At 39.0% G+C, this 144,179-nt stretch overlaps 1 protein-coding gene across 1 annotated transcript; it reads right to left on the bottom strand.

Moving 5' to 3' along the window:
• Positions 1-93,221: 93,221 nt before the first annotated feature.
• On the bottom strand, positions 93,222-141,017 carry LOC125146516 (protein kinase C-binding protein NELL1-like). The gene is made up of 6 exons (XM_047823243.1): positions 140,858-141,017; positions 139,405-139,545; positions 113,192-113,385; positions 97,623-97,799; positions 95,038-95,262; positions 93,222-93,592 (listed from the first exon to the last, which is right to left on the bottom strand). The coding sequence occupies exons 1-6, from the start codon at positions 141,015-141,017 to the stop codon at positions 93,542-93,544; spliced, it is 948 nt and encodes a 315-aa protein (XP_047679199.1). The 3' UTR covers positions 93,222-93,541.
• Positions 141,018-144,179: the final 3,162 nt, after the last annotated feature.

Raw genomic sequence — 144,179 nt, 5'->3', positions numbered from 1 at the left:
TTTATCTCTCCTATTTTGAAAGGCAGCCTTGCTGGATAAACAATTCTTTGCTACATATTTTTCTGATTCAGCACATTGAATATATCCTGCCACTTCTTTCTGGCCTGCTACGTTTCTGTGGATAGGTCTGCTGCAAACCTGATCTCTCTTCCCTTGTAGGTTAAGGACTTTTTTTCCCTTGTTGCTTTCATAATTCTCTCCTTGCCTGAGTATTTTGTGAATTTGACTATGGTATGCCTTGTTGATGGCCTTTTTTTTTTAATCTAATGGGAGTCCTCTGTGCTTCCTGGAGTTTGATGTCTGTGTCTTTCCCCAGATTAGGAAAGTTTTCCACTATGATTTGTTCACATAACGCTTTTACCCCCTTTTTCTCTCTCTTCATCCTCTGGGACCCCTATGATTCTGATTTGTTCCTTTTTAATGAGTCACTGATTTCTCTAATTCTTAAATAATGCTCTTTTGCCTTAGTCTCCCTCTTTTTTCCTGCTTCATCATTCTCCATAAGTTTGCCTTCTATATTGCTGATTCTCCTCTCTGTCTTTTCCATCCTTGCCACCAGGGCATCCATTCAAGATTGCAACTCAGTTATAGCATTTTTATTTCATCCTGACTAGGTTTTACTTCTTTTATCTCTGCAGAAAGGGATTCTAATCTATTTTCAACCCCAACTAGTATTCTTATTATCATGATTCTAAATTCTGGCTCAAACAACTTGCTTGTTTCTGTGCTGATTAAGTCTCTGGCTGTAATTTCTTCCTACTTTATTCTGGGGTGAATTTCTTCATTTTGTCATTTTGAAGGAAGAAAAGGAATTAATAAAGTAAAAAAATTAAAATTAAAAATTAAATACAACAGAAAAAATTATATAAATGATGTTAGATTCTAGGTGTATTATGGTCTGGTTTTTGAAAGGAGTTTGATAGATTAGAGAAAAAAAAGAAAGATAAAAGAAAAAAGGAAAAAGAAAAATAAAAAGGGAAAACGTTTGAAAACTTGAAAACATGAATACAATGAAATAGAATAAAGTGAAATTATTCAAGTAAAATAGAATTTGAAAAATTTACAAAAGAGTAAAAAATATAGCAGAAAAAATTAAATGAAATATTTTTAATAAAAATTGAAACTAAAAACAATTTTTTCTCTTTCTTTCTGTATTCTAGAAAAGAAAAGAAAAAGACAAAAATATTGAATAGATGGACCAGTGAACAGACTGAAATACGACTGAAATTATATCATTTTCTCCTAAAAGTCAAACTATGGAACACCTTATAGTCCATAAACTAAGCAGGCAAAGAGACTTGTGTTCCTGAAAAACAGCGTAGTCCAGGTTGGGCGGGGCTTAGTGTAACAGCTCTGCTCTCCACTAGATGGCGCTGCTTAACTTACTGGGGTGGATTGTTGTGGTACTTGTAGGTGTGTATGCATATGCACCAGAGGGGTGAAAATGGTGTCACCCAGCTACCCAGTCTCTAGTATCAGAAGTCTGTTCTCCCGGATCAGCAATCATGCACCCATCCTCTGTCTCCAGCTTCTGTTCACTTCCTGCTTTTACACTGTCTATGACCAAGCCATCAGGTTGCCAGGTGGCACCTCCCTCCTGAGTTTTATCTCAGATGCAGTCGTGTTTCCTAGCCCCTCGCTTCTGAGGGACTGTGGCTTTGTCCCACTCAGACCTTCTGGGGAAGGGTCTTGCAGAGCAATGGCCAGGTGCCAGCCACATTCAGGAATGTTTGAGGGACCATGTTGCTGTCAAGGCCCAGAGAATGTGGCTGGGTGCCAGCCCGTCTCCAGAAAATGTTCACGCCATGGTGTAGCAGCAGCGTTTCAGGGATTATGGTAAGTCACATCTGACACCAGATGGCATCTCCCTACAGCTGTTTCCACTCTTCCACTTTCTCTTCAGCTGCTTTGGGGTGGGGGTGTGCTTTTCCCATACTCTCCCCAACCCCCTCTATCTCTGTCATCTCCCCACAATCAAAAATAGCTCCCTGCCCTCTGCAGCTTCTCTCTCCCCCAGTTCACCTCTCCACGCCACATACCCACTGAGTTCTGTGGTTCAAGTTGTACAGATTGTTGTGTGAATCCTCAAATCAGTTTTCTAGATGTGTAGAATGGTTTAGTGTTGGTCAGGCTGTATTTCATGGATACGATATGCAAAAAAGACTTCCATGCTGTTCCACTATCTTGGCCCCTCCCCTTTATGAATGTATTTTAAAACAATGTCGCTTTTCATGTTAACATAAACAATAACATTTTTAATTAAAAATTCTATTTTAGGGGTGCTTGAGTGTCTCTGTTGCTTGAGCATCCCACTTCAGCTCAGGTCATGATCTCGTGGTTTGTGGGTTTGAGCCCCACATCAGGCTCACTGCTGTCAGTGCAAAGCCTGGTTTGAGTCCTCTGTCCCCCTCTCTCTGTCCCTCCCTGGCTTGATCTCAAAAATAAATAAACATTAAATTTTTTTCTATTTTAAAAAAGAAAAAAATTAGCAAGAAGGAAAATTAGTGACATTGTTTTTAACCTTTTTGCATTTGTCTTTAATGTCTGACTTACTGGAAGACCCTGGATGCTTATATCTGCTTCTGCATTCAATCTGCTGTGATATCACATGTCAGACAGTTTCTGGAAAACTCTACTGTGTACATCCAAGACGTTGGGAGTCAGAAGGGCAAATAACATCTGAGTATTATTATGAAAATAATGTTGAAGATGCAGGTCCCCTGAGAGAGTTTTGGGCTGCCCAGAAATTTGGTACCAAAGTGAGACTGTGGAAGATTTCCAAGGTCTCTTCAGGAGGCTAACTTCTGTTCCTGACATAAAGTCTGTCTGGAATCAGTCTTCGATAAAATAATAGTGGGAAAAGGAATAAAAATACCATTATACAGATGTATGACTTTTCAGTGTGAATCATCCCTAGAGAAAAGGTAGAGATGGGAGCAAGGAGAATGTGGAAGACTTGAGGGTTTTAACAAATGATTCATTAAAACTTTTATATAATTAGTGATCTCTATGTAATTATTAATAATATTCCTCAAAATTTCCCAGGTTCCCACAGTCATTCAGTGCCATAGCCAGAATGAGAACATTGTTCTTCTGATCTACTAACCAGGTGCTCTTTCATTTATTTCATTTTTACTTTCCTGTTAAGGGAGTCAAAATACAACAATCAAATTCAAGAGTTTTTCTGGGGCAACTTATGTTTTTATATAAAATCAGGATAAGTGCATGTACCAGAGAGGGAGCTTTGTAAATAGAATCACGCTGCTTTGGAGACCTTCAGCAGCTCTCTCCCCTTTGAGTCTCTGCTCTCTCCTATGTAGGATGTAGATAATAATAGTAAATGCTTAAAATTGTTGCAAGGAAATTACTGATCACAGTGGTAATATTCACTGAATGTGCTTGAGAAAGTTTAGTTTCTTCCTAAACCTAAAAATTGTATACTATCACGACTGAACATCCATGGCACTCTATAGCCAAGCTCCTTAGTGTAATTTTTTTTCCTAGAATAAATTTTGCCTTTGAAGGAATAAAGGCTAGAAACACCAGGAAAGCAAAACTCTGAATTGCATAGGCCCAAAACATAAACTCTCTGTAGGGTTGGAAGGAATTCAAAGTTAAAAAAAAAAATCTCTATTCCTTAGCTTATTGAGTGAGTTGGGGTTTGTTTACAAAGCAAGAACTTCTTATGGATGGCCAGAGGAAAGGAGATACATGTTCAGCTTATAAGGCTGACAAAGTATTGTGAATTCCCTACAAATAAGCTGCCTAAATCTCTATGAGGTCAGAGGTCTCTGCTTGCTCTCCATTTTAGCCTATGTTTACAGGTCAAGCATAATTTACACATCACTTATTAACATTTTACATAATGGATGATTGGAATAGCTAGAAAAGTTTACTGAAAAGATATAGAAGCAGCCAACAGTGACAAGAAGGGCCCTAATGTTCTAGAACACCTACTTTCTGCTAAGCACTTAAAAGTAAAAGCTATCCAACAGGTTTCATTAAGAATTCTGTAAAGTAGATTTTATTGTTCACATTTCACAGACATGAAAGTAAAACTCAGAGATGTTAAATAATTTGCCCAAGGCCCATAGTCTGTCTATCTGGATCAAATTCTTGTGCTTATTCCATCTCACATCTTTGCTTCTGGGTATGAAAGGTACTTGCAAATCAATGAAGGGTAGTCATGATGAAAGGAGAAATTTGACTGATCTGTTGGCCTAAAGGGATAAAACCAAATGCATTTAAGTTTCAACTTATAGAGATGGATTTCTGCTCAAGAAAGAACTATGTTATATAATAGTAGAAAATAAAGTGGGACAATTTGGGAGGTAAGCACAAAGCACTGAATGGTCAATTGGCAATGGGAATGTAAACTGACACCTCCTGACAATGATTTAGGAGAGAATAAATGAATTTTATTTTTCAAAATAAATTTTGAAATACTTCCTAATCTAGAGATTTTATTTTTAAAAAGGGATACTTTTTCTATGAAACACTTGCTAACTCCTCTCACCTGTAATATCCTCTCTTTTCGTTCTGGGTTCTTTGAGCAAAACCAGGAATCACATTTAAGAAATAGAGATTGTCTAGTTCCAGACTATGAGTCTGGACATAAAAGGAACTGAGGAATAAAAGAGTGGTCTTCTTTCTGAGGGATAGTTGGTCCCAAAGAGTAAAACCAACCAACAGTGATGAATAGTATTACTACTTCTGTCAAATGGGTTGGACCTTTTTTAAACAGCTTTATTGAGATATGATTCATATACCATACAATTTACCCATTTAAAGGGTACAATTCGATGTCTTTTAGTATAATCACAGAATTGTATATCCATCATCACAACCAACCTGATCATATTTTTATCTCAGAAGCTCCCCACTTTAGCTCCCACCCACAAATCCCATCACTGCTCCAGTCCTAGGCAAATAATAGTCTACCTCCTGTCTCTAAAGATTTACCTATTTTGGACATTGTAATAGAAAGAGAATCACAAAATATGTGCTCCTTTGTGATTGTTTTTTTTTCACTCAGTATAATGTTTTCAAGGTGTATCTATGTTATAGCATGTATCAGCACTTAATTTCTTTTTTATTGTAAAATTTTATTCAATATATGGATATGAATGGGTGCTGAATTTTGTCAAATACTTTTTCCCTGTGTATTGAAGTGACCATGAAATTTTTGTCCTTTATTATATACATGTGGTATGTTATGTTAATTTATTTTGTGATATTAAACCAACCTTCCATTACTAAGCTAGATTCCCACATGGCCATTGTGTATAATCCTTTCTTATATATTGCTTGGCTCAATTTTCTAGTATTTTGTTGGGGTTTTGCATCTATATTTATAAGAGTGAAATTATAAGTAAACATTTTGCCACTGAAGAAAATTCTAGGTAAGAAATCATTATGTTAATATTTCTGGCATATGGTTTAAGCTGATTCAGATTATATAAATGGTATTACCTTGACAGTTTACACTGAAGGAGTACATGTGCCTCTGTATGAAATACATCTAGATGGGAATTCTGGTTTTGCTACTTAAGAGCTGCATGACCTTTAGGCAAGCACTTTAGCTTAAGTCCCAATTTCCTCAACTATATCTTGAACAACCCTAATACATATGTGGCTCACACATTTTCCTAGAAGATTAACATATGCAAATATATGTAAGAATTTAACATAACGACTGGCAAGAAAAACCTTGCTTTTTGTTTTTTTCTTCTTTTGCTATTTTTAAACTGTCCCTACACGCGTGTGGTTTGTTTCATAGTCTTACAATCTCAAAATGTTTTTTTAGACTCAGTGCTTGCTATTGGTATCCTCTCTCAACTTTCCTTAAAAACTTTGGAGTCCAAGTAAAATCTTGGATTGTGAGTTACTTGTCCCCCGAGTGTTCTGCAAGGTGAACAAACATTTTAATAAGTTTTAACTTGATAAGTGAGTGATCTCTTGTAATACGAGTAGTATATGATGCTGAACATCACATGATCAGAATTGAGCCAATGGTTCTTGAAATTCACTTTGATATACAAGTGCTTTGGATTACAAGCATATTTCTGGAATGAATTATGCTTGCAAACCGAGGTTTTGCTGTACTTTCACTTCTGCTGCTTTTACTCTGGTTCATCTAACCTCTCTGAGACAATCCATTCCCTGAGATGATCCATTGACTAGTGCTCAAACTAAGTACTCACAACCATTTGCAGAAAAATGACAAAGTCATAGAGAAAGTAAGTCACCAGTCACATAATCAAGCACTTTTTTGTGTCTCTACTAAGTTTATCATAACAAACAAACTATAAATTTGGTGGTCTCCACTCATATTATTAATGAGGTGCTTTTTCACAATGCTTTTGCTTCCATGGTCATCTTGTAAAATTATACTTAATTTTACTCCTTTTTTCCAATCAGTGGTAGTGCAGATGGTCCATTTAATTCCAATTATTTTTCCCCCGAGGGATATACCCCAGTTAGACCTCAGCTCTTTTCCATGTAGTTAAAAGCACCTTTCTCTTTTTCATGCCTCTCTTCTGAATAGCTGCCTTGAACATGATCAAGAGTCACTCTGCCTAAATGCATCTTAACCTGCATTGCATTAAGAGGTGATGCAATGTAATTTTCAAGCATATAGACTTGATTGCTCAGGGCTTCCTTTCTTAGTTCTGATTATTGGAGCTGGGAAGTGTGTGCTAGGGAAGGAGCTTAGTTTTTATATCTCATTCAAAAACAAAACGTCAGTAAAACGATCTCTAATTCAGAACCAGGGACTATTCCTTTCCTGATTAGGTGAATTGATACAGAAAACTTCAAAGATCAGTTGGGATTAAAAAAGTAAAGACCTTCATTTTGCCAGGTCAGGTCTTCCACAAAGTTACTGCCAGATATAAGCTTGTAGAAAGCAAAGAGAAGCATTAATGAGCAAGCCTGAAGCCCACATGCTGCTGATTGGGGTGTTCCTTGTGGTATCCAACCTAATTGCACACATCTGGCTTGCTACCAGATTCCGCTAGCCTCTGTAAATTCAATAAGGATGATGGTTTAGTTTAATTATAAATAACTAAATATGCAAGTAATTGAGGAAAGATCCTTGATGGTGTTGGAGGTAAAATCACCAGAGAAGCAGGAAAGCCTGAGTAATAAGTGAATGTTTTAAGAGACCTGAAACTTATCTTGTGAAATTTAAATTTTAGCTAACTACAAAATTGACTTCCTTCACTAGAGAGATAAATTATTGGGGAAGGGGGGAAGGGGAAGAAATTATTGGTCCAAACATTAAATCACACGTAAGGATATTTTGTACTTCGGGATATTTCCTTCTTGGCTTGGAGTAGACATACTAGAAAGTGAAAGGGCTTTGTGTCTACCTATGACTATGGCACTTGAATCCTCTGACAGTGATTTGTCTCATCTGTGAACTGGGCATAAACTGCTTTTCATCTCAAGCAGTTACTTTGAAAACATGTATCTAGGTTAGATAGTAATTCTTCAACGAATGTGTATTTCTTCCCTTTCATCTACTTCCCTTGGAAACCAATCTTCTCCAAACAACATGTTTCTATATAGTGACTTGTTCAAGTTAACTCTGCATTCTCCCCTTCATTCATGGCTGAACTATTATTGAGGCTTACTAAGAGCAAAGTCTTGTGCTCAGTGCTAATGATTAAAATAGAATATTCCATGTTTTTAGAAGTTCACAGGCTAGTAGACAGACATGTAATAGAAATAGACAAGCAACCAAATTTTATTTAATTTGTCATTCACCTACTAAGTACATACACAGTACCTGCTATAACTCTCATCTAAGCATTGAAAATAGAGCTATGAACAAATAGTCTAAGAACCCTGACTTCATGGAGTTTACATTCTGGCAAGGAGGCACGAAAAAAATCATAGCATACACTGAAGATGATAAATGTTAGGAAGAAAGATAAAGCAGGGAAAGGGAATAGGGAGGCTTGGGAGCAAGGGTTTGCAATTTTAAATAGTCAAGAATAACCTCCTTGACACGTTGACACAAGCACACTTAAACAAGGTGAGGGGGCATGTCATGTAGAAATCCGGGGAAAAGCATTCCAGGCGGAGGGATCAGCCATGAAAAGACCTTGAATAAAACTGTTCCCGAAGTGTCTCATGAATAGCAGAAGCTCAGTGTGACTGGAGCACAAGAAATGGGGGTGGAGGGGAGGAGGAACAGGAGAAGACACCAGGTGGTAAACAGAAGCCAGATCATATACACCTGAAGGCCATTGTTGGGAGTTTGGCTCTACCTCTAAGTGAAATAGAAAACCATAGGAGAGTTTTTAGCAGAGGGGTGACTGACATAGATTTTAAAAGGCCCATTCTGGCCACTGAGTAGCCAACAGATTATAAATAAATCAGAATAAAAACAGGGATACTAGTTAGGAGACTGGTACAGTAATTCTGTGTGGTGGTTTAAAAAGAGTCAACTACACTGACATTGGGAGGCATTGCCAGATTCTGGGTTATTCTTACAGACAAGTCTAGAGGGCTGCCAAAGTAAATAAATGTGGAGAGTGAGAGAGTTGTCAAGGAAGAATCTGCATGTTTTGGCTTAAGCAACTTTAGACATGGGGTTGTCATTAACTTAAATGGGGGAAAACTCAGGTAAAAGAGGGAACAGAGGCAGAAGAAAGAGGGGGACTCTCAAGCCCAGTTTGAGACATGTAATATTTAGCACACTACAGTGCTATGTATAGGACATATGAGGGTGCAAAGGAGAAATACTTATTTCTGGGTCAGAAAAAGCAAACTTAAGTTGGGTAGTTGTCTTCATGAAAGTCATCCAGAACAAAACTCACTTTTACTTTTGGATTTCATCAAATGCCCTTTTTTTTATTAGTCCCTCACCTCCTAGCCAACCTGACTTCCACATTCCATTCAAGGTCTTTTGCATAAAGCCATCCTATGTCTTCCATTTTTCTGAATCCTTCCAGAACCACCCTTCACTTTGCAGTCTTAGAACACAAAATCCAGAACTTGATTGGAATTTTGCCAATACGTGTTTTCCTAGATTCTTCTTCGGTGGTTTCTTATTCCCTACCTTCCAACCTAAGACTCCTTGAGAGCAAGAGCACGTATGCCCCATCTTTTCTACCTTCTTGTAGTCCCCTCACACTCTTCTTGTCAATGGTTTTTGTTCACACCAGGCTTCTAGACTGTGTCACAAATGCAAAGAGAGCAAGTAAGGCACACCTTTCTTAAGTTCTCTTGCCCAGCCTCATGCTTCTCCCTCCCAGGCTATTGCTACTTGTTGGTTGCCTCTGTGCCTCAGTGATGTGGGCTGCACACTGGCCATGCCATTCAATCACCAGAGGCCAATCAGTTGCAGATCAGTCTCCAAGTGCTCCTGTCACGCCACACTACAGTGTGTGGGACCTGGCTGCCACTCACCATCTAGCTGGATGATGCAACCCTGAAATACAGGGAAAGTCATTTCCTAAAAGGAGAATTTCAACAAGTAGAAGACAGGAGATGGAAGGAATCTAGGAAGAAAAATTCTCTATCCCTTCTTCCCTCTAATGGCCTGTTTTGAGGTTTCTCAGCACAACACCCAGAAATAATTCCAAGTAACTAATGGCTGCACTAGCCAGGAGACCAGCTGATTTTCTTGGAACACTAAAATAAAATATGTCAATACATTACAGGTTCTGAAGAATTTGTAGTACCACTGGACTGTGGAAAGCATTCTTTGTCACACAATGTCTAATATCATCCTGGAGCACACACTTTGAGAAGTTGTGCTTTAAATTATCCTCAAGAGTCACAGTCTAGACATGTGAGAGGAGCAGCTGGGAGTCCCCTCCCTGCTTCAGTCTCTAACTTTAACTCCCCTTGCTCCAGTGGGTCTACAGCAACTCTGCAGGAGAATGAGGGGTGAGCAACAGAAAGATGGATCAGCCTAAGGCGCTGTGGGTCATGAGCCTTGCAAAATCTCCAATGAGGCAAAATGCTTCAAGGCAATATTGAGGAGGAGAACAAGGATACGTTTTTAGAACGAGAATACATTTTTTAGACTTGATTTGCATGCTTCTGACAGATAGTTGCTATGTGTGTGGGCATCATTCAGAGAGTGGTTGCAAATTTTCTGGGTAAGAACAAGGATTCTGCCTGTTTATTAGAAAGTTTCTGTACTTTGACTCCAACTACTATGGATGAGGAAGTATGTGGTGTTCCTGAGAACTCCAAAGAAGGGTTTATGGCCCTTCTGAATGTATTTTTCTGTAGAACATCCAGTGTGGATCACTTTTCACATTGCTACCTTAGCTAACAATCTGCAGTTCAGGCCTCTGATACAGAAACATGAACACCAGGGAACTTGAGCCACAGAGAACATAATAAGAAACCTGTTTCTACCAGACCATGGATTAGCCCATTGACCATCAGTGTGTTTCACAAGAACCATGACCTGTAGGAGAAACATTCATCCTTGGGAAAGCATTTCTCAATCCATCACAAACACTTTTTCTTACTTTTAAGGGATTTCATCACTAAACATTTGGTTGCTGATTGGAAGTAGATAGGTAATTTTATGTACCTCTGAATTTGGAGAAAACATTACATTTTCTTCCTCAGTTCTCCATTAGGCATGCATGGTAACCATGAATGGTTTTTAAGGACATTTTAAGTCTTCTGACCAGAGAGGATGAAATGTGCATGAGTTGTGACATAGTGCAGAGAGAACGTAAGAGGTTCCACCGTAGAATGTTTTCAAATAAATAAAGCATTAATGGAGGAAAAAATAGAAACCTTCTTAAGATTCTGCTTGCCTGAAACACAAATCTGTGAATATCATTCTGTGTGCTTAGCCAATCTCTTGACATTGTTAGAACAGTAACAGCAGTGGTGCTAATAGCATCTACTAAGACCTCATTCTGGGCCAGGCACCGACTCAAAAGCTGTGGTTCATATTACCTTCAAACTCCACTTCAGGAACAACTGCTCCATCATTGGTTGGGGCTACTCCAAACATAGCTCTAAACAGGACAACTGCAGATGAAAGAGATACCCATGTGGGGTTGTTTTGTTTTGTTTTGTTTTTGTCAAGTAAAGGCTACCAATCTGGGTCACAGACCATCGCCCTCACAATTGTACAATAATTAGCCTCTTGGTGTTTCACTTAAGTAGTCCCTTTCCCTCAGCGTGTTAAGCATTATTTCATATTCTCTTATCGGTGTCTGTTTGCATTTGGTGCAGCTGTTTCATTATTAATGTAAAGGAGCAATTCAGAATTTCATGATTAATTTTAATGTAGATCTTCCTTCTGTAAATAATTGATGAGAAAGATGATCAGAGAAGTACCAAAGCAGGAGCTGATATTCTCTCTGTCAACTCCTATCTTCCCATATGCATCCATTTTCACATTTCCCCTTAGAACATTCATTTGGTTGTGGGTGTTTTGTATTCCCTAACTTCTTGTCATTTAGTTCTTTGGTTATATGGAATACAAATCCTATGATAGCTTCATAAAGAAAATAAAACACAATTCTCCCCCATTTTTCTCCAACTATTTATAGGAAGAAAACCTGAGGCAGCAGAAATAAAGTTATTTTTATCCTCCCGGGTTACTGAAACCAGTGGCAAATGAGTTACGGGAAATTGGAGACAGCAAAAACAAGTTACGTCTGTACAGCACATTGCACAGTGTTTTTAAAATTAAAGAGCAAGGTGCCAGGGCTCATAGCTCCGTAAATTGTAAGATATCTCATTCTTCCTTCCTTCCTGGGCCATTCTCCCTTCGCTGCTGCATTTGTAATCACTGGCATGTGTTCTTTGCCTGGAGTCTGGTATAGGCTCCAAGCATTGCTGGAGAAGAGACTGCCAGCCTGTCAACACTACAGGACACAGCACCCTTCCAATGCACACTTGTATTTTTATAATAAAAGGTTGAAGTGGGTTAGAATCTAGGAACTACATACTCTGTTGGAGTCAATGATAGGAATAACCTAAGAGATATGTAAAAGTCACGGGTTTCCTGGTACACATGTTTGTCCCACTTGCCATTGGATCTGGTCTCAGCCTTAGGACTTCCTGGTTCTCATTCTGGGATATTAGCCTCATTTGGCTCTCCATCTTTCCTTGTCCAACTTACAGAGCAGAGGCCTCATTTGACTCTGGCTTCAGATCTGTTTGTGACAATTAATCCCCTCCTACTTCCACCCCTGTCTCTTCATCCATCTGGATGTACTCATATTATTCATGGAGTCCAGCTTCAGGCCAAAATCCTGTGTGTGATCCTCCAGGCCTGACCACTGACAGTTATAAGGTTTTGCCTGGCTGGCCTCAAAAGAGGGCGCTGCTTTCCCCACACCAGACTCGGTGCACAGCCAGTGCATTGTGGCTTTCTGGAAGGAGTGGCAGCTGAGGACTCAGTTCACCAGCCCCACGAGGCCAGCTGTGCTCATATGAATAGAGTATCCACATTCCTAACTCAGAGGCTTCCCAGACTCTTTAAGGACGGAGTGAGGAAAGGACTTGACCTAGGCAATTTTTCCCCTCTGATTCAGTACTTTTTTTTTTTGCATTTATTATTTATTTTTTTTAATATATGAAATTTATTGTCAAATTGGTTTCCATACAACACCCAGTGCTCATCCCAAAAGGTGCCCTCCTCAATATCCATCACCCACCCTCCCCTCCCTCCCACCCCCCATCAACCCTCATTTTTTTCTCAGTTTTTAAGAGTCTCTTATGCTTTGGCTCTCTCCCAACCCAACCTCTTTTTTTTTCCTTCCCCTCCCCCATGGGTTTCTGTTAAGTTTCTCAGGATCCACATAAGAGTGAACACATATGGTATCTGTCTTTCTCTGTATGGCTTATTTCACTTAGCATAACACTTTTCAGTTCCATCCACGTTGCTACAAATGGCCATATTTCATTCTTTTTCATTGCCACATAGTACTCCATTGTGTGTATAAACCACAATTTCTTTATCCATTCATCAGTTGATGGACATTTAGGCTCTTTCCATAATTTGGCTATTGTTGAGTGACTCAGTACTTTTTCATCCCTAGCCCTTTACTCTGTCTGTCTCCTGCCCTACCCCCAACCCTGGGTTGATAAAAAAGCAGAGATATTTTGTGCTGCTCCCTGACAGTGAAATAATCCCTCCAGCTCACTGCTGTCATCTGACTTTAGTAGTTTCTTTTCATCGGGAAAATGGCACCCTGGATAGCCATTGCCTTTTTCTTTATCTCTTGTCTGTTTTGTCGCACTAAGGGAATAGAGGCTTGACTGTAACTGCGAGTTGGCTCATTGACCTAATTGACTATCTCCAACCCTTGACAAATGGGGACAGTAAGCAGGGTGGTCAATAGAGCAGTATACCATTTTGGAAGAACAAAAAGCCAGAGTATTATTCAGATCACCTCACAGGTGGGCTGCAGGAGTGCTAGCAGGTTGTTTACAAACAGTTTTCAGCTCACTGGTCCTTCTCTTTAGCCCTGGATGCTGTGGCTGAACTCACCCAATAGGTCAAATTAGAAATCCAAGAAAACTGAGGAGCAGGCCCTAACCACTGCTTAGGTCCTCTGACAATGAGACCAGAAACCATCGGGGGCTCTGAGCGAAGTTGTGCCTCATAACTATTATTAACTCTAAGCAGCTCTCTGTTGCTAGTAATGCCTATAGTACAAAAGGTTGTTGAGACTCATGACTTCAGAAAAAAAAAAAAATAGTGCCTCTGAGGACTTTCCCAGTGGCCAAAAGAGACCTTAGAAATCTGGTTATCTTGTCTTCTGTTAATGGAGGTCATCTTGTTCAATTTAGCGAGGGAGCGTAGTGTCTTGTGGCTGTGTTACCACAGATCCCCTCCTTCAGGCTGCCAAAGACAGCTGAACATTGTCCAGTGGCTGAATAGGCCTATGCTGCACTCACTCAGGCTTCATGGTACAATGGAGAGGAGACTCCTCAAAAGGCTTCCAGAACCTTTCACCTCAAAGTTTGATCATCAAAAAAAAAAAGGGTGATGTAAGTCTGACAACTGGGCTTCCAGGCCCAAAGCCACACAGTGCATTTTGGGGGTAGGGCATTTGTGCCTTCCAGCCACTGACTTCTGGGTGTGACCATTTCCCCATGGAAGCCAGGACTGTAACCAAACTGGCCCACCCTGCACTACCCCAGGGGGCCCAGCAGGGAACAACTTCCTGCCTACTTACCCCAAGCTTACTGGTCTACCTGATTCTCTGCTCCCACCCTCCTCCAGATAATTCATGGCCAGACACCAATCAAGTCATGAGGGACCCCATAGGCAGCCACCTTGGGGTATGGACATGAAGGCCTCTGTGATTGACACAAGAACTATTCCTGGTGCTCTACCCAATGGGCCCAGATATGAGTCAGAGAGCCCTGACGACCCTTACTCAGACTTCTCAGCTTTCACAAATAAACAGGATTAGGGGTTAGGCTAAGGAAAAATATGCCCCCTGGGTAAACCAGAAACACTATGCCAAGGTCAAAGTTCCATGGGAGGTGGAGGAGAATTGAACTTCTTGGGCTTTTGGCATCCTGGTGCACAGATGGCTATAATTCCTGCATCCCCTGGCACTAAGCTAAGGGACAGAAGATAATGCTCTTTGGTTTTTGATCTGAAGCCACTACCAGGAACTTTGCCTAGGGCCAGCTATGGGTGGGTTCCTTCAAGTCCTTATGATCCCCATTGTTATGGCTCCCACTACTGAATACTTTATTTCTGTAGATACACCATCCACATGCATTCTCACTTGCCTTCATCCCCAAGTCCTGATGGAAAAATCCTGCAATGAGGGTCATCTTAGCAAAGTATGTGGAGGACTGAGATTGCTCTGTGGCTAATGGACTTGTCATTTGATTGGGCTACTAAGTTGTCTTGGCATATAAAATAAGCCCTGCCCTGTGGGGAGGAGATGTTTGGGTAAAAATCAGCTCTACTCCTTATAGGCTCTTTGTTAACCTATGTGGCTTCTTATCAAAAAAGCCCCTGCATTGACCATACAGACCACTCATGTCAGCTAAACCTGGAGATTGCCTTCTAGCTCCATGAGAGCATGGCCCATGGAAATTCAGACACCATCCCAGACTGGGTTTACATGCATGGACTATCACTGATGTGAGAAGATGCAAAACATAGCATGAAAAAGCTATCCTATTGGCCAGATCCTGGCCTTGGCGCAAAATCTTGTCCCAAAGATCTTTTGAACCAACAGACCAATACTCTCAATGCTCAGTGTGTTCCAGTCTATGAAGCAGTAACCCATGCTTTTCATCTGGATCCTCCACCTGGGTGGATTTGAGGGTCCAGCTTGAGGCCAAAATCCATGCATGACCCTTCAAGATTGACTAGAGACAGTAGAAGGTTTTGCCTCATGAGAGTAGCCTGTCCTCCCCACACCAGACTTGGTGCATAGCCCTGTGCATTGCAGCTTTGTGGAAGGAGCTGTGATCCAGGATGTGTGCTTCCCAAGCCAGCTGAGCTCATATACAGGTCTGCTTTCCTAGCCCAGACACTTGTATTCAGAGGCCTTCTTCAGGCCCTTCAGCTGGACCACTTTTCTCCACTCAAACACAGTACTTTTTTACCCCTAGCCTTCTGCCTATCCCTTCTCCCAAACCCCAGTCCTTAAAAAGGCAGGGGCCTCATTAGATGTTCCACAGCAGTAAGAAATGCCTCTTCCACACCTCCCCCCAACTTGGGTGTACTGCCTGTCATCAGCCTCTCCCTGGTCTGTGCTATTCTGTGGTGAAAAATGGAACACCAAATAGTGTCTTCTTTTGCCTCTTTCCTGCACTGGCAATAAGTGAATAATGGCCTGTTACTTTTGGTTTGGCTCACTGTCCTAATTTATGATCTCCACACCTGACTGCCCGACAATTTGTTCCTGGGTTACAACCCCCATCACTCAAGATAAGACCATAATTTATTTGAAGACATGAATATAAATAATAATTTTTTGAATAAGCATGCATTTACTGAGCAACTATTATGTTCCAGATGCTGAAAAATGCTGGAAATTTGTCAGTGACAATTACACATTATCATACTAGTACAGATATGAGTCATTTATAGCCAGAAACAAATATAATGCCACTGAGCAAGGGAAATACAGAGACTCTGCAATGGTATACATAAATGGACTTGAGACATAAATGTGCTTCCACGGTAAGGTAATTTCTGTTCAAGTGGCATGGTGAAAAGGCGGCGGGGGGGGGAGGTAGGAAAAATGCTCTGGGCCAATAGAGGAGTGGGTATGAAAAATGAGACATGAAAGAGAACATGGAATTTTATTTATTTGTTTGCCTATTTATCTATCATTTGAGAAAGAGAGAGAGAGAGAGAGAAAGCAAGCAGGGGAGGGGCAGAGAGAGAGGGAGAGAGAGAACCCCAAGTAAGCTCCACACTGTCAGTGTAGAGCCCCACACAGGGCTCCAACTTAAGAGCCAAAATCGAGAGTCTGACATTTAACGGACTAAGCTACCCAGGTACCCTAAACATGGCATTTTTAAAAACAGAAATATATGTTTTATATATTTTGTGATATATATGTTTTATGAAACATCATGTTCCCTTTCATAGGTATGCATGTAGCCAGAATATAGAGTTTAAAGGAGAAAGGAGGAAGCAGTGAATATGAAGGGATAGACAGGCCCATATCAGGACACATTATACAGTGATCAAGATTTCAGTGTGGCATTCAATCCATAGTGTTTCAGGGAAAGCCTTCAAATTATGGATTTTAAATATTTTATTTTAAATTTTATTTATTTGTTTCTGAGAGAGAGAGAGAGAGAGAGAGAGAGGCAGAAAGAGAGAGAGACAGAGAATCCCAAGCAGACTCCATGTTATCAACACAGAGGCTGACGTGGGGTTTGAACCCATGAACCGTGAGATCATGACCTGAGCCTAAATCAAGAGTTGGACACTTCACCAACTGAGCCACCCAGGCACCCCTAAATATTTAAAGATATACTCTTATTTAATACCCACAACCTCCCTTAAAGGATGACAGTGTGCAGAATAGTATAATACATTCTTATAGAAAGGAGAAATTAGATGTCCCAGAAATGTGTGGCCTTTCTGATCTAGTCATAGTCACACAGCTGATAAATGTTAAAACTGGGAGTCCAGCCTAAGTCTCTATATTTAAAAGCCACTACTATCCACTGTCTCATATTATATTGTTCTCCCTAAGTCTGGTACTGGTTTGGAGAGATCCCTCTGACTTTGGGGGCATGGAAAAAGACAGTTTTTTCTAAATTCCTTATATGTTGTCACTAATTCCCAGAAAGTAACTGTACAACTTTTTTATTCAAATTAGGGATCCTGTTCTGATAAGGATGGGAAGACAGACTTAAACTCAAAGGATCTGTTGTCCCATCTTATTTCCTGTGCCACTTTTGGTTATATTCTCTATGGTTCCTCTTTTATTCCAATAGTTCCCATTGGACTATTAGGAATAATGGCCACACCAATTATTCCTGATTACCTAAGGGCTGCTTCCTCCTCTTCTCTTGCCAGAGTAGAATTACTTAATCTCTCTGGGCCCACAACAGTAGTCACATTTAGTAATGTATTATCAGAGGGTCATTGGTATTTTCAAATTCAATCAGACCTACTTATAAAGGAGTAAAAGCAGTTGTGGGCAATGGCCTTCACATTTTTTGACCATGATCTATAGTAAGAATAATGTCTTAAATCATAATCTAGTACACACATGTAATAATACTAGTAGTAGAAATTGAAGAAAAAAGTTTAAAAATAGCAATGAGTGCTTCCTATGTGTTAGGCACCATGCTAAGTATGGTGCCTTTATATAAGCATATATAAATATATAAGCATATGGTGCATTTATATAATAACTTGATGAGGTGGTCACTATTATTAACTGTAATTTACAGATAAGGAACCTGAGGCATGGAAAGGTAAAGTAAGTTATACAAGGTCTTGCAGTTGGCAAATGGCAGATCCAGGATCAGAACTCAACTGACCTGGCTCCAGAATCTGTGCTCCCAGACATTATATGATGTTGACACATACACTCACACACACACACACACACACACACACACACACACACATTTTATAGAGCAGCATTTATACTACTTCATGGTGTATAATGCACTTGGATGTTTTCTATTTTACATTGTCTAATGAAAGTTGAGACTCACAAAACTAATTTCATAACCACTTGGGTCCCTGTATGATGCATAGAAGTGGAGAGTGTCTCTGGAATTGCACAGGACAGTGTAGTGACCCTGATGCTAATGCCTTGACACATGAAGTTTGTACAATTCTGGCCAAGTGTTTAAGACCTTCTGCTTCAAAATCAGACAGATCTCACCTATACTACCAATTTAGCTGTGTCTTTATGATCTTAAGAAAGTCCTATTTAAGTTGCAACTTTTTAAAAATGTTTACAACTTCTTTTTTTTAATGTTTTGTGTATTATTTATTTTGAGAGAGAGACAGAGTATGAGTAGGGTAAGGGCAGAAAGTGACAGGGAGACAGAATCCAAAGCAGGCTCCAGGCTCTGAGCTGTCAGCACAGAGCCCAATGCGGGGCTCGAACTCATGAACTGTGAGATCATGACCAGAGCTGAAAACAAGAGTCAGACTCTTAACCGACTGAGCCACCCAAGTGCCCCTAAGCTGCAACTTTTATGACTATCTGTCTCATAGGTTTAGTAAGAGAATGAATTATGTAACTAGTTACTTCATTTAATTAAATTCCTTCATTTAATTAAAAATCTAGCAGAAAATCCCAGCTATATTTATTCTCAAAATTGGAGTAGATGCTATTTTGTTTATGATTTTTGGCATGGTCTTGATTTGATTAAGTCCAACTGGGAATTTTGGGATTAGACTAGGCTAAAGACAGAAGGGGCTACCTCAAGATCTGCACCAACAGGTTGGAAGCAGAAACTATAGCCACAGGGTGAGGCTGTTTTTACTGGGGATTCATGCATTAGATGAGGCTGGATTTGAAGTAGAGACTCTGAAGATACCAGTAAGTGAGGGATGCACCAGAACTAGCCCTATGTCCACCAGCATCCTCAGCCATTAGTGAGGCTCCATGCAAGCCCTGTAGTATCCTTAGGTGTCATGCCTCACTCAATGCCAGCTCCATTGGCACAAGAATGAACTCGACTGATGAGAAAACGCTAAGAGATATGAGCTATTCTTAGACCTGATCTTGTGATCTAAGCACAAGCTTAACCACTATTTAGATGAACCTGGACAAGTCTCTTAGGAAAACTCAGACACCATTTTCTTGTATATAAAATAATATTTGTCTAAACTCCACAGGGCTTTTGTGGTAATTTATAGATAGTAATTATTACAGACAAGGAAACTGACATGGTGAAAAGCTAGTTAGTTTTCCAATAATGGAGAGCTAGTAAGATCACAGCTCTTTATTTTGGAAATGTTTATTGAATACCTGTTATATTTAAGGCACGGTGTTTTTAAAGGATGGAGCATAATACCAGTCAAATAGTAGTCACATGATATAGTTTCTTCTCTTTCTCTATTTGCCACAAATCTCTCAATGCAACTACGAACAGATCCTGGATGGTGGGTGGTAAATCAGGTGGCAGATTTCTCAGTGCTCTAGACTGCATTTATATCAGAAAATGCTGGGGGCCTCCAACTGGAGGAGACTTTTCCTGAGTCATTATTACCTTTAGTAAAACAAGACAAAACAAAAACAAGGGAATTGTGGTTCAATGTGGATTTCATATAAAATAATACTTCAGCATTTTCCTAAAGTGACTGTCAGAATTTTTCATTAAACCAGATGGAAAATTTTCATAATTTAAGAAGTTCCCACTTAAGGATATCTTTTCCCGTTTTAAAAACTGTATTTCTCTAAACAAAGGGTGATGGAGCCTATGAAAATTAAAACTTTCACAAAATGTTGTGAAAGAGAGTGTTTGCCACATCAGCTTTTATGAAGCAAGAACATGGAACAATTTGTATGTCCAACAATAAGAGATTAAATAATGGGATGTGTTACTATGTGTCTGGTACTTTCAAGACAATCAATAAATATTCACTGAATGAATATATAAATATATAAAGACATATAAAAGGTACTCCTCATGTCTGAATTTTTTTCTATTCTCAGATTAGTTAACATATAGTGTAGTCTTGGCTTCAGGAATAGAAAACAGTGATTCGTCTCTTACATATAACACCAACAAGTGCTCACTCCGACAAGTGGCCTCCTCAATGCCTATCACTCATTTCTCCGTCTCCCCAACCCCCACCCCATCAACCCTCAGTTTGTTCTCTGTATTTAAGAGTCTCTTATGGTTTGCTTCCTGCCCTGTTTTTATCTTATTTTTCCTTTCCTTCCCCTATGATCATCTGTTAAATTTCTCACCTTCCACATATGAGTGAGATCATGTGATATCTGCCTTTCTCTGCCTGACTTATTTTGCTTAGCATAATACCCTCCAGTTCTGTCCACGTTGTTGAAAATGACAAGATTTCATTCTTTTTCATCACTGAATAGTACTCCATTGTATATATAAACCACATCTTCTTAATCCATTCATCAGTTGATGGACATTTGGGCTCTTTCCATAATTTGGCTATTTTTGAGACTGCTGCTATAAACATTGGGGTGCATGTGCCTCTTCGAATCAGCACTCCTGTATCCTTCGGATATATTCCTAGTAGTGAAATTTCTGGGTCATAGGGTAATTCTATTTTTAATTTTTTGAGGAAGCTCCACACTGTTTTCCAGAGTGGCTGCACCAGTTTGCATTCCTACCAATGGTGCAAGAGGGTTCCCCTTTCCCCACATCCTCACCAAGAGCTGTTGTTTCTGGAGTTGTTAATTTGAACCACTCTGACCACTATAAGTGGTATCTCATTATGGTTTTGATTTGTATTTCCCTGATGATGAGCGATGTTGAGCATCTTTTCATGTGTCTGCTTGCCATCTGGATCTTTTTTGGAAAAGTATCTATTCATGTCTTCTGCCCATTTCTTCACTGGATTATTTGTTTTTTGGGTGTTGAGTTTGGCAACTTCTTTATAGATTTTTGATACTAAACCTTTATCTCATATGTTATTTGCAAACATCTTATTTTTAAAAGAAAATACGAAATAATCTAAAATTAAATATATATTACATAACAGGTATGCAATACAATAATATATGGACATGTATAGATGTAGGTGGTAGGATAATGGGTGTTTTCTATATCTTTTTTTGGACTCTTCAGATTTTCAACAGTGAATTTTATGTGGGATATAAAGAAAAGTAGCATTTTTTTAAAGAAGGTATACTTAGAAAAACCCATAAGCTCACCAAAAGTCTTGGCAGTTTAGCTGTTCTAGCTTAGTTACTGTTCTAGCTTACACAAATGTTTTCAGCTTAACTCACCAAATACTCTGAATGCCTACTAGGAAATAAACTAGGTAATGTTGCTTCAACAGTGAATAAATGAGGACCTCTGACTTTGATAGACTTAAGACCTAATGAAAGAGATATAATGACATATATAGAGAATTTAACCCATGATGCTATGCTATGCAAACACAGAAGAAGCCCAGGGAAGGAATTCAAAACAGGTTTCTTAGAGGAGAAGATGCTGGAGTTGAATCCTGAATAATCATAAATAACCCAGTGAAAAGAAGTGGAAAAACGTTTTGCAACAAAGAAGCATTCAAAATGTAATCTGGACATATTCAACCACCCCATGACAGGAGTGTGGTTCAGGAAAAACAAGCAAAACTTTGTGAGAGTTTTGACTCATTAATGATTTATTCCAATTGAATGTGAGGTGTCAGGATTAGCCACAGAAGCTCAAAAGAAATAAATAAAGTTGTAAACAGCCACAACACCCAGTTGTGGCTATGTGGGAAGGAGAATGGGGTGTTGTCATCACAGGGCCAGATCATCCTAGATAGATGCCACACAAGAACATTAGTTCCTGATGCCACCCTGTTGTCCCTGCCCAACTGTTGCCTGAGGGGTACACAGTCACCAGTTGTTGGGTGTGTAATTGCAAGCCCCATTTCACATGGCTGAGGATGACTCTACCGAGCTATGCACACCCTAGAAAGACACTATGCAGCTTTCACTTCCACTGCTTTCACCCAAGCACATAGAAGAGTGTCTTGCACAGAGTAGGTTCTATGCAGAATAGTAAATGTTTGTTAAGTAATGGGTGAGTGAACAAATGAATTGAAAATATGAGACCAAACAATAATAACTGACAGACTATCAGGCACAGTGTTTCTCAATGGAATGGAATAGTAGTTCCAATGAATATTAATACATGCCAGCTAAGCAAGAAACAGAGAGAGAGGGAGAGGGAGAGAGAAGAGAGACAGGATGAGAGAGAGACACAGAGAGAGAGAAAGAGAGAGAATTTTAACCAGTTTTTATTTTTTTATTTATTTTTTCAATATATGAAATTTATTGTCAAATTGGTTTCCATACAACACCCAGTGCCCATCCCAAAAGGTGCCCTCCTCAATATCCATCACCCACCCTCCCCTCCCTCCCACCCCCAATCAACCCTCAGTTTGTTCTCAGTTTTTAAGAGTCTCTTATGCTTTGGCTCTCTCCCACCCCAACCTCTTTCTTTTCCTTCCCCTCCCCCATGGGTTCCTGTTAAGTTTCTCAGGATCCACATAAGAGTGAAACCATATGGTATCTGTCTTTCTCTGTATGGCTTATTTCACTTAGCATCACACTCTCCAGTTCCATCCACGTTGCTACAAAGGGCCATATTTCGTTCTTTCTCATTGCCATGTAGTACTCCATTGTGTATATAAACCACAATTTTTTTATCCATTCGTCAGTTGATGGACATTTAGGCTCTTTCCATAATTTGGCTATTGTTGAGAGTGCTGCTATAAACATTGGGGTACAAGTGCCCCTGTGCATCAGTACTCCTGTATCCCTTGGATAAATTCCTAGCAGTGCTATTGCTGGGTCATAGGGTAGGTCTATTTTTAATTTTCTGAGGAACCTCCACACTGTTTTCCAGAATGGCTGCACCAATTTGCATTCCCACCAACAGTGCAAGAGGGTTCCCATTTCTCCACATACTCTACAGCATCTATAGTCTCCTGATTTGTTCATTTTGGCCACTCTGACTGGCATGAGGTGATGTCTGAGTGTGGTTTTGATTTGTATTTCCCTGATAAGGAGCGACGTTGAACATCTTTTCATGTGCCTGTTGGCCATCCGGATGTCTTCTTTAGAGAAGTGTCTATTCATGTTTTCTGCCCATTTCTTCACTGGGTTATTGTTTTTCAGGTGTGGAGTTTGGTGAGCTCTTTATAGATTTTGGATACTAGCCCTTTGTCCGATATGTCATTTGCAAATATCTTTTCCCATTCCGTTGGTTGCCTTTTAGTTTTGTTGGTTGTTTCCTTTGCTGTGCAGAAGCTTTTTATCTTCATAAGGTCCCAGTAATTCATTTTTGCTTTTAATTCCCTTGCCTTTGGGGATGTGTCCAGTAAGAGATTGCTATGGCTGAGGTCAGAGAGGTCTTTTCCTGCTTTCTCCTCTAGGGTTTTCATGGTTTCCTGTCTCACATTTAGGTCCTTTATCCATTTTGAGTTTATTTTTGTGAATGGTGTGAGAAAGTGGTCTAGTTTCAACCTTCTGCATGTTGCTGTCCAGTTCTCCCAGCACCATTTGTTAAAGAGACTGTCTTTTTTCCATTGGATGTTCTTTCCTGCTTTGTTAAAGATTAGTTGGCCATACGTTTGTGGGTCTAGTTCTGGGGTTTCTATTCTATTCCATTGGTCTATGTGTCTGTTTTTGTGCCAATACCATGCTGTCTTGATAATGACAGCTTTGTAGTAGAGGCTAAAGTCTGGGATTGTGATGCCTCCTGCTTTGGTCTTCTTCTTCAAAATTCCTTTGGCTATTCGGGGCCTTTTGTGGTTCCATATGAATTTTAGGATGGCTTGTTCTAGTTTCGAGAAGAATGCTGGTGCAATTTTGATTGGGATTGCATTAAATGTGTAGATAGCTTTGGGTAGTATTGACATTTTGACAATATTTATTCTTCCAATCCATGAGCAGGGAATGTCTTTCCATTTCTTTAAATCTTCTTCAATTTCCTTCATAAGCTTTCTATAGTTTTCAGCATACAGATCTTTTACATCTTTGGTTAGATTTATTCCTAGGTATTTTATGCTTCTTCGTGCAATTGTGAATGGGATCAGTTTCTTTATTTGCCTTTCTGTTGCTTCATTGTTAGTGTATAAGAATGCAGCTGATTTCTGTACATTGATTTTGTATCCTGCAACTCTGCTGAATTCATGTATCAGTTCTAGGAGACTTTTGGTGGAGTCTATCTCGGATTTTCCATGTATAGTATCATGTCATCTGCAAAAAGTGAAAGCTTGACTTCATCTCTGCCAATTTTGATGCCTTTGATTTCCTTCTGTTGTCTTATTGCTGATGCTAGAACTTCCAACACTATGTTAAGCAATGGTGGTGAGAGTGGACATCTCTGTCGTGTTCCTGATCTCAGGGAAAAAGCTCTCAGTTTTTCCCCATTGAGGATGATGTTAGCTGTGGGCTTTTCATAAATGGCTTTTATGATGTTTAAGTATGTTCCTTCTATCATGACTTTCTCAAGGGTATTTATTAAGAAAGGGTGCTGAATTTTGTCAAAGGCCTTTTCTGCATAGATTGACAGGATCATATGGTTGTTATCTTTTCTTTTATTAATGTGATGTATCACATTGATTGATTTGCGAATGTTGAACCAGCCCTGCATCCCAGGAATGAATCCCACTTGATCATGGTGAATAATTCTTTTTGTATGCTGTTGAATTCGATTTGCTAGTATCTTATTGAGAATTTTTGCATCCATATTCATCAGGGATATTGGCCTGTAGTTCTCTTTTTTTACTGGGTCTCTGTCTGGTTTAGGAATCAAAGTAATACTGGCTTCATAGAATGAGTCTGGAAGTTTTCCTTCCCTTTCTATTTCATGGAATAGCTTGAGAAGGATAGGTATTATCTCTGCTTTAAACATCTGGTAGAACTCCCCTGGGAAGCCATCTGGTCCTGGACTCTTATTTGTTGGGAGATTTTTGATAACCGATTCAATTTCTTCGCTGGTTATGGGTCTGTTCAAGCTTTCTATTTACTCCTGATTGAGTTTTGGAAGAGTGTGGGTGTTCAGGAATTTGTCCATTTCTTCCAGGTTGTCCAGTTTGTTGGCATATAGTTTTTCATAGTATTCCCTGATAATTGTTTGTATCTCTGAGGGATTGGTTGTAATCATTCCATTTTCATTCATGATTTTATCTATTTGGGTCATCTCCCTTTTCTTTTTGAGAAGCCTGGCTAGAGGTTTGTCAATATTGTTAATTTTTTCAAAAAACCAACTCTTGGTTTCGTTGATCTGCTCTACAGTTTTTTTTAGATTCTATATTGTTTATTTCTGCTCTGATCTTTATTATTTCTCTTCTTCTGCTGGGTTTAGGCTGCCTTTGCTGTTCTGCTTCTAGTTCCTTTACGTGTGCTGTTAGATTTTGTATTTGGGATTTTTCTTGTTTCTTGAGATAGGCCTGGATTGCAATGTATTTTCCTCTCAGGACTGCCTTCACTGCATCCCAAAGCATTTGGATTGTTGTATTTTCATTTTCATTTGTTTCCATATATTTTTTGATTTCTTCTCTAATTGCCTGGTCGACCCACTCATTCTTTAGTAGGGTGTTCTTTAACCTCCATGCTTTTGGAGGTTTTCCAAACTTTTTCCTGTGGTTGATTTCAAGCTTCATAGCATGTGGTCTGAAAGTAAGCATGGTATAATTTCAATTCTTGTATACTTATAAAGGGCTGTTTTATGACCCAGTATGCGATCTATCTTGGAGAATGTTCCATGTGCACTCAAGAAGAAAGTATATTCTGTTGCTTTGGGATGCAGAGTTCTAAATATATCTGTCAAGTTCATCTGATCCAATGTATCATTCAGGGCCCTTGTTTCTTTATTGACCGTGTGTCTAGATGATCTCTCCATTTCTGTAAGTGGAGTGTTAAAGTCCCCTGCATTTACCACATTCTTATCAATAAGGTTGCTTATGTTTATGAGTAATTGTTTTATATATTTGGGGGCTCTGGTATTTGGCACATAGACATTTATAATTGTTAGCTCTTCCTGATGGATAGACCCTGTAACTATTATATAATGTCCTTCTTCATCTCTTGTTACAGCCTTAATTTAAAGTCTAGTTTGTCTGATATAAGTATGGCTACTCCAGCTTTCTTTTGGCTTCCAGCAGCATGATAAATAGTTCTCTATCCCCTCACTCTCAATCTAAAGGTGTCCTCAGGTCTAAAATGAGTCTCTTGTAGACAGCAAACAGATGGGTCTTGTTTTTTTATCCATTCTGATACCCTATGTCTTTTGGTTGGCACATTTAATCCATTTACATTCAGTGTTATTATTATAGAAAGATACGGGTTTAGAGTCATTGTGATGTCTGTATGTTTTATGCTTGTAGCGATGTCTCTGGTACTTTGTCTCACAGGATCCCCCTTAGGATCTCTTGTAGGGTTGGTTTAGTGGTGACAAATTCCTTCAGTTTTTGTTTGTTTTGGAAGACCTTTATCTCTCCTTCTATTCTAAATGACAGACTTGCTGGATAAAGGATTCCCGGCTGCATATTTTTTTCTGTTTAACACATTGAAGATCTCGTGCCAATCCTTTCTGGCCTGCCAAGTTTCGAAAGAGAGATCAGTCACGAGTCTTATAGGTCTCCCTTTATATGTTAGGGCACGTTTACCCCTTGCTGCTTTCAGAATTTTCTCTTTATCCTTGTATTTTGCCAGTTTCACTATGATATGTCATGCAGAAGATCGATTCAAGTTACATCTGAAGGGAGTTCTCTGTGCCTCTTGGATTTCAATGCCTTTTTCCTTCCCCAGTTCAGGGAAGTTCTCAGCTATTATTTCCTCAAGTACACCTTCAGCACCTTTCCCTCTTTCTTCCTCCTCTGGGATACCAATTATGCATAGATTATTTCTTTTTAGTGTATCACTTAGTTCTCTAATTTTCCCCTCATACTCCTGGATTTTTTTATCTCTCTTTTTCTCAGCTTCCTCTTTTTCCATAATTTTATCTTCTAGTTCACCTATTCTCTCCTCTGCCTCTTCAATCCGAGCTGTGGTCATTTCCATTTTATTTTGCATCTCGTTTAAAGCGTTTTTCAGCTCCTCCTGACTGTTCCTTAGTCCCTTGATCTCTGTAGCAAGAGATTCTCTGCTGTCCTCTATACTGTTTTCAAGCTCAGCAATTAATTTTATGACTATTATTCTAAATTCACTTTCTGTTATATTATTTAAATCCTTTTTGATCAGTTCATTAGCTGTTGTTATTTCCTGGAGATTCTTTTGAGGGGAATTCCTCCATTTGATCATTTTGGATAGTCCCTGGAGTGGTGTGGACCTGCAGGGCACTTCCCCTGTGCTGTGGTGTATAACTGGAGTTGGTGGGCGGGGCCACAGTCAGACCTGATATCTGCCCCCAGCCCACCGCTGGGGCCACAGTCAGACTGGTGTGTGCCTTCTCCTCCCCTCTCCTAGGGGCGGGATTCACTGTGGGGTGGCATGGCCTGTCTGGGCTACTTGCACACTGCCAGGCTTGTGGTGCTGGGGATCTGGCATATTAGCTGGGGTGGGTAGGCAAGGTGCATGGGGGCAGGAGGGGCAGGCTTAGCTGCTTCTCCTTAGGTGATCCACTTCAGGAGGGGCCCTGTGGCAGCGGGAGGGAGTCAGACCCGCTGCCGGAGGGGTGGCTCTGCAGAAGCACAGAGTTGGGTGTTTGCACGGAGCAAGCAAGTTCCCTGGCAGGAACTGGTCCCCTTTGGGATTTTGGCTGGGGGATGGGCGAGGGAGATGGCGCTGGCTAATGCCTTTGTTCCCCGCCAAACTGAGTTCTGTCATCCAGGAGCTCAGCAACTCTCCCTCCCTTTGTCCTCCAGCCTTCCCGCTTTCCGAGCAGCACTGTTAACTTATGACCTCCCAGATGCTAAGTCGCGCTTGCTGTCGGAACACACTCCGTCTGGCCCCTCTGCTTTTGCAAGCCAGACTCAGGGGCTCTGCTTGGCCGGCAGGCTGCCCCTCCGGCCCAGCTCCCTCCCGCCAGTCAGTGCAGCGTGCACCGCCTCTCCGCCCTTCCTACCCCCTCCGTGGGCCTCTTGTCTGCGCTTGGCTCCTGACACTCCGTTCTGCTAGTCTTCTGGTGGTTTTCTGGGTTATTTAGGCAGGTGTAGGTGGAATCTAAGTGATCAGCAGGACACGCGGTGAGCTCAGCGTCATCCTACGCCGCCATCTTCTTCTTTAACCAGTTTTTAGGTGAAAAAGAGGGCTTTAAACAGAATTCAATTTTTTATTGTAAGAAATTTTGAAAACCTAACATACACTATACAGTGTTTTCCACACGTATTAAACCAATCCTCCCTAATTTTATAGACAAGATTAAGGAGATACTGATGTACAGAACATAACAACTTAGTTGACGAATTTGTCCTCTGAATTAGTGCTTCTCATGTGTAATTGTGCATATGACTCAAGTAAAGGTTTTGTTAAAATGAAGATTCTGGTTAAGTAAGTCTGGCAAGAGACCTACAATCCTGCATGTCTAACAAGTTCCTTAGTGATGCTGATGCCACTATGTTCAAGAAATCAATTTGTCCTCTGATTAGGCTAAGGGAAAGTGGAGAATCAAGTATCTCTCCTAGGGTTTTGACCTGATGAGTTGGGCAATGTTGGTGCCATTCACTGAGATGGAAAATCCTGATTGAGGAATCAGTGTGAGGACAGAAATTGATTTTTGCTTTAAACACATTGAGTTTGAGTATTAGGTACTCAAGGAAGACTTTGTGATGATGCCTGAATCCAAAGCTTTATGAGACCAGGAATGGAGGTATGAATTCAAGAGTCAATGGTATTGAGATAATATTAAACCATGGAGCTTATGGATATTATGTATGAATAGAGTATAAGTCAAGAAGAAGTTTGAAAATTAGGGGTCTGACTTTTTAGGATGAAAGGAAGAAGTGGCAACAAAGAAGAATAAATAAGAACAGGATAATTGAAGTAGGAGGAAAACCAGGATATGAAGGTGTCCTGAAATTCAAGAAATGAAAGCATTTTAAATAGTGAACAACTGTGAGAAATATTGCCTAAGACAATTTATCATTGCATTTGGCAAGATTAAAAATATTGGTGATTGTATTAGTTATCTATTGCTGCATAACAAAGTACCCTAAAACCTAGTAGCTTAATACAATAAATATTTATTATTTTTACATGGTTTCTGGGACTCAGGATTCTAACAGTTCAGCTAGATGGTTTTGGCTTAAGGTTTCTCATGAGGTTGCACTCAGATATTGGCTGGGGCCCTAGTTCTCTGAAGGGTCTCTGCAGAGGATCTGATATCACGTTCATTTACATGGGCATTGGCAGGCTTTAGACCCTTACTACCTGTTGGCCTCATTCCTGAGTTCCTCACCATGTGGATAGCTTTCCATATAGGTGGCTTGTTTGTTCTCCTGTGATAGCTGGGTCCTCTCAGAGTCAGTGAGAGAAACAGAGAACACAGATGGCCAACATGAAAACTGCAGCCTTGGCAACTCAATCTCATAACTGACATACCGTAACTTCTGCTATGTGTTATCAAAGGGACCAAGAATGGGACAATGCAGAAGGGTGCATAGACACTACACAATAGTAGGATGTGGGAATCATGGAGGACCACTTTGGAGGCTGGCTACCACAGTGACTTTTCCAGAACTGTCCAGTGTCATGTTGGGGACTAAAGCCCAAAGAGGTTACAATGAAAAGAAAATAAAGGATGAGAATGTAGAGATAAATAATATGGATATTTCTTTTATGATGTTTAACAGAAGAGGAGAGCAGAATATTGGGACATTGCTGAAAGAAGATGTAGAATCAAAAAATATTTTGTTTTCCTCTTTCTTTAGTATCCTCAGAGGGATTAATCCAGTGGAGCAAGTTTTGGACGTTTGAAATTAGAGGAACAAAATATATGCTACAGAGAGTACTGGACTAGTTGTCAGCAGAGGTGGATTCTAGTTCTTGGACTGTCACTAGCCAAGTAACCTTAGGCAAATTACTTCTTGGAGCTCAGCTAAATAACTGATGAAATGAAAATGATAATGTACCTGCTCCAGATGCTCTTATAAGGCGCAATTGATATTATGTATGTAAAAGTGTTTTATGAACAGGAAAGAGCCCTCCTACTGTGAGGGAAACCAGCAGCTACTCATCCATTAGTTTTTACCAGTAGTCATTTTCCTAAGAGAAATTTGGCTTTGTCCATAGGGACCCCCTCTGCACAGAACAGCTGTGTCCCAATCATCCAGTTGGTAGTACATGACTTTTATTCAACTTGCAATATAAGTAGATGTACTTCTGATATTTTATTTTATTTTTTTAAATTTACATCCAAGTCAATTAGCATATAGTGCAACAATGATTGCAGGAGTAGATTCCTTAATCCCTCTTACCCATTTAGCCCATTTCCCTACTCACAACCCCTCCAGTAAACCCCTCCCTCTGTTTCTTCTCCATATTTAAGAGCCTCTTATGTTTTTCCCCCTCCCTGTTTTTATATCATTTTTGCTTCCATTCCTTTATATTTCTCTATTTTGTATCTTAAAGTCCTCATATGAGTGAAGTCATATGATATTTGTCTTTCTCTTACTAATTATGCTTAGCATAATACCCTCTAGTTCCATCCACGTAGTTGCAAATGGAAAGATTTCATTCTTTTAGATTTCTGAGCAATACTCCATTATATATATATATATTATATATATATATATATAATATACATATATAATATATATATATGTTATGTATGTTATATATATAATGGCATATATATATATATATATATATATATACCACATCTTCTTTATCCATTCATCCACTGATGGACATTTGGGCTCTTTCCATGCTTTGGCTATTGTTGATAGTGCTGCTATAAACATTGGGGTGCATGTGCCCCTTCAAAACAGCATACATGAATTCTTTGGATAAATACCTAGTAGTGCAATTGCTGGGTTGTAGTGTAGTTCTATTTTTCATTTTTTGAGGAACTTCCATTCTGTTTTCCAAAGTGCCTGCACCAGTTTGCATTCCCACCAGCAGTGCAAAACAGATCCTCTTTCTCCACATCCTCGCCAATATCTGTTGTTGCTTGAGTTGTTCATGTTAGCCATTCTGACAGGTGAGAGGTGGTATCTCATTGTGGTTTTGATTTATATTTCCCTGATGATAAGTGGCATAGAGCACTTTTCATGTGTCGGTTGGCCATCTGGATGTCTTCTTTGGAGAAGTGTCTATGCGTATATTTTCCCCATTTCTTCACTGGATTATTTGGTTTTTTGAGTGTTGAGTTTGGTAAGTTCTTTATAGATTTTGGATACTAATCCTTTACCTGATATGTCATTTGCAAATATCTTCTCCCATTCCATCAGTTGCCTTTTAGTTTTGCTAATTGTTCCCTTCACTGTGCAGAAGATTTTATTTTAATGAGGTCCCAATAGTTCATTTTTGCTTTTGTTTCCCTTGCCTCCAGAGACTCGTTGAGTAAGAAGTTGCTGCAGCCAAGATCAAAGAGGTTTTTGCCTGCTTTCCCCTCGAGGATTTTGATGGCTTCCTGTCTTACATTGAGGTCTTTCATCCATTTTGAGTTTATTTTGTGTATGGTGTAAGAAAGTGGTCCAGGTTCATTCTTCTGCATGTCACTATCCAGTTTCCCAGTACCACTTGCTGAAGAGACTGTCTTTTTTCTATTGGATATTCTTTCCTGCTTTGTCAAAGATTAGTTGGCCATATGTTTGTGGGTCTATTTCTGGGTTCTCTATTGTGTTCCATTTATCTGAATGTCTACTTTTCTGCCAGTACCATACTGTCTTGATGATTACAGATTTGTAATACAGCTTGAAGTCCATGATTTGTGATGCCTCCAGCTTTGGTTTTCATTTTCAAGATTGCTTTGACTATTCGGGGTCTTTTCTAATTCCATACAACTTTTAGGATTGTCTGTCTGCCTCTGTGAAGAATGCTGATGTTATTTTGATAGGTATTGCTTCAATATGTAGATTGCTTTGGGTAGTATTCACATATTAACTATATTTGTTCTTCCTACCCAGGAGCGTGGAATAGCTTTCCAAGATTTTTTTGTGTCTTCTTCAATGTCTTTCATAAGCTTTATATAGTTTTCAGTGTATATATTTTTCACCTCTTTGGTGAGATTTATTCCCACGTATTTTATGGTTTTTGGTGCAATTGTAAATGGGATCAATTCCTTGATTTCTCTTTCTGTTGTTTCATTATTGGTGTAAGGAATGCAACCAGTTTCTGTGCGTTGATTTTATATCCTGCGAGTTTGCTGAATCCATGGATCAGTTCTAGCAGTTTTTTGGTGGAATCTTTCGGGTTTTCAATACAGAGTATCATGTCATCTACGAAGAGTGAAAGTTTGACTTCCTCCTGGCTGATTTGTATGCCTTTTCTTTCTTTGTGTTGTCTGATTGCTGAGGCTAAGACTTCCAATACTATGTTGAATAACAGTGACAGGAGTGGTCATCCCTGTCTTGTTCCTGACCTTATGGGGAAAGCTCTCAGTTTTTTCCCATCGAGGATGATATTGGCATTGAGACTTTCATATATGACTTTTATGATCTCAAGGTATGCTCCTTCTATCCCTACTTTCTTGAGGGTTTTTATCAAGAAAGGATGCTGTATTTTGTCAAATGTTTTCTCTGCATATATTGAAAGGATCGTGGGGTTCTTGTCCTGGCTTTTATTGATGTGATGAGTCACATTGATTGTTTTGTGGATATTGAACCAGTCCTGCATCCAAGGTATAAATCTCACTTGGTTGTGGTGAATAATTTTTTTAATGTATTGTTGGATCTGGTAGGCTAATATCTTGTTGAGGATTTTTGCATCCCTGTTCATCAGGGAGATTGGTCTTAGTTCTCCTTTTTAGTGGGGTCTTTGTCTGGTTTTGGAATCAAGGTAATGCTGTCTTCATAGAAAGAGTTTGGAATTTTTCCTTCCATTTCTGTGTTGTGGAACAGTTTCAAGAGAATAGGTGTGAACTCTTCCTTAAATGTTTGCTAGAATTCCCCTGGAAAGACATCTGGTCCTGGACTCTGGCTTTTTTGGGAGATTTTTGATTACTAATTTGATTTCTTTACTGTTTATAGGTCTGTTCACATTTTCTATATCTTCCTGTTTCAGTTTTGGTAGTATACATGTTTCTAGGAATTTTTCCATTTCTTCCAGATAGCCCATTTTATTGGTGTATAATTGCCCATAGTATTACCTTATTATTGTTTTTATTTCTGCTGTGTTGGTTGTGATCTCTTTCATTCTTGATTTTATTTATTTGGGTCCTTCACTTTTTCTTTTTAATCAAACTGGGTAGGGGTTTATCAATTTTGTTAATTGTTTTAAGGAACAAGCCTCTGGTTTCATTGATCTGTTTTACTGTTTTTGTTTTGTTTTGTTTTGTTTTGATAGCAGTGATTTCTGCTCTAATCTTTACTATTTCCTGTCTTCTGCTGGTTTTGGGTTATATTTGCTGTTCTTTTTTCCAGCTCTTTAAGGTGTAAGGTTAGGTTGTGTAACTGAGACCTTTCTTCCTTCTCTAGGAAAGCTTGTATTGCTATATACTTCCCTCTCATGACCAACTTTGCTGCATCCCAGAGGTTTTGCGCTGTGGTGTTATCATTTTCATTGGCTTCCATGTAGTTTTTCATTTCCTCTTTAACTTCTTGGTTAGCCCATTCATTCGTTAGTAGGATGTTCTTTAGTCTCCAAGTATTTGTTATCTTTCCAAATTTTTTCTTGTGGTTGGTTTCAAGTTTCACAGTGTTGTTGAGGACTGATTTATGTACCAGTATGTGATCTATTCTGTAGAACATTCCATGTGGACTGGAGAAGAAGGTGTATTCCACTGCTTTACCATAAATGTTCTGAATATATCTGTTAAGTCCATCTGGTCCAGTGTGTCATTCAAAACCATTGTTCCTTGTTGATGTTCTATTTAACTGATCTGTCCATTGCTCAAGTAGGGTGTTGAAGTCCATTACTATTATGGTATTATTATCAATGAGTTTCTTTATGTTTGTGGTTAATTGATTTATATATTTGGGTGCTTACATCTTTGGAGCATGAATGTTTACAATTGTTTGGTCTTGGTGGATATACCCCTTAATTATGATATAATGCCATTCTTTATCTTTTTTTACAGTGTTTAAAGTCTAGATTGTCTGATATAAGTATGGCTACTCATGCTTTTTTTTGTCGACCATTAGCATGGTAGGTGGTTCTCCATTCCCTTAGTTTCAATCTGAAGGTGTCTTTAGGTGTAATGCGGGTATCTTGTAAAGAGCATATAGATGGATCTTGTTTTCTTCTCTACTCTGTTACCCTATGTCTGTTGATTGGAGCATTGTGTCCATTGAAGTTCAGAGTGAGTACTGAAAGATATTAATTTATTGCCATTATGACGCTTGTAGAGTTGGATAGAGTTGGAGTTTCTGGTGGTGTACTCTGGTCCTTTCTAGTCTTTGTTGCTTTTGGTCTTTCTTTTTTTTTTTTTTTTTTTCCATCTTTTCTCCCTTTAGAGAGTCCTCCTTAAAATTTCTTGCAGGGCTGGTTTAGTGTTCATGAACTCTTAATTTTTGTTTGTCTGGGAAACTTTTAATCTCTCCTTCTATTTTGAATGACAGCCTTGCTGGATAAATAATTCTTGGCTGCTTTTTTTTCTGATTCAGCACATTGAATATATCCTGCCACTCCTTTCTGGCCTGCTATGTTTCTGTGATTAGGTCTGCTGCAAACCTGATCTCTCTTCCCTTGTAGAATAAGGGCTGTTTTTCCCTTGCTGCTTTCATGATTCATTCTTTGCCTGAGTGTTTTGTGAATTTTACTATGATATGCCTTGTTCATGGCCGTTTTTTGTTTTTGTTTTTGTTTTAATCTAATGGGAGTCCTCTGTGCTTTCTGGATTTTGATGTCTGTGTTTTTCCCCAGGTTAGGAAAGTTTTCTGCTATGATTTGCTCACATAACCCTTGTACCCCTTTCTCTTTATCTTCTGGGACCCCTCTGATTCTGATGTTGTTCCTTTTTAATGAGTCACTGATTTCTCTAATTCTTAAATCATGCCCTTTTGCCTTAGTCTCCCTCTATTTTTCTGCTTCATTATTCTCCATAAGTTTGTCTTCTATATCGCTTATTCTCTGCTTGTCTCATTCATCCTTGCCACCATAGCATACATTCAACTTTGGAGCTCAGTTACATTTTTATTTCATCATGAATAGTTTTTACTTCTTTTACCTCTGCAGAAAGGGACGCTAATCTATTTTTTACACCAGTTACTATTCTTATTATCATGACTCTAAATTCTGGTTCAGGCATCTTGTTTGTATCTGTGTTGATTGAGTCTCTGGCTGTCCTTTCTTCCTTGGCTTTCTTCTGGGGTAAATTTCTTCATTTTGTCAGTTTGAAGGAAGATAAGGAATTAATAAGGTAAAAAAAATTAAAATTAAAAAATAAAAACAATACACAAAAAATCAAATAAATGATGCTATATTGTAGGTGTATTTTGGTCTGGTTGTTGAAACCACCTTGATAGATCAAAGATAAGAAAAGGAAAAAAAAGAATAAGAAAAAAAGGAAAACGTTTCAAATTCTGAAAAAATGAATACAATGAAATAGAATAAAATGAAATTATGGAAGTAATATAGAATTTGAAAATTTTACACAAAGGTAAAAAATATAGTAGAAAAAATTAAAGAAAAGTATTTTTAATAAAAATTGAAAAAATAAAGAGCTTTCCCATCCCACCCACAGGCCATTCCTAGGCCAGAGTGGGTCTGAGGAAGTTGAGGGGCCACTTTCCGGCTGCACCATTTTTGCAAGCCGATCAGGAAAGTACTGGTCAGAGAGGCATCATCAGCATCACTAAGAAGTTTGGTGGGAGCTCTCCTGTACAGGCCGGGCATAAAGTATATTTTACTGAGTTCCCATCACCGAATTTTCTTGCACCACACAAAAGCCCAGTATTGTGCTTCTGTGAATCCATCCCTCGGAGAGGCCTGCCTCCCTCCCGATGATGCAGGGCCCCTCCCACAGGGGACCACGAATGGCAAAATGAGCTAAGCCAACCACTCCCACCTGGTGCATCTTGCGGATCCACCCCAGCTAATACGTCCTTGGCCAGATCCCATCAAACCAGCACCACAAGCCTGGCAGTGTGTGGGTAGCCCAGACAGGGGCCAAACCGCTCCACAGTGAGTCCTGCCCCTAGGAGAGAGAAAGATAAGGTACACACCAGTCTGATTGTAGAACCAGCGGTGGGCTGGGGGCAGACATAGGGTCTGACTGTGGCCCCACCCACCGACACAAGTTACTCTGGACAGCACAGGGGAAGTGCCCTGCAATTTGGAGCTACCACAGGGACTACACAAAATGACAAAACGGACAAATTCTCCTCAAAAGAAACTCCAGGAAGTGGCGACAGCTAATGAATTGATCAAAACCGATTTAAGCAATATAACGGAAAAAGAATTTAGAATAATAGTCATAAAACTAATCGCTGGGCTTGAAAAAAGCATAGAGGACAGCAGAGAATCTATTGCTACAGAGATCAAGGGACTGAGAAATCATCATGAGGAGATAAAAAATGCTATAAATGAGGTGCAAAATAAAATGGAGGCGGCCGTAGCATGGATTGAAGAGGCAAAGGAGAGAATAGGTGAATTAGAAGATAAAATTATGGAAAAAGAGGAAGCTGAGAAAAAGAGAGATAAAAACATCCAGGAGTGTGAAGGGAGAATTTGAGAACTGATGCAATCAAATGGAACAATACCCATATCATAGGAATTCCAGAAGAAGAAGAGAGAGAGAGAAAAGGGCTGAGGGGTACTTGAACAAATCATAGCTGAGAACTTCCCTGATCTATGGAAGGAAAAAGTCGTTGAAATCCAAGAGGCACAGAGAACTCCCTTCAGACGTAACTTGAATCAATCTTCTGCACCACATATCATAGTGAAACTGGCAAAATACAAGGATAAAGAGAAAATTCTGAAAGCAACTAGGGATAAACATGCTCTAACTTACAAAGATAGACACATAAGAATAGTGGCCGACCTATCTACTGAAACTTGGTAGGCCAGAAAGAAATGGCAGGAAACCTTCAATGTGATGAACAGAAAAAAATATGCAGCTGGGAATCCTTTTTCCATCAAGTCTGTCTTTCACAAAGAAGGAGAGATAAAGGTTTTCCCAAACAAACAAAAATTGAAGGAATTCATCACCACTAAATCAGCCCTACAAAAGAGATCCTAAGGGGGATTCTGTGAGTGAAATGTTGCAAGGATCACAAAGTACCAGAGAAATCATTACAAGCATGAAACTTACACACACTGCAATGACTCTAAACCCATATCTTTCCATAATAACACTGAATGTAAATGGACTAAATGCTCCAACCAAGACATAGGGTATCAGAATGGATAAAAAAAAAAAAACAAGGCCCATCTATTTGCTGTCTACAAGAGACTCATTTTAGACCTGAGGACACCTTCAGATTGAGAGTGAGGGGATGGAGAACTATTTATCATGCCACTGGAAGTCAAAGAAAGCTGGAGTAGCCATACTTATAGCAGACAAACTAGACTTTAAATTAAAGGTTGTAACAAGAGATGAAGAAGGGCATTATATAATCATTACAGAGCCTATCCATCAGGAAGAGCTAACAATTATAAATGTCTATGCGCTGAATACGAGAGCCCACAAATATATAAACGATTAGTCACAAACATAAGCAACCTTATTGATAAGAATGTGGTTATTGCAGAGGACTTTAATACCCCACTTACAACAATGGATAGATCAACTAGACACAGGATCAATAAACAAACAAAGGCCTTGAATGATACATTGGATCCGATGGACTTGACACATATATTTAGAGCTCTGAATCCCAAAGCAACAGAATATACTTTCTTCTTGAGTGCACATGGAACATTCTCCAAGATAGATCGCATACTGGGTCACAAAACAGCCCTTCATAAGTATAAAAGAATTGAGATCATACCATGCACACTTTCAGACCACAATGCTATGAAACTTGAAATCAATCACAGGAAGAAGTCTGGAAAACCTCCAAAAGCATGGAGGTTAAAGAACACCCTACTAAACAATGAATGGGTCAACCAGGCAATTAGGGAAGAATTTAAAACATAGATGGAAACAAATGAAAATGAAAATACAACAATCCAAATGCTTTGGGATATAGAGAAGACAGTCCTGGGAGGAAAATACATTGCAATCCAGACCCATCTCCAGAAATAAGAAACATCCCAAATACAAAATCTAACAGCACACTTAAAGGAAATAGAAGCAGAACAGCAAAGACACCCCAAACCCAGCAGAAGAAGAGAAATAATAAAGATCAGAGCAGAAATAAACAATATAGAATCTAAAAAAAACTGTAGAGCAGACCAATGAAACCAACAGTTGTTTTTTTGAAAAAAATAAACAAAATTGATAAACCTCCAGCCAGGCTTCTCAAAAGAAAAGGGAGAGGACCCAAAGAGATAAAATCATGAATGAAAATGGAATGATTACAGCCAATTCCTCAGAAATACACACAATTATCAGAGAATACTATGAGAAATTATATGCCAACAAACTGGACAACCTGGAAGAAATGGACAAATGCCTAAGCACCCACCCACTTCCAAAACTCAAGCAGGAAGAAGTTGAAAACTTGATCAGACCCATAACCAGCAAAGAAATTGAATCAGTTATCAAAAATCTCTCAACAAATAAGAGTCCAGGACCAGATGGCTTCCCTGGGGAATTGTACCAGACATTTAAAGCAGAGATTATACCTATCTTTCTCACGCTGTTCCAGAAAACAGAAAGGGAAGGAAAACTTCCAGACCCCTTCTATGAAGCCAGCATTACTTTGATTCCCAAACCAGTCAGAGACCCAGCAAAAAAAGAGAACTACAGGCCAATATCCCTGATGAATATGGATGTAAAAATTGTCATCAAGATACCAGCAAATGGAATTCAACAGCATACAAAAAGAATTATTCGCCATGATCAACTGAGATTCATTCCTGGGCTGCAGGGCTGGTTCAACATTCGCAAATCAGTCAATGTGATACATCACATTGATAAAAAAAAAAAAGATAAGAACCATATGATCCTGTCAATCGATGCAGAAACAGCAGTTGACAAAATTCAGCATCCTTTCTTAATAAAAACCCTCGAGAAAGTAGGGATAGAAGGAACATACTTAAACATCATAAAAGCCAGTTATGAAAAGCCCACAGCTAATATCATCCTCAATGGGGAAAAACTGAGAGCTTTCCCCCTGAGATCAGGAACACGACAGGGATGTCCACTCTCACCTCTGGTGTTTAACATGGTGTTGGAAGTTCTAGCATCAGCAATCAGACAACAAAAGGAAATCAAAGGCATCCAAATGGACAAAGATGAAGTTTAGCTTTCATTTTCTGCAGATGACATGATCTTATAGATGGAAAACCCGATAGACTCCACCAAAAGTCTGCCAGAACTGATACATGAATTCAGCAAAGTCGCAGGATACAAAACTAATGTGCAGAATTCAGTTGCATTCTTATACACTAATAATGAAGCACCAGGAAGACAAATGAAGAAACTGATCCCATTCACAATTGCACCAAGAATCATAAAATACCTAGGGATAAACCTAACCAAAGATGTAAAAGATATGTATGCTGAAAACTATAGAAAACTTATGAAGGAAAGCGAAGAAGATACAAAGAAATGGAAAAACCTTCCGTGCTCACAGATTGGAAGATAAAATATTATTAAAATGTCAATTCTACCCAAAGCAATCTACACATTCAATGCAATCCCAGTCAAAATTGCATGAGCATTCTTCTTGAAGCTAGAACCAGCAATCCTAAAATTTGTATGGAACCCCAATAGACCCTGAGTAGCCAAAGAAATAGTGAAGAAGAAGACCAAAGCGGGAGGCATCACAATCCCAGACTGTAGCCTCTACTACAACGCTGTAATCATCAAGGCAGCATGGTATTAGCACAAAAACAGACACATCGACCAATGAAATAGAATAGAGACTCCAGAATTGGACCCACAGAAGTATGGCCAACTAATCTTTGACAAAGCAGGAAAGAATATCCAATGGAAAAAAGACAGTCTCTTTAATAAATGGTGCTGGGAGAACTGGACAGCAACATGCAGAAGAATGAAACTAGACCACTTGCTTACACCATTCAGAAAGATGAACTCAAAATGGATGAACGACCTGAATGTGAGGCAGGAAACCATCAAAACCCTAGAGGAGAAAGGGGGAAAAAGCCTCTCTGACCTCAGCTGCAGCAATTTCTTACTTGACACATCTCCAAAGGCAAGGGAATTAAAAGCAAAAATGAACTATTGGGACCTCATGAAGATAAAAAAGCTTTTGCACTACAAAGGAAATAATCAACAAAACTAAAAGGCAACCAATGGCATGGGAAAAGATATTTACCAACAACATATCAGACAAAGGGCTAGTATCCAAAACCTATAAAGAACACACCAAACTCCACACCTGAGAAACAAATAATCCAGTGAAGAAATGCGCCGAAGACATGAATAGACACTTCTCTAAAGAAGACTTACAGATGGCCTACAGGCACATGAAAAGATGCTCCATGTCACTCCTCATCATGGATGTAAAAATCAAAACCACACTGAGATACCACCTCATGCAAGTCAGAGTAGCTAAAGTCAACAAATCAGGAGACTAAATGCTAGTAAGGATGTGGAGAAACGGGGACCCTCTTGCACTGTTGGTGGGAATGCAAACTGGTGCAGCCACTCTGGATAACAGTGTGGAGGTTCCTCAAAAAATTAAAAATAGATCTTCACTATGACCCAGCAATAGCACTGCTAGGAATTTACCCAAGGGATACAGCAGTGCTGATGCATAGGGGCACCTGTAACCCAATGTTTATAGCAGCACTTCCAACAATAGCTAAACTATGGAAAGAGCCTAAATGTCCATCAACTGATGAATGGATAAAGAAATTGTGGTTTATATATACAATGGAATACTACTTGGCAATGAGAAAAATGAAATATGGCCTTGTGGAGCAACATGGATGGAACTGGAGAGGTTTATTCTAAGTGAAATAAGTCATCAGAGTAAGACAGATACCATATGTTTTCACTCCTATGTGGATCCTGAGAAACCTAACAGAAGACCATGGGGGAATGGAATGGAAAAAAAAAAAGTTAGAGAGGGAGGGAGCCAAACCATAAGAGACTCTTAAAAACTGAGAGTAAACTGAGGGTTGATGAGGGGTTGGAAGGAGGGGAAAGTGAGTGATGGGCATTGAGGAGGGCACTTGTTGAGATGAGCACTGAGTGTTGTATGGAAACCAATTTGACAACAAATTTCATATTAAAAATAAATAAAAAAAAATTAATTTTAAAAATTGAAAATAAAAATGGTTTTCCTTTCATATGAAGAAAATGAAAAGAAAAAATAATTGAATATATGGACAGAGTACAATTGAAGTTACATCATTTTCTGCTAGAAGTCAAATCATGTGGCACTTTATATTCCATAAACTAAGCAGGTGAAGAGACTTGTGTTTCTGAAGAAGAAAGTTGGCCAGGTTGGGCGGGGCTTAGTGTAACACCTAGTTTCTCCACTAGACAGCGCTGCTAGCCTCCTGGGGTGGATTGTTGCAGTGCTTGTAGGTGTGTATGCGCTTGCGCGGGAGGGTTGGAAATGGCGTCCCCCAGCTACCAGTCTCTAGTACCCGAAGTCTGTTCTTCCCGATCAGTAACTCTGCACCTGTCCTTCGTCTCTGGCTTCCTTCCATTCCCCGCTTTTATACCGTCTGTGGCCAAGCCGTCAGGTTGCCAGGCGGCACCTTCCTCCTGACTTTTATCTCAGATGCGGCTGTGTTCCCCAGGCCCCTCAGTTTTGAGGGATTGTGGCTTTGTGCCTCTCAGACCTTCTGGGGGAGAGTCTCACCGAGCAATGGCCGGGTTCCGGCGACACCCAGGAATGTTTGAGGGACTGTACTGCTGCCAAGGCCCAGAGACTGTGGCTGGATACCAGACTGTCCCCAGAAAATGTTCACGCCCTCGTGTAGCAGCAGCGTTTCAGGGATTATGGTAAGTCATAACACACATCTGACACCAGATGGCATCTCCCTGCGGCTGTTTCCACTCTTCCACTTTCTCTCCAGCTCCTTTGGGGTGGGGGTATGCTTTTCCCATACTCACCGCCCACCCCCATCTCTGTCCTCTCCCCATAATCAAAAATAGCTCCCTGCCCTCTGCAGCTTCTCTCTCCCCCAGTTCACCTTTCTTCGCCACCTACCCTCTGAGTTCTGTGGTTCAGGTTGTGCAGATTGTTGTGTGAATCCTCAAATCAGTTTTCTAGGTGTGTAGAATGGTTTAGTGTTGATCTGGCTGTATTTCATGGACGCAAGATGCAAAAAAACCTTCCTTGCTCTTCCGCTATCTTGGCTCCTCCCCCTGTACTTCTGGTATTTTTAATAGAAAAAAAATTCAGACCCACCATGGTTTAATTTCCAAAATGTGATTAAAGAACATGATTTATGGGGCACCGACCAAAGGCTCTGTGGTTCGTTTGCCCCTCATAGTCATTGCTGGCAACACATTACACTCAATCTGAGAATGTTTTTAAAAAATACCTTTCTGTGTGATTTAGCTACAGAGGTTATGATTTAATTTATCTGGGATGGCATGTGTTCAGCAGTATTTTCTTAAAGTACTTCACGTGTTTCTAATCTGCAGTCAGGGTAAGAGCCACTGGTCTAAATTATGTATGATCTACCTCTGTTCTGAGCTGGATCATCAGAATCCCACTCTTGCTGCATCATATCACTCAAACTCAAATTCTCTCTGGGAAATTTTAAGTGGTTTAATGTGTTCATAATTGGAATGATGGCTGCTAGCCTACACTGAGAGGCATTACATGAATCAGTTTTTTTAAACTTATTCTATATTTAGAAAAAAGATTTTTCTCATTATGTTACAGGGTGTCCCATCTTTTAAAAAAATGGGAGAAAATGTGTCCTTCTGAAACCATGTAAAAGTTGCTTTTCTGAAGCCACTGGTTCATTTTCTGGCTTTTGGCCACTCTGAACCATGAAAACAATAATGTTTCTCTATGCCCATTGGTTGCTAGAAAGCTTGAAGGTAACTTTGCTCTCTGCCTAATGCAAGGAGCAAACCATTACTGTATTAAATGTTTTTCAGCCCACCTAAATTTTCCAACCTCCATTTTCTTCTGCCTCCATTTTCTTCTCAAATTTCCTGCACCTACCAAAATATATGTGTTATTTTAACCATCTTATATCTTTCTGAGAACAAGGTAGGCTATGTTCAAACCAATTGGTAAACTAAAAATAATCTACATTGAAGGTTCTATTCTTTAGGTTATAAGCTAAAATATCTAATTCAATTCTCTTATTTTCATGGAAATAAGATGATCTGTCCTCCAACTTCAGAAAGAAATTTGGATGGCTTAAGTGTTTTTAAATTCTGCAGTTTCTAGTCACTTTGAAAGCACAAGTATACCAGATTTGTAGAACAAAGGGAAACCATGCAACTCAGAGATGGTCTATGAGAGACCATCAGACTCTTTCTTAACCTTGTCTTTCTTGTGTGTCTTTCCCATGGACATTTTCTCCTTTGAAAATGTGTTTTACATGTTGAAAAGGACAGAATGTTTTCAGCAAGAAGTAAGCCCAGTAGAGATATAAATCTCTCTCCGAACATTTAATACACCTGCTGTCTCTTTCTGCTCAGGGGAATTTTCTCTCAGATGAATTTTAAAATTTAGTCCTAATCCAATTCAGTCAGACTACCTGGAAAGAAGACCTTAGGTTAAGTCTGTTCCATATTAATGTGAAGAAAAAACTGGCTCACCACTAGGTATCCAAGCAGAGTAGCCAAAATGGGAACACTGAGTTGCTTTCAGATAATTTAATTAGCAAACATAGCAAGTGTCTGTGTTTGGTGGTGGGGTGTGGTTAGTGGAAGATTCGACTAGCATTTTCAATATCCTTTCAGCTGTTTAATTCCACTGAAATGACCTACAGTCCCACTGTAAACAAAATGACACTGTAATCCAGGAAGCATTAAAGTCTGTGTTTATGTAACATGTCCCAGATGTATGCTGAGTTAAATCTAGGAGTTGTGAGAAAAGCAAATCACAGCCTTATACCTTAGAAATCTTCTAGAATTAAGAAAACAAAATTCTCATCTTGAATTCCATTTTGGCTTTTGGGCAAAATAGAAGGCTGCCTGGCTGAGTAGTTGGGTTTAGTGAACAAGCAGGGAATTTCTTACCATGTATCATCTAACTAGTACCTGCCAAGAAAGCTGTGTTCACCTTTTCTAATTGCCAACCTTTCCTTGTTTCTCCCTGCTTTTGTTGCTCCCAGCTTTCCCCAGCTGTGTCAATTGCCAGATTCTAAGTGCTCTCTACCATTGTTATATCTGGTGTGTGATGAATGCCTAGAAGGGCTGCTAGGATCTTCTGGGAAGTGCTGGGGACTTTCAGGAGTTGCCAGACGCAAGGAGGCAACCAAGAAGCAACAGATGCTGTAACTTAAATTTGTATCCTCTCTCTTGTTAATACCAATTAAGTAGTGGCCACATTTCTTCTCATATTAAAATTAAAAGAACATCCACAAATTCATCTATTTTTTTATATTGATCCTGTTATGAGGAGGGGTTTGTTGTTCACTTCAAGTGTTTGTTAATCATTTCCCATTTGAAAGGCCATTTTCAACTTTGTTCAAATACCTAGTATTTCCACACTTTCTGATGTGTGAATTCTAATGTTTCAATCTAAGTTTAAAATGGCACAATTCTAATAGAATTCTAATCAATGCTAATCCTACACATTTTTGTATGCAGTGATCATTCCTACTGGGCACAATTCTGTTTTGGAAAAATGACCAAGGCAAAAATCAGTAAACATGTTAAGTTGATAAAGATCTGATAAGCATTGTTGATCTCATGATGCTATTTATTGGTCCTCTGCCAAAAAAAGTATATTTCTATTTACAAAAAAAAGTAAATATAAATTAAAAGAACACGTATATGAAACTAAGTAGCTGAGTTTTGATTGCTTAAACAATGACATACAATTGTATGTTCTCTTGGCTGTAATTCATTTGAAATATAAATATTTTTCTATTTTTGTCATTTAATTTGAGTTACATTCAAGTATCAAGGTGCTGACCTCTTTTTCCAGATAGACACAGTGGTTGTGTGGCCATGGGAAGACTTTGCAATGAAGACACTAGAGCTACATCCTGAATGAATGAAAGCCAACCATACAATCACCTGGGTAAAATGCATCCCAGTGGATAGTCAACTGGTATCACATAGGCCCTTAGGTGGGGCAGAGTTTACTCCTGTGAGGGTCAGAAGGAGAATTAGAGGTTTGTAAGCAAGGGGGTGATGGGTAGGAGACAACTATGGAAAGGGACAGGATACTAATAAGAAGTAAAGCCCATGGGATAAAGTTTGGATTTTATTCTAAGAACTGAGGTAAGCCATTGGCAGGTAAAATTTTCTAAGAGATCCCCAAAATAAACTCTATTATTTAGGGTCCCAACAGGAGGTGGAAATATTCAGTAGGCATACCATCACCATTTAGTGCAGGTGAAAATTTGATTAATTTTGATACCACTGCATGCCATGCATTACCAGCATCCAATTTGCCATTGGCAACGTGTTCAACTCTGCATTCAAGCTCAAGGACATCTCCAAATCTATCTGCAATCTCATCTTGGATGATGTGGGCTTTGGTACCAATTTCTATAGCTACAAGAGGAGAAATAAATCATACTAGCACTTTTAGTGGAAAGAATTCACTATCAGGGTAGTGAACTACATATTCAACTAACTAGGTGACTAAAAGGGTAAAAAAAAAAAAACCAAAAAAGTTTATTCTAAGGTAATGACTGCAGGAAGCAGCTACCCTGATTGGACTGGACAAGAGCAGGAGGTTGGGCTTATCAAAGCCTGAAGGAGGGGTCCTGGGAGTGGAAACTCAGAACTGTGAGGAGATTGTTGCCTGGGTTGTGCTGGCAGCACTGGTTCTGTGAGCCTGCAATCCAGCTCTCTGTGGAGGGAAGGCCAGTAGCTGCTGTGGATGTCTTCAGAGGGCTTGATGAGGCTCTGAGACTGCAAACTGGACTCAGCTGCTCCTTTGGAAGCCACTGCTGCCATGCAGGTGAAGAAGCATTGATGATGTGCTGACCATAAGAACAGAAAACATAAAGAACAGTCGAGAAAGGAAGGAACAAGTTGATGTCAATTCTTCTCACTCTTGAAAAGATGAGGTTCGCACAAAGTGTCCCCATCATGTAGAGCAAAGCATAGAAGTTGCTGAAAGACAGAAACAGGTGACGTGTCCCAGGAATGTAATGCAGGACAAATTAGTACAGCAGATAAGAGATACTCACTATGGTCCCCCACTCCCTAAGCTGAGCACTAGACCTCCCACCCCAAATTAATTGACTACCCTCCTTTAAAGTTTCTCTAAGATGCTTTGGAGTTCCAGATTCACCAACCCCTACAATTCATGTAATTCTGCTTATGCTGAGCCTTCTCCCAGACCCAGGTCACACAGGTCATCCAGACAGAGAAGGCCTAGGTGGTTGCTGGCCTCAGAGTGGCCCTAGGACAAACACAGGGCCTTTTCCTTCTCACTGCTCTCATTCTCCCTGCTCATCAGTTTATTAGATTAGAGCCATTGCACTGACTGCTAATCAGAAAATAGTTGGTTTAGCCTCAGGTGGTCATTTTAGGTAATTAGCTCAGGCATCTAACACCTGATTCTTCATCTTCAGAGGCAAAATTTCATGCTTATGGGTGCATCTATTACGATTAGCACAACCTGTTCTGTCTTTTGTTCACATTCAATATCATCGAAGGCATCCTTGCCATTTTGAGCCTGGATTGACTTTGTCCCAAGAGGTCCAGAGGCAAGTGTCCTTAAGAAACTTCTCCCAAGTTCCCGAGGCATTAAGCACATGCCAATCAATAGCTCACAAAACTGGTCTCTGCATGTCCAGCTTTCTAGGAGGAAGGCAGGTAGAGACAGAAGCCAAGAGATCAGAATATAACATTTTCTAAAAAAAGAAACTGAGGTAGGCAATATTTTCCAAAAGAAAAATGTTTGCTAGGTTATCCTTAAAATTATCCCGAAAGGAAGTGTGGAACCAGAAATTCAAGTCTACCTGGCCAAAATACTCATACCCTTTTCACCATACCATGTTAACTACCCCATGCGGTGGGACGAGGGTGGGAGCATATGGGTTGTTAAAGGACATCACTCACACTGTGAATACTTGTCTTGGGTCTTCTTTCATATCTCATCAACTCTTTAGGGGAAACAAAAGCCCAGATGAAAGTCCTTGGCTATATATGATGACTTAATATCCCCCACGCTTCCCTTTTAAAAGTATTTTTTTCTTTTAAACCACAACAAAGACTGCAGTGCAAATGACTTTCCTCTATGAGTTCTTTAAAGCTGAGATGTTGCTAAAGTCTTAATTTGGAGGAGGCCTAATTGCAATCTGAGTGTGTTTAGAGAAACATCTGGACCAACAGTATTACTTGCAAGGATGCACTAGTTTCCGTTGATTTTTCATGCTGCTCACAGGTAAAGTCTATATTCAATTTGCAAGTTTTCTCTCAGCTCTGGGCTGATAAGGAGTCCTGTGATTTAATCTAACAGGGTAAGCAAAAGGTCTTCATGCTACAGATTAGAAATACAGCTTCCTTAAAGGAATGGGGAGCTCAAAAGATAACCACCCTGAAATCTCCCTCTGCACAAGGTGCTGAGGCATAGCACCAAAACAGCAGCAAGATTGCAGAGGTAGCTTAGCCTAAAGCTTTCATCACGGTGGCAGTGGCGGTGGGGGTAGAGTCAGGGGAGATGGACATGACAGCAAGCTTACCTTTTCAATCTTTTCAAAAGGAAATCATTAAAATTGAAGAGATCCAATAATAATGAGTCTTCTTTTGGTTTGTAGGTTATTTGTTGTACACATTTTCTTTGTGTCTTTTTCAAAATCTCTGTGGATAGCAGAGATAATTACTCCAGAAAGTCAGTCTTAAAGGCTAACTGGAAAAGCTCAAGCCCAGGAATCAAGAAACCATGTTTCTTGTGTTTTGTGAATATCCTTTTCTTTTACCTTTGTTTTTTTAAAAAATATATAATTTTATTTGATCTTCACAAAAATCCCAGAAAGTGGAGAAGGGAGTATTGTCCTCATTTAGAGATTAAAAGCACTGAAATTTACAGGTTATGCCTAGAGCAGAGATTAAGTGGCAAAGCTAAACTTTTGTCCAGAAGGCTTGGCCCACACTTTCCTTTTATTAAGCTGCTTAAGGTGAAGACCATTCATCATCAGAGACGTGGTTACATCAATAGCTACAAGGAACCAAGAGCTCACAGGGGAAAATATTAAGTACTCATTCCATACAGACTCATTTAATCTTCACTAAAACCGCACATAATGTTCCTTGGTTACATCGTACAGAGTAAACCCCTCAAGAAAACTAACTGAATGTAACAATGTGGACGTGAACCAGAAAGCCCTTCAGGTAGGTAAATTATCCTTACTATAGAGTGGTGGTAAGGATCAGAGTTTGGTATCAAATGCACCTGGCTATGGACCACAGGTCAAGTACTTATTCAATGTATAACAGCCTGGGGCAAATTATTTCACCAGCTTGAGCTTTCCTTCCCTCATCTGTAAAAGGGGCAAATGACAATGCATTGCCTTGTTTCATGCATCCTTGGTTAAAGCTAAGATCTGTGTTTCCCAACATCCTTTTCACCACATGGCTCTAGGTTATTGGCCAAAAGAAGAACTTACTTAGGATTGGAAAGATGAAGTGAAGGAGAAGTCATCACTTTTAGTACATCACCATGATCAGACATGCTCAAGGATGAGTGTGGAAATGTCTGGTGGTTTCAGCTTGTTCTTTCTATCTTCCATTCCACATCTAACTCATTTTCCTAGTTGCTGGCCCTGATGACCAACAGAGGCTGCAGGCCTACCACCAGGTGTTTGGCTGTGACTCACAAAAGCAATAGCAAAGCAGAGAGCAGTATCCCATAGAGCTACCCTACTGCAGGCCTGTTTCAGTGGCCAGATGTGCTTGGCTTCTTGCAATGATCTGAAAGATGTGTCCATCTGTACCAGTCCCTCAGGCTGACTGGTCAGTGATGGTTTCTCTGGTATCCTCATACCCTTCTCTTTCAGATTTTGACTTTCTCAGCTCCTCTCATAATTGTGTAAGGTCTAGTTCATATAACGAATGCCTTAATTCCTTAGTATTTATGATGACTGTTTTCCTGTCTCTGCCTTGACTAAGTGAAAGATCTCTATGGTTATCTAACGACTGAATAATGCTGTGTAACAAAACTTGGTATATGGTAAAGGCACAATAGATGGTACTTGTGATTATTGTTATCTAAATGTCAGATGAACTTCAGCTCGTGATGCTTTTCCTTCTCTTTATGCTGCTGCTCTATTATGTTCCCTCTATCAGATATCTTCTTTGTAACTTCAGCTTGCACATGGGGATAGCTTTCCATTTATGTCTTCTTCAATTTCTTTCATCAATGTGTTATAATTTTTACTGTACATTATCTTTATGTGGAGTAAATCATTATCTACTTACTCCACAGAACCTGTTTGAACAACAGCTAAAAAACACTGAGAAAGAGAGAGAAAGAATCCATCCAAAAAACAAAGAAACTCAAAAAACAATCACAGCCCCAAGAATTCCAGAACAAGATAGATTAGATGTTGTAGCCATGGACATCCGTTTGTTGTTTGTTTGTTTTTTTTTTTTAATTAAGTCTATTTATTTATTTATTTAGAGCATGCACAAGCAGGTGAGGGGCAGAGAGAGAGAGGGAGAGAGAGAATCCCAAGCAGGCTTCACACTGTCAGCACAGAGCCTGATGCTGGGATCGATCCCATGTCTGAGATCATGACCAGAGCTGAAATCAGGAGTCAGACCCTCAACCAAATGAGCCACCCAGTCACCCTGTTTTATTTTTAAAAGCTTCTCTTGCATATATTAAAATGGCCATATGCCCCCGCCCTGCCATTTTCTTTCTGTTAAAGTAAATTAGAGAATTCCACTGAGTGATTTTCAAATATTAAACTAATCTTGCATTCTTGGAATAAACCCCACTTAGATATAATGTGTTTGCCTTTTTATATATGCTGGAATTTCATATGTAATTTTTGAAAGATGTTGTGTTTTGTTTTTTTTTTCAACGTTTATTTATTTTTGGGACAGAGAGAGACAGAGCATGAACGGGGGAGGGGCAGAGAGAAAGGGAGACACAGAATCAGAAACAGTCTCCAGGCTCTGAGCCATCAGGCCATAGCCTGACGCGGGACTCGAACTCCCGGACCGCGAGATCGTGACCTGGCTGAAGTCGGACGCTTAACCGACTGCGCCACCCAGGCGCCCCTAAATTTTTATTTTTATTTTTTATTTTTTTTTATGAAATTTATTGACAAATTGGTTTCCATACAACACCCAGTGCTCATCCCAAAAGGTGCCCTCCTCAATACCCATCACCCACCCTCTCCTCCCTCCCACCCCCCATCAACCCTCAGTTTGTTCTCAGTTTTTAACAGTCTCTTATGCTTTGGCTCTCTCCCATTCTAACCTCTTTTTTTTTTTCCTTCCCCTCCCCCATGGGTTCCTGTTAAGTTTCTCAGGATCCACATAAGAGTGAAACCATATGGTATCTGTCTTTCTCTGTATGGCTTATTTCACTTAGCATCACACTCTCCAGTTCCATCCACGTTGCTACAAAAGGCCATATTTCATTTTTTCTCATTGCCACGTAATATTCCATTGTGTATATAAACCACAATTTCTTTATCCATTCTTCAGTTGATGGACATTTAGGCTCTTTCCATAATTTGGCTATTGTTGAGAGTGCTGCTATGAACATTGGGGTACAAGTGGCGCTATGCATCAGTGCTCCTGTATCCCTTGGATAAATTCCTAGCAGTGCTATTGCTGGGTCATAGGGTAGGTCTATTTTTAATTTTCTGAGGAACCTCCACACTGCTTTCCAGAGCGGCTGCACCAATTTGCATTCCCACCAACAGTGCAAGAGGGTTCCCGTTTCTCCACATCCTCTCCAGCATCTATAGTCTCCTGATTTGTTCATTTTGGCCACTCTGACTGGCGTGAGGTGATACCTGAGTGTGGTTTTGATTTGTATTTCCCTGATAAGGAGCGACGCTGAACATCTTTTCATGTGCCTGTTGGCCATCCGGATGTCTTCTTTAGAAAAGTGTCTATTCATGTTTTCTGCCCATTTCTTCACTGGGTTATTTGTTTTTCGGGTGTGGAGTTTGGTGAGCTCTTTATAGATTTTGGATACTAGCCCTTTGTCCGATGTGTCATTTGCGAATATCTTTTCCCATTCCGTTGGTTGCCTTTTAGTTTTGTTGGTTGTTTCCTTGGCTGTGCAGAAGCTTTTTATCTTCATGATGTCCCAGTAATTCACTTTTGCTTTTAATTCCCTTGCCTTTGGGGATGTGTCGAGTAAGAGAATGCTACGGCTGAGGTCAGAGAGGTCTTTTCCTGCTTTCTCCTCTAAGGTTTTGATGGTTTCCTGTCTCACATTTAGGTCCTTTATCCATTTTGAGTTTATTTTTGTGAATGGTGTGAGAAAGTGGTCTAGTTTCAACCTTCTGCATGTTGCTGTCCAGTTCTCCCAGCGCCATTTGTTAAAGAGGCTGTCTTTTTTCCATTGGATGGTCTTTCCTGCTTTGTCAAAGATGAGTTGGCCATACGTTTGTGGGTCTAGTTCTGGGGTTTCTATTCTATTCCATTGGTCTATGTGTCTGTTTTGGTGCCAATACCATGCTGTCTTGATGATGACAGCTTTGTAGTAGAGGCTAAAGTCTGGGATTGTGATGCCTCCTGCTTTGGTCGTCTTCTTCAAAATTCCTTTGGCTATTCGGGGCCTTTTGTGGTTCCATATGAATTTTAGGATGGCTTGTTCTAGTTTCGAGAAGAATGCTGGTGCAATTTTGATTGGGATTGCATTAAATGTGTAGATAGCTTTGGGTAGTATTGACATTTTGACAATATTTATTTTTCCAATCCATGAGCAGGGAATGTCTTTCCATTTCTTTAAGTCTTCTTCAATTTCCTTCATAAGCTTTCTATAGTTTTCAGCATACAGATCCTTTACATCTTTGGTTAGATTTATTCCTAGGTATTTTATGCTTCTTGGTGCAATTGTGAATGGGATCAGTTTCTTTATTTGTCTTTCTGTTGCTTCATTGTTAGTGTATAAGAATGCAACTGATTTCTGTACATTGATTTTGTATCCTGCAACTTTGCTGAATTCCTGTATCAGTTCTAGCAGACTTTTGGTGGAGTCTATCGGATTTTCCATGTATAATATCATGTCATCTGCAAAAAGCGAAAGCTTGACTTAATCTTTGCCAATTTTGATGCCTTTGATTTCCTTTTGTTGTCTGATTGCTGATGCTAGAACTTCCAGCACTATGTTAAACAGCAGTGGTGAGAATGGGCATCCTTGTCGTGTTCCTGATCTCAGGGAAAAAGCTCTCAGTTTTTCCCCGTTGAGGATGATGTTAGCTGTGGGCTTTTCATAAATGGCTTTTATGATCTTTAGGTATGTTCCTTCTATCCCGACTTTCTCAAGGGTTTTTATTGAGAAAGGGTGCTGGATTTTGTCGAAGGCCTTTTCTGCATCGATTGACAGGATCATATGGTTGTTATCTTTTTTTTGTTAATGTGATGTATCACGTTGATTGATTTGCGAATGTTGAACCAGCCCTGCATCCCAGGAATGAATCCCACTTGATCATGGTGAATAATTCTTTTTATATGCCGTTGAATTCGATTTGCTAGTATCTTATTGATAATTTTTGCATCCATATTCATCAGGGATATTGGCCTGTAGTTCTCTTTTTTTACTGGGTCTCTGTCTGGTTTAGGGATCAAAGTAATACTGGCTTCATAGAATGAGTCTGGAATTTTTCCTTCCCTTTCTGTTTCTTGGAATAGCTTGAGAAGGATAGGTATTATCTCTGCTTTAAATGTCTGGTAGAACTCCCCTGGGAAGCCATCTGGTCCTGGACTCTTATTTGTTGGGAGATTTTTGATAACCGATTCAATTTCTTCGCTGGTTATGGGTCTGTTCAAGCTTTCTATTTCCTCCTGATTGAGTTTTGGAAGCATGTGGGTGTTCAGGAATTTGTCCATTTCTTCCAGGTTGTCCAATTTGTTGGCATATAAGTTTTCATAGTATTCCCTGATAATTGTTTGTATCTCTGAGGGATTGGTTGTAATCATTCCATTTTCATTCATGATTTTATCTATTTGGGTCATCTCCCTTTTCTTTTTGAGAAGCCTGGCTAGAGGTTTGTCAATTTTGTTTATTTTTTCAAAAAACCAACTCTTGGTTTCGTTGATCTGCTCTACAGTTTTTTTAGTTTCTATATTGTTTATTTCTGCTCTGATCTTTATTATTTCTCTTCTTCTGCTGGGCTTAGGCTGCCTTTGCTGTTCTGCTTCTAGTTCCTTTACGTGTGCTGTTAGATTTTGTATTTGGGATTTTTCTTGTTTCTTGAGATAGGCCTGGATTGCAATGTATTTTCCTCTCAGGACTGCCTTTGCTGCGTTCCAAAGCGTTTGGATTGTTGTATTTTCATTTTCGTTTGTTTCCATATATTTTTTAATTTCTTCTCTAATTGCCTGGTTGACCCACTCATTCCTTAGTAGGGTGTTCTTTAACCTCCATGCTTTTGGAGGTTTTCCAGACTTTTTTCTGTGGTTGATTTCAAGCTTCATAGCATTGTGGTCTGAAAGTAAGCATGGTATAATTTCAATTCTTGTAAACTTATGAAGGGCTGTTTTGTGACCCAGTATATGATCTATCTTGGAGAATGTTCCATGTGCACTCGAGAAGAAAGTATATTCTGTTGCTTTGGGATGCAGAGTTCTAAATATATCTGTCAAGTCCATCTGATCCAATGTCTCATTCAGGGCCCTTGTTTCTTTATTGACCGTGTGTCTAGATGATCTATCCATTTCTGTAAGTGGTGTATTAAAGTCCCCTGCAATTACCACATTCTTATCAATAAGGTTGCTTATGTTTATGAGTAATTGTTTTATATATTTGGGGGCTCCGGTATTCGGCGCATAGACATTTATAATTGTTAGCTCTTCCTGATGGATAGACCCTGTAACTATTATATAATGTCCTTCTTCATCTCTTGTTACAGCCTTTAATTTAAAGTCTAGTTTGTCTGATATAAGTATGGCTACTCCAGCTTTCTTTTGGCTTCCAGTCGCATGATAAATAGTTCTCCATCCCCTCACTCTCAATCTAAAGGTGTCCTCAGGTCTAAAATGAGTCTCTTGTAGACAGCAAATAGATGGGTCTTGTTTTTTTATCCATTCTGATACCCTATGTCTTTTGGTTGGCACATTTAATCCATTTACATTCAGTGTTATTATAGAAAGATACGGGTTTAGAGTCATTGTGATGTCTGTATGTTTTATGCTTGTAGTGATGTCTCTGGGACTTTGTCTCACAGGGTCCCCCTTAGGATCTCTTGTAGGGCTGGTTTAGTGGTGACAAATTCCTTCAGTTTTTGTTTGTTTGGGAAGACCTTTATCTCTCCTTCTATTCTAAATGACAGACTTGCTGGATAAAGGATTCTTGGCTGCATATTTTTTCTGTCTAGCACCCTGAAAATCTCGTGCCAATTCTTTCTGGCCTGCCAAGTTTCAAAAGAGAGATCAGTCACGAGTCTTATAGGTCTCCCTTTATATGTGAGGGCACGTTTACCCCTCGCTGCTTTCAGAATTTTCTCTTTATCCTTGTATTTTGCCAGTTTCACTATGATATGTCGTGCAGAAGATCGATTCAAGTTACGTCTGAAGGGAGTTCTCTGTGCCTCTTGGATTTCAATGCCTTTTTCCTTCCCCAGTTCAGGGAAGTTCTCAGCTATGATTTCTTCAAGTACCCCTTCAGCACCTTTCCCTCTCTCTTCCTCCTCTGGGATACCAATTATGCGTATATTATTTCTTTTTAGTGTATCACTTAGTTCTCTAATTTTCCCCTCATACTCCTGGATTTTTTTTATCTCTCTTTTTCTCAGCTTCCTCTTTTTCCATAACTTTATCTTCTAGTTCACCTATTCTCTCCTCTGCCTCTTCAAGCCGAGCTGTGGTGGTTTCCATTTTGTTATGCATTTCGTTTAAAGCATTTTTCAGCTCCTCGTGACTGTTCCTTAGTCCCTTGATCTCTGTAGCAAGAGATTCTCTGCTGTCCTGTATACTGTTTTCAAGCCCAGCAATTAATTTTATGACTATTATTCTAAATTCACTTTCTGTTATGTTATTTAAGTCCTTTTTGATCAGCTCATTAGCTGTTGTTATTTCCTGGAGATTCTTCTGAGGGGAATTCTTCCGCTTGGTCATTTTGGATAGTCCCTGGCATGGTGAGGACCTGCAGGGCACTTCCCCTGTGCTGTGGTGTATAACTGGAGTTGGTGGGCGGGGCCGCAGTCAGACCTGATGTCTGCCCCCAGCCCACCGCTGGGGCCACAGTCAGACTGGTGTGTGCCTTCTCTTCCCCTCTCCTAGGGGTGGGATTCACTGTGGGGTGGTGAGGCTCGTCTGGGCTACTTGCACCCTGCCAGGCTTGTGATGCTGGGGATCTGGCGTATTAGCTGGGGTGGGTAGGCAAGGTGCTCGGGGGCAGGAGGGGCAGACTTAGATCGCTTCTCCTTAGGTGATCCACTTCAGGAGGGGCCCTGTGGCAGCGGGAGGGAGTCAGATCCGCTGCCGGAGGTTTGGCTCCGCAGAAGCGCAGAGTTGGGTGTTTGCGCCGAGCGAGCAAGTTCCCTGGCTGGAACAGGTTCCCTTTGGGATTTTGGCTGGGGGATGGGCGGGGGAGATGGCGCTGGCGAGCGCCTTTGTTCCCCACCAAACTGAGCTCTGTCGTCAGGGGGCTCAGCAGCTCTCCCTCCCTTTGTCCTCCAGCCTTCCTGCTTTCCGAGCAGAGCTGTTAACTTATGACCTCCCAGACGCTGTCGTGCTTGTTGTGGGAACACAGTCCGTCATGCCCCTCCGGTTTTGCAAGCCAGACTCGGGGGCTCTGCTTGGCCGGCGAGCCGCCCCTCCGCCCCGGCTCCCTCCCGCCAGTCCGTGGAGCGCGCACCGCCTCGCCGCCCTTCCTACCCTCTTCCGTGGGCCTCTCGTCTGCGTTTGGCTCCAGCGACTCCGTTCTGCTAATCCTCTGGTGGTTTTCTGGGATATTTAGGCAGGTGTAGTTGGAATCTAAGTGATCAGCAGGACGTGCGGTGAGCTCAGCGTCCTCCTAAGCCGCCATCTTGCCGCAACTCTCAAGATGTTTGTGTTAAGGTTATAACTTCTTGAGATGTTTAGTGATTATTTTTCTTTTCTAATATTCATTTAAAGGTATAAATTTCCCACGAGGTATTGCTTTATATGGATACATCATATTTTAATTATTTTATAATCATTTCAAAATATTTTATGATATTCTTTTTGATCTCCTCTTTCATCCACTGGTAATTTAGAAGGGTTTTACTTTAGTTGTAAACATTTGAAGATTTTATTCTTATTTTTATATTATTGATTTCTAATTTAATTTCACTATGGTAAGAAAATATATTCTATGATGTAATCCTTAATATTTCTTAAAGCTTCATTTACATCACAATGTTTAGTCTATTTTGGTAAATAAATATTAGTGATAAATATTATGACACCCTAAGTTTATAATGATAAATTTCAATAGAATTTATGGTTGATTTCATATTATGCTCTTTAATTAGGTTACTAAGTAGGAGACCAGTAAAAACATTTATAACTATGACCAACAAGATGAGTTTTATGCTACGAATTAGAACAGGTCTCTTAATTTCAGCCAATTCTTTGTTGTGGGTTGCTATCCTGGGCCGGTAGCAGTATTCTTGGCTTTTATCCATTAGGAACTGTTAACAGTATTCTGATCCCCCATGTGACCATCAAAAGTGTCACCAGACATTGCCAAATGTCCCTGGAGGGGCAAAATCACCTCTTGTTGTGAACTACTGATCTATATAAAGAACCATGCTTTTATAAAATCAGTGTACCTAGATAGATCTGTTTTTATTATAAAATAGCCTGGGTTTTATTGTGAGAGCATGGCTGCCTATCCAACAGTAATTACTATTTCTGGCTGAAGGCATGTGCAGTAATACTTGCATGACAGAGCAAAGCAATAAACAAATCTAAATAATTTAAATGAAACCATATTTATGTGTGTCAAGAACAAGCTCTAGATTTCAAGATGATGTAAACATTGATGAGGAATAGCCATTGATCTCTGAATGAAAATAAATGCTATAAAAACAAATCTCTGGAGAAAGAGAGAGAGAACTTCATGGAAACCAAATGTTAAAATAAACCTGAACATGTAGTGCATTTCTCTGCCTAAGCTTTGCCTGAGGATTTGGTCCTTTCTAAACAAACCATCCACAGTGAGTTTATGAACAAACTGAAAGCTTGATTATACTAGCATATATTTGGTTATAAGGAATATAGCAATGTCTTAATTACTAAGTAATATCTATATTATCTTGGTAATATGTTCTAAGCCCTCTTCCTGGAGGTTCTACATTAGAAAAAAGAGCATAAGATTTCTATATAAAACGTTAACTGGATGGTATGCAACATATCAAAATGCTCCAATAGCTAGGAAACAAATGTAAGAATTCTATGTGTCATGGGTCGGAACTATGTGATACATACAATTCTATGCTTGGACAGATATCACAATCCAATGTGGTATTGCTTTTCCAAGGTGCCTGCATGTGTCCTCAGCATCCTTTTCCATATGAGATTCCAGGAAGCTACCACCATTGGATCAGAGTGAGGGAACATTTTGTCATCTCTGCATCTTTATATATGGCCTTTAGATTCTTATTCTTCTTCTCATACTCCACTTCTCATTTATTCAATGAACTTTGAGAGGAGAAAGGGCATCTGTTTACTCTCTAAAACAATACAGCTTCTCTGTTTGAGGATACAACATGGACCACCAGGTTGGGGTGACAGGGTTTAGGAACCCTGTTCTGAACAGTGATATAGCTGTTGCAGCTGGAGAACAAATTGGTTTTCGAATATAAATACGCTCTTCTGGTGAGAGGCTATAATATTTTCCCAAATTGAAAGTAACCCTCCTAGCTATATGAGTTGTGGATGCCAACCATGGAAACACTGGTTTGTCTTGGCATAAATTGATTGTGTTGCCCAGTATCACACAAAATCATCCAGCTTATCAATAGAATCAATGACGGAATGTATGGGGACTCAGAGCACATCCAACAGGAAGGGAGAAAATCTTGCTAGAGGAGTGACTCAGAGATCCACGTAGTCTTCCCTGACAGAATGCCAACTGCATGAGAGAAAGGGGAGGGGAAAAAGCTTTGATTAAAGAAGAAAGACAATGGGGAACCTGGGTGGCTCAATCCTTACGCATCTGACTTTTGACTTTGGCTCAGCTCACGATCTCAACTCGTGACATGAGACAGAGTCCCACATCGGGTTCTGCACTGACAACACAGAGCCTGCTTAAGAGTCTCTTTCTCCCCCCTCTCTCTCTGCCTCTCCCCAGCTTGTACATTCTCCCAAAGAAGGAGAAGGAGAAAGAGAAAGACAAAAACAGGTTTTTCTCCAAATCAGTACAAAGTCTTTGCTGAAGAATCATTTTCAAGCTGTGTTTCTGTATCTTAATACTTTTCCTTTTTCAAGAAATACAAGCCCAGAAAAGAGCTTATATTTTGTCATGGAAATGACAAATTGTTAAGAGCCCCAGAGTGCTTCTTTAGCATTGTGAGGTAAAAGCCAATTATGCATTATTCCAAAATAAGAGCAGTAGCGAAGAATTGAGGAAGTAACACCTAAACGACTGGAAAATAAACAGGGAGAATTGTGAACTTTTTAATGTGGAGTTTTTAGCCTGAGCTCAAGTTATAAATATCAGCAAATGTTCTACCGTGCTTTGTTGCATGCCTCTAGTGCAATTTGTTTAGTGCTTCGAGATATGAGACAGCCATATATTTTACTCTCACTGCTAGTAGCCAATTTGCAAGAAAGCAAGTAATATAAAAATGGCTATTTACTCTGTTACAAGTGGTATAGTCCATTATCACTCTCCACTGATGTCGTTACAAGGATAACAAATCAATAATCAGTTCTCATTCCCTAACTCGGTAAACCATCTGCTTTCATTATTATATACCAGGCTCAGTTTGAATGCAACCTTTACTGCTATGCTAGAAGCTGATTCATTTGCTAAGACCACAAACATCACCAGGGGAAAATTATTCCTTAATTACCTTTCTCCAAAATTTAAATGGTTAAGTGCTAAGGAATTTCTTTGCAATAGGGGAAACTGAAATTACAAGACATTGTAAATGTATCACCAAAGAGAAAGATTTTGAATTGTCAAATTACAGAGTCCAACTTGCACAGCTTTTTCTGAATTAAGATTGCTCAACTAAACATTGGCTTTACATGGGAAGCTTCGGTTAGACATTTTATCACAGCCAATGGGATATTGCTTCCAGAACAGCCATTGAGATCAAGTATACACAATCCTGAAAACTAAGATGGAACTTGTTGGATACATTGCAGATTTTTTAAAAAATCGCTCCAAACCCAAGATTATGAAATAATTTCTTTGTTTTATTTTGTTTAAGTGGTGATTCTTAGCCTTCATTCTGCCTGATAGAGAACATGTCAACTAGTAGCTTCCAGGTAGATTCACTACAATTCTAGGATCCACATATGAGTGAAAACATATAGTATCAGTCTTTCTCTGCCTGACTTATTTCACTTAGCATAACACTCTCCAATTCCATCCAAGTTGCCCCAAAAGGCCATATTTCATTCTTTCTCATTGCCAAGTAGTATTCCATTGTGTATATAAACCACAATTTCTTTATCCATTCATCAGTTGATGGGCATTTAGGCTCTTTCCATAGTTTGGCTATTGTTGAAAATGCTGCTATAAACATTGGGGTACAAGTGCCCCTATGCACCAGCACTCTTGTATCCCTTGGGTAAATTCCTAGCAGTGCTATTCCTGGGTCATAGGGAAGGTCTATTTTTAATTTTTTGAGGAACCTCCACACTGTTATCCAGAGTGGCTGCACCAGTTTACATTCCCACCAACAGTGCAAGAGGGTTCTCTTTTTCCACATCCTCTCCAGCATCTATAGTCTCCTGATTTGTTCATTTTAGCTACCCTGACTGGTGTGAGGTGATAGTGTGGTTTTGATTTGTATTTCCCTGATGAGGAGTGACGTGGAGCATCTTTTCATGTGCCTGTTGGCCATCTATAAGTCTTCTTTAGAGAAGTGTCTATTCATGTCTTCGGCGCATTTCTTCACTGGATTATTTGTTTCTCAGGTGTGGAGTTTGGTGTGTTCTTTATAGGTTTTGGATACTAGCCCTTTGTCTGATATGTCGTTGGTAAATATCTTTTCCCATGCCATTGGTTGCCTTTTAGTTTTGTTGATTATTTCCTTTGTAGTGCAAAAGCTTTTTTATCTTCATGAGGTCCCAATAGTTCATTTTTGCTTTTAATTCCCTTGCCTTTGGAGATGTGTCAAGTAAGAAATTGCTGCAGCTGAGGTCAGAGAGGCTTTTTCCCCCTTTCTCCTCTAGGGTTTTGATGGTTTCCTGCCTCACATTCAGGTCGTTCATCCATTTTGAGTTCATCTTTCTGAATGGTGTAAGCAAGTGGTCTAGTTTCATTCTTCTGCATGTTGCTGTCCAGTTCTCCCAGCACCATTTATTAAAGAGACTGTCTTTTTTCCATTGGATATTCTTTCCTGCTTTGTCAAAGATTAGTTGGCCATACTTCTGTGGGTCCAATTCTGGAGTCTCTATTCTATTTCATTGGTCGATGTGTCTGTTTTTGTGCTAATACCATGCTGCCTTGATGATTACAGCGTTGTAGTAGAGGCTACAGTCTGGGATTGTGATGCCTCCCGCTTTGGTCTTCTTCTTCACTATTTCTTTGGCTACTCAGGGTCTATTGGGGTTCCATACAAATTTTAGGATTGCTGGTTCTAGCTTCAAGAAGAATGCTCATGCAATTTTGACTGGGATTGCATTGAATGTGTAGATTGCTTTGGGTAGAATTGACATTTTAATAATATTTTATCTTCCAATCTGTGAGCACGGAAGGTTTTTCCATTTCTTTGTATCTTCTTCACTTTCCTTCATAAGTTTTCTATAGTTTTCAGCATACATATCTTTTACATCTTTGGTTAGGTTTATCCCTAGGTATTTTATGATTCTTGGTGCAATTGTGAATGGGATCAGTTTCTTCATTTGTCTTCCTGGTGCTTCATTATTAGTGTATAAGAATGCAACTGAATTCTGCACATTAGTTTTGTATCCTGCGACTTTGCTGAATTCATGTATCAGTTCTGGCAGACTTTTGGTGGAGTCTATCGGGTTTTCCATCTATAAGATCATGTCATCTGCAGAAAATGAAAGCTAAACTTCATCTTTGTCCATTTGGATGCCTTTGATTTCCTTTTGTTGTCTGATTGCTGATGCTAGAACTTCCAACACCATGTTAAACACCAGAGGTGAGAGTGGACATCCCTGTCGTGTTCCTGATCTCAGGGGGAAAGCTCTCAGTTTTTCCCCATTGAGGATGATATTAGCTGTGGGCTTTTCATAACTGGCTTTTATGATGTTTAAGTATGTTCCTTCTATCCCTACTTTCTCGAGGGTTTTTATTAAGAAAGGATGCTGAATTTTGTCAACTGCTGTTTCTGCATCGATTGACAGGATCATATGGTTCTTATCTTTTTTTTTTTTATCAATGTGATGTATCACATTGACTGATTTGCGAATGTTGAACCAGCCCTGCAGCCCAGGAATGAATCTCAGTTGATCATGGCGAATAATTCTTTTTGTATGCTGTTGAATTCCATTTGCTGGTATCTTGATGACAATTTTTACATCCATATTCATCAGGGATATTGGCCTGTAGTTCTCTTTTTTTGCTGGGTCTCTGACTGGTTTGGGAATCAAAGTAATGCTGGCTTCATAGAAGGGGTCTGGAAGTTTTCCTTCCCTTTCTGTTTTCTGGAACAGCGTGAGAAAGATAGGTATAATCTCTGCTTTAAATGTCTGGTACAATTCCCCAGGGAAGCCATCTGGTCCTGGACTCTTATTTGTTGAGAGATTTTTGATAACTGATTCAATTTCTTTGCTGGTTATGGGTCTGATCAAGTTTTCAACTTCTTCCTGCTTGAGTTTTGGAAGTGGGTGGGTGCTTAGGCATTTGTCCATTTCTTCCAGGTTGTCCAGTTTGTTGGCATATAATTTCTCATAGTATTCTCTGATAATTGTGTGTATTTCTGAGGAATTGGCTGTAATCATTCCATTTTCATTCATGATTTTATCTCTTTAGGTCCTCTCCCTTTTCTTTTGAGAAGCCTGGCTGGAGGTTTATCAATTTTGTTTATTTTTTTCAAAAAAACAACTGTTGGTTTCATTGGTCTGCTCTACAGTTTTGTTTTTAGATTCTATATTGTTTATTTCTGCTCTGATCTTTATTATTTCTCCTCTTCTGCTGGGTTTGGGGTGTCTTTGCTGTTCTGCTTCTATTTCCTTTAAGTGTGCTGTTAGATTTTGTATTTGGGATGTTTCTTGTTTCTTGAGATGGGTCTGGGTTGCAATGCATTTTCCTCCCAGGACTGCCTTCTCTATATCCCAAAGCATTTGGATTGTTGTATTTTCATTTTCATTTGTTTCCATCTATGTTTTAAATTCTTCCCTAATTGCCTGGTTGACCCATTCATTGTTTAGTAGGGTGTTCTTTAACCTCCATGCTTTTGGAGGTTTTCCAGACTTTTTCCTGTGATTGATTTCAAGTTTCATAGCATTGTGGTCTGAAAGTGTGTATGGTATGATCTCAATTCTTTTATACTTATGAAGGGCTGTTTTGTGACCCAGTGCGATCTGTCTTGGAGAATGTTCCATGTGCACTCAAGAAGAAAGTATATTCTGTTGCTTTGGGATTCAGAGCTCTAAATATATGTGTCAAGTCCATCAGATCCAATGTATCATTCAAGGCCCTTGTTTGTTTATTGATCCTGTGTCTAGTCGATTTATCCATTGTTGTAAGTGGGGTATTAAAGTCCTCTGCAATAACCACATTCTTATCAATAAGGTTGCTTATGTTTGTGACTAATCGTTTATATATTTGTGGGCTCTCGTATTCAGCGCATAGACATTTATAATTGTTAGCTATTCTCTGATGGATAGACCCTGTAATGATTATATAATGCCCTTCTTCATCTCTTGTTATAGCATTTAATTTAAAGTCTAGTTTGTCTGCTATAAGTATGGCTACTCCAGCTTTCTTTTGACTTCCAGTAGCATGACCCCTCACTTTCAATCTGAAGGTGTCCTTAGGCCTAAAATGAGTCTCTTGTAGACAGCAAATAGATGGGTCCTGTTTTTTATCCATTCTGATACCCTATGTCTTTTGGTTGGAGCATTTAGTGCATTTACATTCAGTGTTATTATGGAAAGATATGGGTAGAGTCATTGCAGTATCTGTAGGTTTCGTGCTTGTAGTGATGTCTCTGGTACTTTGTGGTCTTTGCAGCATTTCACTCACAGAATCCTCCTTAGGATCTCTTGTAGGACTGGTTTAGTGGTGATGAATTCCTTCAGTTTTGTTTGGGAAGACCTTTATCTCTCCTTCTATTCTGAATGACAGACTTGCTGGATAAAGGATTCTCGGCTGCGTATTTTTTCTCTTCATCACATTGAAGATTTCCTGCCATTCCTTTCTGGCCTGCCAAGTTTTGGTAGATAGGCTTGCCACTATTCTTATGTGTCTACCTTTGTAAGTTAGAGTGTGTTTATCCCTAGCTGCTTTCAAATTTTCTCTTTATCCTTGTATTTTTCCAGTTTCACTATGATATGTCATGCAGAAGATCAATTCAAGTTATGTCTGAAGGGAGTTCTGTCCCTCTTGGATTTCAATGCCTTTTTCTTTCTCCAGATCAGGGAAGTTCTCAGCTATCATTTATTAAAGTATACCTTCAGCCCCTTTCTCTCTGTCTTCCTCCTCTGGAATCCCTATTATACAGATATTGTTCCGTTTGATTGCATCACTGAATTCTCTAATTCTCCCCTTATACTCCTGGATGTTTTTATCTCTCTTTTTCTCAGCTTCCTCTTTTTCCATAATTTTATCTTCTAATTCACCTATTCTCTCTTCTGCTTCTTCAGTCCGTGCTATGGCCACCTCCATTTTATTTTGCACCTCATTTATAGCATTTTGTAGCTTCTCATGACTATTTCTTAGTCCCTTGATCTCTGTAGCAAAGATTCTCTTTTGTTCTCTGTGCTTTTTTGAAGCCCAGAAATTAGTTGTATGACCATTATCCTAAATTCTTGTTCCATCATACTGCTTAAATCTGTTTTGATCAATTCGTTAGCTGTCGCTACTTCCTAGAGTTTCTTTTGAGGAGAATTCTTCCGTTTTGTCATTTTTGGTAGTCCTGCATTAGCTCCAAAATGCAGGGCACGTCCCCTGTGCTGTCTGGAGTAACTTGTGTTGGTGGGCAGGGCTGCAGTCAGACCCGATGTCTGCCCCCAGCCCACTGCTGGGGCTGCAGTCAGACTGGTGTGTACCTTATCTTCCCCTCTCCCAGGGGCAGGAATCACTGTGGAGTAGTGTGGCCCCCGTCTGGGCTACTTGCACACTGCCAGGTTTGTTGTGCTGCTTCAATTGGATCTGGCCAAGGGCATATTAGCCAGGGTGGATCCACAAGGTAAACAGGGGAGGGAGGGGCAGGCTTAGCTCCCTTTGCCATCAGTGGTCCCCTGTAGGAAGGGCCCTGCAGCACTGGGAGGGAGGATCCACAGAAGCACAGCATTGGGTGTTTGCATGGTGCAAGGAAGTTTGGTGATGGGCACTGGTTCCCTTTGGCATTTCAGTTGGGGGATGGGAGAGGGATATGGTGCTTTCCAGAGCCTTTGTTTCTGAAGACTGAGCTGAGCTCTGTCTTCCGGGGCTCAACACCTCTCCCTCACGGTGTCCTCTCACCCTCACACTCTCCAAGCAGAGCTGTTGAGTTTTAACATTCCAGATGTTATGTCCCACTGGCTGTCAGAACTCATGGAGTCCGGCCCCTCCACTTTTGCAAGCCAGACTTTGGGGGCTCTGCCTTGCGGGCAGGCTGCCCCTCCACCGTCCTGGCTCCCTCCCGCCAGTCTGTGTAGCGTGCACTGCCTCTCTCCCCTTCCTACCCTCTTCCGTGGGCTTCTTGTCTATGCTTGGCTCCAGAGAGTCCGTTCTGCTAGTCTTCTGGCAGTTTTCTGGGTTATTTAGGCAGATGTGGGTGGAATCTAAGCGATCAGCAGGATGAGGTAAGCCAGCCATCTTCCATCAGATCATGTATAATTTCTAATATGTCCTGATTTAATCTGTTCAGGCTTTTAATAATGGAATTCATGATTTGGAACATTTATTCTGTTTCCTACACTACCAATCCTTATATAATAGGTGTCCTATTTGCATGGAAGGGTAGGAAAGGCATCTATAAATGGGTTAGTATGAGAAAGAACAAGCTTTTTATTTTTTTATTTTTTAAGGTTTATTTATTTTTGAGACAGAGAGAGACAGAGGATGAACATGGGAGGGGCAGAGAGAGAGGGAGACACAGAATCTGAAACAGGCTCCAGGCTCTGAGCGGTCAGCAGAGAGCCCAACGCAGGACTTGAACTCAGGGACTGTGAGATCATGACCTGAGCTGAAGTCGGACGCCTAACCGACCAAGCCACCAGGCACCCCAAGAACAAGCTTTTTAATACTTAGACTCCTGCTTCAGGCAAAGTTTAATTGGTCATTTATATGTGTCATCTCAGAAGAAAGGACAATCCTATCATAGCCTTTATTATACTCAACCAGGAAAAAGTAATTGTTTTTCACCTTGGTCCCTTATCAGATTGAAACTATTTCAAAGGCAAGGCTTCAACATTTCCTTTATTTTTTTGGCGGGATGAGATACCATCTTTATTTAAAATAAAACATGCACTGAAACAATCCTAACTTCTAAGTGAATAGTTAATGAATTAACTTGTATAAAACCACACCTATCAAGATTAGAATGATGTAAGCATACCAGAGACCCTGACGTCCTCCTGTGTTGCCTTCCTGATTACAAACCCCTGCTTCACTCTATAGGTTTATCATCTTAATTTTAAAGATAATCACATTTAAGTATATATGTGTATACACACATACCATAATATTAGTTTTGCATATTTTGAACTTTATGTAGATGGAATCATTCTGTATATGTTTTTGTGTGTGTCTTCTTTTGTTCAAATTTATGTTCTTAAGATAAGCTATGTTGTTTTTGCAGCTGCATTCATCTATTTGTGTGATGTATACAATTTCACTTTATACAAACATACGACATTTTAAATCCACACTAGTGTTAATAAATTTTTTTGTGCACTTCCAGTTTCAGGGCATTTTGAGCAATGCTGTTATGGACATTCTTATCCATGTATCTTGATCCTCAAAATCACAAGTTTCTTTAGGGTAAATACCTAACATTGAAACTCTTGGGACATAGAATATATGTATCATTAGTACTAGAAGGTAAGGCCAACTTTTACAAAAATGTAAAAATTTATACTTCCAGCAGTATAAGATTGTTTCTGTAACCCTAAACATCTCATAGTTCTTGTCAGATTTTTAAATTTTTGTCCAAGTAGGGATGTACTAATCATTTCTTGTGACTTTAATTTGCAATTTCCTGACTAAGAATGAGACTGAATCCCCTTTTACATGCTGTTGGCTTTAACTTTAATCTTTGTTGAAATGCCCATTCAAGTTTATTGCTAATTTTTCTTTTGGGTGTATGTCTTTTTCTTAATGGATCACAAAATGTATTTATAAATTTGAATACAGCCCCTTTTGTTGATGATGCATGCCTCTCTCCTCGCTTACTTGCCTTTTCACATTGTTATAGTGATTTGTAATGAACGAATTTAGTTTTAATATGGTCAGGTGTATTCATTTTCTTCTCTATACTTAGGTGCTTTTTATAGCTTATTGTACAAAACTATGACAATATTCTCATATGCTCACATTTGGATCTTTGATCTGGAATTTGTTTTGTGTATGGTATAAAGTAGTGAACCAACTTTCCTTCACATGAATATGCAATTCCTTCAGCACTATTTATTGAAAAGCAGAGCTCTTCTCCATTGCTTTGCTTTGCAATGCCCCCTTTATAAAAATTGGAATCCATATATGTGTGTGTCTATTTCTTGGCTTGCTGTTCTCTTCTAATGATTTATTTGTCAATAACACATTCTTTTTTTTTTAATTTATTTTTGTAATTTACATCCAAGTTAGTTAGCATATAGTGCAACAAGGATTGCAGGAGTAGATTCCTTAATGCCCCTTGCCCATTTAGCCCATGTCCCCACTCACAATCCCTCCAGTAACCCTCTGTTTCTTCTCCATATTTAAGAATCTCTTATGTTTTACCCCCTCCCTGTTTTTATACTACTTTGCTTCCCTTCTATTATGTTCATCTCTTTTGTCTCTTAAAGTCCTCATATGAGTGAAGTCATATGATTTTTGTGTTTCTCTGACTAATTTCGCTTAGCATAATACCCACTAGTTCCATTCATGTAGTTGCAAATGGCAATATTTCATTCTTTTTGATTGCCAAGTAATACTCCATATTGTGTGAGTGTGTATGTATGTATATATATATACACATATACATACACACACACACACCACATCTTCTTTATCCATTCATCCATTGATGGACATTTGGGCTCTTTCCATGCTTTGGCTATTGTTGATAGTGTTGCTATAAACATTGGGGTGCATGTGTCCCTTTGAAACAGAATATCTGTATCTTTTGGATAAATACCTAGTAATGCAATTGCTGCATCGTAGGGTAGTTCTATTTTTAGGTTTTTGAGGAAATTCCATACTGTTTTCCACAGTGGCTGCACCAGTTTGTATTCTCACCAGCAGTGCAAAAGAGATCCTTTTTCTCCACATCCTCGCCAACATCTGTTGTTGCCTGAGTTGTTCATGTTAGCCATTCTGACAGGTATGAAGTAAAATCTTATTGTGGTTTTGATTTGTATTTCCCTGATGATGAGTGATGTTGAGGATTTTTTCATGTGTTGGTTGGCCATCTGGATGTCTTCTTTGGAGAAGTAACTATTTATGTCTTTTGCCCATCTCTTCACTGGATTGTTTCTTTTTTGAGTGTTGAGTTTGATAAGTTCTTTATAGATTTTGTATACTAACTATTTATCTGATATGTCTTTTGCAAGTAACTTCTTCCATTCTGTCAGTTGCCTTTTACTATTTTGATTGTTTCCTTTGCTGTGGAAAAATAGAAATACCCTATGAACCACAGGCTTTTTATTGTGATGAGGTCCAAATAGTTCATTTTTGCTTTTGTTTTTCTTGCCTCCAGAGACTTGTTGAGTAAGAAGTTGCTGCAGCCAAGATCAAAGAGGTTTTGCCTGCTTTCCCCTCGAGGATTTTAATAACTTCTTGTCTTACATTTAGATCTTTCATCCATTTTGAGTTTATTTTTGTGTACGTTGTAAGAAAGTGGTCAAGGTTCATTCTTCTGCATGTCGCTGTCCAGTTTATCCAGCGCCACTTGCTGAAGAGACTGTTTATTCTATTGGATATTCTTTCTTGCTTTGTCAAAGATTAGGTGGCCATATGTTTGTGGGTCCATTTCTGGGTTCTCTATTGTGTTCCATTGATCTGAATGTCTACTTTTCTGCCAGTACCATACTGTCTTGATGATTACAGATTTGTAATACAGCTTGAAGTCCATGATTTGTGATGCCTCCAGCTTTGGTTTTCTTTTTCAAGTTTGCTTTGACTATTCGAGGTCTTTTCTGATTCCATACAACTTTTAGGATTGTCTGTCTGCCTCTGTGAAGAATGCTAATGTTATTTTGATAGGGATTGCATTCAATATGTGGATTGCTTTGGGTAGTATTGACATGTTAACTATATTTGTTCTTCCAACCCAGGAGCGTGGAATAGCTTTCCAAGATTTTTTTTGTGTCTTCTTCAATGTCTTTCATAAGCTTTCTATAGTTTTCAGTGTATATATTTTTCACCTCTTTGGTTAGACTTATTCCCACGTATTTTATGGTTTTTGGTGCAATTGTAAATGGGATCAATTCCTTGATTTCTCTTTCTGTTGTTTCATTATTGGTGTAAGGAATGCAACCAGTTTCTGTGCGTTGATTTTATATCCTGCGAGTTTGCTGAATCCATGGATCAGTTCTAGCAGTTTTTTGGTGGAATATTTTGGGTTTTCAATATAGACTATCATGTCATCTGTGAAGAGTGAAAGTTTGACTTCCTCCTGGCTGATTTGTATGCCTTTTCATTGTTTGTGTTGTCTGATTGATGAGGCTAAGACTTCCAATACTATGTTGAATAACAGTGGCAGGAATGGACATCCCTGTCTTGTTCCTGACCTTATGGGGAAAGCTCTCAGTTTTTTCCCATCGAGGATGATATTGGCATTGAGATTTTCATATATGGCTTTTATGATCTCAAGGTATGCTCCTTCTATCCCTACTTTCTTGAGGGTTTTTTATCAAGAAAGATGCTGTATTTTGTCAAATGTTTTCTCTGCATATATTGAAAGGAACATGGGGTTCTTGTCCTGGCTTTTATTGATGTGATGAGTCACATTGATTGTTTTGTGGATATTGAACCAGTCCTGCATCCCAGGTATAAATCCCACTTGGTCGTGGTGAATAATTTTTTTAATGTATTGTTGGATCTGATAGGCTAATATCTTGTTGAGGATTTTGCATCCATGTTCATCAGGGAAATTGGTCTATAGTTCTCCTTTTTAGTGGGGTCTTTGTCTGGTTTTGGAATCAAGGTAATGCTGTCTTCATAGAAAGAGTTTGGAACTTTCCTTCCATTTCTGTGTTGTGGAAGTTTCAAGAGAATAGGTGTGAACTCTTCCTTAAATGTTTGCTAGAATTCCCCTGGAAAGCCATCTGGTCCTGGGCTCTGTTTTTTAGGGGAGATTTTTGATTACTAATTTGATTTCTTTACTGGTTATGGGTCTGTTCATATTTTCTATTTCTTCCTGTTTCAGTTTTGGTAGTGTATATGTTTCTAGGAATTTGTCTATTTCATCCAGATAGCCCAATTTATTGGTGTATAATTGCCCATAGTCTTGTCTTATTATTGTTTTTATTTCTGCTGTGTTGGTTGTTGACTCTACTCTTTCTTTCTTGATTTTATTTATTTGGGTATTTTCCTTTTTCCTTTTGATCAAACTTGCTAGTGGTTTATCAATTTCTTAAGATCTTTCAAAGAGCCAGCTTCTGGTTTCATTGATCTGTTCTAATATTTTTTGTTTGTTTGTTTGTTTTTGTTTTGATAGCATTAATTTGTGCTCTAATCTTTATTATTCTCTGTCTTCTGCTGGTTTTGGGTTATATTTGCTGTTCTTTTTTCCAGCTCTTTAAGGTGTAAGGTTAGGTTGTGTATCTGAGACCTTGCTTTCCCTCTTTTGGAAGGCCTGGATTGCCCTATACTTCCCTCTCATCACCGCCTTTGCTGAGTCCCAGAGGTTTTGCGCTGTGGTGTTATCATTGTCATTGGCTTGCATGTAGTTTTTAATTTCCTCTTTAACTTCTTTGTTAGCCCATTCATCCTTTAGTAGGATATTCTTTAGTCTCCAAGTATTTACTATCTTTCCAATTTTTTTCTTGTGGTTGGTTTCAAGTGTTACAGCATTGTGTTCTGAAAATATGCACAGTATGATCTCAATCTTTTTGTACTTGGTGAGGGCTGATTTGTGTCCCGGTATGTGATCTATTCTGGAGAACATTCCATGTGTATTGGAAAAGAATGTGTATTCTGCTTTAGGATGAATTGTTCTGAATATATATGTTGTCCATCTGGTCCAGTGTGTCATTCAGAGCCATTGTTTCCTTGTTGATGCTTTGATTACATGATCTGTCCATTGCTTACATGGGGTGGTGAAGTCCTCTAGTATTATGGTATTATTATCAATGAGTTTCTTTATGTTTGTGATTGATTTATATATTTGGTTGCTTACATCTTTGGAGCATAAATGTTTACAATTGTTGGGTCTTCTTGGTGGATAGACCCCCTAATTATGATATAATGCCCTTCTTCACCTCTTGTTACAGTCTTTAAAGTCTAGATTGTCTGATATAAGTATGGCTACTCTAGCTTTGTTTGTCGACCATCAGCATGATAGATGGTCTTCCATCCCCTTATATCAATCTGAAAGTGTCTTTAGGTCTAAAGTGGGTCTCTTGTAAACAGCATATAGATGGATTTTGTTTCCTTATCCATTCTGCCACCCCATGTCTGTTGATTGGAGCATTGAGTCCATTGAAGTTCAGAGTAAGTACTGAGAGATATGAATTTATTGCCATTATGTTGTCTGTAGAATTCGAGTTTCTGGTGGTGTTCTCTGGTTCTTTCTAGTCTTTGTTCCTTCTGGTCTTTTTTTTTATTTCCATCTTTTCTCCCCTTAGAGAGTCCTCCTTAAAATTTCTTGCAGGGCTGGTTTAGTGTTCATGAACTCTTTTAATTTTTGTTTGTCTGGGAAACTTTTAATCTCTCCTTCTATTTTGAATGACAGCCTTGCTGGAAAATAATTCTTAGATGCATGTTTTTCTGATTCAGCACATTGAATATATCCTGCCACTCCTTTCTGGCCTGCTACGTTTCTGTGGATAGGTCTGCTGCAAACCTGATCTCTCTTCCCTTGTAGAATAAGGACTGTTTTTCCCTTGCTGCTTTCATGATTCATTCCTTGCCTGAGTGTTTTGCAAATTTTACTATGATATGCCTTGTTGATGGCCGTTTTTTGTTTTTGTTTTTTTTTTCTTTTAATCTAATGGGAGTCCTCTGTGCTTTCTGGATTTTGATGTCTGTATCTTTCGTCAGGTTAGGAAAGTTTCCTGCTATGATTTGCTCACATAACCCTTGTACCCCTTTTTCTTTATCTTCTGGGACCCCTCTGAATCTGATGTTGTTCATTTTTAATGAGTCACTGATTTCTCTAATTCTTAAATCATGCCCTTTTGCCTTAGTCTCCCTCTATTTTTCTGTTTCATTATTCTCCATAAGTTTGTCTTCTATATTGCTTATTCTCTGCTTGTGTCATTCATCCTTGCCACCACGGCATCCATTCAAGATTGCAGGTCAGTTACTGCATTTTTATTTTATCCTTACTAGCTTTTACTTCTTTTATCTCTGTAGAGAGGGATTCTAATTTATTTTCGACCCCAGCTTGTATTCTTATCGTGATTCTAAATTCTGGTTCAGACATCTTGTTTGTATCTGTGTTGATTAAGTCCCTGGCTGTCGTTTCTTCCTCGTCTTTTTTTGGAGTGAATTTCTTCATTTTGTTATTTTGAAGGAAGAAAAGGAATTAATAAGGCAAACAAATTAAAATTAAAAAAAATTGAAAACAACACACACACACAAATCAAATAAATGATGCTAGATCTTAAGGGTGTTTTTTTTTTTGGTCTGTTTAAAAGAGCTTGACAGATTAGAGAAAAAAGGGGGGGAAAGAGAAAGAAAAAGTTTGAAAATTTGAAAAAAATGAATACAATGAAATAGATTAAAATGAACTGATGGAAGTCAAATAGAATTTTAAAAATTTACAAAAATGTAAAAAATACAGAAGAAAAGAATTATAAGTATTTGAATAAAAATTGAAAATGAAAATATTTTCTCTTTATGTATTCTAGAAAAAGAAAAGAAACGAAAGAACAAAGATAATTGATATACCAGGGAACAGACTGAAATATGATTGAAATTACATTGTTTTCCCCTAGAAGTCAAGCTATCAAGCAATTTATAATCCATAAACCAAGCAGGCAGAGAGACTAGTGGTATTCCTGAAGAGCGAAGTTTGCTAGGTTGGGCAGGGCTTAATGTAACGGCCCCGTTTTCCACTAGATGGCACTGCTTAGCTTACTGGGGTGGATTGTTGTGGTGCTTTAGGCATGTATGCACATACACGGGAGGGGTGAAAATGGTGTCACCCAGCTACCCAGTCTCTAGTATCAGAACTCTGTTCTCCCCAATCAGCAATCATGCACCCGTCCTTTGTTTCTGGCTTCCGTCTGCTCCCTGCTTTTACACTGTCTGTGACCAAGCTGTCAGGTTGCCAGGTCGCTCCTCCTTCCTGAGTTTTGTCTCAGATGCTGTGTTTCCCAACCCCTCACTTCTGAGGGACTGTGGCTTTGTGCCACTCAGACCTTTTGGGGGAGGGTCTCCTTCTGCACCCAGGAATGCTGTGGGACCATGCTGCTGCCAGTGCCCAGAGACCGTGGCCTGGTGCCAACCTACCCCAGAAAATGTTAATGCAATCAAATAGCAGCAGGGTTTCAGGGATTATGGCAAATCACAACATGCATCTCACACCAGAATTCACCCTTAATGACCTTGTTCCAACCCCAGTGAATGTGGTTGTTCTCTGGGGTCTGCTGGGACTGGGTGGCCACATAGCCTCTACCAAATGTCCTCCCAGCAGGGAACCACCTCTCTCTATGGCCCAAGGACCACCAGACCTCACTCTGCTCCTGGGGAATCGCCCTTCCCATGAGAGCACCATCAGGTATCGAGCTGAGAGGTTTCAGACTCTGCATTACTCCTGTTTATAGAGTATTTTTGGAATTTAAACCCTTTCCCTTTTCCCCTCTTAGTTCAGTCCCTGCGGCTGTTTCCACTTTTCTACTTTGTCTTCAGCTGCTTTTGGGGGGTGTTTTTCCTGTACTCTTCCCCCGTCTCCATCCTCTCTATGCACGCAAAAACAGCTCCCTGCCCTTTGAGGCTTCTCTCTCCCCCAGTTCACCTCTCCATGCCAGATACCTGCTGAGTTCTGTGGTTCAGTTTTGTGCAGATTGTTGTGTTAATCCTCAAATCAGTTTTCTAGGTGTTCAGGATGGTTTAATGTTGACCTAGCTGTATTTCATGGATGTGAGAAGCAAAAAAAAAAAAAAACTTCCATGCTGTTCCACCATCTTCACTCCTCCCCCAATATCACACATTCTTAATTGCTGTTCCTTTATAGTAAACAATGACATATGATGGAACAAGTCTTTTACCTCATTATTTTCTTCTGACATATCTTGATTATTATTTGCCATTAAATATCCATAAGAATGTTACAATTACTTGCCAAACACAATTTGGGGTTTTGATTGGGATAATATTGATTCCTTATACCAATTTGAGAAAAAATTATAATTATAAAATTTTGACTCTTCAAATCCTTAAATATATTACATCTCTTACTTTGTGTTCATTTTTTTCTCAGTAAAATTTTATTATTCTCCCTTGAAGGAATTTCAAAAGTTTTGTTAGACTCTACTAGATATTTAATAGATTTTGATGGTGCTATAAGTCTTATTTAGTTTTTAGTTGTTTTTGTTTAACCTATTCATAGCTAGAATGTAGTACTAAAATTTATTTTTCTATCTTGATTTCATAACGAATTTTGCATAACTTTCTTGTTTAATAATTTAAACCACATTAGTAATTATTCATAATTTATAAAAAATTAATAATTTACCTCTTCTAATTATTCTTCTATAGATTCTTTTAGATGTTCCATGAATATAATATTAATTAAAATTTTGATAATTTAATAAACATTCTTTTCTAATTCTTATATTTTTTGTATCATTTTATTCCCAGTTCAGTGTTAAAACTTAACATTTGAAATTAAATAGAAATGGTAATGTGGATATCATTGTCACATTCCAGGTCACAAAGGGAGAATTTTTAATATTTCACAATGTAATATTATATTTACACTACTTCAGTTGTAGATGTGTTTTGGCAGATCAATGAAATCCTCCTTTATTCTTAGTTTTGTATTTGCTTTTAATATTAATGGATGTTAAATATTATCAAGCATTTTTTCTGCCTCTATTGAGTATTGAGGTATGCTTTTTCTCCTCTAATCTGTAAATAAGATGAATTACACCAACTTATTTGCTATAGTTAAATCACTTTTCATTCTTGAGATATTAATCTTGGATAAGATGTATCATCATTTTCACATACATATTTCTGGATTCAGTCTTCTAATGTTATGTTTAGGATCAGTTTTGGGTGACTGTCAAAGGAAAACCTCAGTTTTTCCTCCTATGAGTCTTTCTCCTGGGAGTCTCCTTTGGTACTTACACAGCACACTTCACTTCTGACACTTCTGGTCACCAAATGTGTGAGGGTTTTTCCCACAGCAAGCAATTCTCCACAATACCAGCTGGCTGTCCTATAATTTAACTCAGTTCTGACACTGTCTTCCTGAAGGTAGTGTCAGATCGCACAGGTGAAGGGCTTAGTGGTGCAAGACTCTTCCTATACACTTCAGATGCCAATTGCAAGCAGTAGGTACCCAGGTTATCCACAAACTCTGTCCAATTTGGTGACATATCAGAGGTTCCTATGACCCCAGCCTCAGTTTCACTAATTTGCCAGAGCAGCTCACAGAACTCAAAAACACTTATGTTTAACAGTTTATTAAAAGATATGATAAAGGATACAGATGAATAGCCAGAAGAAGAGATACATGGGATGAGGTCTGAACACAGGAGCTTCTGTCCCTTAGAGTAGTGGCACATCACCCTCCTCAGGTGGATGTGTTCACCAGCCTGAAAGTTTGTGAGCACCATACTATTGGGATTTTAGGGAGGCTTCCTTACATAAGCATGACCAATTATTAACTCCATTTCCAGCTCTCTCTGGAGGATGGCGGTGGGGCTGAAAATTCCAAGCTTCTAATCATGGCTTGGTCTTTCTGGGGACCAGTCCCTGTCAGGAGCCTTCCAGGAGCCCATTCAGAGCCTCAGTAGAACAAAAGATGGTTCTAGTGCTCTTACCACTTAGTAATTGACAGGTGTTTTAGGAGTCCTGTGTCAGTGTTGGTTTACAACCTTGGAAGTTCCCTGGATAAAATCTAAAACTGGCCCCATACTAGAGACCAAAGAAAAATACAGGTCACTCCACATTGATAGGTGGCAGGTTTAATAAGCAAGGAAACATAATACACAGTTTGGGGCAGTCACAAGACAAGTAGATATCTACACCTGCCTACCAGAATCTTAAAAGTTTATGTAGAGGACTTAATGGGGTTCAGTCACATGTACTGTCCAGATGTTCTCAACAACACCTTACTCTCTTAAGGCTATATCCTTGAAATGCCTCCTAATGTGGGGATTGTGGATGGAGCACACATTCCAAGGAAAGGGGGGAGGGATGAGGAGCCTCCTATTGGCTGGGTCCAGCTCATAGTTCAACCAACAGTCACATCCTCTTAATGGCCCCCTCTGATAGTCAGGAATGGGGTCAAAGACCAAATATTAGAACAAGAGATGCTTCTTGTACTCTTATTACTTAATTGCAAGGGTTTCCAGAGCTCTGTGGCAGGAACCGGGGGCCGAGACCAATGCATAGTTTCTATTATCTCGCAGTGGCTTTGTCCTTTAATTTTTTTTATAGTATCCTTGTTGGGTTTTAGTATTAACATTATGCTAGCATCACTCATATTCCTTTTTTTGAATAGTTTACATAAAATTAAAATTATTTCTTCCTTGAATGCTTGGGAGAATTTAATGGGACAAAGTTGGCCTAGAGGTCATTTTTGAGAAGTATTTGAGCATGAGTTTATATTTTTAAAAGGATATAAAGTATGTAGGTTATCTACTTCTTCTGTCACTTAGTGTTTGCAATATCCTCTTTTTTTTCTTTTAAAACTGCAGCATCTCTTGTGATGTCACTTTATTTCCTGATGATAATTATATGTGCTTTCTTCTCTCGTCTCTCTCACCTTGGTAGATCTCATCCGAGGTATAGTGGTCTTATCAGATATCCAAGAATTACTGCCTGTGTTGATCCTTTTTATTAAATGTTTGCTTTATTTTTATTTTCAGTTTTTTAATATTCTCCTTCTCCTTTCTTTTAATTCTCACCGTCTTCCTTTGATACATTTTTTCTAACTTCATGAGATGTGTTCTTATCTTGTTAAATTTAATCTTTCTTCATTACAATGTATTCATCTGTGGCTATAATGTTCCCTCTACTTAACTGCTGCATCCCACAAATCTGAACATATGGTATTTTTATTAAGTTCAAAATAATTTTAATATGCATTATGCTATCCATTCCAATAGATAAGATGCTCTTACTTCAGCTAGTTAGAAATAGTTTTAATTTACAAACACATAGTAATGTTTTTAAATTGATTTTCAGCCTAATTCCATGGTTGTTCAGACAATACATCACATATAAATCCAATCTTTAAAAAAATTATTGAGACTTGAATTATGAACCAATGTATGGTCAATTTTGGCAAACATTTTGTTTGTGCTTAAAAAGACTTTGTTTTCTGAGGTTTTGGGATACCATGTTCTATATAATTCTTTTAAGTCAATTTGTTTCTATACCAAACCTTGTATAGTTGTTGCACCTGCTTTGAAGGCTCTTTTCCTATACATTTGCATGGACACTGCTTCATTTCACTCAGACCTATGCTTACAGATGGTCTCCTCAGCCAGATCTTCCCTCACTACCCTGTGTTATTTTTCTTGAAGCCTGAGAGTACATTATGTCTGTTTGCTTATTATCAATCTCCCTAACTGTAATAGAAACTCCTTGAGGCAAACACATCTCCCCTCTTATTTACTGTGCTACTGTGCTATCCCCAACACCCCAACACTTGAAAAGTATTACATACTTTTCAATAAATGTGTTTTGAATGATTAAGTGAATGAATTAAAATTAATACCCAACAGAGAACTCACTATGTATGTATGTATGTATGTATGTGCATGTAAATATCCATAGTATAAAAGCTTAACCCCACTTTTTTCCTTCAATAGATTTGGCATTGCTCACATAGGCACAGGTTAAATATGGAGGAGGAAATGGAGAATAAGAAGATTCTGTTATAGAGATCATCTAAAGCAGGTATTCAATAAATATTTGCTGTATAGACTTTTTAAAGTTTATTTATTTATTTCTAGAGGGAGAGAGACCTGGGGCAGGGCACAAGAGATAGAACCCCAAACACGCTCCACACTATTAGCACAGAGACTGAAGTGGGACTCAAACTCACGAACCATGAGATCATGACCTGAGCTGACACCAAGAGTTGGATGCTTAACCCACTGAGCCACCCAGACACCCCTGCTGTATGAAATAAATAAAATTGACACCAAAGAAGAATGAAAAGAAAGAGGAAAAGGAAGGAAGAGAGAACAAGTTGTAAACTGAATAAAAGATGACACTGACAGGATGTAACTTGCTGTTCCTTTTTTTGTAGAAGCACCTGACTTCTTTTGCCCATTTACCTGCTACATCCCAAGAGAGAAGGAATTACTAATATGATTAGTCAGGTAAGGAAAGAAGCTACATGCATGCAAAGCTCAGTCCTTTCCTCCCTCCTTGCATTTGGCACTAGTGTCCCTGAAGACAATGTGCGTTCTATCCTGTTTCTTCATGCATTAAATTTCACAGTGGCAAGCTCTGCACGTGTGGGAGATCTGATTTTGTCCAAAACCACATGAGTAAATCTACTTAATTCTGGGAATTAATTTTATGAAGCCATTACTGCTATGCACCCAATTCTCCAAACAGTTCTATCTGAAATAATCTAAAATTTTAAATCTCTTTTTTGTTTCTTTACTGTTGTTCAGTTGCTTCCAAACTCAGAGAACAGTTTCAATAAACTTAGGATTCTCTATAGTGTATTTTCACTGATATGCATCAACAGTTCTAAGGTATATCTTTCAAACAAGACTTTCAAAATGACTGAAACCGTGAATTTCTATAAAAACAAGACCAGACTGAGAAAGCTGAAGGAGGAAGCAAAATAAGTTCCTGTTTCAGAAATTCAGCCAATTTGCTCTGTCAGTCTTTTCCCATTCCATTAATCAACTATGTTAAATGTCCTCAAGCTGTCTACACAGGCAAAATGAAATGCAGTGATGCAGCAGTTACTCATCTAGCAAGTGTAGACATAGAAAAAGACAACACACTAAGAACATAACAGGGATTTGCTAGAACAAATTACTCTTTGAGTTCTAAGTTATCCTTACAAATAGTCTATTTCTAAATAAGTCCTTCATAGGGGCTTCTGACCAACTGGATTGGAGAAGACTCTAGTGAACTAAGCCATTCAAGACATGCTCATCTATAGTAGTGAGTATAAACACAACTAGAAATGAAAGTCTTTGGAAGTAAAGGATAGCGTCAGGTGGTGGTCCAGTGTAATGCAACGCTAATAAGGAAGTTTGGTAGGAGGGCTACTTCATGCAGACTTTTTCAATCAGAACTTTTAGTGACAGCAATATCACCAGGGGTATTACAAAAGTGTAAATGTAGCTAAATGCCAAATTTTGGAGGAGACAGAGAGAGAGAGGGAGAGAATCTTTTACTAAGTCTTATCTCAGACACCCTGTGGTCTCTTACATACTGTAGAAACTGTTCAAGAAGGCAGCTTGCTCTCTGTCTAAACATGTCAGTATATTGTCAATCCTGCAATAGCAAGTGCCCTCTAACTTTCACTCAGGAACTATGTTTTTCTTTTCAAATATATGCCCATATGAAATGTTACATGATTTGTCACTTTAACATGACAAAATTTAAATCATTTCTGCCACGAATAGTGATGCCCTTTGGGAACCTACTTTAGAAGTTGTGGAGGAAATACATACAGAGGTTAATGACACAATATGTCAAACTGTGTCGTTGAAAGTGAGACTTAACTTCCTTAGATCATTAAATTTCAACAAAGATACCATTTTCTTATCTCTTTGTAACTTGTATCACTGGCAAATGTTACTGGCTGCCATCCAAGGGAAAGGTGACCATGTTTCTTTCAAAAGTGTGCATAACGGTATGGTGTGTCAGCAACCATATCTTTGAAAATAGATGCTTGAGTTTTACTGTTTATGTGCTGCACAGATATGCCATATCTGTGGTTTTATTGAGAAAATGGGCTGATGGAGCAAACTGGTCAATCAGCCCTTTGGGGAACCTGACATTTGCTGAATTGTTCTCACAGTCCTCTTTGGTCCTTCCCTTGTTGCATTACATTCGCAAACTTCCTTTTCCCTCTGACTTGTAGATAGGTTGTATTAAAGGGAAGCATCAGAAGACTAGAATGTAGGAGGAGAGAAGAAGCCAGGTTTTTCTCTTGTCTCTGCCTTGAGCAATGTCCTCTGTCACTCTAGCTATCACCAGACAGGCTTTGTGGTTCCTATTCCAACATGGCAGCCCCCGCCTTGCTTCCGGCTTCTGCCAGTTGGGCCTGGTTCTGGCTCCTGCACTTTGCTAACACTACGTCCTCTTGTTATACTTCCAAAAGCTTCCAGATGCTGTTAATCTCTGATTTGGTTTCCTCTGTTTAGCTTCAGAGTTATTCCAACACATGTGTAAATAATCTCCTGTATTAAATTCCTTCTGCTGGAAATATCTAAAGTGGTTCCCATTTTGTTTTGTTTTGTTTTTCTCTCTCTGGGCCCCGATTGAAACATTCAGTGATCAGAGGAAAAAGGACAAAGTGAGGTTGGGTAACACAGTGGAAAAATAATTTAGGTGAACAGAAGAAGCAAAATTGAAAAATTATTTTCTAGTGTAGGAAGAGGAAAAGCATAATGGGGTCTCTTGGCCAGTTAAAGTTTAACTCTTCTGGTAGATTCATCCCAAATCTGCCTCTTGGGAACTCTGCAACCTTAAGGAGTATTATGTAATCTCTCTCTGCTTCAGTTTCCTCATTAGTAAAATGGAGTTAAAAATAGTACCGCTGCCAAAGGTTTATTGTGACCATTAAGGAAATTACCAGCAATGCTAGTTCATAGCAAGACATTAATAAATGTTAGTTACAGTAAACCCTTTTACCTTTTTAGTGTTGTAGTGACACTTAGGAGCTCCTTGTTTAGTTTTAGTTTATTTACACTGCAAGTAGATATTGAAATTATCTTAAGTAAGGAAGTAGAATAATACATGAATAGAAAATTGCATAAAGGAATAAATAAACACATGTATGCCTGAAACAATTAAAGAGAGAATAAGTGCATACGTTCCAGATGTCCCCCTATCGGGGACAATCTTGGGAATACAGTTGATTCTTCAAGTATACTCTCTTTATCCTCAGAATGAAGACTGGAGGGAGATGATCTCTGGCCTGTTTACTCACACCTTCCTCCATTATTTAAACCTTCATGCTGCTTTTCTTTCACCCTTCCACTTAGTCAAAAACACACTTTCTAACCTCAACTGACAATATTCTGCTAGAGCTTTTACAGCCTTAGAAACCCAAAGTAGCAGGGACATAAGGACAGAGGCCAAGGTAAGAAGAATGTATTGTAAAGGACTATAACCAGAAAGTTTCGTCAGTCTTTTTTGTTTGTTTGTTTTTTCTGGGATCACCTGTGCTCTGCTTTCCATAATGTTGCTTTTTCTTCAAGTGTGCTTGACCTGTCATTCTTTAGTCTTCTTGGCTCCTTTATTTCAAAAGACCTGAAGCAAAATTCTGGAGTATTTAACACTTCTGTGGCAGATGCTCATGGTCCAGGAAGTTGTCATGGTCATCAGGATCTTACTTTAAATGTCAACACTGAAGTATTTTTTCCCATTTTTAATTTCAAACTTGGATTATGAAATCATTTTTCCTGCTCATTGTCCAACTCTCTCATATGTTCACAAACAAGACCCTCCAAAACTTGGCCCCTGTTTCTCTCTTCAAATGTCCTTACCATCTCCCCCTACTTTCCATTTCACAATTATGTCCCAGAAGTATGGAACCACCTATGGATGCCACTCTATCACTCTCCCAGGTATTCTCCCATGTTATTCTCATCTTCTGGAACACTCTTTATTGCAGTATTCCCTTGGATATTTTCATCTCCACCCAGTCCTTTTAAGGACTTCCCTGACAACTTTTTACCCAAAAAGGATGAGTTAAGGTTTCCTCCTTTCTACTCCCTTAGCATCTTATGGTGGCCTCAGTTGCAACCCTTAGCACACTGATTTTAAAGTCCTAGTCTATAACCCCTTACACATTTTAAACTTCTTCAGAAACAAGGGCCATTATTCCTTCATTCTCTTCCTTTCCTGATCAACACACAGTTGGCACATAATAAATACTTGTGGCTGCAAACCAGGTCAAACTTTGTGTTCAAAAAATCTTAGCCCTAGAGATTCAATCTACAATTTCCCCCCTATAATGTACACAACCTGAGTACTTATTTTTGTTGTTTCTTCCTTAAATTATCTAAATAATTCTATCAGGAAAGGATAATTGAAGCATCTCACACCTGTGCTTTTAATATTATGTGAGCTGCTTCCTTCCTCTAAAACCAATACCTATACTTTATCAAATCTATCTCTGGGAAATAATAGTCATTTGTTGATTCTTTGCCTTATGACAATGAGTATTAAAATCTGGGAGGTAAAGGAAGTGACTTACCTGTTTCAGTCACTCATTGGGACTCTTTTAGCAAGCCTTCATTCTGAACTCTTACATTTGGTTTTTACCAATCTCCATAGAATATAGTTAAGTTGTGAGCACTCAGTGGCTACTGGCTGATCTGACTTGACTGTACCACTGCAATACAGACCACCTGACAGCCTTCATGGACATGAACACATACATGGCAAGAGCTGGGAGATTTGTGGAAGCCACCAAAATAGGGAAAATTTGAGTCAATCTACTCAGTCTCATCTGTTGTTCAAAACTCTCTTCGTCCTGTTATTTGAAAAGTGCCACCAAGCATATTATTTCTTCAGAAACTCCTTCCATTTCTTAAGTGTGCAGAGGAATAGGGTGTTCTGCATGTGCCTTCAAAGGTTAAATGTTTCTTTCCTTGAAGGTTTTACTAGGGAAACAATACCCAGCCTTTTCAGCTGCATAATATTTGTCAGATCAAATGACTTCAAATTACCTGACTGCTCTTCACCATTAGATTTTGGTCCTTCGGCCAGTAGGTAATCATTTCCAATCATTACCTACCTACTGTCGTCTATCGACAACACACCCCTTTATCATTGTTCCACTGCCCCACACAGCCTGACAGCAGAATTCAAGTGCAGAGCAGTTGTAAGATTTACCTGGCTTGTTAGCAGTTTGTCATCCTTTTAGAATTTTTTCCTCCCTCAAAGCACCTTCAGATGTTTAAGTTACTCATTCATATCCTTGGAGGGAGGAAAAAGAAAACTGGATAAGCTGTGTATTTTCTTGATGGCTCATCAATATAGCTAAGATGTTTTGAACTCTCAAGAAAGGCATAACTCAATTTCTGGCCAGCAATTTATGCAGTTGCCTAAAAGCGTGAGGCAAGAGAGGGCAAGGCATCTGAGGGCGTCAGTATGAGAAAAAACATCAAAGGAGATTTTCCAAATAACTACTATTCATTGAGCACCTATAACGTTTATGAACTTCATAAAGTCCCTCATTGGTGTGTGGTATTAATCCCCATTTTTGGTAAACAAGGATGTTGCTTTTTAGACAGGTTAGTAACTTGGTCACAGTTGACTGGACTAAGAAGGGAAAAAACTGGGATTCAAACCCAGGCTTGTTTGGCTCCAAGACATATGCTTTTTCCACTTTGTCTTGTGTCTCCCGGGTATGGTTTGTCTTCATTATTCTTCCGCTTGTCATTTTGTTCCCCACTCTGTACAGTGCTGGTGGCTTCGTTCAGACTCACTACGGCATCAAAATCATGTGCTGTGACTTCATCCCCTTGCACCAAACTCTCTTGTTAGACACCTCTTACTTTATAACAGTGCAGCACATCTGCTCAAGTGTCAGCAAACTTCAACTGATGCCATTTCTTTCTTTCTTCATTTTCTGTTGCTGACCCCCAGTCTCCTACACACCTGCTGACCACCCCCCAATTATGCTACCAGATCTTCAGGAATGCCTTATTTGTCTAGTTCCAACTGTACTGTAACACCACCACCAGTTACTGCTCATGCCTTGCTTCCCAGAGCTCCTTAAAAATAGCTCCCCTAGTCTTTGTCTTAAACATTAGCAAAACGAATGCCCAGCCTTAGGAGCTGTTTTATCCAGCAATGTCTTCTTCAATAGTGTAATGCTGTGTATTGTACCCTTTTGTCTGGAAGTGACTTCTTTTTCCTCCGAATGCCTGTACCTTGCCATTTTCATTCCTGTTTCCCCAGATAACATTGTCCAAAATAGGTGTTCAGTAAAATAACATTTGATACCTAGAATACATATAAGTTCATAAATAATTGAAAGGAAAAGCATAAACTATTGGCAGCTGGTTTCTTAACAATGAAGAGAGTTCTTTGGAGCCAGACATATGCATGTGCTCAGGGGGGACATTCTCAAGATACTACAATTCCCATTGTCTTTAGTTTGAGGGCTCCAAAGCTTGAGCCAGATACACTGATTTGTTATATGAGCATTTAAGCCACTTCATGCTCTCACTTTTGCTATTGTGCATTGCATGGGAAGTTCTCAAAGGCCAGTTAAACTATTTTCTTGGTCGGAGTTCCCCTGTTTTACTCCTAAAGTTTGAATTTTCACAATATATCATTTCTTTCATGCTCCAGACAGTGGGCATTTTTTTTTTTTACTGGTTTTGCCCATTGTGGGGGGAGAGTGATTTCTCGTCTTTTCTTAGATTGCTATGTAAAGTGACTAGAAAGATAAATCTCCCCACTGAAAGGCAGTGTGATTAAACCATCTAGATCCAGACTAGAAGGGCAGATGATGAACAGGCTTCTGCCAGGGACTGGACAGCTGGATGCATTTCACAGCTCACAATGCAACCCTACTCATGAGAACAAATGAAGAGTCACAGGTCTGCAGGAAGGCAGAAGCGGGATGGTTGCAGACAGCTGAATGTAACTACCCATCTTCCATAGAAAGTGAAAGAAAATTAACAGCTGTTGAATCTTGGAGTGAGATGGCCTTCTAGTCATGCACGTGCCAGGCATAGCAAGGTCCTACTGCGAATTACAGTAAAAATTGTGGTCCTACTAGAACCAGAATGCATCTCAGGTCCTGTACAACCCAGTCCAAATCACTCAGCCTGACATAAAAGGCTATTCTAATCTTTACTTATGCTGCCTACTTTCAGTACCCACTCTCCTCCAGCCGATTTCATTCCTTGTCCTTATTCTGGGAAAACCTTCCTGTTCCTAATCTTTCAAGACAACTTCAAGTCTTCCTTTCTAAATATTTCCCAGCTACTCCATATAGCTTTGGTTTCAGAAGCACAGAACCCCTACACAGAGCTGTGTGTTATAAAACATGTTCATGTCTTCATTTTCTCATCAGTAGAATGTGGATCACTATCCCCAGGCTTTAGGAGTGGTTTAAGTATGAAGTGAGACAACATTTGTGTGCCACTTAGTACCATCCTTATTAGATAGTACATTAATTCTATATTAGTCCTCTTCTCTCAGCTCCAAAAATATAGAGCCTGTTAGGTTGCCCATTAAACATTAATTTGATAATTAATTAAAATAGGTTTGTCAGTCTATTTCCTGGTACAAAATGCCTACATTTCTTCACAATGCCCAGAGATGGGTTCTTTTAAACTACCTTTGAATGAGATGAAGGGAAGAATGATAAACTATAATTTAACCAACACCACTGCACAATCAAGAGAGGAAATTGATATGCTATCGTGCCATCAGGTATACTAGGGAGATCTGTTACCTTGGTGGGAAAAGGGAGATATTTGCAACACATACTCACATACAGGGCTTAAAGACCATTAGTCTCAAGCTCTATCTGGAGTACTGTTAAGTCTGAGAGAGAAACCTGAAATTGACTTTCACAGAATTAATGAAGATTTTACGATGTGCTTGAAATTCCAGATAAATATCTGACAGACTATTTTTTTGTTGTATGGTCAGAAGGTTTTTCTTTTTCCAGAAGTCCTTTTTAAAAAGAGAAATGAGCATTTAGCTGAACTTTCTACTTCTTAATTTTTGCAATGTTGTTGATGGACTGTGAATGGACACCAAGTACTATCCAAGCATTATTGACTAAAGCCAAGCATCCATGACCTCATCATTCCCTTAGTTTTTATAATTGCCTACTGGATTCCTTTCATGTTTTTTTTCTCCCTTAGACCATAAATTTAATTTTCTGCAGAAAATAATTACTGGAATATGTAAGTTCCAGCCTATTAGTCCTTTGGACACTGTAGATGGAAGGGCGTCTTCTCTAAATGGGAGTGAGGATTACACAGACATTGTTCTACCCCAGTGCATGAGAAAGAAGGAATCACAACTCTTTGACACATACAGGGGTTAAATCAAGATTTGTTTTCTGGCCTTCTTGATCAAAGTGTGCTAAACTGAATTGTGGCTTCCCAAAAGTTATGTCCACATTCTAATCCCCAGAACGTGTGAATGTTACCTTCTTTAAAAAGGGCATTTGGCAAATGTAATTAAGGGTTTCGAGAAGAACTCCTGTGTTGTTAGGTTGACCCTAAATCCAATGATGAAAATCCCTGTAAGAGACACCTAGAATAGAGACAGAGAAGAGGAGGAGGCGAAAATGTGGCCAACGTGGCAGAGAATGGTGTTGCAGCCACAAACCAAGATCAAGTAGAGCCATATGAAGCTGGAAAAGGCAAAGGATTCTCTCCTGGAGTCTCTGGAGGGAGAATGGCTCTGCTGATACTTTCATACTTTTCGCCTTTAAAACTGTGAGAAAATAAATTCCCGTTTTAAGACACCAGCTTTGTGATAATTTGTCATAGCAGCCACAGGGGACTCATACCCAAGGCTAGTTTTAATCTGATACTCTCCAATATCACTTTTCACTCTCTTTGATAGCAAAGAATTTTAAGTCTGTTTTATTTATACTGATTGTCCACATTTATACTGATTGTCCACATTTATTTATACTGATTGTCCACATTTTATTTATACTGATTGTCCACATGTTACTCAATGTCTCCGTTGAGTAACAGAGAGAAATGACAAACATTTCTTTCTTGGATGTACTGCAGCTGCCAAGATGCTCTGCCATTGTTAATGAGAAGGTATTCTGTGTTTCTCTTTATCTCTGCAGATGACTCTCCAAGATCCTGCCAGCAAGTCATATGCTTTCTGCTGCCATAGCCTACCTGGGGTACCCTGGTCTGCTAGGATTTGTCAGGTCGTGATTCAGAGTGAAGCTGGAACAGGAAAGATTGTGAGTCTAGCTGTCTTGTTCCTCCACCAAGCATGACAACACTTAGTCATCGTCAGTGCACTTGTGTGAATTAATCCGTATCTGTGGCTTGGGAAATGAAGAGTTTTGATAAAAAGTAACATATTCCTATTTTAAGCCTTCCAAATGAGTACTTTCTACACACGCATCATTGGTTTCAGAAATGGAAATATTTAAGATTACAAATGATGCCTTCTAAAAGGTAGGATGCTGATGTTCCACTCATTTAAGAAGTGTTCTAGTTCCAGTAGAATTGAACTAATCAGCAGAAATGTCAATACACACACTTTGCAGAGGCAGATATAGAACACACCAAGGAAATTCTGGGGCTTAGATACCATTTAATGACATACGATTAAAGTGAACGATAAATGGGAGGGAAGGGGGAGAGGGGGTAAAGAGAAAAGCAACTGTTTTGCTGACCTATAAATTCTGAAGTAGCATGAGTTAACTGAAGGGTTTCCTGTGGCTCTCAACCAGAGGTCTGTGACAAATTGATTCTACGAGCTACATCAGTCCACCAACATGTTTTGTATGTCCTGAATTCATTCTTTTAAAGTTGGATTCAGAATTTAAGACTCATAACATCACACAGTAAAATCCCAATTTGGGGCTTCTCTGAATAAAGCGAAAAGCCTGGGTCCATATAGTCGACTATCAACAATTGGCTCACAATCTACTGAGACCTTTGAGATGCACTATTTATGTCACTGTACTCCCTCCAACTTACTCTGGGTACTTTTCTACATTGTCCCCAATAATAGTTGAGGTTTAAAAATCTGATTAAAACCTTTGTCAGTCTGATTTCTAGTGCAGTGACTCATTCCTTCAATGCCGTTTTCAAATTTTATATGTAAAATTATCTAAGAAAAATTATTCCCTAGCCCACAATAGAATCATTAAAGCTCTGTTCACAGACATGATTGAAGGTAATACTTCACCATTTGTAAATATGGAATGTAGTACCCCAGATTTTTGTTCTATTTTCTTTACAGTATCTTCATTTCCCAAGCTGCATGGTGTTTGATGTTTTGATCAAAAGAATATATTTTTATTTTGTATTTAAAAGAAGTATTCCCACCTCCCTCCTTTATATTCATTTGGCTCTTTACTAAAGCAATAGTGTGGGGTGCCTAGGCAGCTCAGTTGTTTAAGCATCTGACTCAATTTCTGCTCAGGTCATGGGATCCATGGTGACAGTGTGGAGCCTGCTTGGGATTCTTTCTCTCTCTGACCATCTCCCGCTCATGATCTCTCTCTCTCTCAAAATAAACATTAAAAAATGTAAATGGGCAAATGAATAATATCAGAAAGCAGACTATACGCAAGATCGCCTTTCAGTGCCAGGTTTTGTAGTATTCTGATGGGTGTGTGTGTGTTAACTTTAAGGAGTACAGTAAAACCTTAGATTGCGAGTAGCTTGCTGATGCTTGGTCTCAGGCTCTGGTGTCTGGCATAAATAACTTTTAAGAATGTTGGAAGGTGCCCACAACTGGAACTACTGTATTTTGTTGTCACTTCAAAACACCTATGGATAGATAGTCCTTTGCTTTTCCATACAAGAGTAAGCTTAGGAATGCTTTGCTTCATTCTAGGCCAGGCTGCCTACAGATATAAACCCTTTCCTCTGCTGCCTTATTGACAGTTACATTAAATACAGTATATGACAAGAGTTTATTGTATACAATGTCCCCCATGCAGAAAAAGATTCCATTGAGCCAACAGGTAGCAGTGGTGCTATTAGTGATAATGAAAGTCGTCCTACACAATAACCCTCCTCTCTCTTGTCTCCCTTATACCAGCCATGAAGGTTTTCAGAGGTAAGTGCAGGTTAATTTATTTTGCTTTATATTTTATATGTTCTTTATTATTTTGTATTATATTGCAGTATTATAATCATTTTTATATGAGTATTTTGGAGTTGTGGAATGAGTCATCCGAGTTTCCATAATTTTTTATGGGGAAATTCACTTTGATATACAGGTGCTTTGGAATACAAGCATGTTTCTGGAATGAATTGTGCTCACAAAAATTGTATTTTAAAATTTTCCTATAGAGCATGAGATTGGGTAAAATGGCTTGTTACTACTGTGGGTTTAGGCATGCTGTCAGGCTTTTAATTAGAATGTTTCTCAGTTCTTAGTACCTGAATTTCATAAAGCAATATCACAATCAGGAGGAATACAGAACACAGAGACAATTACAGATATTGAAGTTCCTCCATGATTGTCTTTTAACGTCATCCATTTAGAAGGAGTAAGAAAAGCTCACTTGAAAATGAAATGTGGAAAACATTTGGGGTCATTAGCAGGACGGCACAGGGAAAACCGTGTAGATTGGGTGGTCGCTCTAGGTCTATGATGAATTATGAACTCTGGGCAAGTCACTTAACCTCTCTGAGCGTTGGTTTCATCTGTAGAGGTGAAGATGAAGTTCAGGTCAATGACTTTGAAACCGTGCTGTTGAAGTTTGTGAGCTATGGTGTGGCATGTGTGAAGGGGTTCTCAACCCTTGCTCCAAACAGAGAAACTGCTTTTACTGAATTTTTATATTGGAGCACAGAATACATTTTGATTTTTCAAACAGGTCTTACCGCTTAAGAACATTTGAAAGCCACTAGAGTGGATTGTCTCCACTCTCCGATGATAACTTTTTGATACTGTAAAAGATGATTATGAATTCAATTTTTACAATTAATTGAAGATGTACTCTATGCAAGGCACTATGCTGGATGGTATAAGATGAAGATTGTACATAGGCTAGCCTATATAGTCTGTTAAAAGTCCACAATAGTGACATAAGCACAGAAGTGTAAAGCTCAGAAGAGGGGAAGTCTGGTGATATGTATGTATGTATGTATGTGTGTGTGTGTGTATATATATATATATATATATATACACACACATAGACATATATGAATATAAATATTAAAATATATGCATTATAGGTCGCACATGAATATATATTATATATTGATATTCTACTTATATATAAAACATATATAATACACATGCATATATATATATATTTCATATGCAACATAGAAGAGTGAGGTAAATTTTGTTTTAATAGATTTATCTAGTTCATAGAAGTTTCATCTCCCCTCATATTCTACTCTCCTGAATCACAATGTTTTGACACTACAGGTAATTGGAAGGTAGCTAAACAATTACTTATGTATTGATCATTGTTTCTTACCAGACTCTGTGTTAGCTTCTTGACCCTTGTGGTGGAGCAGACAATGGTTAGGGTCTGTAAGGAGGCAGATTTGTTAAATATAGTTTCTGAATCAAGTTATATTCTGAAATATAACTTTCTGAATCAAGAAGGTATTTCAAGCAGTTATTTCAACTGGATCCCCTAATAGATTCAAAGATCCTCAACACCTCTAAAGGCTCACATAATGGTGAACTTTAACGACAATTTTTTTCATCTTTATTTTCTGAGCAGAGTGTAGCGGAGTAGCTTATGTATAAAGCACTCAATAATTTTTGATAAGAAAATGTCATCAATTATTTGATAGGAAGCAAACCCCTTATTGATAGGAGCTGGCAGTAGTGTAAATTGTGCTACTAAATATCAATAACATTTTATCAAGTTGGCACAGGTTACATTTACCCACCAGATCTAAAATGAAACGAAGAAAACACATTTTCGGATTGTAGTTGTAAAAAAACAAAAAAAAACCCTATTTTAGGATAAACCATCAACACTGATGGCTGTGCAATAAAGACAGTGGTGAAATTTTGAAAATTCATTGGTAAAAATGGAAACCCATTCTAAAATACACAGCAGTGTTAGTCATTTTCTTTACCAGAGGCTGGTGAACTTTTTCTGTAGAGGGCAAGACCAAGTGAGCCACGAAGTCTCTGTTGGAACTACTCAGTTCTGCCATTCTACCTCTTCAGCAGTAGAGAATGTATTAATGAATGGTCCCTGCTGTGTTCCAGGGAAGTATAGAAGCAGATTTAGCATCAGGGCCATAGTTTGCCAACACTGACCTATACAGTTATGAATGATTCTTATAAATGTCTTAGTTTTTCCAATGAAAATTAATTTTTTAATTTTAATAATTTTAAATTAACATGTTTTAAACACTTAAATTTTTTTTGTTAATGTGATTCATTTTTCAGAGACAGACACACACAGAATCTGAAGCAGGCTCCAGGATCTGAGCTGTCAGCACAGAGCCTGACGCAGGGCTCAAACTCACAAACTGCAGGATCGTGACCTGAGCCATCCAGGTGCCCCTTAAGATTTTTTTTTAATGCTGGGTCATAAATATTTTCTTTATTATTTTTGAGAGAGAGAGAGACAGAGAAGCAGAGAGCAAGCAGGGGTTGGGCAGGGAGAGAGGGAGACACAGAATCTGAAGCAGGCTCCGAGCTGTCAGCACAGAGCCTGATGCGGGGCTCAAACTTGTGAACCACAAGATCATGACCTGACTGAAGTCAGATGCTCAACTGACTGAGCCACCCAGGCACCCGTATTTTTAAAAGAATCATTTTCAAGTTCTCCATTCCATGATTGCATTTAAGGAGTTAAAGGAGAGATATCTTCTAACTTACCACATTTTAACAGTAGTTGTCAAATACAGTATTTAAACTATTGACATAATTTAATTCACATGGAATTAATTTCATGTAGTGAACTCCATCTTCGCAAAAATATTTGATATTGAGTAGAATCTCTGGCAAATATCAATGAACAATGGTAATCTGAGCTTGTCATTTTTAATGAATAATTTTATTATTTTGGGGGATTTAAAATATTGTTAGCATGAATGACTTAACATCTTTTTTGATACTAGGAAAGTGAATAAAACTTCATGAAACAACTTGATTCAGAATAATAATGAATTCAAGAGCCTTAGGTATTATAAACCACTATGACGTGATTTAACTGAAACTACAACCTAAGTTTGAATTCTCAGCTCAGATAAAATGTTATTTACACATTTTATTCGTTTTGTACCACTCAGTAACTGCCAACTCTTAAAAATATGCTGGTGGCTCAAATGGAAACATTCACTGTTCTAAAAGAACTATTGAACATACAAGTAACTTTTCTTAAAGGTGTATCCTTCACCACCTGAGAGGTGGTGTGGTCTAGAAGAAAATAGCACTGGGCAGGCATTAGGAGAGCTGGCCACCAGTCCCAACATGGTATAAGTCAACCAAACAAACTGTTGCTCAGGAGCCATTAATTTACTATTCTGTAATGCAGGAACGTAATGTAATGTAGGAATTACACCATTCACCTGTGCTAGGATGATAACTTGAATTAATAGATATGCAAGTCCCTTGTAAGTTATCAATTTTTCAGTGCCTGGAAAGGTGGTAAGTATTGCTGCTTCTAAATTGTGACTTATGCTTTTGTCTTATTTGCAAGAGGGAGGAGAAAGTTCTTTTAACAATAATTATATAATCATGTTTGTGGCCTTGCCCCTCTTTACTATATCAGAATTTCTTTCACCTTGTTTAAACTGAATGCGTGACCATCTAAGTGTGTTCAACAGTCTGAAATGTAAGTATGATTCAGTTAGACTCTACATACATTCATCAAAACATTTCACAGGGGTCTCGATACTAAGTATGCAGTGGATGGGACAGAATCACAACAGGCAACTTTATTTGTAAAATTTGATCCAAAACTCAAGAAAAAAAATAAATAAAAAGAGCCGAGTCTCTATTATGTTAGTACACAAAATAAACCAAAAAACACATCAACATTTACCATGAGATCATTTAAATGTATTTGCAAATGATTTGATGAGGGAAATGTGATTTACAACACGGGAAACTTCTTATAACAACCACTGTAGGTCACCTAGACTAGGTTAGCAAGAATGAACAAAGTGATAGATCCAAAAGGCAACCCCCAAACACCTTCCTCAGATGGAGACTTTGGTAATTGTGGTAAAAAACAAAACACCAATTCCTGTTCTTCACCATGCTGGATGGTCATTTCGTCCATTTTTCTCCCGCAATGATGAGTCCATTTTAAATACTTCAATTATTATGAAGACACTCCAAATCCACAGAACAGCAGACACTTCCATTCTGTGCATCAAGACAAAAGTGTTAGCCAACTGAGACAGAGGATATAAATCAATCAGCAGTGTGCATTTGCATATCCAAAATGACCATCTCCATTTTGAGATAAGCTCCATGAATGCTACTGAAAAACTACCAAAAAAATGCTAGAGGAGGTGGGGGAAGGAAAGACATAGGCGATCCTCTTGAGTCCCTTTGCTAGCTCCTGCTGGCAGTGCAAGTTTATACTTCCCAAACCATATTTGGGATTCGTCCCCTGTATTTCCAGGTTGTTCACGCAACTTAGTCACTGGACTTATTCTAAATAAAATTGTTTTCAAAAACATACCCCTCAAAGATAATTTGTCATTGACAAATCAAATCAAAAGTAGAAGAACATGAAGGCAACTCCAAAATGGGTTCCAGAAAGGTTTGCATAATAGGAACAGAGTCTCTCAGTGGTGACTATGAAAGGAACAGTACATATTTAGATATATAAATTAATGGAAATTAATGTTAATATACCTTGATAATCTCCCTAAATGAATCTCAAACCTGACCTCAAAGAAATACTAATACATAACACAGGTCTCCACATCCCCTGGTCGCTAAGTTTACTGGGGCTTGAAAGTACACACGGGACTGTGGCTCTTTTGCTATGTGCAGGTTGATATTGGCCTTTTCCTATTGGGGCTGAATTTAAAGATGGTACGTTCCAGAAAAAAGAAAAGAATCCACCTTTAGAACAGCCATAAAGAGATGACTTGGGAACCTTCCACTGATAGATGAAACTGAGCCAGGATTTGACAGAACCGAATAGACTAATATTTTAAATGTGCTTCATCAGGAGAATCTTCAATGTTTTGGCAGAGATGGCTGCCTAACCCCAGCTTCAAGTCAGCTGTAGCCATAGCTCTTCTCAAGCTTTTAAAGGGGTCAGTTTTTAATATCAAAGAGGGTGAGGATCGCTCATGGGAATTCCTCCAAAATGACAGGAAAATAATCACAATTAAATCCTGCAGCAAGAGCTTCAAGTCCCCGCATTAGATACTGTGATAATTAAAGCAAACAACTTCATAGAGCACTTTCTTCTAACACTGACAGTTTCATGAAAGGGCTTATAAATTTTTCCAGCATGAAAAAGAGATATTTTTTCTTTCTTTCCTTTTTAATATGCAGGTCAAAATAGCTTAAATCAGCCATAATTGGACCTAGTGTCAATTGTTAAAATTCTGTAGTTCAAAGGCAAGACAGAGGACTGTTTTAGTCCATGTTCATTTGGAATTTACTTATATACACAGTGTGGCTCCGATCCACTCAGACATATTAACCTCCCTTGAGATGGAAATGCCTGCCTGTGTTTCCATCATGCCCCTCAGAACCTGTGCATTCAGAAACATCAGGAATGAACCTCCCGCAGGTACTCTGTGACAACTGTTCAAGGCCCAATTGTCCTCAGGACATCCAATTACCTTGCATTTGCAAGTTGTGCAGGGAGATCCAGCCATTGTCCACACTGCGCCGCTCAGCCTTGAAATGCCATAGCTGTCCAGACAAGTTTTTCTGATGTCGTAGGCAATGTTATCAGCCAGGCAGGGGTCACTGACACAGCGGGGACAACACTCCCCTTCCAACATGGCTGTGTACTCACAGCTCAGATTGGGGCAAGTGAGTGGCCAACAGTCTACCTCTCCTTCCTGTAGAGAGAGAGCCAGAAATGGTTTATCTTTATTCTTATGAACAATTATGCTCCCAAAGTCCCGCCGGGGGAGGGGAGGGACAGTAATTATCATCACTGTCCTCACTGTATGTTTCTACTTCCACCTTTATGGGTATAATGTGCTTCCTCCTTGAAGAGCTCCTATAGATTAGATATCACCTCCTCCATGGTACTTTTGCTGACTGTCTATACTGCAGCCTGAGAAAGAGGCAGGTCCACATCTGTGTACCAATGGCACCCCATAACTATTTTTTATCATCACATTTATGTTCCTTATCAGTACAACTCCAGATTAAGTTTTGAGCATTTAGGCTTTGGGCTTGTTTCTTTATCTCCCTGATGCTTAGCACAGTTTTGGTCAAAAAAATGCTAACTGAATGAACAAATAAGTGCATAGGTGATGGCTAGTGTCTTAAGAGAAATTAACTTCTCTTAAGGTCAAAGCGGAACCTGAAGCACTGTAATATTTCAACATCATCATAAACTGAGTTCTTAGTATCAAATTTAAAATTGAGACTGGGAGAACTACTTCAGAATGGTTTTGAATGTGACATTTAGCTAGTGACATCACTAACATGTAGCAAGGTATTATAGTTTAGATGGAACCTCTGTGTGTTTCAGAGTCTGGCAACTGTGGCTCCACTGAGCTGCCTGTAACTATTTCTCTAGCCGCCTCTTCAGTTATCATGGAAATTCATTATAATTTATGAAAACTCACGCCTAACGATTTGGTCAGCTACATAACAGACAAGGTCTATCATGCTCACCATTATATCATCCAGAGTCTATTTAGTAAATATGAGCCACAGTATACTCAAATAATTATTAAGCTACGTGTTCAACATCTTCAGTTTTCCCAGGAGATATTAGCCTTAGGGGCTAGGGATGGACATGGAAACACTTCTGAAATTCAATGAAAATTTCATGTCTGAAATTAATCCCAATTCTTCTAAGTGCCTGATGACTGACCTCTTGAAAAAGAAATGCAATTTTCCAGACTGATATAGTTGTGTTGGGTTCAGTTGCCCTCAGATGGGAGCTTGAAAAAAAATGGCTTTGATTTGAATATATCTGAATTCTACTCCTCAGTATTAGGGGTGATTCAGAAGAATGTATTCTACTAAGATGATCTGCACATTCACCAGGAGACTTTAGAAAATCTGAGAGAAATTTACAATTTCTCTAAATGCTTATTTTCATACAGTATTCACGGACTAAATCACTAATTTTAGAAAATGTTAAAGTATGGAATGCTGCTTATAGGTTCTATTACAAGTAGACTTGGTTCCAATAGTTATGACTCCCTCAAAGAAGGAACATAAGATTCACTAGGATTATATAGCCTAACAGTCTTTGCATCCTTTGAAAACTTTGTGGTATGATTGGAAAGAGAAAGAACTAGGTCCAGAAATTAAGTCTTTTCTTCGGACATTCTCAGATCTGATTATACCATTAGTATCTTTATATGAAGATCCAAAATTACCTCTACTTGTTCTATATGAAGGTTTAGCATCTGAAACATCTAGAAAATGTTATCAGTAGTGACTTCTGTATGCTAAGTACCTTCTATGTGCCAAGCACTGTATTTGCACTTCACATATGTTCTCTCATCTTCCTGACAGTCCTACAAAATTGGTATTCCACTTGTGTACAAGGAAAGAATGATCAGTGCAAGGTGAGGATTTGCCTGAGTTAATAACACAGAGCTAGCAGGTGGGAGAAGCAATACTGAATTCTAAGTCTCTATGACTCCATCCCTGATATTTCTACCATGTTCTGTTATGTCTCCTATTGAAACTTTTAATGGTTAGGTCCCAAGAAATCAAAGATTTGGCTCTTTAAGAACTACAAGTCCCGGTCAAGGCTTTGAAAGTTTTCTATCATGCAGAGATTTTGCTTCATCTGGATTTGCCAAAAAGTAGGTGTAAACTAACATAAATTGAGCCAAATCTGACCCATAAACACATTCTTTTAGTCTTGTATATTGATTTTTTTTGTTTTGTGTTTTAATTCCAGGACAGTTAACATGCACTGTTATATTGGTTTCAGATATACAGTATAGTGATTTCAACTATTCCATACATCACCCAGTGCTCATCAGAAGTGCACTCCTTTGTCCCCATCAGCTATATCACCCATCCCCCCACCCTGTCTTTGTATATTGTTTTAAATAGTAGAATCTGAATGTCTTTAGGCAGAGCATATGCCCCGTAGTAGCCACAAGACTCAAGTTTCCTGAATAGGATCAAAAATAGCAGAAACTAAAACCCATAAGCAACTGAGTTTGCAACCTTTCCAGAGTAAAAGGAGAAAACATTCTAAGGGAAGCTGACATACCAGACACCGGCACTGCTGGCAGCTATGAGTCCAATTGTCTCCACTTCGATAGAGCTTGTGTCCATTTTGATCTAAACATTGGCTTGTGACCCTGGTGTCACACTCTGGGCAACAGAAAAGGTCAACGCTTGGATTCTGGCAATCACAAGCTGTCCGTCGGCAGAAGATCTTTCCATCCTGTTTAGAGATGAGGTTAAGGAGGTTACATCATTAGGGAAACAAGGTGGCTGCACTAGGAAAGGGAAACCTTATAAACAGAGCACATAGGAAGGATTTCTTAGAGTCCAAGTACTCCCCTGTCCACCTTTCATTTCGTTTAAAACAGATGCATGTGTGTGCACTCACACATATACACACCCTGTCTTTCCCTAACTTTGCCTGCGGAACAGCTCATGTAAAAATGGAGATATTTCTGGGGCGCCTGGGTGGCTCAGTCGGTTAAGCGTCCGACTTCAACTCAGGTCACGATCTCGCGGTCTGCGAGTTCCAGCCCCGCGTCGGGCTCTGGGCTGACGGCTCGGAGCCTGGAGCCTGCTTCCGATTTTGTGTCTCCCTCTCTCTCTGCCCCTCCCCCGTTCATGCTCTGTCTCTGTCTCAAAAATAAATAAATGTTAAAAAATGGAGATATTTCTAAATTCAAAAAGTCGTATGTTCCTTGAAACTTTTTTTCTTAAATGTTTCCAAAAAATTACATTTCTAAGTAAAATTACAATTAAACCAAGGATTTAAAAATGCATATATGTTCAAGAACTCGTTTAATGGGAAAACTATGCTCCTGTATTTTTCCCAGTTTACAATGATACCACCAAATGCATTCAAATGTATTCATCTAATTTTATCTCTGTCTCAACTCTGGGAGGAAGTCCGACTTTACCCTTTTTTACAGAAAAATTAACTGAGGCCAAGAGAGGCTAAATGACTTATCCAGTATGGAGTTAAAGATCTCTAAGGAGCATCACCAGGGCTTCTGGTTTCAAAACAATTTTTCTTCTACAAGATAGGCTTTAGGCTATTTATTACAAGGGGCTATATCAGGTGCCCCTTACACCCTAGGTGTCCAAATAATAGGCACAGTACAATTTCTGGAGTAATGGCCCTGAACACTCGTAAAGACTTGAAGTTCAACAGCACTCAAACATTAACACAGTACATTTGCAGGGGTGCCTGGGTGGCTCACTAGGTTAAGCCTCTGACTTTGGCTCAGGTCATGGTCTCATGGTTGGTTGGTTCGAGCCCTATGTCGGGCTCTGCGCTGACAGCTAAGAGCCTGGAGCCTACTTTAGCTTCTGTCTCTCTCTCTGCCCCTCCCCTGCTTGTGCTCACTCTTTCTCTCTCTCAAAAATAAACTACAAAAAAATGATCGTACATTTGCAGCATACACCCATTATACATCTGTTGCTTACAATAACTTCTCACTTCAGACAATGAAGACGCTGAAAATGTAAGACGTGTGGCCACCACATGTGGTTATGACTGCTTTGCTGAATATTTAAAAACTAAAGAATCTCAGAGCCAGGACACATAACCAAGCTTCCTGGGTCTACACTTGAAACTTCTCTAGAGCAACCATATCAAGTCATCAAGCCTATGCTTGATGTCCTCCAGTCTCAAGGAAGCCACCACTATGGAAGGCATTCAATGTATATATCTCTGTTCATGTATGAATGTTAAAAACTGGACTTCTTGTTGCCTCTATCCACTGATATTTGTTCACACTCTTGCTAATCACAGAACTCCCAATCCCCTCTGCCACACTTTCAACTTTCAACTCTTCCGTTTGTAGAAGAGCATTATGTTTCCACTGAATCATCTCATCTCTGGATTATCTCTTAATTTTTTGACTAGTACCACTAGTTTTGAATCCTTTCATTGTTATAGTTGTCTTCTTCTTCAACAGTTTAAGTATTTCCAATATAATAACAATACTCTACCTTGATTTTAACATTTATTTTGTGCCGTACATTGTGCTGTCTTTTATATGCATTAGCACATTTAATCTTTTAAGGTTATTTTAATTTTTGAGACATACACACACACACACACACACACACACACACACACACACACACACACACAAAGGATCTGACGCAGCCTCCACGCTAACAGCAGAGAGACTGATATGAGGCTTAAACCCAGAAATCACGAGATCGTGACCTGTATCTGAAGTTGGATACTTAACCCATGAGCCACCCAGGCATCCCAGCACATTTAGTCTTGATAAGTCTGTGGAGTACAATTTACACTCCATTTCTCAAATGAGGTAGCTGAGTAAAAGAACTGAATATGATTCTTCAGTAACAGTCTGACCAGCAGTGAATTGGGACTCATGGTCACCTTGTTTTAAGCTCTATGTGTTCTTTAAAGTAGCCTGGTTTCAATATTTACTTCCCTACTTACTATGCTATGTCATGATGTTGATTTATATTGAACTTAATGAAGACTAAAACCTCATTAAGCACTATCCCTATCTTGTGTACTCAGTTGTTTGGGGGCAGAAACTATAAAACCTGATATTTATCCTTATTGTATTTTACCTTGTTAGATTCATTTCATCTCTCTTCCTGTCACAATGTTTTCTAAATGCTGTTTCTGTCATCCACCATAGTTCGTCCTCCTTCATAGCCTAGTGACATCTGCAAACTTGATGGATCTGCCCTCAGGGTCTTCATTTACTTCATCGATAACAATGTTTAATAGGATAGCGTTCACTGAGACAAGTTTACTGTCAGCTGAAGTGGAAATCTTTAAATGCTTTACATTTTTTTATGGAGAATGGAAAGGAGACATGCTGGCTGTGTATATAACGACATAACAGGTTGAAAAATGCTTTTCCTCAAAGCATGTGCATTTTAGCTACTATTGCATAAAATGACAAGAAATCATAATTTTCTAATTATCAAGGGATGACAGATTATACAAACACACACTCAAGTTAAGCAAATGCATTGAGTCAGAAATTATAATTAGTCTGGACAAAGGACTCTCCAGATTCTAGGACTCTTCCACCAATAGGCCCTTATTTTAACTCAGTTATGTATTTTGCTCGTGTAACCATTGCCTAGAATAACTCCCTAGTGATTTATTTTAACCAAGAGAAGCTAAAAAAAAAGTAACGGTAGCTACCATATAAAATCGTATGGTCAGGTCAGCTACTGAGGTCACAGTATTACTCTCCCCAAGTATAGAATGATTGGGCCTCCATAACCTAAAAGCTCTATCCACAAACCAGGGTAAACAGGGACGCATTGCTTTAGAAGAGGCTATTGTACCACAGGCAATAAGGCCCAATCAGAATGTTAGGTTTCTCTCTGCATGTGGGGATTAAAAGAATGAATAAGAATAAGTGGATAGCCTCCAGGGTTAGTGCAAAATAAAGCAATTTCCTATCTCATCAATTATGTGAAAATGCCAAATAGGCCCCTCTTAGGTTCTAACATATTTTAGAAGAATGGCTATGTTCATTCTGCCTTTTGAATTACAGAATAACTGTCAAGAAAATCATTTTTAATAATGAAAATGTCACAGGTGGCTCCATTAATTCAATGAGAATGCCATTACAAAACCTCAGCTAACAGAACACAGCCACACTAGCATCTAAACTTGGCAAGACAATTGAGCTCAAAGTTGGTGAGTAATCTTTCTCATGCTAGATCTCTGGGGTCATTCCCAGAGCCTGACCTCAGTCCTAGCTGGATTGGTTAGAACAACAAGCCCCATCTAAATGCCAAAGATGTATTTTTTCACCCTTCTGCTGTAGAAGCTAAATGCTTTTATGTAATTTTATAATGGATTTCAGCTCTAAACAATGACTACTATATTATTTAAATTGCTCCTGAATTTTAAGAAGCAGGGACATACACTTTCCCATCAAATAAAAAAGGGATTTATTCTTACGCCATGGAAAGTTACAGGTTTTATACTATAAATTACACATTTTATTACTGAATAGTTAACACATTATTTACTCCAGATTGCATAATATCACTTTTCTGCCACAGTTTTGAAACTTTTAAATCAAGAAGGTGGAGGTCTTGGGGTGCCTGGGTGGCTCAGTTTGTTATGTGTCTGACTTGATTTCAGCTCAGGTCATGATCTCACAGTTCATGAGACCAAACCGAACATCAGGCTCTGTGCTGACAGTGTGGAGCCTGCTTGGGATTCTCTCTCTCTCTCTCTCTCTCTCTCTCTCTCTCTCTCTCTCTCTCGCTGCCCCTCCCCAACTCACGCACATATGCACACTCTCTCTTAAGTAAATAAAAACTTAGGTAAGATTATTTATGTAAATTCAATTATAATATAACCTGGGTTTGGCAAACTGACACCTACAGTCTAAATTCAGCCAGTCACCTGTTTCTGGTAATAAAGTTTTATTAAAACACACCTTCCCTTGTTCATTTACATATTTCCTTTGGCTGTTTTCACACTCTAATGGCAGAGTTCAGTACGTGAGACAGAGACCTGACAGTTATGCAAAGACCATCTGACCCTTCATAGAAAACATTTTTTGATCTTTGATATAAAGAGTAAAATTAGGAGTGGTACTCTAGACCCATCTATTCTACCTTCTCACATACAAATTTTTGTGTTGGGATATCCAGTCTTTACAAAATATTAATTTGGCTTCAGGTTATATCACACAACCAGCCCTCTCTAATTAGCACTTCTCTAATAAAACTCTTAACAGTCATTGATTCCAAATGTCTCATTTTAATGAAGAGGAAATCAGGTCCAGAGAGGGGAAAGCACTTCTCTCACAGAGCAAATTAATGACAAAACAGGAACCAGACCTCACTCCAGACATTCATAGCAATGATTTTCCAATATGCTAAAGGGTAGGATAAAAGGACTTCACACAACTCAAATCAGAAGGATTCTTGAGGCAATGGTTCTCAAATGTGGTCCTCTGACCAGCAGCATTAGAATCTCCTGGAAACTACTTAGAAATGCAAATTGTTGTGCCCAAACCCAGACTCACCAAACAAGAAACTCTATGGGGTAGACTCAGTGATCAAAGTTTCACAAACCCTCCAGGGGATTCTGGTCCAAGGAAGAGTTTGACACCTCTGATGCAGAAACAAAGCAATGAAAAGGCAGGATTTGGAACTACATGCAGTAGAAGTATGAAGTGAGGAGAACAGAAAAGAAGACCCTGTTCCTTGACAGGACCCCTAGAGTTTTGAGGGTGAACTAAACTTGCCAATTTGTTCATGTTTCAAAGAAAAGGAAGCACAATTTTAGGGCTGGCACAGCCAACTCCTTCCATCAAGAACACCCTAGAGAGGAAGGTATTGACAATGTCACTGGTTAGGTTTAGAGAGCAAAGCAAAGCATTTTTAGGAGTAAACTGCAGGATTTCAGAAAGCTAACCTCTACCCTGGCCCCAGGCACAAGCTGATTCATCCCTCTTCTTTACTCTACGAATGGGTGCCACAGGGAGAACGGCAGGGTTATTTTATTATCAGCTCCTTGCAGACAGGGCTTTCTTCTTACCTGAAGGAAACACAGGAACCCCTTAGGTTTCCCTAATCTGGCCACCTTCCTCAGTTGCTGAGCAAAGGCTTGTATGAGGCCAGGTCACGTGGTCAGCGTTCCAGACAATCTCATGGCAAAGATCCTCTCCACTTTACCCTTCTTCTGTGTTGCCACAGGAATTTGGCCCTCCACTTGCAGAGCGCAAGTGGTTATTTATGGTATCTATTTCCCTATCCATCTCTAGTACTACATTTAGTTAAAGGATGAATGCTATTCACTTTTCAACTAAGAAAATGAACAAAACAAAATAATCCTGCAGGCAGCACAGAAATAAAATCTGGTCTTCACAGCTTGTTTTCTCCCACTGGATTTTCCAGTTACTACTAGAAGTAGATGAAGGTGTAGGAATAAATGCAAGCCTAACTTGCAACCCTGGCTCCTTCTCTGATCATTGGCACCGGAACACTTTTGACCCAGGAAAATGGGGCAGCTAAGTTGCAAATATGCCACTCTGGAGCTTCTGCCCACAGAATGAGGGCACACATGGCCACAGGGAGTGAGTGTCTGACATTATCATTTATCAAGACCCATGACTTAATTTCGGTGTTATCTTTCATGTGATCTTCTGTCTCTAACCCTCCTTCGGGTTCTCATCTTTACTCTCCTGAACCTTCAATTCAGTCTAAGTGGTACCTCTCCATTTAGTTTGGATCTCCTCAGTCCTCCTACTGTGCTGTCGATCAGACTTTGGTTGGGCCATGCCAATCCTCAACAAAAAGTCACTCATGATACTCTGCTGCCCACAGAATAAAGTCTGAATTCCACTGTCTGGCTCTATCTGTAACCTTTCTCTCTCGGCTTATTATCAGTTATCCCCCTCCCATACTCTTCTTTTTTTCTGATATTCTAAGCCCACCATTTACTTCATATTTTCCTTAACACATGCAATGTTTCTGCATCTTTGTTCTTGCTATTCCCTCTGCTTGGGATTCACTTTCCCCACATCTCTACTTGGCTAAATTTCTCATCCTTGAAGGTCTCACTCAAAGGTCACTTCCTCTGTGACATCTTTCCTTATTCCTTTCTGCATCCTCCTAGAATACAATAATACTTCCCTTTTCCATGTCCCTATAACAAATCATTCATGACTACAAGGGCATGTCAGGTGACTGTGTATCCATTTGTCTATTCATCTCCATAATCAACAATATAATATGATCACTCATACTAAAATGCTGCAGTTTCCAAGAAGTTAAAAACCTGAGACCTCTCTATCTTCCCATGTAGCACAGGTAGAAAATAAAGATGTCTCCTAAGGCTCTGGACAAATTTATGAATGGAAGAGCCACAGATGGGTATCTGTGAAAGAAACTGGGATATAACTAAGATTTAGAGGTCAAGCCCAAAGAGACCACCATTTTTCACTCTGTGGTCTGGATAATGCTAGAAGAACATGGGTTCCAAGCAATTTAGCAATCTTTCTGGGCCTAATCAACTAAGTGGTCTAAAGATGCATAAAATTACTGTCACTGTTAAGGAAGCACATGGCATCTAAACAAAATCCCAAATCCATTTGGGCCTACTGTTATTGCCGAACTCCATTAAGTTGTGGACATGTTTCAAGACTTCTTTTTCAATTGGCATGAAACACTAGTAGCTAACCTGGTGTACTGACTCTCAAGGGGGAAAGTGGCCTTTAAAAGAACTTTGAGTCTTCTTTGGTAAGTGATTAGTCATGGAGAGACAGCTCTCTGCAAGTCTCTGAGCTAGGTACTTCAAATTTGTCTTGATCTTAATTCACTCTCACAGCAAATGTGTCTGCAGATATTAACCCAGTCTTACTGATAAAAACATGGCTCAGAAACAAAGAATCTTGCAGAGTTCACAGAACCACACCCATGTGGAGCAGTAAGGCTGGGAACCCATTTCTCTAACTAGAGACCTTGGAATTTTGTCATGGATATCTCGGTTTCAGGTCTACTGCCACCACTTACTTGTGTGAAACTTGAGTTTCTTGTTTCTTCTGTAAAGTAATAATAATATTTACTTCATGAGGTTGTTTTCAAAGTATGAGCAGATACTTATAAGTACCAGACACAAAATAAATGTTCCCTAATTCTACCTCCATGCTTAGGACAGAAGGAAGATCCTGGGGCTGAGGAAGAGATTGCCAAACCGTATCTATACAGAATTATCCAATAACATTGTTCCCCCTACTGTCTCTTCCCCACCAGTTGTCTTAATTTCCATGTGTCCTTTATAAATCATATTAACTTTTCTAAATCTTATCAGAACTTAAGATAATATGTGGCTAAGTTACAGGAGAAATTATTTGGGCTATACTATGTACTATCATTCAATAGTACCTATTTAAACGCCCTTTTTCATGGATGTCCTAATTATTTATTGCAGGTTCTTTATCTTTTTCTTGTCATGGTAAGCCTGACCATAAATTATATATTGAACCAGGGGCACCTGGGTGGCTCAGTCGGTTAAGCATCTGACTTCATTTCAGGTCATCATCTCACAGTTCTTGAGTTTGAGTCTTGTTTTGGGCTCTATGCTGACAGCTCCGAGCCTGGAGCCTGCTTCAGATTCTGTCCTGTCTCTCTCTGCCCTTCCCCCACTCATTCACTGACTCTCTCTCTCTCTCTCTCTCTCAAATATAATATTAAAAAAAATTTATATAGAGAGCCAAAAACTAGGGAAAGAATTTGAAAGATTTCACTCCAAGTTTACCATTTTTTCTAGTATTTATCAATCCTTTCTGTTGAATATTTATCATATTAACATAATATTTATAATAGTGATTCAATATAATAATTTTCAGGGTGTCTGGGTGGCTCAGTTGGTTAAGCATCTGTCTCTTGATTTCGGCTCAGATCATGGTATCATGGTTGTGAGTTCAAGCCCCACGTCAGGCTCTGTGCTTGAAATCCTCTCTCTCCCTCTTTCTGCCCCTCCCCTGCTCGCTCTCTCTCTCTCTCTCAAAATAAATAAATATACTTAAAAGAATTTAACATTATAATTTTCATGCTGTATTTCATATTTAAAAAATATAAAATAACACAATTAGATGACAGAATACAAAAGCAATAAATATTCAGCATAGGTTTGAACCTTTCCATGTAAAACTTATGTTTTAAGAAAAATTCCTACTGTTATGTACGTAAAATTAATGAATTCAAAAGACTAATGCTGGTGTACTCAGCTCTATAGTGATATTCAGACATCCTGAAGTGCCTGACATTTTTAAGCAGGTGTTAGAATAGCTGAAACCTTGTGGAAAGATGCAATGTTGTGAAATCCGGGTTACTTTTAAACCATTTAAATATTTAAACCCTCAAATATGAAATTGACCCAAATTATCACTCTTTGTATTGTAGAGAATTTGAAAGAATAATTTGTACATGATGACATACTAATCCTATTTCAATGTATAATATGCAAAGAAATGTATACATAATACTTATTGTAAAGTAAATGTAGAAATGCCAGCTGCTGGCAAGAAACAAAAAAGAAAATCCTGGAAAGGATTTGAAAGGTCTATATGAATAATGATACTAAGCCACAAACTAAAACATTTTGGAAAGGGTGAGAGAGAAATACTGAGGGTATAAATGTCACTAGCAGTTTCCAGACTTACAGAATTTTAGAGACAGAAAGAATTTCTGATATCATCTAGCCATTTGTACAGCTGAGGAAAAAGGCTCTGATGCTAACTTGTTTGCTCAAGGTCACAAAGCCAATTACTAGCAATGCCTGGAATAGAATCCAGGTCTTCTCATTCCTGGTGGAATGCCTTGAAGTTGCATATTCCAAGGAGTTTAAGGGAAGAGAAAAGAACCCAGGAATAAGAGTAGAGTGAGAAAGGTTGATTTCTGGCTTTGTCTACATTTAAATTCAACTTTCTTCTAAGTCTAAATGAGGGAGATGATATTCCATCTTCCAAGTATAATACAGGAATCATATAGCAGAGTATTTATTTTGAATACTATCTAAAGAGGCTTATTGTCCTTGGATAATATAAACACTGGGTCAAAATAAGAAGATAAAAGCACTTTAATTTAGTGGCTAATATAATCTAGGGAAAAATGCACCAATTTCACCTTTAGCATGCCAGGACACATTTCATTTATAGTCTCTCTTTGAAGGACAATTTTGAAGCATCATAAAGAAGTTATTAATCTCTTTATGATACGACAACACTGGTCGTGTATGAGATTGAGTGGCTTCTGACATCTGGCTTGTATAGTTTTTTTCTCTTCATAGTCCTACATTCTTTGATTCTTCTTTTAATATGTATTCCATCAACTAAAGCCTACAATGTAAGAAGTATTTGTGAGTGCCTAGCTCAAAGACTTTCCCTACCATAGTCTGCAAATAATTTTTCCACTGTCTTTTGGCACCTTGAGTTTTGGAGGAAAGTCTGAAGCCAACCTGAAATTTCCCAGGATATGCTGACCTTATGCTGTCCTGATGCTTATGGCACTAGTACTGGTCCTGATGGCTTTATACTGATTGGTCTTGTTATAGTAAGAGAGTCCTTTTGGTGTACAAATCAGTCATCCTTCTCTTTTAGCTATGAAATTGGTTTTGTTGCATTTGTTGTGTTCTCTTCAGGAAAACCCACTACGTGTTAAATCATTACTGTCAGCTTCCATATCTGTCACGTAATCATATTTCTTCTCCACCTTTCCCTTTCATACTTAGTGGGTTTTCCCCCCTCATCTCTGTGGCAGCAGTACTGGTTTGATTCCAAGAAGCTTCTGAGGTAGTCTTCATAGTGCAGAGATTTTCCCCTCAGTTCATTCTCCAGGAGCCGCTTTCCTTCTCCTTCTCGTTTAATGCTCTTGCCTTTTTGTCTATCTTGTTGGAATTCTTGCTTTAATTTCTTTGAGGGTCTACAGAAGTTTTATCTAAATGTTTCTTCAAATGTATGATCTAATTTTGTTCAAGTATGTATTCTTAATTTGTACTCCACACTCCCATTATTGTAATATCTATGCCTAACTCCCATGTTTGTTTGTTTGTTTTCTTTCTGGTCATCATGGAATGAAGGTGGCTCCTTCTGAAACTGCCTGAGAATTTCATGATGCTGCCACTTTTTCTCCTGATCACCTGAGCATTTTTAAAATTTCTAATTGAAGTATAGTTGACATACAATAATATATTATTTTCGGGTGTATAGCATAGTGATTTTATAATTCTATACATTACTCAATACTCTCACCACAATAAGTATAGTCATCATCTGTCACCATATCATATTATCACCATATTATTGATTATATTCCCTATGCTCTACTTTTCGTTTCCATGTTATTTATTTTATAACTAGTTTACACCTCTTAATCTCTATCTCTAATTTCACCCATCTGCTCAACCCCCTCTCTTCTAGCAACCATCAGTTCTCTTTATTATAAAGTTTCTTTTTTTGTTTGTTCATTTTTTTTCCAGATCCCACATGAGTTAAATCATATGGTATTTATCTTTATTTGACTTAGCCTAATACTCTCCAGGTCCACCCATGTAGTTGTAAATGGCCAGATTTCATTCTTTTTCATGGTTGGGTAATATTCCAACATTTCATACATGCATATGCATACCAAATCTTCTTTACCCATTCATCTATCAGTGGACACTTGGTTTGCTTCCATATCTTGGCTACATTAAATAATGTGGCAATAGGGGCGCCTGGGTGGCGCAGTCGGTTGGGCGTCCGACTTCAGCCAGGTCACGATCTTGCGGTCCGTGAGTTCGAGCCCCGCGTCGGGCTCTGGGCTGATGGCTCAGAGCCTGGAGCCTGTTTCCGATTCTGTGTCTCCCTCTCTCTCTGCCCCTCCCCCGTTCATGCTCTGTCTCTCTCTCTGTCCCAAAAATAAATAAACGTTGAAAAAAAAAATTAAAAAAAAAAAAAAATAATGTGGCAATAAATACAGGAGTGCATATATATTTCCAACTTAGCATTTTCATTTTCTTTGGGTAAATACCCAATAGAATTACTGGATTATAGGGTATTTCTATTTTTAATTTTTGAGTAACTTCCACAGTGGTTGCACCAATATACATCCCGACCAAGAGTACAGAAGGGTTTCCTTTTCTTCATATCCTTGACAACATTTGTTATTTCTCGTCTCTGATACTGGCCATTCTTACTGGTATGATATCTCATTGTGGTTTTGATTTGCATTTCCCTGATGATTAATGATGCTGAGCATCTTTTCATGTGCCTACTGTCCATGTGTATGTCCTATTTGGAAAATGTCTATTCAGATATTTGCCCATTTTTAATCAGATTATTTTTGGTGATCAGTATCAGTTCTTTGTATATTATGATATTATCTCTTTATCAGGCATATTATTTGCAATATCTTCTCTCATTCAGTAGACCTTTCCATTTTATTGCTGGTTTCCTTTGTTGTGCCAAAGGCTTTTATTTGTTACAGTCCTAATAGTTTATTTTTGCTTTCGTTTCCTTTAGCATGAGGAGACATGTCTAGAAAAATATTGCTAAGGCTGATTGCAAAGAAATTACTGCCTATATGTTCTTTTAGGAATTTTATGGCTTTAGGTCTCCTATTTAGTTCTTTAATCCATTTCAAGTTATTTTTGTATATAAGTGTAAGAAAGTGATCCAGTTTCACTCTTTTGCATGTAGCTGTCCGATTTTCTCAACATAATTTATTAAAGAGACTGCCACCTTTGTTGTAGGTTAACTGACCATATGACTGTGGATACATTTCTGGTCTCTCTATTCTGTTCCAGTGACCTATGTCTATTTCTGTGCAAGTACCACACTGTTTTGATCAATATAGCTTTATGGTATATCTGAAATCTGGGATTGTGATACCTCAAGCTGTGTTCTTTTTCAAGTTTGCTTTGGCTATTTGGGGTCTTTTGTGGTTCCATAAAAATTTTAGGGTTATTTGTTCTAGTTTTATGAAAAATACTAGGGACTTCCCTGAATCCGTAGACTGTTTGACTCTGCTTCTTTGAATAGTAAACCTTGACCCTTTGCTGGCTTGTATAATTCTGCTATTATGTGATTCAGTTTTATTTGAATTTGAAAACAAGAGTATGGTTTAACAGCCAGCATTTCTGTCTCAATCTTGACTTCTTAGCCTCAAAGATGATGATGCCATTATAGTCCATTTGGATGCTTATGTGTTGGAGCTACTACTTATGAAATTGGATTAAAATATTTCTAGATGCAAATAATAGAAAAAAGCAGGGTCACAAATTCATTTTTTTGAGAATGATCTACAGAATTTGATTTAGGGTTTTTAATTTAGTTTCTTTTTTTTTAATTTTTTTTTTTAACGTTTATTTATTTTTGGGACAGAGAGAGACAGAGCATGAACGGGGTTGGGGCAGAGAGAGAGGGAGACACAGAATCAGAAACAGGCTCCAGGCTCCAAGCCATCAGCCCAGAGCCTGACGCGGGGCTCGAACTCCCGGACCGCGAGATCGTGACCTGGCTGAAGTCGGACGCTTAACCGACTGCACCACCCAGGCGCCCCTTTAGTTTCTTTTTTAAAGAACTTTTTGGAGATTTTTTTAACTTAGCTTCTTTTTTAAAAAAAAGTTTTAGGGGTGCCTGGGTGGCGCAGTCGGTTAAGCGTCCGACTTCAGCCAGGTCACGATCTCGCGGTCCGTGAGTTCGAGCCCCCCGTCAGGCTCTGGGCTGATGGCTCGGAGCCTGGAGCCTGTTTCTGATTCTGTGTCTCCCTCTCTCTCTGCCCCTCCCCCGTTCATGCTCTGTCTCTCTCTGTCCCAAAAATAAATAAATAAATTAATTAATTAATTAATTAATTAATTAAAAGTTTTATTTCTTTTGAGAGACAGAGAGAGAGAGAGAGAGAGAGAGAGAGAACATGAGAGTTGAGCGGGGCTAGGGAGGCAGTTCAGAGAGGGAGAGAGAGAATCTCAAATAGGCTCTTTGCTGTCAGCACAGAACCCAATGCAGAGCTCAAGCTCACAAACTGAGATTATGATTTGAGTCAAAACCAAGGGTCGGACAGACACTTAACTCACCAAGCCACTCAGGCACCCCTTTAATTTGTCTCCTAAATCAAAGCTGTCCTCTCCTTCCACAAGTTCTTGGAAGCTATACTATTAATGAGTAATAAATGCAATTGGAAAACAAAGAAGGAAATCTTCCTTGTACTTTATTCATAAGGTGGTGGGGTGGTGATAGAGGTGCCATTAGATTAACAATATAAGGTTACAAGGATTTTTCATTTTTTTGTGGAATTTCAGTCTAATCCTCTGACTTTGGCAAGCGTTTAAAGAGTCAAAGCAGAATAAATCAACTTATATTGCTTGGATTATTAGCATAATTAATTAATGAAACTTTGGGAAGTTTTAATGATTGCTAAGTTCCCTCCCATGGGCCTAAATAAAACAAAAACTGAAAAAGATATTTTGGTTTCACACACTACTCAAGACTCAACAAATATCTCTTATTGATTCCAGAGACTGGGGCTCTGCAAATCCTAAAAAGGATTTCCGGGTCAGGTTGTGATCATCCTCGTAAGTTTGGGAAAAACAATATTTTCTAGAAAAGCACTAATAAAGGAATTCCTTCTTGTTTTGCTGGCTGAATGGAGACCTAACTGCCAACCTTTTCTATATACCTTTCTCAACCATTTTAAACCACAACAAGCTTTTCTTTCTGTTAAAAACTTTGCCCTTTGTGTCACTAATACAGTACTAAGGTTACAGTTTGAGCTCAATCAGGTTAGATTGCCTATTTAATCAGTTTTAAATACATGAGCAGATATCATCTGTGGAGAGTTATAGGACTTGTGGCAGAATAAGAAAACTATGAAATTTGGGGCAAACTACTAGAGTTCAAGTCCCAGCTTGGATATTTATGTATTGTGATATTTAGGGTACGTTACCTGCCCTAAAACTCAGAAACTGTATCTTTCAAAGCTGTGCTATAAGAATTAAGTGTGATGCTGTTTTTAAATTACAGGGTGCTTGGAACAGAGGAGGTGCTCAGTAAATGGGGTCACTGGACCTGTGTTTGGATGTGTGGAACCAGATGCATGTATAAGGTAAAAAGTGAGCATGATGGAGTAATGATCTAAACACTTGGTAATGTAGCTCTCCTAAATGGGTGCTCCCAGGTCCTTTGGAGGTGTGGTAGACTTGAAGACAGGTGAATGAAGGTTCATTTCCACTCTATTCCCAGGGAGCTCTCTGAATTTATCAGGACACCAGCTCCCTAAGAGACTACTAAACACTACTAAACTACTAAACAAGTCATTTCTTGTGGTTCCCATGCCCATAAAGCCCAAGATTAAAAAGTCCCATCCACAGACATAAAAATACAATGCAAGAGCTACAGTAAAGCAGTTTCAAAGGAAAATGAATAAGCAAGATCAACAAAAGAAAAAATAAAGCACAAGGAAATCAAACATTTTAATAGGCCCATTTTGCAAAGCATAAAGCTAAAACCGGGGGATGACAGGCTTATTTTCATAAGCATTAAACTCACTTCCAAACAACTTAATGTAAGGAATAGCCAGCCCAGCAGTGAGAACGGAAGGAAGACATCATTTATCAGAAGGCCTCATACTATCATTTCCATTTGTTCAGAACAGAGGTCCACCTATCTCTGACCGCTGGAAGCAAGCCTATGTGCCTTGCTTTTCTGGATGATGTTACCACAAAAATAAGCAAGTTCATGCAGGTGATCATTTCAGGCAAAGAGCAGTTTTAATCAGCAAGTCTGTGTAAGTGTGGAATGAGAGCTCATTAAATCTCTCACCCAACCAACCTGAAAGGCACTGCAGGCTCTCGGTGGGAGCACCAACATTGGTTTCTCTGCCCTACTCCCCCCGTGCTCTGCAGTCTCTTCTCAACTGCACACCTCACTTCTCACTAATGGCATGATCAATTCAAAACAGGTTTGCCTGCCACTCAGCATCATCATTAGCTGTAGCATGGATTAGAATGAGAGAAGCCTTTTCAGAAACTACAGGAGACCAGCAAGTCAACACCTGGGGTAAAGAGATGGGGCGGAAGAGAAGAGTGAAGGGAGGAAAAGAACAGTTACAATTCCTGCCGCACTGTATTAGTCTCACCTTGCAGGAACAGACAGAGCACCTGTCTTCTTTCAAGGTCCACACTTGTCCATTGCGCTTCAGTCCTCCTTCATGAGGGCAGTCACCAGAGCAGGAGGGCCCAGAGGGACAGAGGCAGTCAAAGCCCCCTGCCAGGTTGATGCAGGCAGAATCATTCCAACAGGTATGGGTTCTTAAGGCACATTCATCAATGTCTGCAATAAAGAAGGCACAGAGCTTTACAATTTAGCCAAGACTGTGATTAGAAAATAGTCATTTACAATAGCATTAATATTACTGAGCATTTACTTTGTGCCAAGCTGTTCACATGCATTATCTCATTTACTCTGCAAAGCAGCTCTGTGTAGGAAAATCTGTTCCTATATTTTGCAAATAAGCTGAGGCTCATAGAAATGAAATAGCATGCCTACGGTCATATAGCTAATAGGTGGCAAGTCTCATACTCAAACCTGCAGCTGTTGGACTCCAATTACTAGATTATCCAGTAGCAGCTCTAATCCAGTTTTAGGATATTCTCGAGAGCTGTACCATCTAGAGGCCATAAATAGTCCTAATTCATTAACAGTGGGGATGCACCCTATACAGATCTGGGTCTTTTAGAAAAGGTGTGAATAGATCATCCACTGAGTAGGAATAAGTGGGCAATTAGGGCAACCTTGAAGCAATCAGACTCCCCCAGATCCTGGGGCCAAGGGTGAAAGAAGAGGGACTAATTCTTGGTAGTTGCCTTGCCTAATCAAATCCTCTCCATCCTAATGGTCAGAAGCATTTTTGTCCCCAGAAAAAAACATCTTAGAGCTATGGTGCATATAGCACGGATGAGGATGGAAGACACACATATATTTTACGGTTTTTTAATGACAGCTAAATATGGAGGGAAAGCAAAAATCCAGTCAGCTTTCCCAGACATTCAAAGCTTGAGTGACCTTAACATCTCAAACACATAGCTGTCCAGTCCTGGATTGAGCCTCTTCCCAGTGGGCAATCTATTACTTCAAAAGGCAGCCAATTCCATCGGATAACTCTTTTAGAAATGTCTTCCTTAAATGAAATGAAATATATTTTCCTAGAACTCCTACTTATTGGTGCTAGTTCTGAGACCACTCAAGAAAAGTCAACTTGAGTTTTCTTATTTGTGACAATCTTTACACGATTTAAAGATATTGGTCATTTGTTTATCATAGTCTTGTACTCCACTGGTCAATCTAGTGCTATGTCCTTCAAATATCCTTCAGATGATCCTTCTGTGCACAAGGTTTTTTTGAACACTAGGTATTATAAATGTTAACAATGACATTTAAGACATTGTCCTTATGTAGGTAGCAAGAAGAAACACTAGAAGGACATATAGATAACTATTGTTAGGCATCTGATCAGGAAGTTTAATCCCTATAGTAAGTTAAAATAAGAACATTATAAATTGGGGTGCTTGGGTGGCTCAGTTGGTTAAGCGTCCGACTTAGGCTCAGGTCGTGATCTCACGGTTTGTGAGTTCAAGTCCCGTATTGGGGTTTCTGCTGTCAGTTCAGAGCCCACTTCAAATCCTCTGTTCCCTAATCTCTGCCCCTCCCCCCGACTCTCTCTTTCAAAGATAAACAAACGTAAAAAAAAACAACAACAGTATGAATTAACTTACTCTACTTCCTAAATTTCATGTTAAATATGTATGGGTTGTGGGCATTTGGTTAAGGGTTATGAGCTAAATTAAAGAAAAAATAATTCTAAGTGGCATTTTCTCCTAAAGTACTCAAAGCAATAGTGCTTAAAGGCATAATATATATTTACTGTTAGTGCTTTATACTTATATAGTGTGTCAAAGTTTTTTGAAGCTTTTCCAGGAGTTATACCATATAATTGCAAGACGGAAATAGTTACTTTCGTTTTACAAAATAAGAAACTAAGGCACAGAGATGAATAAGTGGTCACACATCTAGTACCACGTTGAAGCAAAGGTGGTATCCTGGGCCTTCTAACACATGCTCTAGAGTTCTTTTCTGAACCAACTCAAGGTCTAAAGTCATCTTTCAGAATACTAGAATGTTCTGTGGTTTTATCTACTTTCAACTATTAACCCTCTAGATATTGCAACCCACTTCCAAGCATAAGATGTTATATGGCTCCTCTTTAGTATCCTTAGTTGAAATTCTGAGAATTACATAATTACTCAAAGTTTTCTATAATTTTGCAACTACTGTGACTTAAAAATAATGAGAAATAAATGACCTATCTTCTATTACTGACCCCATGCACTGTTGGAAAATTTGGCTTCACAGTAAAGGTACAAAGTAGAAAATGTTACAGAGTTCAAATACTTTATTCCAAGATTTATTTTTGTCTTTGTCTCATTAAATGTAGTCTCAGTCAAGACATTTAGTTAATTAACAACGATTCCTCTTTTGGTTGTTGTTGTTAAGTTTATTTATTTATTTTGAGACAGAGAAGCACACAAGCAGGGGAGGGGCAGAGAGAGAGGGGGTTGGAGGATGTGAAGCGGGCTCTGCATTGACAGCAGAGAGCTCGATGAGTGGTTGGAATTCACAAACCATGAGATCATGACCTGAGCCAGTCAGACACTTAACCGACTGAGCCACCCAGGCACCCCATGATTCCTCCTTTAAAAACTGTGGAAATGAACCCAAATTACAATACAATACCCAGATTCCCAGTCAACTACAATCTGACCTCAGTTATGTCTTTACTGTTCCATTGTGTCCATGCTATTCTCCACACATTTGACCATATGGTGCTCCTACCTGGAAACCTTTCTTGTCTCCCAACTCTTCTTCTTCTAACTCTTCTCAATTAAGAGTGGCATTGGATGTGGGAGTCAGGCAACCCATGTTTGAAAACAAGTTCTCAATTTAATTGAGTGCTTACTACATAAAAGGCATTTTACATATCACTGTATGTCCTTGGTCACATTATTTAGCCTCTCTGACACTTATTTATCCCCTAAAACCATACCCAATGAATTTCTGGTCTTTTAAAAATTGTAGATAACATAAGAACTCACATATTTCTTGATGTAAAGAATGTGGATATTTAAGACAAAGTTCAAGCCCTACCTCCTCAATTAAGCATCTCCCAATATTATGCCAATTCATAGTAATCAGTCACTTCCTTAAACTCCCACTGCAGTGACAACATTGGTGGTAGATCCTATCTTGGAACAATACTAAACTGATATGTTTGCATTATTCTCACTCCTTGGCTTTTGCTCAAAGTGGCAATGAAAATATTTGGCCTTACTCTTCTCTAATCACATATACAATCTAGTTTGGATGTCTGGGAGATACAGATAGAGAGTAACTTGATAGATAACACATGGAATCATAAAAAATAATATTCAGATTTCTCTGAACTCTGTGTTAACTCAAATCTTCACACCAGTCCCTGACTACTACATTAGCCTCCTATCTGGTCTCCCTGACTCCAGCGACTTCTCACTCTAATCCAATGATTTTCAATTGTGGGCTCAGTAGACACATTTGAGGAGCTCTTAACAAGTACTGGTGCCTGAGCTCACCGCCACTAGAGACTGATTTAAAAAAAAATTTTTTTTTCAACGTTTATTTATTTTTGGGACAGAGAGAGACAGAGCATGAACGGGGGAGGGGCAGAGAGAGAGGGAGACACAGAATCAGAAACAGGCTCCAGGCTCTGAGCCATCAGCCCAGAGCCCACGCGGGGCACGAACCCACGGACCGCGAGATCGTGACCTGGCTGAAGTCGGACGCTTAACCGACTGCACCACCCAGGCGCCCCGAGACTGATTTAATTGGTGTATAAAGTAGGATCCAGATATTGGGGCTCTGTTCAGTCAGATGAGAATGACTGCTTCTAAATACCTTCCTCAAGGGACTGGTGTTCTAAAAAGCAAATTTGTCCATATCACACCCCTGCTTACCACCTCTCAGTTGTCCTCTGATGTCTATAATAGATGATTTAAGCTCACAGCATTAAGCCTTGATCTAACATTCCAGTTGTTAGCTTCTGTCTCTTCCCCTTTTTGTCCAAAAGCAATGGGTTATCCACAAAGAGTCCATGTTGTTTCCTCTATGCCTTTTCTCATTATGGGAATACTCTCCCTCTCCCTTCTCTCCTTCCTCTTAGTCTGCATGGAATGGGTTGCTGTATAAATTAATTTACAAAGTAAGCAGTTCCCTTCCTATAATATCTTCATTCCTATGTCATGTTCAAAATCAAGATCAAGCATCACCATTCTTCATTCTGTGAAACAGTCACTATTGACTCTGTACTCTATATACAATGCTATCCTTGCATTTAGCTCTTACACACTTAATATATCCATCTCCATAGATAGATAGTGAGCTCACTGAGAATAAGGACTAAATCTTTTTTCCTTATTCTCTTCTCAGTGCCAAGTACTACAGAAAGCACTGTGGTTGTACAATGTTTTCACTTAACTTACTTAATCCGGGAAGTTTATAGACCATTACTATTATAAAGCCGATTTTACTAAAATTTGGTCTCTTGGGTGTTCAGAAAGCAGAAGACAGAACCACAACCTTCCCCTTCAGGGAACACATTTTATTGTTAAGTTTTCATCTGGGGAAGTCTGGTTTATAGTATAATAAATATGGCAAAATAGTAACCACACTGAAACAGGAAGGCAACCTTCCCTCCTCCCTCCCCACTCCAGTTTCCTGTCAAATGCATGAGGACAAGGACAGAGGAAGGCCCATTAACAAAGCATTTCAGAAAATGTCTGGAAGAGTAATTTCAAGATTCCAACCAGTAGCTGCAAAAGAATCTTTAACTTAAGGTCTTCTCTGAAATCCTCTCTAAATTGGCAATTAATGGCCAACTATAACATGCTTTTCTAACATTTAATTATTTTTTTCATTTATAAAGTTGTAAGCATATTGGCAGTGTTTCTCTCTCAATTAAGAAACCTGAGCATAAAGATGAACACACCTAGTATGCGCAAAAAAAACCTGGATTTGCTTTTGCTGCTCCAAAATGAAAGGATTTTGCAGTTGAATATAGGACCATATTGTCTACAAAGTTCCATGTAATTGCTTTACTTATGACACAGAAATCTAATTCAGCTTCCATGCAATTTAACAGATTTATGGAAAGCCAGATGTTAGCAATTATGGAAACCAACATCATTCATATTCTTGGTAATACAGACCTGTTTGCTCTGCACAAAGCCAACTTAATCTATTATACATATCCCAAGGCATCCAAAGGGAGGAGGCACCCTATTTACATATTGCAACTGTTGTTCTCTGCTGAGCAAACACAAAGACATTCACCCATGATACTTACCAAAATCATCTGACAGGCCTCCAATGACAAAGAGGCAATGAAACAAAAATCAGGCAAAATATTCCATACTCAAATCTATAATCATTAAAGTGTACTTGTTTTTTCTTATTGTAAGTAATGGCTTTTTGTGATTTCCTTGTGTTTCTCCTTGTAAATTCATTATTTAAATGTTCCATGCTCAGATGAGAATTTCCTCAATAAAATTCTATGGCTAAGCTTACATTAGAACTAATTTTCTTGCATTGACATTTTCACAATTTCTGAAAGCTGTTATTATTATACTCAATTTTGCTTTTAAAAAAAGTCTGGTTGTGCCTAGTCAATCTGCTTTGTTCTTTAATTTGAGGTTCTTAGGTTATTTGGGCATGTAAGAAAACACAATTCAGAAATGTTTATATCAGCAGCAATCAAACCAATCCCAACCTAGCCTCGAACAGTTTCCCTACCCTTCGAGAAAAATGGCTCTGCAGAAATTTTAATAGCATAACAACTGTAATGGTACCTGCCTCAGGAGCTAAAAGTTCTGCAGGTTGATTTCAGAGATCAAGAGAAACATTTTTGTCAGGGGTTTGGTAGCAGGTCAATTTTTTCATTATCCCATATTCCACTTTCTTGAATAACTTTCATATCCCATCTAGTCTTCCTTTCAAACTCAAAACAGGTGATGTGTCAGAAAACAAAATTTAACCTGGGGTTTGAATATCCAGCTGTGTGTGTTCTGACTTGGAAATCATTACCAGACATTAATAGCTTGGAAATGAGAACAGAGCTTGGGGGTTTATTAATGATAGACCAGATAGAGTGCAGCTGCCTCTCCCATAGCTAAAGTAACATTGCCTCTTTTACAGTGGCAGTGAGAAAATGACAGGGAAAAATATACACACTGCACATCAGCAAAATTAAGTGGAAAACAAACAAACAAACAAAAAACAAAACAGGAAATCCAAGGTCTGAAGTGGCTTGCAAAATACAAGGCTAATGAAATTTTAACCTGCACAGAAAGTTTCAGGTCCCAAACTAGAACACAGACTATTAAAGATGGGGTTGATACACACTGGAACCATCAGAAGCGCTCCATCAGCATGAAGAGGGATTAAACTCATGTCAGTTTAATGAAACATGAGGTGTTCAGCCTGAAAAGGTAAAGACTAAAAGAAAAGTAAGCTACAACTTGGTCTCTTTGAGATGCTGTTATGTACCTCTTGGGAAGAAGTTCCAACGTCCCTCCAGTGTTAACTCCTCTTTGTTCCAGCCTCCTCCAGGAAGAAACCCTTTCCTACAGTGTGTCTCTTACCATCAGTGTGTACTTCTGTCACTCTCCAATGAGTCTTCCCTTTTTCCTTTAACTGAGCAGACCCTCTCTTTAAGCAAAGGAAAAAGAAAAACATCTTGTTTGGGCTCACCCTTTCCTAAGCCATTCCCTAGATCCAGGTCTTTTTTTCCTCAGTGTCCACCACTAGCTGCTACCTCCATTTACACATCTTCACCCTCTCCTAAATGTTTGCAAGCTTCCATGTGACCCTCTCTTTGAAGCCTAAATCCTGAAGTTTCTCACAACTCTTAGTTTGCAAAATCATCACCCTTTAATAAATTATAATATTTGTTATATTATAACAACTCCAAATTATGGAAAGAGCCTAAATGTCCTTCAACTGATGAATGGATAAAGAAATTGTTGTTTATATACACAATGGGATACTACTTGGCAACGAGAAAGAATGAAATATGGCCTTTTGTAGCAACTTGGATGGAGCTGGAGAGTGTTATGCTAAGTGAAATAAGTCATACAGAGAAAGATACCATCTGTTTTCACTCTTATGTGGATCCTGAGAAACTTAACAGAAGACCATGGGGGAGGGGAAGGAAAAAAAAAAGTTGGAGGGGGAGGGAAGCAAACCATAAAAGACTCTTAAAAACTGAGAACAATCTGAGGGTTGATGGGGGGTGGGAGGGAGGGGAAAGTGGGTGATGGGCATTGAGGAGGGCATCTGTTGGGATGATTACTGGGTGTTGTATGGAAACCAATTTGACAATAAATTTCATATTAAAAAAATTAAAAAATGAAAAAAAAATGTTACAATATTTGTTAATCTAATGCTCTCTTCTTTGACCCTTGTGGGGTATGACAGTGCCCTGTTCATCTTCTTACCTCTTTATTCCTCCAATCACTAATCACCAATCATTAATTTACTAACTACAAATATATTTATTGAGCATCTACTCTTTCCTAGACATAGTGCTAGGGACCTGGGATAAAATAGGCAAATACAGATATGGTCCAACAAGTAAGGACCCTGTGTGGAGATGTCTCCAATTTTTCTAAGGTTCCATCTCTGGTTGTTGCTTTCTTCCCCCTCAGAGGAAGCAGCATAACATACCAATGAAAAGCCTAAGTTTTGGAATCCAGCAGCTTTAGGTGCCAGTTAATGTGACCAGTTGTCCCAGTTGGCCTAGGACTGAGGGAGTCCCTGAGATAGGTGACTTTCAGTGCTAAACCTAGGAAAGTTCTAGGCAAATGGAGACAAATGAGTCACCTGCACCTTAGTCCCATCCCTGCAACTGTAGTAGATTTACCTAACATTTCTGAACCTTGGTCCTATCATTTGAAAAGTGTGGATAAAAAAATACCTCCAGGGATAATCTGATAATTTGAGTAAGCATATAAGACAATGCTTATCATCTAGTAATTTCTCAAAAATGACTAGCTGCTATTATCATTGTTCTTGTTCATACCGTGTCTGTATTTTTCCTCTTTCATAGCATTCATTTCATCTCATGAATTCCCTTGGCCCATCTTTTCAGGATATACTCAAATCCTTACCACCAGTCCTGAGCTCTTTGTAAGCTGACACCTTCATCTGTTCACTGAGGATTTCCTCTTGAATTCTAAATTCTCACACAAATTCTCATGGATTTGATCAGTACACTGGCCAGCCAAAGCCAGAAATGCTAACACTCTAAGCTCTCCCTGAACCCTGATCAGTAAATCTGGTGTTAATATTCAGTGACTATTATTTTTTTTTAATTTTTTTAAGTTTATTTATTTTTGAGACAGAGAGAGACAGAGCATGAACTGGGGAGGGTCAGAGAGAGAGGGAGACACAGAATCGGAAGAGGCTCCAGGCTCTGAGCCATCAGCCCAGAGCCCGACGCAGGGCTCAGACTCACGGAACGCAAGATCGTGACCTGAGCTGAAGTCGGATGCCTAAACCGACTGAGCCACCCAGGCGCCCCTCAGTGACTATTATTAAAAGGATATAGTTGTTTTTTTTGTTTTGTTTTGTTTTGTTTTTGACACTTGATGAAGGTGGCTTGGTCACAGACCACATTTATAGGCTGTGCAAATTTGGGTGTTCTAATGCAGATGGAGAAAACAATTCATTCTAGGTTAGAAAACAAGAGTAGCAAAAAAGCAGAACAGCTTCCTAAATTAACCAAGTTGGTTTACGTTCTGCCATGAATAACTCATGCTTCTTTACTTAGTGATTAAATGTGTTCAAAATCAATACGATTCTGACCAGTGGTGAAAATAAATCTATAAATATTGAAATACTTGCTATCCGAAGAGAATTTTACTGCATACAGAGGCTACAGTGCTGATGCCAGCAACCCTAGATTTCTGTTTTTATATATCTGCTTATAGGTGAGAGGGTGGGTTATGTTCTAGTGGCCTCTGCATCCCTGAGTGGAACAGTTATGTTTTTACAAGTTGCTAAATGCCTAACACTGGGCCATACATGTTCTATTGTTATATTCATTTTATCGTGTAACAAAATTTCACCCTCAACTGAAAAAAATTACCCTCTTCCACTTTAATTTTATATCTCCTTATGTTACCTTGTATGCAGAGCTGTGTTTTCTATCTTCCTTATTCATTCAGAAGGCAAATTCTGGTCTTATGTATCTTTGTGTCTCCCACAGCATCTTTATAGGGTCTGTTTCTTACTAAGAAATGCATAAACATGTTAAATTTGAATCTGGTTGAGCTGTGATTTAAAAAAAAAAACAACCCTTGTCCTTCAGGGACCTCCGTTTTCTCTTCGGTAAAGCATAGGAGTTGTAGAAGGTATTTTCTGAGATCTTGTCCATTTCCAGATGGTATGATTACTTTTTCCTTTGTAGGACTGAGCCTCTAATTCCAGTGTTAGAATATGAGTGGTAATAGATGGAGAACAGGAAAGAGGAGAATGGAAGAACCCAGCTTCAGGAGGACAAAGAGATTTTTTAGAATTAAACAGTTTGCTTAGACAGTCAATATTTATTGAAACACCTGTCTCTCTTAATGAGTGTTTACAAGCAGGTGCCAAAGAGGGAAAGTAATAAGAGAGAAACATGGTTTTTCTGTCTGCATTGAAGCCTTGGACAATGTAATCCTTGGGGACAAATACACATGGGGAATCCAGGTGGGGTGAAACCGAAACTATTTTGACAAATCATTCTTTCAAACAAATTGTCAGATGAGAAAGAATTTCTTCTGTCTTCTGTGCCAAGGGAAGATTTTAGGCACAGACAGGTTACAAAATAATTTCATTTACTACCAGAAACATCCTACAATTTACATAGAATTCAAAGGTCAAAAAAAAAAAAAAAAGAAAACAAAAAAAAAAAGAAAAACACCCACCTGGGTGGCTCAGTCAGTTGACCGTCTGACTCTTGATTTTGGCTCAGGTCATGATCTCACAGTTCGTGAGTTTGAGCCCTATGTTGGGCTCTGCACTGACAGCACAGATCTGCTTGGGATTCTCTCTCTTCCTCTCTCTCTTCCCCTCCCTAAAGTCACTCTCTCACTCTCAAAAATAAATAAACAAACAAACATTATAAAAACCAAACATTGTCAATGGTACAATTCTAAAACCAGATCTCAGTCTAAAGAACAAGAGGGTCAGATTACAGCACCTAAGAATTCATAACCTTCTATGCCTATTATTTATTGTGTTCTTCTACCACTCTGTTTATTTTGATCCCTAACCTCTAGGAAGTTGTCAAGTTCTTCCAAAAACTCTTTTCCACTAGAAGGAGAGTTAGGACACTGATGAAGGATAACAATTTGGACAACTGTGCTAAGAAGGCCAGTATCTACTGAGAGAACCAACAAGCTAAAAATAAACCTTAATGTCATCTCATGGTGTGTTTTCTTGGATGATCTCTTTTCTTGGATTTTCTTCCTCTCTTCATATTGCTTCTCCTAATCAACTGAATTAGTGAAAACAGATTTAGGGCTGCCTTTTATTTTGAAGGGAAATTCTCTGGAAGGATCTAGAAGGCATTTGGTGGAGTCAAGGGAAAATGAAACAAGGAGTAAAAGATTTCAGCCCACTCTGCTCTAGGCTTTTAGGAGACAAGTTCTGTTTATTGTGATTTTTTTTTCTGTGTTTTTTACCCTAAGGGAGGTAAAACTATAAAGACCAAAATTATGTTGGTTTCCAAGGAAAAGCAAAGGAGGCCACTGACATAGATTCTCTCTTTGAGCAAACTCTCATCAGGCTCCTCTGAGCCCTCCTCTTGACTGGGCCTCAACCTTGGCCTATAAACACAGCAGACTCTCAGCACAAATTATTTTGTCCACCACATCCCTCCATGTTAAAACGTTTGAACGAAGAGTAGCATAACTTTTACATTCAAGAGCGGATCATTAAGATCACGGCTCAACCCCCCCTTAGGTTCCTGCATGGGAAGGCTCACAGCTGCCCAGAAAGCTCCCTATTTATTTCAGCCAACACCTGTACATAGTATGGCACCTGTGTCCAGTCTCTGTGGAAGATTAGGGGCATAACTTCAACAAGAACTGGTTAATAAACCCAGATGGGATTCACCTGGACCAACGGCCTTTCCTGCTTTCTGTAAATTTCCCCTTCTCCTGGCTCTACTCAAGCCCCCACTATTCTCCCCACCCCAACTCCTTCAATCTCCTTTTAAAAAGCCCAGTAACCTTGCACAAATCCAAGTTGAGTTCAATTCATGCTGGACCTTCTTCCCTGCTGTAATAATTGTTATTGACTAAAATCTGTCCTTACCACTTAGTAAAGAAAGTATAAAGTTTTCTTTATACTTGACACCACTCAAGCTGCTAGAGGATAAACAAAATGAATTGTTGCAGTTCCTCTGTGGTCCAGCTCAGCTCCTCAGAGTAAGTAGCAATTAGGGACCAATGTCCTCATTCATAATATAAATGATTTCTAAGTCCCTTTATTAATTTAGTTATTCAACAACTATTTATTGAGCACATAGGATAGGCCAGTAATTGTTCTAGGCATTGGGAATACCACAGCAAATAAAATAGAATTCTTGCTCCTGGGAATGTTAAGTTTTAACAGGGTGAGGCAGATAATCTCTTCCGTGTATCTGACTCAGGGACCTGCAGAAGCTTTGGTGTCCCTGCCATCCCCAGGTACTTTCATTGCATCATTATTAACACATCTTTGTGAAACAAAGATTTGTATCATTTTATTGTGTAGAATGATAATTTACAATACTTATACCCATATTCTTCAAAGTTTCAAAATCCTTTAAAATTCATGATTTAGTTCTTTAAAAAAAAATGTAGAATGTTAGCCTTACCATCATCTTTACTCAAAAGATGATTGAACTGAGGGTCAAATAATCATTGCTTCTCAAATGTTTCTACCAAATTTACCTCTATGGCAGAACGGAATGACCACCCATTTCTCAGAATCCTGGACATACACAAAGGGGAAACAGTGAGTCCGAAATTATTTGAAGCTTAATGTTTTCTATTAGAAACTATTTTTGCCTGCCCCTCTACATTCAGACTGTTTTGATAGATCATTTTTTTTCTCAAACCACTGAGTAGAATAAGATCCCTCTTTTAGACTGATGTACCTTCTCATGTAGCAGCATGCTTTCAGTGACAATTGTACCCCAGTATAAGAAGCACAGCAGAAGGCAACACATGGTCAAGTAACAACATGCATAGGGCCATATGGCCAGTAAGTTTCTGAGTCAGGATGCAAATACAGGCATCTTGACTTTAGGTCAGGCTTGTCATCATGTGGTAGGGTCTCCTCCCTAAGAAAAGAAAAGGGATTAAAAAAAAGCCAAAACCCTCAAGGCAACCTGGCTACACGCATATGTGACATCTCTTACGACCTTGTAACATGAGACCATTTAATCAGACTGCAGGCTTGTGTGTTACCATATATGGGAGACAAAGAAGTAGAAAAAATATAAAAAACTACACCACGTGGTATTCAGGGGTTCAGTTTTTCGGGTACAAACCTAACAGCCATGTTGGCACGAATAAAGTTGCTTCCTGGAAAGAGAAGCTTCAGTGTCACAATTCTCTGTGTGAGAATCCTGCTACAATCATACTATGGCGGGTTACCAATTCTACAGAAAATGAATATAGTGATATCTTGCAAAGGCTAAATGGTCAATTTCCAATATACCAACTGGTCCACAGATTCTCAAAGAATTAATGCTCACTATATGTAAAAAAGTATTATTAAAAATAATAAAACAAGGACAGCAAGCTTCCTCTCTAAAAAACGTAATAGTTAATGGGACCAATGAGAATCCTCACCACCTACTCTAGTAATGCGGCTTACACTCCTCTCTGTTTCTATTGCTGGGGCCATTATAATAGCATCTTAACTGTTTTCTCTGCTGATATCTGCTCAAACATTAACAACCTGATCATACCACTCTCTCATCTCAAGAATTTTTTTTTAAGCAGGAAAATGACCCAGTTGGAGTTGTTACAAAGCAACCATCCAGGAATCTACAGAAAATTAAACTTGAACCCATATTCTATGTAGATATTGCCTCTAAACTGACTGCTTCAGTAAGTCACTTCACAACTTCTCGGCTGAGAAATTGTTACTTGCTGCGTGGTAGACTTCTGTGTTCTTCATTTTATCCTTCTGTAAAATGGGGAATCATACCCCAATAGCAGGGTTGTTGTGAGAACTTTAGTACAAAATGTGATCACACAGCAGCTGCGTGTTAAGGATCACGATCAATAGACAGCTAATACTGATGGCCTCGCTTTTCTCTGAAGAGACATTCCAAGCAAAAGGAATAGGAAGAGCAAAACCGCATAGGTGTGGAAAATCACAATGATACACACATGAGAGAGGGTTTAAAATCGTGTAAGAAATACTACTTATTTACAGCTAAATATTTATAGCAATGTATACAGGTCAATAGTTCAACATTGAGAGACAGTGATATTGTGAAGTAAGATTCACAACTTTCAGCTCCTTAGCTTAGAAAACAAGACCCTTTATCATCTGGCTTCTAGCTCTATTTACAAGGCTCCTTTCTTGTTCCCCACCTACAACACACTCACATATATATCAAGTACTTTATCCACCCTGGAAATGTCACCATCCTTTGGACACATTTAGATCTCTTTCATGACTCTGCTCCAATCAGACTGCTATTCCTGCCTGGAAAACTTACTTTAATATCTACTCTTCCCAGGAAAAAATTCCTTCCTATCCTATGAACTTGGTGAAAAAAAAATCCTACTTTCTGTGAAAGATCCCTATGTACATTGCCATCCCCATATGCCCTAACCCAAAAAACAATTTTTTTCCTACGATTCTTATTTTTATTTATTTATATATCTAACTGTTCGGCAGTTCATCCTCCCCCAATTCCTGCCCCTTCCTATTTCCCAGTTTCAGACTAGAAGGGTGAAATATGTGTCTCACTGTGTGCCTAAAACTTAGCACATGGACTAGCACAGACCAGACCCTCTCAACAGTTGCTCACTGAAAAGGTGAATGGTGATTTTTATGTTGACAGTGCTTTGTTTGGTTTGAGTATAATCGTTTAAAATTCCCTGCTCGTAAATCCAGAGGTAAATATTTCACAGCAGCATAAGTAATCTCAGACTAAAACAAACAATTCAATATTTATTTCAAAGAAGTCATAGATGCTGATCTCTGAGTTGTTGCACAGACATGATCTTTGGTTCTAAGACATCCAAGCCAGAAATTTCTGTGATGAAAAAATTGTTTACACTGTGCTATAAGAGGCAGGAAGCTGACACCTACGTGTAATTAATTCAATACCAAAAAGTGTTCAGAAACCGAGAAAGGCAAGTGAACATCCCCTGAGATCAAACTGTAGATCCCCAGGTGAAAAACAACAAGAAGTTAAATCAGGGTGGTGACTGGAAACACTGAGGCTGGATCCTGGTATTTCAATGGTGGTTTTTACATGGCTGGGGGAAGATCTGTGTTCCCCTTCCTCCAAAGGATACATGTAGACACATATACACAAACTTGCATTCAGTTTCAGGGCATTCACAGAGCCCTCTGAAGGCTTTCAATGAAACCTCCAAGACAGCGATCGTCAAACCTGAGTGGGCATCAGAATCAACTAAATGGGGCTTGTTAAAAAAAAACAGATCACCAGCCCAGTCCCCAGACTTGCTGAGTTAGTAAGGTCTGGGATGAGGTAGAAAGTTTTCATTTACAACAACTTTCCAGGCGATGCTGCTGCTACTGGTCTAAGGATCACACTTCTAGAACCACTGCCCTAAGCTACATGGAATTGAGTTCACAAAAAGTAATGTTAGGAAACTCTTTTTTAGGAATACTGCACTCATTTTGTTGTCACCCAGTTGAGACTATCAACTATTCAGGACAAAAGTAAAACAACAACAACAACAACAACAAAAACCCAAGTCATTTCAAACATACTAAAGATTTGGCACATTGCAAGCTTCAAGATTCTATGCAGGAGAAAATCAAAGTTGCCTCTACTGTAACTTAATCTTTCCAAAAAAGGCCAAGTTCACAATGACAGGGAAGACTTAAAGAAAACTGGAACTGCACTGCAAAGCACCTTTTCAGGGAACACACCAGCCTTTTCCTTCTGTGTTACCCAACTGCTACTCCCTCCATACCAGGCCCCTGCATGCTCTACACTCCTTACATGTTTCCCTTTCTCAGAACTCCCACTGGGACTGTTCACGCAATGCAAAATCGTCCTCCATGGCCTCTGGAACCATGCGCCATCACTCTTTACGGCCACAGAGTCTAAATAAGCACCAGGCATCTAAGTATTGCTTTTGAATTCCTGTGACCCAAGACAGCACAGTACCAAGTCTTCATTTACCACAGTGTTAATGCAATCTTTTGGATGATTATTACCAAACAAGAGGTCAGGAGAGCAATATGAAAAGGAGATAAAATATCCATTCCAAAGTAAAAGATGTTTATCAAAAATATAGAGGCTGGCATTATAGGGCTTAGGGACAAACCGGCAATATCCCAATAAGCCTTTGGAAGATCACTCAATAGAGGAGAGTTCAGTGATTTCATTTTTAACGACCACAGTAAAAAAGAAAGTCATAGACAAAAAGCCACATTCTTTACAACAAAACTCAATGACAGTATAAAAACTACAGGTACTTAAAGGACAAGTAGTATGCTCAATAACCTGTTATAGAACTTGAAAAAAGCCCTCTTTTGAGCAGATCATTATTCAATGATACTGAATAAATGAGGTTTTCTGGAAATTCCTAAAGCAGGCTATTTTCATCCTTGAGTTTTCATTTAGTCTATTCTATAGAGTACCAAATCCACTTCAGGACACTAATGTCTAATAAAGGCTCTGACAAGTCTTGCAGTTAGTACACCAGGTTAATTATATTTCATTTAGGATTTTCCAAATATATTTGCTACTAAAACCTTTCTTTGAAAAATACCCTAGCATTAGTGTCTAGCTGTAGACTTTGCTAAATGCTCTGCTTGAAGTCTTGCCCCACTTCTGTTTTAACCACTGATGCCAACTGTGGGGAGGAAACAAAGAAGCTGCAGTAGTCAAAATCACTTTATTTCTTTCTTTATGCTAGGCAAAACCCAGACCCCAATTAAAAAGAAAAGTGTACATATATATATATATATATATACACATACACACATATATATACACATACATATATATATATCCTATAAGTAATTATGTATCCTATATATAAGTATATATATATATATTTATATAAGTATATATATGTATATATATATAAAGTATATACAAAGTATATATATAAAAGTATATATATAAAAGTATATATATATATATATATATATATATATATATATATATATATATCTCCTATAAAGCACAGCTGTTCTTCCTAGTTCAATGCAGCTGGGGAAAGGAGGTAGCAAACCACTCAGGCCTAAGCAGCTGAGCCAAGGATGAGCTGGCTTGTTCACCTGCACTGCTACTGCTCTTCAGGTATGCCTGCCATTTGAACTCAGGAGCTTTTGATCCCCCTGACTGCAACTGGCCATCACGGAGCAATACTAGACGTTCCCATAGCCTTGGGGCCAGCTCTGGGCAGAGGAGCATGTTGATGTATGCAGGTGGCTTCTCAGATGGCCACCATCATTTGTTGAGATACATGAGGCTCTCCTGAATACACTGTCATGGAGTCAAATCTTAGTTTCTCGTGTACACACGAGTAAAACAAACTAAATTTAAAAATCATGGACTTGATGTATCTGCAAGCATACAGTGAAAGTAGAAGATGGTGTGATTATCTGAATGATCGTCACTTAATCTAATCCTTTCATAAATTATCTTTAACTAATACACAATTGACTGGGGCAATTGGGGGAGCAGAAATAACATGGGCTCTTTCACACACGGCCAAGCTACCTGTGTTTCCCCTCACTTGCTACCTATTTCACAAAGGAGTTTTGGAGGTTAACTGGCACATGGTTGGCATTTGATAAATAAAAATATTAATGTTACCATTTGTGTAGCAAGACTTTAGCAGGCAATAAAGCAATATTTTGTTGCTTAATATTTCAAAAATATTAAACATGTAAACTCTTTGAAAAGATGTTGGTGAACACTTTCAGGAAAAAGAAAGCTGCCAATAAATAGCTTTATGACCGTGAATAATTTATTGAATATCTCAGTGTGCCTCAGTTTGCCTATTATGCAGAGATTATAATTATATTTACCTGATAGAATTGTCTTGAGGATGAAATGAGTTAGAAAATATAAAGCTCTAAGAAAAGTGCCATCACATGAAGTTATCAAGTAATCTTAACTACTACTAATACACCAAAACCTTCCCACCTTTCATGTCTAATTATCACCATGTGGTTACAATGATGGTTCTCTCTGATCACTCTCTTTCCCAATTACCTATGTTATAGTTTTGACCACATAATTTTGAAGTTAATTATAACCTGTTTCAGAATGCTATTGGTTGTTTCATGTATGCTGGTTTTTATCTCCAACTTGGTGTTTTAAAGTTTCCTACGGGATGGAAAAAAAAAAAGTCCCTAAGAGATGGATTTTCTGCATCTTCCACATCACCTGTCTCAGTGCTAAGACCACTGCAGGCTAATTTTTATGGATAGAAAATTTGTAACATTGGTATGCTTATAAAGGGTTTTATAATTGTTCAAATAGCTTATTTTCAACTTCTTCCTTTTTGCCCATGTGATCTTCACCTGGATGAGAAGTGAAGTTCCCTGGCTCCCCATATAACCAAGCACTGCTCCAAAGCACAAGTCCACAATTGTTTTATCTGCTCTATGGCTGATCACAGCTGCTGTTAGGAAGGTATTTGAACATTGTCACCAAAAAGATACTAAATAGGGCCAAGGTGGCCTACAGAACAGACCCTCTAATTAGTTTGAGATCCTGTTAGAATAATTCTCTAAAATGTCTGGTTTTAGTCTGAAACTAAAGTGGAGAACAGTGCATAGGCCTGCTGTGTCAGCCCAGAAAGGCTAAAGGTGACCATGAACCTCAGGTTCATACCTGAGTTTAGTGCAGTGAATTCTACTCTGACATCATTGTGTGAAGTATTTATCACCAAAACTTGAGTAGGTGCATTGACCTTTCCTGAGCAGCCTCTAGAATATATTCAATTTATCTTATGTGCTGATCTGCTCCAGGCTTACATATGTAGGTATGTGTGGCTGGACTTGAAGGGGAGCAGGAAGCTTCCTGAGAGTCCAAAGGGACTCATTTTTCACTTGCTTTCACTTGACTCACATCTGCAATTGTGTGTTAAGATCCACTGTGAGGCCATGCTCAGGTATGCAGAATATCACTTCTATTAGAGGTTGGCAAATGTTCTTAACCTCTCCATCTTGCACCTTGACTATACCAATCTCTTTTTGTATCCATTCCCTGCCCAGGTGCTATCTGCAACTGGTCTGTCAATTTGATCCATTTTGGTGACATGTGGCAATTGTTTGTCACGCAACTGAGGTCCTTAAGTCACAAACCACACTTCATACTGTTTCTAGCTAGAAACAGCTCCATGGGCCAGGTGGCATCTGCCTTTGGGAAGGCTCTTCAATAATAGAAAATCTATTTTTGGGGGCGCCTGGGTGGCTCAGTCAGTTAAGCGTCCGACTTCGGCTCAGGTCATGATCTCACGGTCCGTGAGTTCGAGCCCCGCGTTGGGCTCTGTGCTGACAGCTCAGAGCCTGGAGCCTGCTTCAGATTCTGTGTCTGCTTTCTCTGACCCTCCCCCATTCATGCTCTGTCTCTCTCTGTCTCAAAAATAAATAAACAGTAAAAAAAAAAAAAAAAGAAAATCTATTATTTGGCTGAAAACCAAATCTAAAGTTTCTAAAGTTCTTTGGCAACGAATATCAATTTTGAAGTCAATGAGACCTCACTAAATACTAACAAGGAAGGGTGGGGTGTTGTTTAACTGAAAATACTTTCATATGCAAGGGGGGGGGCAATCCTTATTGTTTGCAAAGAGAGAGAATCCAATGACTATCCCAAGATTGGGGTGTATGCCTCTGTCTGAAGTCATCTTAGTCTGAAACGGCCTGGTCCACAATGATGCTTTTACCACCCTAGCATGCCTCTACTCTGAAATAGAAAAAAAAAAGCACATTTGAGCCTACTTTCTTAAGTATTTTTTAAAATGCAACTTTCTTTCATATTAGAACAATTTGTATAACTCATGTTTCCATTTTAGCTCTAGACACCAGGATAGTCACAAGCATCTTTGCTGACTTTGATGGTGACTAGAACTTCCTTATTTTTCAAATATTTTTATTTTAATAACTCTGTTGAATATTTTTTCTTTATATATAGAAGTAATTGCTTTTAAGAGGCAGAGGATAAATAAACAAATGGAAAAATCAGTGTAAGTTAGTTGAAAATCTATCCACCAGGGGCACCTGGGTGGCTCAGTTGGTTAAGCATGTGACTCTTTGTTTTGGCTCAGGTCATATTCTCATGATTCCTGGGTTCGAGCCCCGCATCAGGCCCACACTAGTAGTGTGGAGCCTGCCTGGGATTCTCTGCCTCCCTTTCTCTCTGCCCCTACCCTGATCTCTTTCTCTCTCAAAACAAATAAATGAACATTAAAAAAAAAAATCTATCTACCACCATTTCTCATACTCTTTATTCCCAACCCTTTCCTTTGCTTTTTCTACTCTGGATTCATATGGTGAAAAATGCAGCAAAGGTAATGATATCCATGGATAGCCAGGTGTTAAAAACCTGCTGCCTTGACATCCTGTCCCCGGTCTAGCAGGATGACCCAAGACACAGGCCATGAGTCCACCCGATACAATAATTCCCCCGTGCTGTTGATTCACACAGAATGTACCAAACTGTCCATCTGGGTCTCATTCATTGTCTCTCATTTTCTCTTTGCCTTCCTTGTCTCCTGGAATTCCAGCTTCCCTGCTTAACATCTTCAGTCATGGGCTCATAGCTGGCCTCCTTCTTTACCGAAAGCATTGCAGTGTTAATATATCAAAGGCAGAAGCTTTGGGTTCACACAGATCTGCAGTATGGTCTCTGTGCCATTTCTCAGATGTGGAATTTGGGACAAATTATCTTAATCCTGAGACTTTATCTTCCTCATCTTTAAAATAGTAAGAGGTCTAGGGGCGCCTGGGTGGCGCAGTCGGTTAAGCGTCCGACTTCAGCCAGGTCACGATCTCGCGGTCCGGGAGTTCGAGCCCCGCGTCGGGCTCTGGGCTGATGGCTCGGAGCCTGGAGCCTGTTTCCGATTCTGTGTCTCCCTCTCTCTCTGCCCCTCCCCCGCTCATGCTCTGTCTCTCTCTGTCCCAAAAATAAATAAACGTTGAAAAAAAATTTTTTTTTTAAAAATAGTAAGAGGTCTTCCCACTTACTGGAGTTGTAAGAACTGAATTAGATAATGCATGAAACTCCCTGGCACAGTGTCTGGCACACAGCATGGGTTTTCAGTTCGTGATAATGGCTGAGAGCTACCAAGCACTTAAAACGCAAGTGCTGAATGCTTTTTCCCCTGTTAGCTTATGTAATCCTCACAATTACTCCACAGCAATTTATGAAGATGGCATTTCTGTAAATTGCTTAGAGCAGTGTCTGGCACCAAGTAAGCTCTCAATAAATGTTAGCTCTTATTAGTATTACTGTTGCTGTCTTCATTTGACAGGTGAGGGATTTGAGGTGAAGTGAGGTTAAATGTTGACTATTATTATCTACTACTTGCCAGGATATTTGCATATAAGAACACTTCTATTACAAAAAATTCGACCAGCAAGTATTATTTTAATCATTGTATGCCAAGGAAACTAAGGATTAGAGAGGTTAAACATCTGGCCAAATGCCACTCAGCTAGAAAGTGGCCAAGTTGGGATTTGATTCCAGGCTTATATGCACTTGAAACCTTCCTCCCCTCTGTATCACACTGGCACCCACTAAGCCTTCATAACTCCCACCCATCAGGAAGCACATCCAGGTCCTAGCCCTTTTTATCTCCACTCCCATGAGAACCAGGCACTGGGCAGTGAGAGCAGAACCCAAACCATTCTCAGAACATTTCAATCCACCCTAACCTATGAACAAGTTAAAAGTGAAATCTTCCCAAGCGATTCCAACAGAACCTTTTCTGGCTGTTTTATGTTGCTTTGCGAGTTGATGACAGTTGCAGCAGCTGTTCTGACAAGTAAATCCTTGTTGGCTTGTTTCCAGTGATCAGAGAGCAGACTCCAGGGTCTGGGGACCTGCCTCACTCAAGCAAGTTCTACAGAAGCAGCATTAATAGAGGCCGAGGGGCCATGCCCCATAAGAAGAGTCGTATGTCACCCCTCAGTATGCTGCTTCATCAACAAAACAAATTCTACTGGAATTTGAAAATTCTGTTCAATAAAAACAACAACCAATGTGTGACTAATACAATTTAATTCAATACAAATCTATAAAGGATATCAAAGTATCAAAATATCAACCAACTAATGGAGAAGGCAAGCCTGATCTGGAAAGTTCCATAAGAGATTGCAAATAAATGGCCATGGGGATGCATAAAAGGGAGATGATGAAGATGAAGATGCTGATGATGAAGATGATCTTATAGAAATTCTATGATGGTAGTTCTCTAAATTAACTCAATATTCTTTCTACTGACTTGGAGACTTTAAAAAAACAACAGATGACTCTATGTCCCCCCAAAAGTCAACTAAATCAGAATCTCCAGGTGTGCTGGCCCATCATAAGTATTGTTTTTAAAAGCTACTCAGGTGAATCTACTGTGAAACAGGTTTGAGAATCACTGGTTTAGGAAGCAGGATTCCATCAGGATTTTGACAACTGGAAATGAGGACAGAGGGATGGTCAGAGAAAAGCATACAAGTCAAGGACTTAAGGAAAGAGAGTCCAGGGTTTGGGAAGAATGGAAGAGGGATTTGAGCAGGCTAGCAGATCCATGCACAGTGAGAGAGGAACCAGAGGAAAATAAAGTTTCATTTGCAGGAGCAAGATCATGGAGATAGACTGACATCGAGGGAGTTTGAATCTCCTTTTCAAAATATGTAAACCCCTGCTCTTTACATATGCCATTGTTAATTATACATTAGTTCTAGATGACCCAGATAATTATGTCTAGATAAAAAAGCAACAGCTCAAAACTTCTATGTTGCAACTGGGAATCCCTGACTCCCACTACTGCATCTAAACGAAGAGCACGCTGCACTGCACCCTACGGTAGCCACTGTAGGTAATCATCCTGTGTGCAAATACCATTGGGCAAAGTTTTGTATGCACAGCTCTCCTGGAATTATAAAAATAAAGAAGCATATGAGAAAGGGGCAGATAGACACATAGTCTGTTAGACTCCTCAGTAATGCTGATTCTGTCTGCCTCTATAATACCTATGACTGATCGTTTCTTCAATTAGATGATGCACTTTAGGAGAAAGAGGCAAATCTTAAGCATTTTTCTCATGACATAGTAAATGTGCATGTGTGCTGGTTATTCTGACATCAGTAACATGCAATGCTTACAGCAACTGATGCATCGATCAGGTGTTATTATTTCCATCTGACAAAAATGGCATGGAGTGGCAATGCAACTGTTCTCCTAGACTGCCTCATTTCGGCTTCTAACACATGCCATTCCCAATATTATTCCAGGAAAAAGCATAGTTGAGTCTATGTTGTCAAACACCTTTATAAAAAGTTTTATACGTTGTTTCAGATGCTATTTCTTTATGTGTAAGAATTAATAGATGATGTTATTTAGGGCCTGGTGTGATAGAATAATTTCCAATGCTATTAAGGTGTATTTTGATGATTCAGAATATTTCAGGTCATAAATCGCTCAAGAACAGAGATCTTACCTGATTCATACCCACATTCCCCAAACTCTTAACACAATGCTAGTGTGATGGCTGTTCTCAATAATTTTTTTTTCTGAAATAAAACTCACATGATTTTGTGATATTTAACATCTTATGTATTAACCACCATCCACACAACTAGTTATGCCAAGCCAAAGAGAAAATAAATCCGACTTGATATGGTTTTTATTACTTCTAGTCCTTCAAACATTTGACATATATGCATTACTTGTCCCATGTGTACCTACACTGTTCTAGGGGCCGGAGGGACAGTGGCAAAATATGAGCAAGATCTCTGTCCTCAATTTGTACCCTTGTGGCAAGAGACAATTACACACACAGGTATGTACAACAAATTGAGAATTAAAAAAATGTTACAAAAGATAGCAAAGAGAGTGATTTAGTGAAGTCACCAGAAAAGGACTACTTCAGATAATACTTCAGATACAAAATGGTCAGGGAGTGGGATTTGAGCTGAGAATTATATAAAGAAAAAAGACAGCCATATAATGACAGGCAATGAGTGTTCCAGACAGAACAGCAAAGGCAAAAGCTCTGAAACTGGCTGGGTTCATTGTACGTTCAAGGCATGAAAAGATTAAAAAGGCTAACATTGATAGGAGTTAAATCCAAGAAGTAGGTAGAGGCAATATTACCTAAAGCCTCGAAGTCCACATGAAGATTTTAGAAATTTATTTTTCATTCAGTGGGAAGGCATTAGAAAGGTGTAATACAAAAATGAAATGATCTGACATATATATATGTTGCACCATGAACAGAACAGAGCACCACGAGAGCACCATGAACAGAGTGCTCTCAACTACCAAAGAAAAATTGAATGATGGCCAGACTTCTGTTCTTATTAAGACCCATTCACAAAGTTACTTCCAAAAGCGCGGAAATGAAAGGGCATTCAGATTAAGAATTACCTGAATTAAAAATGCCACTAATAAAAACAACTCTACTGCCTTGTCAAGGAGTCGAGTTTGCTATAGTTTTCCTGTGCAGAACAGAGATCAGTTCATGGAAGAAGAAAGTGCCTCCTCAGGGAGGGCAGGAGATTTGATCCCCAGGCATTCAACTTAGCATGGAAGAGAAGAATCCACAGGTGAGGTGACCATGACATCTATCAACTGAACAGGGACATTTATGGGAGTCACAGGGTGCTATGGATAATTACATCAGAACAACAGGCATAAACTGGAACTGTACCTGGTATCTGGGGTGTAGAGTTACCCTTCATTTAGGCTTGAGTCTCAACCTGTATCGAACCAGCTATGTGGCTAGGAACAAGGTATCACCTTTCTGAGACTGAATTTCTTTATCAGGCACATGAAGTGGTTGCATTTTTCTCAGTGACTGAATACTAACTACTAAAGGGTCTTACTGAAGAGACAGAAGAATGAAGTCCATTTCACACTCACAGAGCAAATATACTGACAGTGGTACAGCGTGTCAAGCCACAGAAACATACATCAGGGTAAAGCTACAGTTAGCAGAGGACAAGAGTGAGAGCTCCTATGAAGCCATCAAAAAATGCTTCATGGGGGTCTCGTGGCACATGAGCTGAATTGAGGAAAAAAAACAAATTTATATATGAATCAACATGATCAAAGAAAAGATAGGGTCATCTTCGATTCAAAATTCTGTTCTCTCCCAGCCAGAAGGGAGAGCATAAGCAAAGGCACATAAGTGTGCAAGGCCATGGCAGGTCCAAGCAGTTATAAAATTGGTTTAACTAGGTGATCTCTCAGCCCCTTTATCCAATAAAAAGCCAAGAGTCTCCCATTTAATGAGGTCAAATACACTGTTTAAAAATGACATTTTTATTTTTAGTGCCCAAATATAACACCACATATGTCAGTATTCCATCTCTCTACCTCCATTTCTCAATAACAACTGCCATTCTATCTATGCCTATTCACGTAACATTTATTCACACTGAGATACACACATACAGAAGTTCTTGGCCATATGTAAAGGAAGTATCTGAAGACCCAGGATAAATGTAAACCTCTCCCTAAGGTCACAGATCTTTATTTTAAGAATAAAAGAAACATATACAGAGCCGGGGGCAGAGTGCTGAATATGTAGGAAAATTTAAGATAATAGTAACTAACATTCAGTCCACATTTAACAGGTGTCAATTCAATTACTTCTCCCAGCACTCCTCTGACCTAGATAGAACATTTCCATTTTTCAGATGAGATAACTGAGGTGTGGACTAGATAAGATCTTGGCACAGGGAACTTAGAAATGACAGAGCTAGACTCTGACTGCAGGGAGTCTGGCTCTAGGATCCATGCTTTTCACAACTACACTGCATGCCTCTCAACAGTGGCGTCAAACTGTGGTGGACAGTTCATGCTGTGCACCCACTGTTCCCTAATTCATCTTTACTGTAAAACAACCTCAGGGGAGAAGTTGGGAAAAACAGGAAAACATTAGATGGATCTCAGTAGCAACCATTAAAAAAAAGATATGCAACGAGCAAAGACAAGAGAATGAATGAATCTTCAAAATCAAATTCGCATTTTCTAATTCAGCAGTCTGGACCCAAAGCCAGAATGCTTGCCCTTTTGGTCTGTCCAAATCAGCCTAAAGAATTTAGCTGAGTTCACAGGACATGACATAAGTGGAATGCCCAAGGTTCTCATGGAAACAAGTAGAGTTTTGATCAGTTGTTTGTAGTTTATGAAAGTTGTAGTGTCTTGAAGATGAAAAACTGTTAATTTCCTCTGTTCAGCATTTAACAGAATCTCAAGCAGAACAGCGATGAAAGGAAACTTTGTAAGGATGATGGTGGTAATAACAATAATAAGGTTAATGCAGCTATATTATGTTTGCATAACAATGTAAAGCTTACAATTTTTAAATGTGTGGTATCCCACTTAAACCTGGCAACACATATATATCATTATTCTACTTTTATCACTTTCACAGAAGAAGGCTCACAGAGGTGCAGTATAAGAACTGGAATTTAAACTAAACTTTCTCAGTCTAGTAGTATTTCTTCTTCTCCCACTTCTGTTTTCTCAAACTGTTAAAAATTTCAGCAAGCCATCATGATTTTACTTCAAAAGAACTAAAAGCCACAGCATACAGACTCAGGCTTTGATACTCTAACTGCCCCAGTTTCCATACAAAAATCCTAAAACCCCACACTGCATAATCCCTATCTAATCCCTGAATTGTTGAGGGAGGAAATTTGAAAACTAATGAGTTTAACCAGCAAGGGGTCATATTTTAACATGGAACCTGAAAAGAGTGCCAAAGCAGGCTGCCCCTCCTGCAAAGGTCCAGAAGGATGAGGGCATGGCTAAAAGCTGCTTACCAATACAGGACTCCCCGGACAGTGAATAGGTCCCATCGTCATGGAAACCGCTTCTGCACTCACAGTGGTACCACCCTGGCAGGTTAACGCAGCGGGAATGGTTGTGGCACTCAATGATTCCCTCTGTGCATTCATCAATATCTGCCTCAGAGAAAAACACAAGCCCACCAGGACATTAAATTCTTTTGACACTAACCTTTCAGTAAACACCTAAAACATGCTCATGTCAACATAGCAGTTAAAACTGGTTAGTCACCCAAAATGAAAGTTGCAGGAAAAATCAAATCCCATTTTTACCCCCGAATCCAAACAAATTGAATGCTATGGGTGTGTTCTCATATACTAAATAATAAATGAGAGCTGATGATCATGAAGACATCCTATCCTGTTTTGTTGGCTTCTGCATAATCAAAAAGTAAATTGAGGATGTTTGGCACACTTTAGGTATTGAGTATATATGGCTTTTTCTTTATGGTTTCCCAAACAGTAATTCCAGATATTGTGTGCTGTTCCTTGGAAATATCGATGAATAAATAAGCTCAGGAAACTCTAGGTTAAATAGTGTTAAATGGGTTTCTTTTGTACAGCAGTATCAAAGAGACAGCATATTCATATGCCTTGCAAAGCTCAGAAAGAAGAAGAATACTATGCACTGTTTTCCAAATTTCTGTGCCTGAGGGTTACTTTTTCTTGGGATACCTCTAGGATCCTGTGAGACTAATGGTTTGGGAAGCATAGTTGGGAAACTACTGCTCCAATTACTTTATTTACAATTTTTTAAATATTTATTTTTGAGAGAGAGAAAGGGAGAGAGAGGCGGGCAGAGAGACAGGTACACACGGAGAATCCAAAGCAAGCTCCAGGCTCTGAGCTGTCAGCACAGAGCCTGACGCCAGGCTTGAACTCACAGATGGCAAGATCATGACCTGAGCCAAAGTCGGATGCTTAACCCACTGAGTCACCCAGATGCCCCTGTTCAGAATTCTTTTAAAGCTTAAGTACTTGATTTATGAGAGTCAATGAGAGATCCTCATTCTTCAAATCATTCCTGATGGAAGGACATGTTCTGGGCTTTGTTTGCTCTAGGATCTGGCTTTTTCACATAAGCAAATGCCTAGATCATGCACAGATTCTCTAGCCCAGAGGCTTGCCTCTGAGCTGAAGGAGTTGACACCACTGTAGAAAGACGAGCTGTCAATTGTCATGCCAGGGTCAGCTCATTTATAGAGAATCTCTCCATGTAATTATTTGTTGGAATATAGCAATTGTTGCCTGGGAATCTTTTACCAGTTCTCCTGTTAATATCTTAACTATGACAGTCTTATACAAATAGAAATTTAATTAATATTGGGATATAACACATCACGAATAAAACACATTTTGGAATCTTTTTCAGCAGTGCCCTGCTGTAGGCATCATCTCAGGGGCAATCAGCTACCAGTGTTTCTATTACCTTGACATGTCCTAAGGTGTGCACAGGGCTGTGAATGTAGCTTGCAACCTGTCAGTCTCATGTCATGGCATCCCAGCCAAGTAAAGAGAGAAAAAGTGCAGCTCTTTATACTAGGCAAATCCAGCTTTGTGTTGTTGCTGTTGTTGTTGCCGGCTGCCATCTTCCTCCTTTATGATTTGTTATCCTACAGCCCTTATAGTTCTTTGACACATAGCATCCCTTAGGTTTCTTTTTCCTCATTATTTTTTTCATTTTAATTTCAGTATAGTTAACATACAGCATTATATTAATTTCAGGTGTACAACATATTGATTCAACAATGCTATACATTACTCAGTGCTCATAATGATAAGTGTACTCTAATCCCCATCAGCTATTTCATGCATCCCCCCTCCCCCCTCTGGTAACATGAGTTTGTTCTCTGTAGTTAAAAGTCTGTTTTTTGGTTTTCTCTTTTTTTTCACTTCCTTGTTTGTTTCTTAAATTTCACACGAGTGAAATTATATAGTATTTGTCTTTCTCTGACTTATTTTGCTTATCATTATGCTCTCTAGCTCCATCCATGTCATTGCAAATGGTAAGATTTTATTCTTTTATGGCTGAATAATACTCCATTGTATATATATACCACATCTCTGTCCATTCATCCATAAATGGACACTTGCTTGGGCTATTTCCATAATTTGGCTATGGTAAAATACATACACTGAAATACTAATACGACATCATGCTGCAATAAACATGGGGGTTGGTGGGGGCATGTATCCTTTTGAGTTAGGGCTTTTGTATTTTGGGCGATAAAAAACCCAGTAGAGTGATCACTGGATCATAGGGTGATTCCATTTTAAAATTTTTGAGGAATGTCCATAGTGTTTTTCACAGTGGCTGCACCCGTTTGCATTCCCAATACATGAGGGTTCCTTTTTCTACACATCCTCACCAACACTAGTTCGTTCTTGTGTTGTTGATTTTAGCCATTCTGACAGGTGTGAGGTGATATCTCATTGTAGTTTTGATTTGAATTTCCCTCATGATGAGTAACATTGATCACTCATGATCTCTTCATGAGTTTCTCTTCTGTTTGTCATCTGTATGTCTTCTTTGGAGAAATGTCTGTTCATGTCTTCTGCTCAATTTTTTAATGTATTTTTTTAAATGTTTATTCACTTTTTGAGAGACAGAGACAGAGTATGAGTAGGGCAGGTGCAGAGAGAGAGGGAGACACGGAATCCGAAGCAGGTTTCAGGCTCTGAGCTGTCAGCACAGAGCCTGATGCGGGGCTTGAACTCGCGAACCATGAGATCATGACCTGAGCCAAAGTCGGATGCTTAACCAACTGAGCCACCCAGGCACCCCTTCTGCCCAATTTTTATATTGGATTATTTGTTTTTTGGGTGTTGAATTGTATTATTTCTTTAAATTTTTTTTTAAATTATTTATATGAGAGAGAGACAGAGACAGAGACAGAGAGAATGAGTGGGTAAGGGGGGCAGGGAGAGGCTCAGGGCCAGCATGGAGCCTGATACAGGGCTTGAATTCACGAACTGTGGGATCATGACCTGAGCTGAAGCCAAGAGTCAGACAGTCAACCAACTGAGCCACCCAGGCACCCCTGTATTAGTTCTTTATGTATTTTGGATACTAACCCTTTATTGGATATGTCATTTGAAAATATTTTCCCCCATTTCATAGGTTGCCTTTTAGTTTTGTTGACTGTTTCCTTCACTGTGCAGAAACTTTTATTTTGAAGTAGTCACAATAGTTTATTTTTGCATTAATTACCTTGCCTCAGAAGACATATCCAGAAAATGTTGCTATGGCCAATTTCAGAGACATGACTGGCTATGCTCACTTCTAGGATTTATATGGCTTAAGGCCTCACATTTATGTCCTTAATTCATTGTGACTTTATTTTTGTGTATGGTACAAGAAAGCAGTCCAGGTTTTTTTCCATGTAGCTGTCCAGTTTTCCCAGAAACATTTGAAGAGACTGTTTCCCATTGTATATTCTTTCCTCCTTTGTTGAAAATTAATTGACTATATAGCCGTGGGTTTATTTCTGGCCTTTCTATTCTGTTCCATTGATCTTTGTGTCTTATTTATGCCAGTGCCATACTGTTTGACTACTTCAGCTTTGTAATATAACTTTAAGTCTGGAATTGTGATACCTCCAGTTTTGTTACTCTTTTTGTGAGATGACATTGGCCTTTTGGGGTCTTTTGCAGTTACATGCAAATTATAGGATTGCTTGTTCTGGTTCTGTGAGAAATCCTATGGGAATTTTGATAGGGATTGCATTAAATGTGTAGATTGCTTTGGGTAGTATAGACATTTAAAGAATATTTGTTCTTTCAACCTGTAAGCATGGAATACCTTTCCATTTGTTTATGTCATCTTCACTTTCTTTCATTTGTGTTTTAGTTTTCAGAGTACAGGTCTTTTACTTCTTCAGACAAGTTTATTCCTAGGTATTTTATTATTTTTGGTGCAACTGTAAATGGGATTGTTTTCATTACACTCTCTGCTGTTTCATTATTAGCCTATAGGAATGCAACAGATTTCTGTACACTGATTTTGTATCTTATGATATTAGTGAATTCATTTATCACTTCTAGTAATTTTGTAGAGGAATCTTTTGGGTCTTCTATATATAGGATCATGTCATCTGCAAATAGTGAAAGTTTTACTTTTTTCTTACCAATATGAAGGTCTTTTATTTCTTTTGTTGTCTTATTGCTATTACTAGGACTTCTATTACTATATTTAATAAAAGTGGTGAGAGTGGACACCCTTATTTTGTTCCTGAACTTAGGGTAAAGGCTCTTGGTTTTTCCCATTATGATGTTCACTGTGAGTTTTTCATATAAGGCTTTTATTATGTTGAGGTGTGTTTCATGTAAATCTACTTTGTTGAGACTTTTTTTTCAAATAATGAGTGAATGTTGTACTTTGTCAAATGCTTTTTCTATATCTATTGACATGATCATGTGATTTTTATACTCTTATTGATGTGATGTGTTACACTGATTGGTTTGTGAATGTTGAGCCACCATTGCATCCCAGGAAAAAATCCCACCTGATCATGGTAAATGATTTTTAATGTATTGTTGGATTTGATTTGCTAGTATTTTGTTACAATTTTTGCATCTCTGTTCATCAGTGATGTTGGCCTATAGTTCTCTTTTTTGGTGTTAACTTTATCTGGTTATCATATTAGGGTGATGATGGCCTCATAGAATGAATTTGGTACCTTTCCTTCCTCTTCTACTTATTGGAATCATTTGGAAAGAATAGGTATTAACTCTTGTTTAAATGTTTGGTA

This window comes from Prionailurus viverrinus, chromosome D1, assembly GCF_022837055.1.
Source record: "Prionailurus viverrinus isolate Anna chromosome D1, UM_Priviv_1.0, whole genome shotgun sequence".
In the NCBI taxonomy this organism is placed as follows: Eukaryota; Metazoa; Chordata; class Mammalia; order Carnivora; family Felidae; genus Prionailurus; species Prionailurus viverrinus.
Note: the sequence above shows the minus strand (reverse complement) of the source record. Positions and strands in the feature narration are given on the sequence as shown.

Bases quoted from the DNA above. Each gene is read 5' to 3' on its own strand.
- LOC125146516 (XM_047823243.1), bottom strand. From the start codon at position 141,017: ATGGCAGCCGGCAACAACAACAGCAACAACACAAAGCTGGATTTGCCT. The intron at 139,546-140,857 runs GTAATAGAAACA...TCTCTGAGGCAG, and splicing joins ACACCTTAGGACATGTCAAG to ATATTGATGAATGCACAGAG. The intron at 97,800-113,191 runs GTGAGACTAATA...ATCTCTAAACAG, and splicing joins GCTCTGTCTGTTCCTGCAAG to GATGGAAAGATCTTCTGCCG.